General features: G+C 39.5%; 3 protein-coding genes and 1 long non-coding RNA gene across 11 annotated transcripts in view; 3 read left to right on the top strand and 1 right to left on the bottom strand.

Moving 5' to 3' along the window:
• The first annotated feature begins 13631 nt into the window (after positions 1-13631).
• tnrc18 (trinucleotide repeat containing 18) lies at positions 13632-79860 on the top strand. Of its 5 annotated transcripts, none has more exons than XM_084425383.1 (30): positions 13632-13849; positions 15251-15586; positions 34437-34583; positions 42485-42589; positions 44968-46716; positions 48328-48430; positions 49928-50133; positions 50686-50832; positions 51005-51189; positions 51543-51969; positions 52683-53645; positions 54040-54191; positions 54458-54591; positions 54712-54882; positions 54967-55141; positions 55406-55778; positions 56496-56756; positions 60253-60495; positions 61226-61626; positions 62020-62148; positions 63686-63827; positions 66506-66623; positions 73572-73647; positions 74089-74197; positions 74734-74850; positions 75309-75467; positions 75794-77088; positions 78173-78409; positions 78546-78620; positions 78706-79860. In XM_084425383.1, the coding sequence occupies exons 2-30, from the start codon at positions 15376-15378 to the stop codon at positions 78910-78912; spliced, it is 8817 nt and encodes a 2938-aa protein (XP_084281509.1). In that variant the 5' UTR covers positions 13632-13849; positions 15251-15375; the 3' UTR covers positions 78913-79860. The 5 variants fall into 5 exon arrangements, with proteins under 5 accessions (XP_084281509.1, XP_084281506.1, XP_084281508.1 ...); XM_084425380.1 differs by having other exon boundaries at positions 63683-63827; XM_084425382.1 differs by having other exon boundaries at positions 52680-53645; positions 62023-62148; positions 63683-63827.
• A 21718-nt stretch (positions 79861-101578) lies between these two features.
• On the bottom strand, positions 101579-105339 carry actb2 (actin, beta 2). Its single transcript, XM_084385355.1, has 6 exons — positions 105203-105339; positions 103769-103898; positions 103403-103642; positions 102656-103094; positions 102373-102554; positions 101579-102284 (listed from the first exon to the last, which is right to left on the bottom strand). Exons 2-6 carry the CDS (start codon positions 103889-103891, stop codon positions 102141-102143), a joined length of 1128 nt encoding a protein of 375 aa, XP_084241481.1. The 5' UTR covers positions 103892-103898; positions 105203-105339; the 3' UTR covers positions 101579-102140.
• Positions 105340-113475: 8136 nt separating this feature from the next.
• LOC311305923 lies at positions 113476-121062 on the top strand. Of its 4 annotated transcripts, none has more exons than XR_014630100.1 (7): positions 113476-113537; positions 113607-113676; positions 115670-115779; positions 116293-116449; positions 116601-116678; positions 117485-117995; positions 119513-119838. It is a non-coding gene; the product is annotated as an uncharacterized lncRNA (long non-coding RNA). The 4 variants fall into 4 exon arrangements; XR_014630098.1 differs by having other exon boundaries at positions 113478-113537; positions 119510-121062; XR_014630099.1 differs by having other exon boundaries at positions 113513-113537; positions 115670-115837; positions 119510-121062.
• Positions 121063-128509: 7447 nt separating this feature from the next.
• Positions 128510-134790, top strand: part of fscn1a (fascin actin-bundling protein 1a) — a 7286-nt gene continuing 1005 nt past the window's right edge. Inside the window, exons 1-5 of the mRNA XM_084430794.1 lie at positions 128510-129444; positions 132140-132296; positions 133449-133570; positions 133753-133920; positions 134003-134790. The exon at positions 134003-134790 is cut by the window's right edge and continues 1005 nt beyond it. Of these exons, the coding sequence (XP_084286920.1) occupies positions 128622-129444; positions 132140-132296; positions 133449-133570; positions 133753-133920; positions 134003-134208 (1476 nt within the window). The 5' untranslated portion in view covers positions 128510-128621 and the 3' untranslated portion in view covers positions 134209-134790. The remainder of the gene's footprint in view (positions 129445-132139; positions 132297-133448; positions 133571-133752; positions 133921-134002) is intronic.

Here is a 134790-nt window from a genome sequence, read left to right as displayed (position 1 = left end):
ACAAAACACCATCATGGTAACACACACGACACTAAAATAATGCAATAAACATGAATTTAACATAAAACGTAACATAAAACCCTATATAGATGATAAGAAAAGTAGTAGAAACTTAGTAGAGTATTCTCCAAAGTCCCGTTAACAGGTTTTTACTGTAGCATTTTTACGGTCTTTTACCATTAAAATTACAATAATTTTAGACACAATATTGACAGTTACTTAGTGTTTTTTGCTTCATCAAAAACAACTACAAACAAAGCTACAACAGAATGAACTGTTGAGTCTCTGTGGACACACAGTAACATTTCTTTTCCAAATGAATCAGTGGCTGTGTCCGAAATCACCCCCTATACCCTTATCGACCTTATTTTTCAAGTTGTAATTTGTAATTTGAATGTGTCTGGCTTCTACTGTCATCCGCTTCCAGTTATTTTTAGATAAGTGTTTTTTAGATCAGAAAGTGTTACAGAAAATCCCTGCTTTTCTGTAGCAGTCCCACAGACAAAACACAGTGAAAAGTCTCTGTGATTTTTGTCTGTGTGTATCAGCACTTTTGAAGCAACAAAAAGGTATATACTATTATAGCCTACACCGTAATCAAATGGAAGTTATCGTGAGAAATGTGACACGAGAGTCTTTATAAAAGCCAACAGGATTTCGGCATACAGCAATGCCATCATTCATCTGAAAGTGTTGTTAGCAACATGCACATATTTCCTGAGCATTAGCACGACACCGTCAGCTGGATATCGAACATCTACAGTGACAGTTTCATTAAAGTCTTTCAAACATTTGTCTCTCATTCTTGTAATATGAAGTTGCTTTTGTGCCAAAGCGGCAAAGCTTCTCTCTCATCTGCGTGCACTTGTCTACTTTGCGGAGTGACACGAGCAGCTGCATCTGGGCGCCTTTTCAGAGTGGGAAGCCGATACTCATGATGTCATGATTAAAAGAATGCTGAAAAGACCGAGTGTAACTGTAAGGTATTGTTTGGCATGCTAAGTCTCGGCTCCTGGGGTGAGCTGTGGTTTTCATGCCCTGAAATGGCATGCATGTTGCGGTTGATAGAGGCTGACGCCCGCACTCTAGAGGCCTCAGATTCACAGACTACGCAAACCACACACGGGTAGATGAAAATGGAGTGTGGGTGCATTCAGAACGAGAAGACGGTGCATATTAACGGGAGTTTGTTTTTGTCATGCTATGCTATTTTTGCACAGTCGCTAGCAAACTTCAAAGCCACTTCCACGCAGGGTTTTTGCACACGGGTAACAATGCACATTGCTCTTTGTTGCATAAAACCTAACTTCCTTTTATTCCAGCAGCTGCTGAACATGATGATTACTGTGATTTAGTAATGAGTAAAACGGTCGACTGTTGTTGATTTCAATGGTTTTGTGCAGCAATATAGCCATCATCCTCTTTCTGTCAAGCTTTATGCTGCCTTCCTTAAGCATATGTGTCAATATTTCACGACACATTTACCAAACCGAATAAAATATATAAAAATAATAACCTTGATCGTGGTCAGAAGCAATGAAATATTCATTTTTATCCCTAATGCATGCACTTGATATTTTTCAAATCCATGCAGGTTTACAGAAATTTAGGCATCCATCATCCCGGTCATAGTTTCCCAAGAGATCAATAATGCAAAATGACACTTTTTATATGCAGGCTCAAAGCGAAAGCCTTCCATTTTCTGTGTGATTTATTTCTGTGCTAGAAGCTGTCGCCTTCCATCACAGCAGCTTTTATCACTAAATAAAAAGCTGTGCTATAAATCGCAAGCATCGTGGGTCAATGTATCACAATGCACTGATGCTCACGCTGTGCCACAGCAATCCTGCTCTTCATCTGACCGATTTATTCAAAGCATCAGGCCTTTATTTAACACAGGAGAGGTCAGATGACCTTCCAAGGTAGGTGCGCCTGGGTTAATGGCAAACAGCTGAAGCACATCACATTGTATATCCCAGAATTCATGGCCAGCTACACTTACCATCCAGCTCTGAGTCACCTTCATGCACCTAAAGACTATTCAGACTCAGATAAGCATCACGGTAGCACAAAATCAATATTGTGTTTTTGTTGCTTCATGTCCTAAAACATGTCTTTTTTGATAAACACTCATTTGTGGCACAGTCACTTGAAAACATCATGCTGAATGTTTATCTTTTTATCTTTTAGAATGTAGCTTAAGGATGACATAAAAAAGTCCACACCTGTTCATTTAGATTTACGTACTGCTCTTGTATTACTATCATGCATTTATAACCATTGGCATTTATAATTAACCATTTAATGTGACTAGGTTCCCATAAACTGTTTATTTACGATTTTTAATCTTCTATGTATTGACACAGAAAGCAAATGCATCAAACAAAATTATTTCTATTGAATGTGATTGATGACATAAAGCAAAATGAGAGCAAATGAGCAAGACTGATGGAGTCCAGTAACAAAGCAGAAAATGACTGTCATTTGTCCCTCTTCTATGGATCAATACGAATACAATGAATTCTGAAAATGTCATAGGAGGGTTTTGTTTGTCACCGCTTGTTTGTCACGGCTCTCATAACCAAATCATAACTTTAATAGCATCTCATGCTCCTTTTTTAGGGTCTCTATGCTGTTAGTACATTCCACTTTTCAACCACAGTCAGTCCTACTACAGTAAGTCCTGCGTCTAAAATGAAGAGTGGGAAGCTTTAGCGATGGCATGCAACACTGGCATGTATGCACAATAAAGCATTTTAATGGCAAAAACAACATGTTTTGTGGTAAATTGAATCATAAACGGGTTTTGCTGAAACTCTATCCCAGTGTACATGGTCTGGAAATGTAAATAAACAGATCTAACTCGTATTATAAGCCATAATTCCAAACCTATATTTAAAACTTATATTATTGTATGAAAACAATATAAGCAGCAGTGGCAGAGCTTGTGGGTACCTGAATAGGTGAAATGCCAGGGAATAAGTGAAAACTAAAAAAATGATTTCACTTGTGATTATTTGGTTGTTCCCTTGTTTAATATATAACATTTACTTCAGTGTTTTATGTAATTGTTGAACATTTCATCCAACTTTTTTGCTGTTTTAAAATCAAAAATGTTTACCCTTTTGAATTAAAGGGTTAGTTTACCCAAAAATGAAAACTGTGTAATTAATTACTCACCTTCATGTCATTCCAAACCCGTAAGACCCAAGTGGTTTACTACTAATTTACTACTTTATTTACTACTTTATTTACAAAGTATTTATCTTCATCGCGCGTTCACGAGAGCATAACGACACATGCGTGTTGCCTGCACCATGATGGTAGTTGAACAAACTCAGGATTGCGGGATTAGTTTCGAGTTGACAAAACCAAACCAATCCAACCAGGCTTTGTTGGTACCATGACGCTGATCATCAACTCTGTCAACTCAGGCTTTGATTCTTAGTTTAGGAGTTTAGGTGTGACATCAGTAGCGAATAGCCAATCACATGCTGAGAAAGAGTGAAACTGCGATTCATTTCTCGCGAGAGAAGCAGCGCAATTCACTTATTAAAAAAAAAGTATTCAAATATTAAGAACTTAAATTTACACAGCAAGAAGAAAATAGCTGTCTATGAAAGAGGACAACTAAAAGAAAAAGTCTCGCAACTGTATATCAGTGCAAGTAAAAGTAGTGAAGTTAGTTTATAAGGGTATGAACATTTAAGCTCACATGTAGTCATTTTATAGCTTCATCTATTGATTCTAAAGTGTATTTATATTACCTTTATATATTTATTAATTTAAACTCTTCGTAATAATAACTGATGAACTAAAATTGTACATGTGTGATCGATTAAGGGTATAATAATTACGTAAATAATATCTAAATCATACAAATGTATTATTCTAAATAAGCATTACTAAAAGCCAGACGATTTTGTCTTTAAAAATCATTTGCTATGTAGTGACCTTTAATTTGGAGTAGAAACAGGTGGAGTGACTTTATCGCATCAGACATGTGTCACTTTGCTGATTGGTCCAAGTTCGGTTTGCAACCTCTTACCTGGAACATAACCTGACCCGCAGGGTAGCCGTGGAGCGTAAGTTACAATGGCGATGAACACAGCTAAAAGCCAAACCACTTTCATGGTGCCTAAAACCCAGGGTTGGCCCAAACTAAACTGAAACCTGGCTTGCCACCTAAACCGGCTTCATGGTATAGACCCCAGGAGTTGGAGATTAATATTTTGTAAATAAATTGGTAAATTATGTTGTTGTTGTGTTTTTTTGCGCAAACAAAGCACTCCCGTCGCTTCAGAAAATGTATAGGTTAAACCACTGCATTCACATGGATTACTTTTACGATGTAGCCCATCTACCTTTGAAAGTGGTAACAGTTGTGTAGCTGTCAATGGAGGGACAGAAAACTCTCAGATTTCATTAAAAAGATCTTCATCTGTGTTCCGAAGATGAACAAAGGTCTTATGGGTTTGGAACGACACACTGTCAGAAATAGGGGTACAGTATACAGTAGGAGTCCATTTCTGTTCCCCAAGGTGCAATCTACACTGACGTACCCCATAGGGCTTATTATTGGACCTCAAGGTACATATATGTACCTTTTTGAGGGTCAAAAAGCATTAAAAGGTACATGTACCGTTTCTTTTAAAGGTTAAGGTACAATACTGTACCCTTGAGGGTACAGCCCCAGTGACAAGCCATTGTACCCCTAAAGGTACAATTATGTATTTTATTTTCTGAGAGTGCATGAGGGTGAGTAATTAATGACAGAATTTTCATTTTTGGGTGAACTAACCCTTTAAAAAAAATTGCGCACTAATGAATTGGGTGGAATTAGGGGAAGGGCCTGAAGGGGGTTGGTTTAAAAACACAAGTTTTTATATTTTAATTGTAATTTAAAAAAAGTAAAGTAACATAAAATAACCGCGTTACAGACATTAAAGCAAATCATTTTACAACACTCCCTGGTCTCCCCTATTTAAGACCTGTAAAGTAACCTAGAAAAAATGGCTATAGCTATTTTTCCCCAAAATAATATTTCTATTCAAAAGCCATGTTCATTTAATTGACTGTGACACCCAATGAAACTCCACCATAGATGAGCAGCAGAGATAAAGCATATTTTTTCCCCTGAAAATCAACCTCTTTCTTCAGAATCTTTCATGCGTCTCTATTTACGGTTATGTTGTTCCCATGACATTTTTTTTTCAACCATCGCCGTCCTCAGAACACAGTGCCAGCTTTGTGCTATTTAAAGATGGTGGGAACAACAAAGTGCGCGAACATTCTGATTTTGTGTACTTTTCATTATATTCCCTTTGTACCTAGCAGCTGTTTAAAAGTAACAAGATCTTTATCCCATCATAGATAAAGCTAAATAATTTCCCCATATCACGGAAACATACGGTCCAGGCGCTGAAAGATACAATAGCATACAATTAAAATCAGAAGCACTAGGAACATAAATACGCATGGCTGTATTCTACAATATCATCTCATCTCTAATCCACATCAGCAAGCATGTAACTAGTCTTTCTGTGGAGTTTGTTAAATAAATAAAGAAATGACTTTAAAATGATACTATTCTCAACTCCGAAGCCCTAAAGAACTCTTTTGATATTAAGGTTTAATTGCAGCTCTGATGTGCATCAGATCAGAGTGTTATTTGCATATAACAAAACACAAACTTGCATAAACGACATCATTACAGCAACAGTACATTTAATCTCGCTATTAAGCGTCGGAACCCAAGCACACTTTACAAGAGGGGGAAAAATGGCTTAAAAAGCCAATCTGTCGTGATATGTTTATGATCACAGAGCTTAAATCAAAGCACGTCGAGGGACTCCAAATGCTCCGTGCTGTATTGCGAATAATAATGAATGGTCAGATAAGTCGCAGCCTCTTGAAACTGCGAACATTGTGGCTACGACAGTTGTGTTGCGTGAGGGCCTGAGGACTGAGTGTCATGTGTGTGCGAACTCAGCCAAAGCTCAAGGGGAGAAGATGGACTTAAATTCTGCTCTGGCAACAAAATTCTATTCTGACTGACACTTGAGGACCAGAAGTCAGTTGAAGCTGGCAGAAAAAGAGAGCGGGAAGGTCACGGGAGGTCAGGCGTGCAGGGTTATTGGGGAAGAGCTCGTGTATGTGCGCAGTTCTGAAACGTCTGAAGCATTGCCCTTTTGAAAAGTCTGCATCTCAACTACTGAGGTACACTGCTGGTTTGTGATGAACCCAGGGATAATACAAAGCCTGAGTTAATTAAAAATGTCAAACGCTCTCCCACCCACATTGAACACCCCTTCAATAGGGGCTGATTTGAACTGCGTTTAATTTTTCATTGCAATAAGTTTAATTTCCTGAAAGCTCTCTCTGACCCTCGTCTGATAGACGCTTTGTGTTAAGTCCCTGATTGGATTTCACTGGAAATGTTTAAGCCACAACAACATTCTTATTCACAACGTTTCTTTCCAGAGGAAGATTAAGGTTTTACAAATGGATTTGCTGTAGTCCTTGTACTAAAAACTGGAAAATAAGAAATAGTTTTGAAAAGTAAGTCACCAAAATTCTGAGTTATAGATGAATTTCTTTCTCTTATATATATTAGATTATTTTCTTGATAATTTCTAAAGTTATATAAAAATTTTTTTTTTTTTTTTTTTTTTTTAAATGTATGAATGTCCAAAAAATGTAGTCTAAAGTTTTGAGGACTTTGAATTTAAATATAATATAACTGCCATTAATAGCTTTCATTTCATTTTTATTTTCATGGCTGTTGGGGCAGATATAATGCTAGTTATTAAATACAATAATTTACAATAATTCTGAAAATTAAACTGTATATTTTCCCCCCCAAAAAATGTGTGACTCCAAAGAAAAATGATATGATGCAAGTTTAAACAATACATAGACTTTGGCTTTAAACGCATACTTCTGAAAGCTAAAAGAATGAAACCGTAAAGGAAAACCTTTTCACTAATATTAAAAAGTATCAATGGTAAATTTTTTATATTATTTTATCATTTTTTTTCCATTGTTGCAATTGCCCTCAACAGCTGTTAAAGAAATGCATGAATGTCCAAATTCAGTATTATGAAATTCTTATTATAAGTCTGTCAAAGGTTCAGCTTTTGACACATTTCTTAAACCACAAGTTGGCAGTTAAATATAGTTTGTGAGTTATCAAAGAAAATGATCTCGCCTATTGATTTCCTTTTAAAATAAAAAGACGATTAGATCTAGTGAAATATGCACCATGAATATAACATCTCACTGTACGATTTGATATGTAATTTGCGCGTTTAGATCAGTCTGGTCTACCAGCCGTTCTCTTGTCACTCACAGACAGACGCTGCACAGGGGAGAGAGCAGTCTGACAAAAGGCAGACAAACTTTTGAATAAAAGAGCCATGAATATATGTGATGGTGTAAAGTGGGTTGGAACACGCTGGCTGGAATGTGAATATCCTGGGGTATATTTGATCCAGCGCCCATAGCACACACAGACAGTGCATGATGAATGTTGCCCAGTGAGAATTAAAAGCTGTCATAGGAGCGGCCCACCACACTGAGATTAAGCCCCAGAAGGGCTCGGCATCCTGGGAAGGTCTCTGAGCTCTGTGGCAGGTTGTCTCACTCGCCTGTCAAGCGCTGAGCTGTCACTGCTTATAAGACCGAAGGCACAGGAAGGCAGAAAGCTATATTCCCTGAGGATTTCTACCAAGGATCTCAAAAAAAAAAAAAAAAAAAAAAGCGAGTCTGTAAAGCGCAATAAATTCTGTATCCAAATATATATTTCACATTAATGCTATTCAGAAGACAAGCAGATTTTCTCTTGTTAAGTGATGTAAAATAGGGTTGTCTTTTTTCTTTTTTTCACTAGAGATCTCTAAGCTGTTTATTTACCTTTGGATGCACTGGAGTATTTTCCCAGTAAGCAGTTGTGCCTCCATAAAGTGCAGATAAAGCCGTAAAGTAGATTACATCTGCCCCAGGCAACCAATGTAAAGCATTTCTGTGACTGAAATCACAGATATAGGAAAACCAATGGAATCAAACAGGCACGGCTGAACTTAAGGGCATCGTTTTTACTTGTGCATGCCGATTCTTGAAAAAAAAAAAAAAAGTGTATAGGTTTAGCTCTGCCAGATGTAAGTGGTCAAACAACCACAGACAAATACCTCTCTTAAAATATCAGGCTGGCATTCCCCTTGCACTGCCCGTCTCTGCTTACATTTCCAGTTGTTTAACATAGCTGTCAGCAAATATGATTCAAATATATTTAAAGAGAAGGTTTTCATCTTTTACACAAGCAGAAATAATAGCCGGCTTCATGTATGACATCATCATTATAATAACATGCCTGCTGAAATATAAAAAAATTATGATTTCTTTAAATTTTTTTTTTTTATGTGAATGATTTTTACTATAATTTCAAACACGTATGGCTTTATTTGTCCAATGTATTAGCGAACATATGATTTTTAAATAATTAAATAAATAAATGGGGAAGGTTATCACAACATCTTTACTACACTTAGTGCACAGCACTGGCATTGCTTTGCCCTTGACTGTAAATTATATCTGTAGATAAACAGTAATCTTTATTGCTGATGGAGTAGAAAAGATTGCACTTTTGGCTAGCATCCACAACACTAAGCTTTTCTGTTTATTGCAGAGTTAGTGCAAAAGCAGATGCTTTGGTTTGTCTATTTTATGGAGGTTTTTCCCCATCCACACTTTTATGAATGGGGAGGTCTTACCTTCCCTGAAAGAGAGGTGAATTTCTTTTGTATGTATTGTATGAAAATTATAGGGTAATAAGTTTTTAAAAAATGAGTTTAGCCAGCTGTTAAAATATCAAGGTTAGATACAAGTATGTTGAATTGCATGGTTGGCTAAGGTCAGCAACCCAACCCCCCCCCCACCCCCACCCCACCCCACCCCACCACCTTGAGAAATGAAGCCCACTGACATACACTACAGTGTGTGGCCGCTACCTTTAGATGGCGCTGTTTCTCATGACACTTTCACATTTTTGCGTTGAATCACGACCTTTTCATCCTAATAAAGGGCGTATTTTATCCACAGTAATCATTAATAAGCTGGTGACATAATAATAGTGCAACAATTTCGACTCAATAGTATGACAGCAGGCAGGGTGAAATCATCACGAGTTGGTCTTCTTTGCCTTCCACAAGCCTGTGATCGATCATCAATGAGGTGTTTGCTAAAGCTAGTATTAGCAATTATTTGCCATTTTATGCACAATTATCCACTGACTTTACACACAGTGTACCAAACACTCCCATTCTATAAAAATCAATTTATTAGCATTCCATTTTTCTCAAACCACCCGAAAACATGTAAAACAAAACATGTATGGCATCAGATATGTTTGAGATTGATAGAGATTGCCACAACAATCTTTTATCTCTCTCTCGCTCGCGCACACACACACACACACACACACACACACACACACACACACACACACACACACACACACACACACAGTGGCTGCTATGAGTCATCTGATTCAAAAGCAACAGAGGCTGTGGGAGGCAGATCTTATCTTTATTTTATAGAATTGACCTTTTGCTAAACTGGCAGAGGCAACATTATACTATCATATCTTTGGTTACAATAAGTTAGGGCTTTTGTTACTTTTGGAACCTCTTTTGGTAAAAATGTGTCTGCCAAGAACATAAAAGTCTATTGTTTTAGGAAACTGATCCCTCATGATTGTAGGATATTTCCCCAGCATGCTTAAAAATAATAATAATAAAAAAATAAAAATAAAATAAAAATTCACCCAGGCAAGATTCAATGTTTGTTTACCTAACACGCATACTTTTCGGCTATATATAATATTCCATATATATTCCTCATAAAAATCCTGCCAAAGGCAGAAAATTGAAAACACTCGGACATCAGCCATTTTTAATACTCATCGAATTACAAGTTATTTATACTTTCTGCGCAGTAACGGTTGGCATATTTACTAGAAATCTGATTATTCATAACATTTATTTTCGTGGAATTGTGAACACATACCATATTCCAAATGACCTATAGTCAACATTTGAAGTGGATAAAAAACGTTCATCAAAGTTGTCATAAAACAAGAACGGTATTGTTCAAAATTCATGTATAACTTTTCTGAAAGGTTTTGATCCACTTCAAAATGTTTACTATGTACATGATGCATAGTGTCCAATACTAATAATGTTCTCTTATTCACAAATATGTATGTATATATTTATATTGGCTTATACAACGGTATGGCTTGTCGATGGTGATTGTGTTTCAATGCTTTAATCCTGTCATGAATTTTCTGGGAATTTGCATTATACTTACAAACACACCATCCATTTCATTGTACAAAGGAAGTACAAACCAGTCTGACTTGCAAATTCAGGGCATTAGTTGCTTATATTTGCACATTTCAGGAATAAGGCCTGTTACGCACATAATGCAAAATGTGTTTGTTTACATCTGTACTTTGCTTATTAAATTATTTAGTTCCCTTCTGGTCTGAATAAACAAAGATTTGCATCGCTCAAAAGTCTTCATGTCAAGCCCTGCATTACAATTCTCATTTGATCTGAGAATTGTATAGACTTAACCATTTACTTATTTTAATGAACTAACTTGACGTATGAGGAGAGGATGGACAATGAAACTGGCACAATTCTTTCATTTTATTTTGCCCTCATCTGAAGCATTCAGAGACTCTAACATGTTGTAAACAAGTTGAAGCAAAGTGTGTTAGTAAATTAAATACACCAGACATTTATCTTTTTAAATGTATTTAATAACTTTTTGTTTGGATACATTGCTTTGAAGCACTTTGCTTTGAAGCATATAAAATATTCTGATCAAATATAAATATTTGTGTAATAAAATAATGGGTAAAATACAATAATAGGCTCATGCTAGAGTTTAATGTGCTAGTCCCTCAACATATTTTTCTTGGATACATAATATAATATACTACTAAATGAACGCCTAGGCTTAAAAATATTTAACAATTATAAATTTCCTTTAAACAATAACCATGAAAGGCAGAACCATTAAAAACATAAGCCTGGTATGTGTCAAATGTTTATTTCCACGACACGCATTCAACACCCACCTTAACAATAGAGATGATGGGTCTTCGAGAACAATGGACGAAAGAAAGGATCCTAAATCAACAATCCATGCTGATTTTAGGCATTGGGAAAGGCGCACGTATGCAACCAACATCCAAAGGAAAACAGGTATTTTATCAGTAGAGTTAAAATTGCCAACACGAACAAACCCGAGTGCGTCTGCCATTTACTGTCGCTCCGCTGCTCATTAATAACAAACGCGTTCAGAAAGCCATGAAGCTGTAGGGCTGCACTGATGACCATGCATCGTCTCGAGACCAACGGTTTCCACAGCAAATCCGCGCTATTGTTCCCGCGAGTCCTTGGAGAAAACCACCAGTCCTGAAGCTCAGCTTTTCCAGAAAGTGTTGTCATTTTGCTAGAAGTTGCAACTGAGGCATGGTCTTTTAAAACCTGACAATTAACGTAGGTCTTTTCCTCCTGTGTGACCAGTGTTGCCAACTATTTTCAAAGGAAAGTAGCTAACGCCTCCCCTAAAAGTCGCTAAATGTCGCTAGATGACGTCATACGTCAATTAGCATATTCATGACGTCATCGCGGCGTACTTGCGTTCTGCTTGCCTAATGTTTTTTATCGTTAAAATCATGCTCACATACTGTATTTTAATATAACATACTATAATATAATATAATATAATATAGCCGAATATCTAATAAAAATGTATCTCATTTACTATATTTTTTTTGTCAGACAATAGAACGGGTAGCTGTTGAATGACTATTTTTTATATGTGTAAAATTATCTGAATTGAGAGAGTTCGGGAACTGGGTGAACTACTAAAGCACTGTGATAGTGAGTATTACAAGTGATAAGCACAAGTAATAAAATAAAATGGTCAAACTAAATTCTTTAAATATAAAACAAAAGATAAGTGATAAGTCCGTGGAAACAACACTGCTCATTCACGTCTGTCAGCTGCCGTGCTGCTGCTCCTCTCTCAGCCATTCACTGAACAGGGTAGACGCAGAGTGAGGTGTGTAACGGCAAGAAGAACGCAAACCTCGCGCTCGCAGGACTGTGATGGCAACATTTGGAGGTTACTGAGGTTTGTCCAAAAAGTAGCTAGATTTGTCGCTAGTCGCTTTTTTGAAAAAATGTCGCTAAAGGGGTCTGAAAAGTCGCTAAAAATAGCGACAAAGGCGCTAAGTTGGCAACACTGTGTGTGACCCGTTTCCACTGCCTTCACGAGGACGCCTTGAAACCGCCTCACTCTGGTGAGGCGCACCAAGGGGCGGTTAGAAACCGCACCAGTTTTTTTTTCTAATCATCTTTTCTTTTTCTTTTTTTTTCAGTGTGGAAAGGTCTCGTGAACTGATCGATTGATCACTAGAGTTTGCGGTTCAAGTTCAGATGAAATCGTGATGTCATGCTTCAATGACTGACTTTGGAAGCGAATGGGTGGTTCAGAAAACTGGAAAAATTATCTTTGATATTTATTTTCTTGAGCTTGTTTCACAGGCGGTGATTTATCGTATGTCGTATGCAAACCATCACACCCGGTTAATTAAATTTAAATAAATAACACGCCTTCGGTAAAGTGGGTTAGAGAATCTCATATGTGTTCACATTATGGATTTTCAAACTTTTTATTGCCAAGATAGAACCTTCAAATAAGATTATATTTCCATGTAGCCTATAAAAAAAACCCATTTATACTTTGTGAAAAATATATTAAGCTAGTGATAAATTAAATAATAAATGGCCGTTATACAAAAGCCAAAGCTTTTAACAAAAGCTAAAACTAAAAACATTATCTGGAGATATGGTTTGACAGGTTATTTTTTCCGATTGTCTTGCATCCTTAATGTGAAGACGACTGTATGAAGAGACACTTGATAGAAATTTAGACCTATTACAAACTATTCTTGAATGTATGTGTCGCTAAACTAAATAGGCTATAATTTCATTTTAAGGCTCTCAGTATAATAAATTATGTTTGCGTTCTCGGGATTTCCGATACCAGAATGGAACGGTAATAAGATCAGATAATAAAAGATAAAGTGTTGAACATAATAAATATATTAGATTAACGTGTAACTTTGGCTGCTCCCCCCAAACAAAAAAATAATTTTTCGCGGAACCCCAAGCCCCCATTGCGATACACGGACCCAACTTCGAAAATCCCTGGTTTGAGCTACTAAGTAGGCCTACTACTACAACTCATACCATGAATGCTTTAGAGATTGGACTCGTGTATAGTGTGTGTGTTCATTGAGTTAGCTATAACTCAGGTCCGCATCCGTCTTTTTTTAATGAGTCGAATTTGAGCGGCCTTGAAACTGCCCTCCAAAAATTCTTCGCTTGTTTTTGATCATCGAAGTCTTGAAGGAAGGGGAGCTTGAAACAGTTCAACCTCCTTGTTCCATAATTGGTTTTATAGAGCTGGAGAGGAGCCAAAGTGTTTACATGGAGTTGATTGACACATCTGTAGACCAATCATATGCTTCGCCGTAGAACGTGTCGGGTGAGATTCGCGGAGGCGGAGCTTGTTAAACAATGCTTGTTTCATTGCAGAAGAGTTTACCGAGAGCTACAGTGGTTTGAACGCAGGGCCTTCCCCCCGTATGTGCTTTCGCTCTGCGTAACTACGGATGGTTTGTAAATGGAGTCTAAGAAATTTTCCACCACACGTCTCACGGATTTTGCGAAGAAACTGGATTTTATAAACTGAGTCGCCATTTCAAGTAAGATGTCGCCAGCCTTATCTCCGCACATGATCCGTCACACAGTAACATGATGTTTATGAAGCAAAATCGGAGACACTTTTAAAAAGAATGAGCTGCTTTCGCGATGAAAAGGCGGGGGATAGTTTGACTATCAAGCTTTAGTACTGCTTTATCTGCAACGCATTAAACCGTGTGTTCGAGCGATTAACGTTTGGGCGTAAAAGTTTCGTTGCTGGAAATGGAAACGGGAAAGTTTGAAACGTGGCTGTCGATCGGCTTGGTGTTGCCATCGTGAAGCATGGCTGTAACTGTTATAACATACGCGTATTTAAACTTTGATTCGTCGTGATTTTCATTCGTGTTTGTTTTCGTACCGATTACTTAACCTTGGCATTTGCAGCAACGTTCAAGCTACTAAAAGTTGCCGTGTGAAAAAGGTCAGTCGAATAAGGCGTTATTACAGTTCCTGAAATAATAAACACTACAACTTCATAACGTAATGCGTTAAATCATAATAGGAAAGGAAGAAGTGGAACCGCACAAATTATATTTTAGTAGCTAACGCTACCATCTGTTTGAAGTTAATAACGCCTAAAATTACGATGAGGCTGCAATGACATACTGTTCAGAAGGGTATATTACATGATTCAAACTGTTTGTATCTGTATTCAGATCTAGTTATTAGTTTTCTGGGATACTACCGTCATTTAGATATTTAGATATTACATACTTATGTGCATTATGCCGTAGCAGCCCATTTGCAGTAGACAAACCTGGTTTGTTTTCATAAACCTTTCGCAGAGGTAAATAACAGTCCGTTAAAAGGTAGCCTGCAATAAGCAAAAAAGAAAATAATAGCCTAGTGTTTTATAACCATCAACATGTTTAGGTTACCTAAATGGACACCAACCAGACATTCGTAAATGGTGGTTGTTTACATACGTCCGTTTTCTCGAAATATTTTGTTTTTGCTATTTCGTGCACGTCGCGCGTTGAAGCGCGTACACGGACTGTTCTTGACCGTTACTAGCCTACGAAGAATATATGTTTGTAATGCGTTTAAATGAGCTTATAGTTCACTTATTGCGCGAATAATCGGTCAAGTCCCCGCCAAAAGGCTTGATTTTCGCCCGGTGTACTGCCTGCATGCAGATTACGCGAGGCATTGCCGTCTGTTGATCCTAAAACAGACTTTTCGAGAGTGATATTAAACGTTTTTTTGATGTCTGTTTGCAGCCTCACCACTCGCACTTGAGAAGATTAACGTTACTCTCTTTTTCCAACGATCTAGTTGAGAATAAAACTGCGTCATTATTACAGCACTGCTTGTGTTCATCTCCATGTAATTTTGGATTCAGTTCGGTAACGTTAGTGATCCGCAGCTATCAAGAATATTTTCTTCTTGTTTTGTTTTTGTAGGTCGGCAGAATGCCGGATAAGGACACTGATTTCCCTGGGAATCTAGGGACATTATAGCCATTAAGACTGGCTCATTCGGATTACCCAGATCGGACTGTTTCTTTGATCAAGTTGGGTCATTGTGGATGATGGATGGCCGAGACTTCGGACCCCCCAGATCTGTTCACGTACCGCCGCCCCATCTCTCGGGGCTGCCCATGGAGTCACACCGACTCGGCGCGGCCGCTGCGGCCGGCAGAATACCACCGTCACCCGGTCATCTGGGCGCGGGCCACCCGGCGGCTCTACACACTGGGAAATATCTCTCATCGGCCATGAACCTACATTCTCACCACAGTAAGTTCAGGTTTAATTTTCCTCTTTGCAGTAAACAGCATTTTATTTGTTTTTAAAGTTAAAACTGTAACGTCTCTTTCTAACTTTTCTAGCGTCTTGTAAACAATTTGCTGTGCTGCTCATATCTTCCCGTTTTTATATAGCTTGATAAGACTTTACAGAAATATGGGAAGGAATAAATTATGTTTAATAGTGTTAATAATTAGTTAATGTATCCTGTTAAGTTTATGCGGAGGGTAGTGTATGTGCGCTAACACTTAAAATACGTACAATAATGAATATTCACAAAGCAATGCTCGCGTTCGGCTACAGATAAGCACTTTCTCGTTAGCGTTCAGCTGTCGTTATAAACATTTATGCGAACAGTTGTTTTTAAAAGCAGTAACGTTAGACTAGCAGCGTTTAAATCACCCTTGTAATAATTATTCTCTGTTCGCTCGCTAACATTAAAAAAAATACTAAAACCACGGAGAGTAATGCATTTTGTCATGACTTCAAATTCAGCTGTTTGAGTAAAGCACGAGGTGTGTTTTGGGCAAAAGACCTAATGTTTTAACTAGAAAATCGAAAATCGCCAGTATAGATTTATGACTGAAATTGCCCCATTTGTTTTCCATCACTCCCCCTCCACTGGCTGGGGCAAACACTACAATTATTGCTCTTCTCGAGTGAACTATTGCCTTCCCTGTCACTCATTTAAGGCGCAGTGTCTGACCATTGTGTTTAGAAATGCTCTTTGAAGTCCACTCTGCATGTTATGTTTGCTGAGATGCATTTTGTTCTGTAAGTGTTGTGCAGATCTTACGCAGAATGTATAGGGCTGAATTTACTGTTGTAACATGTTGATATGTATAATCATATGGGATTTAGTCGTGCTATTTGTTGTAGTTCTTTATTAGGGGAAACATCTGTATGTTGTGGACATTATAAGATGCCTAAAGAGTAACAAATTATTTTTGAAGTTAAAATGTCATACCTAATGATCCTTTTAAGGCAAAATCCACTAATTTGTAATGCATATAGACATAGTTTACTGTGTTTAATTGGGTGGTGAGGAGAACATTGTGTTGTAATGTCCCTTCAAGGATGCAAAAAAGCGAAAGAGCTCAGAGAAAGAGCTCCTAGTGTATTATGTATTTCTGCATAGATTTGTGTTTCTGTTACTGTCTCTGAGTTATTGTAAAATGGTGGCTTCTGTCATGTGCACTAGGCTAATTGAAATGAATGTGTTATAGCTTATATCGCTAAAATAATTCAGTAGCTATTGTTGTTTATTGTTATAGTTGTTAAATTCTAAATTGTAGGTCTTCATTAAACAAAGAACAGCGTTAATGATGCAACATAGAATAGCTGCCTTGTGTCCTGGGGCTGGACCCAATGCAAATTACTTGTAACAAATGTAGAAGAAACCTCCATGAGGCTGTCACAAATGACAACAATGCTGGGATTGTTTGGGGAAGAAGAAAAAAAATCAGTGATGTTCCAGTTTTAAAATAAAAAAAGGTGTTCTGTGTTGTATCACTGTATCTCTTTTTATATAGTGATTAATGAAGTATCAGACTTTCTTTTCCTTTTAGCCCATCCACTAGATGTTACACTCTGCAGATGTCAAAGAACCTTTAGGCCTAGATCTCTTAAGAAAGGAGATTTCATTTTGTTTAGGGGTGTGTATTAGATGTCGACAGTTTACCCATCCATATTTCCCATCTACCTGAGAGAGCTTTGTATTAGTTTTAGTCACCCTAACCTTCGACTACCATGACATTTTTTTACATCATGTTATTGGATGCATTATACTGATAAGATTTGGGTAGTGTAATAAATGATATCACTGCATCTGACAACACCTTACCATTGGATGATTAACTTTCAGAGATTGTGGTTTTATTATTATTGCCTTGAGCTTTGAGTCATCTATTTTTTTTTAAGAATAAAAAAAAGAAAATAATTTTGTTGCATTGTACAAATACGCATCTAACTGTATCTTGCAATTTCTTACAATAATCATTAGAAACAAGACCTTTAAAGGGCATGTGGAGCTCTTGTTTATTTTTTGATCTTGCCATTATTGGTGCTAAACCTGCATATTGAAACTAAATATGTTGTAATAAAAAAATACAACTAAAGCTGTTTGTGGCACTAATCTACCACACAATGTCTTTGTAATTGTGTAATTCTGTATAAAAAACATCACTCTGACTACATTATATAAGAGCATTTATTTTAAAACGTACTCTTCCAAGTGGACACCACACTGACTTCTTTCTCACTGAGATGTTTGTTTGTATTTCATGACCCCTCCCCTAGTCATCTTGCTTAGTTGTAATAAGTGTCGGATACATCATGTGTTTATAGAATGACTCAGTTTCCTGGGAACTGCCTGGACATTCCATTCTTTCCAATAATAACTGTTCAATAGCCAAATTTCCTCTGTTTGAAAGAGAAAACAGATTTCAGTCTCTTGTTCTGCCGTTCACCAGATTCTATGGAATATGTTGTTTTATCGTGAGTAGAGATGCATTAGTTACTGAACAGGATAGATGGAAGAGTTAAGAGCAGTATGTACACATGCTATTACTCAAATTTGTTCAATGTTCAGGATGCTGCGCAGTGTCAGGAAGTGAGAGGTTTTGAAATTATATTTTCAAGTGCTTTATGCACGGACATGTTGAAGTTGTAAAGGAAGGCTGCTTTTGAACCCCAGTCTCAGTGCCAGGTTACGAGTAGGGAGGCTTCTGGTTTGTTGGATGTAAACCAGGTCACATGGTGGGACTTGAGGCGGCATGTGAGCAAAACTTCATGCCTGAAATTTCATGTGGAATATATGAAAATATGTAATTTGAGTTTTGAATGTACATGATGTGGGGTGGAAAGAAAGAAGCAATCTCATTTTGTGCCATGTGTGTGCTTCCCAACGGATTCAGAAGTATAGCCTACTGGTTTTAACCCAGCCGTTGGTAATGCTGCATTACTTACTACTGCTCTGCTGTTTGATTCTGTAAAACTTTGTGGAATTTTTTCCCACTGTTCAGAAGAAAGAATAATGCAGTAGTTCTGGAGAGGATAAGAACCGTGTAAATTAGTAATTTAGTTTGTTATATTGTTTGTCTCTTACATGAGGAAAGTAGCTAAAGCTAAATTAAATGTAAGTGTCGCTCTGTTTTTAGAAAGGGGGTGGTTGAACCTTTAGGAGTTTTTGCACCAGCTTGTGAAGCAAACATGCACAACATTGAACACTCGTTCCAAAAATTTTACGCATGAATCCAAGTCACCAGATGGCTGTTATTCTTGGATTTCAAAGTGACAACATTCTGTCCCTTAACTTTAATGCTTAACATAGCTGTGATGGAAACCTTTTTACTCAAATGTAGTTGCAGAGCATTTCTATAGGAAATGCTTTTTTTCCCACCACAGATTTTATCTGTAATATGTCCAAATAGCAACCAATCTGACAAGGGCCCTATGCAGTATGAACTGTAAATCATCATAATAATGTTAATAGAACTACAGTTATTTTCTTTCCTTTTTTTAGATGTATTAAAATGGGAAAATGTTATATTTAATGGCCTTTTTTTTCCTGAGCAGAAGCATGGTTTTCTTTGAGTAATGTACAGTTTAGATTCTTAGAACGTTGCACATTTGTCTACTCGTTTGATGTGCTTCTAAAGATCAATTGATTCAAATATGTTTTGAACACCTTGATATTTACAGTGCAGCAATTTAAAAGCATCCCGTAAACACTGCAGAAATTATATGAATCATCACCCAAAGGGCCGTGTTTTTGGGCGTCTATAGGAAATGCCAGCGGATGTTTAGAGCTTAAAGTGATGGTTTGAGAAACATGAATCCTGGAGCATTTTATTGGTATGAAACCTGCCCATCTGCTGGTCTTCACATGACAAGGAACATCACACTGAAAGAGGAATGTAGCAAAGCGTTATGCACAGCACTATATGAGTCCCCTTTATTTTATATGCGATACAATATGACGGTGTAATTAATGCAATTGGAAGTGATTTGCATGGGCACATTGGAACTTGGTGAATTTACTCAACTTCATGATAACTAGTTTAGGGACAGTAGCATTAACATGGATTTTTCTGGAAGGCGGATGAAGGAGAGCAAGCTTAAATTGTGTAATACTCAATTTCTGGGCAATGACTGACATGTTCAGAGATCGTTAAAGGATGTTAATCTACCTGAAGATTATCTGGCTTTCTAAACTTCAGAGAATGATTCACTAAGTTCGTTTTGACTTGCATTTTCTAGTTGATGGTTTTTCCTTTCTCATTGTCTTGGGAGTCAGTAGTTGTCTATTATTCAGATTAAACGATCATCCATTAATAATTTTTTTACTTCCTTGTCTTATATTAGTAATGCTAGCTTTAGCATTTGTAATGGTCTTACTAATAGGGGGTTGTTAATGTTTGTTCGACGTGCTGATTCTGCTGAACATGAAATGCATTGCATGAAACTTGCCTTTCTGCTCCACAAAGCACTTGTTTAACAGGGTTCCCATGCAACTTGAAGTACTGAAGCATCATGGGAAAATGCAAATCTTTGCTTGATATGCCTTTGAAGTGCGCTGCCTTTTGGAATGTATGATTGATCGATTTTTATATATGCCGCATCAGAGGATCCTGGAGTTGCAGCCCTACTGGTGGTTTATGGGCTGTTTTTAATAGAGGACCCTGGTGTTTGGCCTCAAGATAGGAATGACTGCCTCCACATGGTTCACTCCCCTCTAGATTTTGGGGTTGATTTTATTGATTCCTTTTAAGCACCCTCTTTTCTTGCAAAAACCCCAAATGGCAACTCAGTTCTATTTGTAAAAATGTTCTATTTTTGAAGGACTGTCTTAGCACTTTCCTGTCGTTCCACTAGCTTGCGGGCATCCAGAGCTGAGCATGAACGTTCCTGTTGTGTTACATTTGTTATTTCAGCCTTTTCTGTTTAATAAGCTATATATTATACCGTCGTCTTGATGACTTCACCAGAAATGGCTGCGCTGCCTTAATCAGGAAGGGAACAAACCCTTATTTATACCCTGAGGCTGCTTTTAGGGGGGAAAACCACTTGTAAAAATGGCCTTTGCCATCCAGGTGTTATCCTTTCCTGCTCCGTGTGCTGAGGTTTCAAGGTTACAGGAACCTTCCTATGAAGTGCTGAGAGGGGGAAGGAGCTAAACCAGTGATTTGTTGCTGTTTATTTAGCAATGGGATGCGGCGAGAGCCGAATTAATGTGTGACCGTCCTCGGTGCTGTCTGGTTCTATCACTGCAGTGGAACTTACTCTGTGGTCTGCCTGCAGCGTGGGCCGGTAGCGGGCCGTAGTAGACAGTATGAGACCTGTCCTTCATTGTGATCTGCTGTGACAGGCGAGGAGCTCGGCTGAAAGAGTGAATGGTAAAATGCAGGAGTCCAACCCCCTCTTGTCCTGAGTGGTATGGAAGGAGAGAAGGGACTGATGGAAAGAGAGCAAGGGGGGGGAGGATGTGTGTAAACGTCCTGCAGCCTTGACTTTCCTCTGAATTAAACATAAAGTGTTTAGTGTCCTGCCGCGTAGACCCCATTTGCTCATCCTGCATGGGTTATGCGCTGCGCACATTTGAAATAAAATGCCCCGGCTGTTAGACATGCTCACATGAACGTGTTTTATGAGGAGTGCTGAGAGTCTCACTGGAGGGTGTTTGCCGCTTTATTTTTCTGTTTTAAGTGTCCGGATGATTCTGAATTTTCTTTCTTTCCTTTTTTTTTTTTTCTTTTTTTTTTCTCATTATTTGAAGCTCTTCTCCCTGAGTGTTTGATCTTTAGTCTTTCTTCATAATGCCCGAAAAAATGCAGAATTTCCTTTAGAATGATCCTATTGTACAGCAAGAGTGGGAAATATGGAACATCCTTGATTTCAAATCTGCAAGAAGTGGCAGTGGGGAAAAATGTTATTAAAATGTGATTTGATGTGATTGGAAGGGTGATTATGAGGGTTTGGCAGGGGGCACGTTTGCCAGGGTCCAAACCCGACTGCGTCGAACCCCGGGGCATTTGCGTTCATCATACGTCATCACAAACATGATTACAGGACGTGGGTCAATATAAAGTTGTTGGGTTTTTTTTTTTTTGTGTGTTTTTTTTTTGGTGCTGTTATACGCAGCAGAGTGAATGACACTTGCATCATCTAGTGTGTGTGTGTTGCAAGAAGGTGGCTTTCTGCTGCTTGTAACTGACTGTTTTGAGGAGACTGTAGATTGCGAGCCATTCATTTGCCTCTCAGATTGCACTCATGCGCGATTACACTGCACGCTCATTCTCGCTCGTATCCCAGGAAAATTATCACCGTTGTCATGTGTTTTGTTGAACTAATGAAGCCGGCATCGTCTAAAACGCATGTGCATGTTGTTTTACTTCCCATGTCCGAGTTGCTCTCACATTCACCCGAATTGCACCACGGTTCTGATGTATCCGAACTCCTAGAGGTAGTCTCGGGTTCGGTACCCCGATGCGCTCCCGGGTCCGTATGACCGCTTTCGCATTACCAATTTTTTATGCAAACTGTGCTGCGTTTCGAACAAAACCGCCAATGTGAGCCTAGATCAAGTTTTTATGTTGCAGAACCTCATGGCCTAGATAAAAGCACACCATGTCTGTTGTTTAATTTGGATTTCTTTGCAAAGCAGAAAAGACAAAGCAGAAATAGCTTGCTTATTTATGCCATATTTAGGTTTGCTCACTCTTCACATTGATAAGTGGGATTTTTTTTTTTTTTTAAGTGCATTTTATAATATAATATTTCACATTATTTATTATTATTGTTAGGGTTAGGCTATATTATACTTTTATGTTTCTTAATTTTTTTGGTGCAGGTTTGATTTTCAAACCTTTGCCCCAATGAATGCTTTGCTGGAAGTTCTTTTGTAAATTAGTATCTAAAAATGTTTTTATTGGCTGATAATGACATTTTACAGTACATTGAGTCACTAGCAGTAATAATTAGTGTTCTCATTTGAAGTTGCTGAGGCTGCATGTGCACACGTGTCTGAAGGATGGGCCAAAGGGCAGTGAGGGTGGTGTCGAGACCGGCCTGCATGAGGATGGGGTGGTTTGTGTCGGGGGAAGGGCCATACAGGGTAGCATTGACCTGACCTCGGATTAGGCCGTGCCTCTGAAAAGCTAACAAAGGATGTGAAATGAAAGCCAGCACTACAGCCCTTCTCTCATATCACTGACTCCAGTTACAGTGCCTGGAAATAAGTGCTGAAGACGCTTGTACTATTTTAGCTTGCCCAGCTATGGCAAAAATTTACCAAATGCATACTGTTGTATTCATTTTAGTTTTCATTTACATTCATTATTTGGTACTTTGTTCTTTAAATGTGCAGTTTTGGGTTATGTAACTACTTTTACATTGAGTAATCTTGATAAAGCAATCCATTTATTAGTATTACTTGGCTTTTTGTTTATTTTTTTTATTAGGGACCATGTACAATTTCCAACATAAATGTTACCATTTGATGCATTGTACCAGAGTTAGCCACAGGCTAATTTACATCTGCTGATCAGCTGTGAAGTTTAATAAGGAAAAAAGAAAATTTCACCTAAATTGGATTAGAACTTGTTTTCCTGTTACTCACTGTAAATGGTCGTTTTTATTAGTTTAAATCATTTATATTTTTATTGAATTCATTTGTTTTTTAAATGTGATCATCTCATGAAGAAATGTGCTATTTTGCCTTTTCTATTTATTTTTATTAACTATGATTAATAATAATAATGGTGCATAAAAATAAACCCTTTGTTTACTCAGGGTTTTTCTCCTCAGGCATGTGCCATCATGCTAATTTGTCTGAGGAAAGATGAAAGGGTCAGGTGAAATCACAGCTCCCTGTGTAATATCTGAAATGGTGGGATCTTGAATTTGGATACAAAGCCTTATTTTCCATGTCACTGAAGATGTACAATGTTGTTCTTGTGTAATGAAAAGGTGATGAGCAGCTTTTCTTCAGTGCAGATATTAATGTTAGAAGGGCAGTGCGCCACATCGCACAGCTGTTTGAAGTAGATGTGATGAGAAAGCTGTCGTATACTACAGAGCTGCCTCTGTGTGTGTGTTTCATGCTGGCTTTTTTTCATATTTCATTGTGGGCAAGTAATTTCAAAGAATTTCATCTCATGCGTACACCGTTCATTGGCCACAAGGTCACGGCTCTGTTCGCTGACAGTACCTTAAAAAGACACGCTGTGAACAAATGCTACTTTTGTAACTTTAACAGCTTTCTGTCTTGAAAGGAAGGATTGAATGCTGATGGTCATAAATGTGCTTGACCTTTCTATTGCTGGCTCATGTTTCTCCCTCTCCTGGTAACCAATCAGGCGTTGGGTGGAGCTCGAAGGCAAATCCTCTGACAGCAATAGTACATTTTTATTTTATTAATTTTTTTAGATTATTTACTTGGAGTCTTTGTATTTCAAGTCTGCTTAAATAGTAAAGAAAAGTACCTTTTGTCCTGAATCATTTACTTCCCATGTGCTTTGACTAGGCCTGTCACGATTATGAAATTTGGCTGACAATTAATTGTCTAAAAAATAATTGCGATTATGCAGATTCATTGGCAGGTTTCAGGGCTTTGACATAAATTTTTTCTGTGCTTCATTCATTAATTGTGATGAATTTATTGCTTTGCAAGTTATCATTTTGCAGTGCAAGTTTACAGTTAACACCTTAAATATTAAATAAATATATTCAATAGCTATGACAATTTTTTTTATTATTAAACTGAGTGTGTATAAATCGTCAGCAAAAAGTAATTCTTGAAAAAATCTGCACAGTAATTTTATAAAAATCTAAACATGTTAAGGGGGTCATCGGATGCCCATTTTCCACAAGTTGGTATGATTCTTAAGGGTGTTCATGTAAAGTTTGTAATATACTTTGGTTAAAATTCCTCAATTGTTGTGTAAAACAACACCCTTTTTACCTCCTCAAAAACAGCTCTGTTCACAGTGACTTCTTTTGGTGCATGTCTCTTTAAATGGTAATGAGCAACTGATCACCCCACCCCTCTCTTCCATGGGGTTGAATGGCTGAGGGCAGAAATATGCTAATACGGGACAGTCCGTCAGTGGTCGTGGGCGGACCATGAGCATTATGACATCATATTGCTCATAAAATCCAAATGGCCTGATGTTTAGACTTTTTGAGGATAAAAAAAAGAAAGAAAAGGAGTGAATGGATTTTTTTCATTGTATGGTGGTTGTCACACTGCAAAAACACATTTATATGAAAACACCATATAAAAGTGAATTTTGCATCCGATGACCCCTTTAAGAAAAACAAATTACTATTAGTACTCTTATCAAATTAATTCATGTATTCCTACATTTAACAATTTTATTGGGGGGCTTTGGGTGCTCAAGCCCCTGCCCTTTTTCAAAATTAATCAAGTGCTATTGTGGTCAATAAAACAAAATGCATTTGATTATAATTATTAACATGACCATGTACACAAAACTAAAGTAGCCTAAATTCACGTTTATTTTTACGTTTCTGTCAGTCTGAGGTGTCGTTACCATAACGCGTTGCGGCACTTGCGTGTGACTGTCTTGCTTCAGACTTGACTGAAGAGTCAGTCTCCGTTTTCGAGGGTCGGTTATGCGTTTTAAAATGTAAATGCACTGGTGTAAACGTATAGATATTATACAGTCTGCTCGGGAACCGGTGCTCCCGACCCAAATATGGTTCTTTCAGTGAGTAACTTATATGGCTCCACGGCAATAAAATAGCTTTTTTCAATTGAAAAATTCAATTAAAAATCGACACATCACATATTTTTAAATATTAAATAATTCATTAAAGCCTGTTTGTCATGTATAATACACCGACCAATCGTCATCTGGCACAACAAGTTCAAATTTCATTGGACAATGTGAAGTGGAGCGGTAATTTTCCCGTCATTCATAAATCATTTGAAAATTACATGGACAGACGAATTTACATTTATGAAGCGATCTGAATCTGCGTCGTTGAAACAATAGATGTTAATTGACTACAAAGCACTGCACAAAACCAGCACCAAAAGTAGCATTAATAGTAGTAGTATTCAAGTCACTTGTTTTTTGTCTTTGTATATTGATATACCGTTTACTATGCAGTAAACATAATTATGCTAGCATAGATATTTATGCAGCAATAGTATAGTAGTACAGTACTACTGGGCAATATTTTTTAAAAGAAGTCTCTTATGCGCATCAAGCCTGCATTTATTTGATCAAAAAGACAGAAAAAATTATTACAATTTAAAAACAATTTTTTATATATACTTTAAAAATATATATATTTTATTTCTGTGATGCAAAGCTGGATTTTCAACAGCCATAAGTCCAGTCTTTAGTGTCACATGATTCATGAAATCATTCTAATATGCTGATTTATCAATGTTGGAAACAGTTTTTTTTTTTTTTTTGAACCTGTGATACTTTTTTTTTAGGATTCATTGATGAATAAAAAGTTAAGTAGAACAACATTAAATTAAAATAGAAATTCTTTTCTGTCACTTTTTTTTGTGTGTTTTTAATCAATTTAGCACATCCTTGCTGAATACAAGTATTAATTTCTTTTAAAAAAAAAGAAAAGAAAAGAAATGACTGACCCCAGACTTTTGAACGGTAGTGTAGGCCTATATTGGTACAAAATATTTCTATTATAAGATAGAATATTTAAAATTGTAGTAATATTTCACAATGTTACTGTTTTTTTGTTGTTGTTTTTTTTCTGTATTTTAGATCAAATAAATGCAGCCTTGATGAGCATAAAAGGCTTCTTTCAAAAACATAAAAAATAGTTGTTCAAACTTTTGGCCAGTAGGCTATTTTTATTATATATAAATAATTAAAGCGCCCCTTTTTTACATTTAAACCCCTGCCCCTGAGGAACTCTCTGCACGTCCCTGAATATGACACGCAGGAAGCATGATAATACGCTTCAAAACAGAGCGGCACAAAACGCGGATGGCGTGTAAAACTTGATTAGTGCTTGTCTATTTCTTTCGGTCCATGACTACCCCTTGTGCCGTAGGCCTATAAAAGAGCGCAATAATCGCGGTTGTCTGAAACAATCACGGTTAGATCAAATAATCGCGATCAGACGGTTATTTAATTATCGCGACAGGCTTAGCTTTGACTACATATTATTCTGCTCAAACCAAAGGACAAACTCTGCATGCAAAACTAAACATTCACTATTGTATACAACAAAGGGCTATGTATAATCCTTGCCATTTTCTAGGATGAATTGCTGCCCAGACACATTGTTTAACACAGTTGTAGGCTCGGTTGTTGAATAGGCAGTGACGCCTAAACTTGACGCTTAGAAGCTAGTTTATTAGACAAAGATTACCTCGGTATGTTGGATTTACCACTATAGGTAGCAATTATATTGTCACTCTTATCTTGTCAAAACATCTGAACAAAAATTTCAGTTTGAGCCCTGCAGTTGCAAGTGAGATGCGGGAATTCAGTGTATTATATAAGATCCAGGTTGACTTGTTAGAACTGGTACAGTTTGACATGTTTTTGTTCCTTTGCAGGTGATGCATTGAGCTGAGATAGAATCCCAAATTACTCGTTTTCCATTGGGCCATAAAAATACAACAAACTTAGTGGACAGGAATGCTTCCAAAAATAACTCTTCAAAACATCTTAAATGTATACTTTTCCCAAGTGAATGTTACATTGCTCAACAAGGATGGTGTTTTATTCTTAATAGTAGGCTAGTTGTAAAAGTTGAACAGCTGTTTTCCACCATAATTATTGGCTACCAGTAGGGTTAGTTAAAAGGAACTGGCATGTAAACTTTTTTTTTTTTCTACATAACAAAACTAGTGAGGAGCTTGTTAGATCGCTGTTTTGATTTTGTGCAAAGGTTTTTGTTCTTCTGTTATATATTTGGGTATCAAAAAAAATAATTCCCTGACCATGTTTTAAAAAGCCACATGCTTGAGTGGAAGATGATATTATAAGACAAAGACATTAGGGTGTAGTGTGTATAAAAAAAAACGTAATTTCAGGTCCACTAGTGTCTGCTATTGGTCAACAAAAAGATGTTTCAATATTTTCGCACCTGAGGAAACTTTTCATAGTCCCTAAAACGAATGGTGGAAGTACCCGCTTTTTGCCGTGTTCGCAGCACAGGAACCGGGAACTAAATTAGCTCCAACTTCAGAGTAGTGTCTAACTCGGCAAAATAGGAACTGCCAGTGACTTGTAAGTGTAAGCTGATTGGCCGAATGCACGCGAAACACCAGCACATGCCATTAACCCTTTAAAACCTGAAGCTAAAATAGGTGTTATCTTCATGTGCAAGGTGTCATCTTTTTCAGAAAAATATAAGCTTTCAACAATTTACAGTTATTGACCATTATTGTGTGTGGTGAGTTTGTAAATAGAATTTAAATAGACAAAAATAAAAAAAACGAGAGTAAATTTACTGATTTTTATTTAGAAAAAAACTGAAAAAATCATAAACGAAAGAAACTAACACTTTAAAGTTGAAAAATGAACCTATAATGCATATATACAAGTCTTTTTTGTGACATTGGGTTGCACAGTTTTCATTTAGGACGCTTTTTGTCATACACGCACACATCTAAATGCACGCATTCATAGGCACGCACACATACACATGCACGCACTACATGCTTAGATACGTGAAAGAGTAACGGCCATCCGCCTCCCAAATTACATTAAAAATCATCCCAATCCCCTCTTCTGCTGTCTAACACTTCTTTCGCCATGTATTTGTTTGTTTCTTTTATTATTTTATGCAATCCAAAACACTCTAACCTGCCGCGCGTCGTATCTCTCTGTTCAAATCCTTCCATCCCGCGCTGCTGTCATTTGCTGTCGGAAAGCATGACATTACCGTAATAAGCCGTATATTGGCGAAAAGCGCATGATGTCTACTTTCAGGAACTATTTGAATTATTTTGATAGTGCAAACGGTTGAAGAGTTACAGTGACATGGATACAGCTTGGTTGGCTGTGTCGTCGACGACACATCCGGTTTTAAAGGGTTAAAAAAAAAAGTAAAAAAAAAAGTGTACACACACAGTTTATAGCCTATATATTTACTCTACGAACATGGAAAACCGTGATCGATGGACCTCTCAACCTTTACACTATGGAGAAAATCCAATGTGACTTCCAAGGTGACCATGATTATTTCTGCTCAGCTAGCGACTTTGGGCATCAAACACATGGCAAACGCTAATACTTTTTCAAATACTGTTTACTTTCTTTGTATAACAGTTCTGTCAAGTAATAACAGTTCTGTCTAATAACGTATTAGACAGGACTGGTAAACAGATCATAAACTAATGAAGACGGAGAAAGGGAGCACTATGTACTCAGGCTCTGGCGTTCTCAGTGCCGTCAAAATAAATGTCAGCCGCGCCGTCAAAATAAGTCACAACAACGAATGCGGTTTACGTCACTTCAGAGATCCTACAGCCGGTGTGAATGCAACCAGGAAAATGGCTCTAGTCTAGGGGAACCACCTTAGTGGCTAGTTCCTATAACTAAGTTCCTATAACTACCCGGTGCGAAAGTCCCTAATGTTGCTATGTGGGACTAATCATTGCATGTTATTGTGCTTAATTACTTAGTTCATTACTTAGTTGCGTCTGTACATTTAAAGTTGGCATGACATGGAAATTGAGACCAACTTCTGTATTTTAATGAATTGAGTTAAACCTCGTATAAATGGGTTAAATTTTGATTTTATGACTATGAACATTTTTTATTTAGGTAAGAAATTATTTTATGCACTTCACCATAACATTTTTGTATTGTGTAGGCCTATATTCACAATGTTTTGCATTCTTGTGTAATTCCGTCATGGTTTTTGCTTTAAATTACACTAAATCCAGTTTCAGTTCCCCTTGATGTGTGAATTGGTTGACTGAGCATGCTTTGTCTACAGCATTGCAATGTCTATCATAATGTCATCTTTTGTCATGTGGAAGTGCTCTTTATGTTTTTCAGAGCAGGTGGTGTGCTTTTGAAGGACCAGTTAAGAGTGGCTCTGAGTATTTTAACGGCCTCGTTTTCTTTGCCTCAGTTTAAGGCCTTATTCTAATTAGTGTCTCTCTTTTCTCTAATTTACAACAGTTCTTTCTGAATTGTTTTTAAGAGTCTGGCTTTAATTATAAGGGGTGTCGGTTGGGGAATTGCGAAAGCTCAGTGCAAGGCCTGTTGGGTTGCAGTTAAGTTGAGCAACATGAGCTATTAGGAAATTCCTGTGTCCTATTCAGCTGGTCTTCTGACAGTGGCCATTTCGTTTGGAGGAGGGAAATAGTTAAACTCTTCTAAAAAAAAAAAAAAAGAAGAAAAAACTCATGTTAAGGAACTGACCTTTTTTTGACCTACTGAACCCCTTGTGTTTTTCTTCATGCATCCTAAATGACGACTGAGCGCTTTAAAGCTGAATGATTGGAAACAATTAACGTGCCCTGCAAACTCTGGGTTCAGAGGGATTATATGGGATTGGGAAATGTTTGCAGATGGGATATGAATATTTCAGAGATAATGTGAAACAACTGACTTTGTAAATTCCCATTGAGACCTTCTTGGACGTACTTCTAGGTAAACGATCTTGTGGCACTGATCAGGGCAACAGTTTTATGGTTGCTGTTGTGTTGAGGTTTTCACACTGCGCCTGGAAACTACACAGAAATGATGCTGGCTTTGAGGGTTTAGTTATATTTATTTGACAGGAACTGCTGCTGCTGCTTATGTTACAGGCTGTGGCACAGGCATAACTGTGATTCCTTTTGAGTGGAGCATTCACCCTACATAAACTTAAAGGATACTTGTACTCAGTCAAAACTCAATTTGCATGAATGTATACTTTGCATGATCAAAAGTCTGGACAAACTTGTGATTCAGTCAATCCAGCCTCACCCAGCAGTCATAGACAAACATTGCCAGTGGACCATACTGAACTGCTTTAGGATGTGACTTGGATAGGGAGGACAGGGGATAGCAAATAACAGACATGCATTACAGGACAGTCATGTCAGCATACAAGGGTTAGATAGGTGAAGTGTCGATCTTTCTTCAGAAAAATGTATTAGTTTCGGAAAAATGGTACAATACTACACCACACTAGCCTGGCTAACGTCAGACCTCGTCTCATTGAGACGTGGTCTGGGAACCACATGTTCATTTTCTCGTATTTGAGGCGTGGTTTACGAATGCCCAGAGCCGTTTATTGGGCGCTACGAATGTCTATCAAATGCGCCTGTACGTAGCTCATAGCCAATCGTTTCAATTATACCAGATGACGTATGTAGAGCGACAGAAATTCAACTGGGAAGAAGACGATGGGTCAGAGATTTATGTGTACACGATGGCTAAACTACTTAGAACACTATCTAAGGCTGCATCGAAAGGTAACTTCGCGTCTGCTGCCATGTTGGATCCATAGATATAAACAAACTGCTTCGGTGTGTCGCATAGACGTCGTCATCGTCTTGCTGCTCCCTCCCCGTTCTGTGATTGGTCCCCTCGCTGAGGCGAAAATCTGGTCCATGGAATCCAGGCTGCCTAGCAGCGTGATTTAAAATCACGCTGTGTGCAAGGCAGCATGGCGAAACCCAGGCTAACACCACACTGTAAACCCTAATAAGTTTGCGAAACTTTTGTTTTGAAAAAAAAAGTTTTGCTCTTAAATCAAAATATTTGAGTAAGCTAACTCATGCATTTAACTTAAAATTATCATGTTATCTCAACTTAAATATTTTTAGTAGAGGAAACACAACTAATGCTGAATTACTAATTGGCAACACAATGCTTTGACTAGCATTAGCATATCATTGCAATTGCTGAAGTAAAGTAATATAGAACACTCAACATATACCTCTTCTCAAACCAAGCTCATGCTCCATTCATCACCATGATGGTAACCCCCACAAAAAACCCAACATTGCAGAAACACTTCTAAATTAGCATAGCAAAACATTAAACACCACAAAATATCCCACTTAACATTAATATTGCACACAAAAAAAACATATAACACTTTATTTGATCATTTTTACTCTCCCTTGCAAGTGCCATGGCAAAGAATGCTGGGAACTAGAAATCCCAGCTCAGATGTTTTAGACTTTTTGTACTTTTTGAAAGAGTCCCTTTTCTGTTTTGATGTCAGTACACACATTTACAAAACATAGCCAATGCAGTTGGTTTGTTGAGGTGGGAATTGAATAGCTTGATTTACCTGCACAGAGCATTGAACTGAACACCTTAGGGATAAAGCTGAATGCCAGCATGACTGCCCCATATCAATGCCTGACATTAATGTTATTGAGCTGAATGGAGCCAAATCCCATTCCAACTTCTAGTGCAAAATAGCCGTTAATAGAACATAGGCATGCAAAAATGCATTGTGATTTTATTTATTATGCATATTTGGAGAATATACTTAGAAACTACTTTTTATGCATGTCTTGGGATTATTTCTTTTTTTTGTTACATTCCATTTTTTTATTGTTAGTTATTTTTATGACCCTGCATGATGTTATTGGTCAGTACGTTTTGCCACATTATGTGCAAATCTGTTATGCATATTTAATAGTCTACTAAGCATCTGTTTGCAGACTTGATATTATCCTTTTTCTATTGGATCAATAATAAATGTGCCTGGAATTTCTTGTATGAAATTCAGTCGTTGAGAAATTTGTATAGCCTGATGTAATTTGTTAATATTCGACTAAACCAACTCTCTAGTTACAATTAGTATTCAGCTTATTTTTGCAAACAAATATGAATCGTTCTAAAACAATCAAATCAGACTAAATCGTGACTTGGTTTCAGATGTTTGATGAACAAGTACCTTCATACTTTTGAAAATCTTCAAAGGAGTGTTGGCGTAGACCCTAAAGGTTCTTTATTCAAACCACATAAGGAGTGAACTGTAAACTGGACAGTTGCTGAGTTACCCAGTAACCATTGCACTCTCGATGAGAGTATGACCCTGTAGTAAAAATGTACCGCTCTTTGCTTTGGATTAGAAGTGTCTCCTAAATGACTCCTCTCTCATTCTTTGCATTATAGGACTGGACTCAAATGGGTAAAAAAAAAAAAAAAAAAATATGACCTCTTGTCACGTGACCCATGCCATAGTCCAGATCTTCTGTTTGAATAAATAAAGCAGTGCCCTTGCTGTGTGTTTGAAGAAAAGGCTTAAGAGCACCCCTGGCCCGGCCAATAGACCCAGAATCACAAGCTCAGTGGTGTGCAATCCTGCATTTAGAAAAACGTTCTTTCTTTCTTTCTTTCTTTTCAAAGCAATGTGGTGTTGCAAATTCAATCGGTTATAGTGTTTGTCTTGCATACTGCACTATATCCTTCCACATCTCCCAAGTATGGATCTCCTCCTCCTCTACTATCTCCTCTCCTCCATTTGCACCCCATCCAGAGGTCTAATCTGTCCTGTGGTTAATGTTTAGATGCAGTCCAAAGGGTTCACATCTGCTGTTAGCGATGTGCAATACAATGGCCCAACGGTTCATCAGCAGAGCAAGACTGCTTCCCTCCTAGGTTAATCGCATGCTAACCTCTTCTACAAAAGGCTCATGTTGCCGTTGATGCCTTGTTGTTCCTCCTCCTCTTGTCATGCTAATGCACTATTTACACATGCAAAAAATGGACCCATTGTGCCAAGGTGTCTGCGGCACAGGAGGAAGTGCTGTGTGTATGTGTATCTGTGAAAGTGTGTCCGAGTCCATCTCTGGTTTGAGTAATAAGTGTGAAGTGCCCCTCCCACGCTGGATTGAGGAAAGGCATGTGGGAACGGAGAGCGGTTGAATTGAATTGGGGGAAGGGCTCATTAATTTCCACTGCCATCCGTTTATACGTCATGCTTGAATAGTTTGGCATATGGGTTTAATTCGTTGATTTAAAGGGATAGTTCACCCAAAAATGAAAATTGTCATCATTTGCTCTCCCTCACGCAAACCAATCTTCGAAACAAAGGTAACAAATGTAAGAGTTTATTTTATTTTTAAAAAGTGTTGTGAAGAGATATAATTGCTTAATATGATGGAACAGATTTAATTTATACTTTTATTTACTAACCTCATGGATTTGGAATGACATGAGGATGAGTAAATGATGATAGTTTTCATTTTTGGGTGAACTATCCCTTTAAATTCAAGCAATATCCCCACTAGGGGGAAACTTTAACAATTCCCGTGGAATTTTAGTGACCTGTCCAGAGTTGTTATGGACTTGAACAGCATTTATAAACATTTCTGCAGATCTCAGTGGGGAAAACCGCATGTCCTATCGCTGTTGTTTTTATCTATTTGACTTTAAAAGCTCCAGGAAGGCAGCGGACCGAATACCATACGCGCCTCTGCGTCGTCTCCCGCTTCAACGTCAAAGCTGGCAAAAAGAAAACACACTTATTTAGACATTCCCCCTTTTGAAGCTGCACATCTGGTAACTATTGTAATGACAGTTAACATAACATTTAGGATGAGTAATAATTATTCATGACATTTGTTTACAAGCAAAAGCAATTCGTGTTTGTGGTTTTTCTCTGCCTCTCGGTAAACAATCTTCTTTTGAAGGGAATTAAAAGGCTGTCCGGCAGTCGGAACAGGTTTGTGACTGTGGTTCCCGAATTTCAAAAGAAAACCGCAGAGCTTCACAGACTAATCATTCCACTTTTGCCAAGGCTATTCTCCTGAGTGGAATGTCATCATATCAAATGACAGCGCTTACTTTTTTTTTTTTTAATGGCCTCATTTTATGCTGTCACTTCATAAGCAAACGTTTGATCCTCTCTTTTGCAGGTGATGCCTTCCCAGGTGCCTCGAGCCCATTCCTTAGCGGATACGTCAGCGCATCAGGCGCTCACGGGTCGTCGGATCCGGCCTTCCGAGCTCCCAACCAAGCCAGCCTGCAAATGGCCCAACTCTGGGCCTCTCACCCTCATGAAGGTAAGAATCACTGCATGTTTTTGTGCCGCAGAAGGAAGGTAGAAACGTCAAAGCATGTCACTGCTTAAAGCGAAGCGGGACCTGCATTTGCGCACGGCATCTTGAGCGTATTGGGTTTAACGATTAGGTTTGTTGGCAGATCAGTGAACTCAGACAAAGGCTGTAGTCAGAGGTCTGGGTGACAGGCAGGGACGGGTGGACGGGCTAATGGAAAAAACACACCCTCTATGATACAACCCACAGGGACTAGCCGGCTTTATATTTTAAGTTAATGGAAATCGACTTGGTATTGGGAAATACGAGCATGTGGTGTGGACTGTGCTTAACCAGATAAAGGTGCAGTATTTTTTTTGATAAGTGAGTGTGTGGCCGGTTAAGGCTGTCGGCTGGTGATGTGTAATATGCAGTCATGTCTGAGATGGATCTCTCTCTCTCTCTCTCTCTCTCTCTCTCTCTCTCTCGCTCTCTCTCGCTCTCTCTCTCTCTCGCTCTCTCTCTCTCGCTCTCTCGCTCTCTCTCTCTCTCGCTCTCTCGCTCTCTCTCTCTCTCTCGCTCTCTCGCTCTCTCTCTCTCTCGCTCTCTCTCTCTCTCTCGAAGTCAATAAACTAGATTTGCGTGAATGGTGTGCAACGACTGTAGAAAAGACAATAAAAAATCAATTTCATCCCTGCAGTCCTAATGTAGAATAGTCCACATCTGACAGCCACTCTGCTGCAATGTAATTGTAACCAATTCCTTTCTTGAAATAGCTGGTGTCAGTCAATAGTCAATATCCAAGAGCTTTGACAGAGCTTAAGACCGATATTAGTGCTGCTGTCCGTTGTATAACAGTACTATGTATATTATAGCATTATGTAACTAAGTTTTCTAGCAGCTTATAAGGTCTCAAAAATAAGATTTAAAAATGTGTTTATTTTCCTGTGATGCTGAATTTTCTGCGGCCATTACTCCAGTCTTGGCCGCAGTCCATAGAAGCTGGAATGGTGTTAAGAAAGGAAAGAAAAAAAATCTTTTGTAACATAAATGTCTTTACTATCACTTTTGATCAATTGAATGTAGGGGTGTAACAATATATTGCAATACAAAAATGCAACAATATGTATCGTGGATACTAGTGACAATATGTATCGTGGATAGTTCACCCAAAATAAAAATTACCCTGTGAGAAAAAATGTAAGTTTTCAGAGTCAGTACTACATTAAACTACAATATATTATTATGTTGAATATAATGTATAATAATAGGGAAATATTAGTGGGTCCTGATAATGCTTTTGTTATAAGTCTTATGTTACCAGTAAAAAGTGGCCTACATTATTTTAAATACTGTATATCTAGCCAGTGACAGAGTGCAAGCATATTCGTCTCAAATAATTCTGTATTTTCAGGTTCAGAATCATGAATATATTTATTCTGGTGTCACCATTGTCCAAGCCTATTCATTTACAACACCCACAATGTTATATAAAATGTAGCATTTAATCAACAGAAAAAAAAAAAATTCGTAACCTTTTATCATATGTCTTGGAGTATCGCAATAATATCGTATCGTGAGTTCAGTATCGTGATATGTATCGAATTGTGAAATTAGGGTATTGTTACACCCCTAGTTGAATGCATCCTTGCCGAATAAAAGTATTAATTTCTTAAAAAAAAAAAAGTGGTGGTGTACATTTTTGAACCATTAAATTTAGGTTTATAAAGGGCAATAAAATCTGGAACTATACAAGTATAATGCAACACTGTGACACCGATGGCATGATGATTAATATTTTTTTCCAATCCATTTTAACCAATGCTTCTAAGGCTATCACAAATCATTCCTGCAGTTTTAATAAAACCTCATCTATACGTATCGTCTCAATCCAAGTAAAAAAAACACTAAAAACAATATCTTATCTTAAACAATATCTTAAAAACATAAAAAATAAAGCAGCGTGGTAGTTTGTGCATGCCTGACTGAATGAATAAATCAACTTTTATTTATTCATTCATCCACCACAAGCAAAGTTTTATGCACATTTGGGAATTTATTCATATCTCGCTTTTATCCAGCATTTCCTGAAATTCACACAAAAATATGTGGATGAAAACCTGGCTTATATTAGCTGGCTAGATAACTTTACCTTATATATAATATAATGGAATATTATTTCAGTTTGCACAAGACCTGAATGTGATCAACCACTGTAAGCTTTAGAGTCAATGGAGTAATAGTTCAACAGGGCCAATGACCGTTACGTCAGCTGGCTTAAAAGTCAGCCATACTTGTTGAGCCTTGAAGACTTTTGAGATTCTGTTATTTTTGCCCTGCAGTTGCATTACACATTTCCTTCATATTCTCTCTTCCTCATCTTGGTGTATAAAGTCAAGACCTTATCTGTGCTGTATCTTCAAACTTGCATGTTCAAACAAGATGATTCATTCGGCACTGAAGCCGTTCCAGCCCCTGCCATTTTGAGAAGATGGAGATTTCAGCTTTCAAAATGGTTCACGTGTATGCCAAACAATCGAAAGAAAAGCAACGCTAGCTCTGTAAAAGGGCGTGGGCGGATTATTAACAAGGTTTGTTGAAGGGCCTTGTACCCATAGGCCTTTGTTTCAAGTCCCCGCAGAGAAAGTACAGATGAATTGTCTAAAACCTTGGCACAGATCATAACAAGCCTGCCTCGCTCTGCCTGTGTAGAAATGCGATGAATAGCTGACATTGAAGTGTACTCTGTCTCTGCAGCCTGTGAAAATATTTGAACATGCCTGTTTATTCTGAAGGGTGCACCTGGCTCTTATTAACTGAAGGAAGTCGAAGTAGCAGCTGTGGAATTTGGCTATTTTTGCACGAAATGTGTGAAACAATCAAGCATGCCGCACTCGGCCCACTGTGGATTGCAAATACTCCATAATCAGAGGGAAAAACCACTGCCTTGCTGTCAGTTTATCTTTGAAGTTCAATTAATAAACATGAATTGCAGCGAACTGTGAAATGTTACAGTTTGTTTGACGTGGGGCTTGTATATGCACTGGGTCTTTGCGCGATAACCCCTTGAGCGATGGTTAACTTTAAAATATACAATCTCTATACGCTGAGATTTGAGAATGAGGCGTTCCACAACACTTGTGTGGATCAGGCGAGCACAGATGACGGTTTGAACCAGTTTATATTAGGCAAGAATCAGTATCACTGGAATGTGTCCTCCCTGGTCTTAATTCACGGGCCGCTGTGACTTCGCAGCTGCACTTTATTTATTTTTTATTATTATATTTTTTTTGTGCGAGCATGTGTCTGTGGACGTTATCTGCAGCGGTTTGTAATCAGACGCGTGGCCCTTGAGGTCTGCTCACCTTTGGACTGTGCAGGAGATGATGGTGGCTGCAGGGCGGCGCTGTGTGATTGATAGAGCGTCCATGCCTGTTGCTCCTGTCACACGTTGGGCTCGGCTCAGAAAGGAATGCCCCTCTTTGACTGATGATGGATTTGCGGGCGCAGGTAGCGCTTTGATGTTCTGCTGTGCTTCCTGTGGCGTCCCTGGGGTCCAGATGACGGTTTTGAATGCTGATGTGTTTGTGATATTGGAGATGTATAATAAATATAATAAAAAGAGGGAGAGTGGAGGCAGATGTATGTTGACAGAAATTTTGGTAGGTGCCTCCTTCTGGTGCACATAAATGGGTTTGTTGAAGTTTGTGCAGCTTCTTCTGACCTTTTGCAGGCCCTCTGTGTCTAAATACAGGTCTTGAACCACATCCCCTCCTTCAAAGCCTTTTCCATGACTTTTATATAGTCCGAACCTCAGGGAACAGTTTTTCTTTTTTATGTCAGCAAGGGTATGTCGTAGCATCTTTGCTTTTGAATGTTAATGGCCTGCTTTTTTGACTGTTCCTCTCTGAGCTTTTTACACGTAACCTTCCACTGTCCTTCGTCATAAATCCCTAAAGAATGAGCTAGGTTAAATGGTTCCTGTGCTCCAGATACACACACACACACACACACACACACACACACACACACACACACACACACACACACACACACACACACACACACACACACACACACACACACACACACACACACCTCTTTCCCCTTTACAGTCACACTAAACCAAATGTAATGGGAAAATTGCATTTTTCTCTTTCTGGTTTTCATTTCATTTGATTTTATTTTAAGTATTTTTAGGATGTTCTCTTATCTACATTAAATCCCACAACTGTGGAAAACCTGGAAATATTATGATCTTTTAAAATTGACTGGAAACATCATGGAAATTAATAATCTTAAATTCAAAATTCATGCATGGGGGAAAAAAACAAACATCATTATGATTATAGTTTGCGCTATTTGCGTTTTATATTGGCTTGATATTGCTGTTTTGAACTGCTTGGGTAGAGTGCTGTAAAACATTGTGTTTGTCCAAATGTTTATTAGAGAGACAAAAAAAAACTTAGTTATATTCCTTTTATTAAAAAAACTGCAGACCTTGCATACAAATGGATATTCTGTCCAGCCACCCATATAAAATGATTCTTAATGATTCTTTCCAGTAATCATGAACACATGGAAATGGCACTGAGAATTCATTGGTCAACATGTGGGAACCCAGTATCTAGCTTCCTGGTTTGTCAGGAAGTTTCTCTGCATTAGGCACGTTGTGTTGCAGAACTGTAGGAAATGGCAGTGGCAATTAAAACTAATTAGTCACCAGATATCATGTAGGTTGAGACTTTCTCTCGATTTCACATGCGAGAAACTGAGATTAACTGAGATTAGATGTGCTGTACATTGAGAGCGCTCCTGCCTCCACCACACCCCTCTCAAGGCATGCAGAAAAACACAGAAATAAATGTGGCACTGCATTTCTAGCCCTGTTGCTAAGAGTAGGACGCCTTCAATCATCTCTCGGTATGGTGTGGGAATGCAATCAGCGGCATAGCACTACCCGGTTACCTGAGATGTACTAAATAAAGTGACAGCTTTTGAACCACCGCTCTTCTTACTTGTAGTGCCATGAAGAATCACATTGTGTTCTTTAAAACAAGGTTGTATTTTTAGACGTTTTGTTTTTGGACTGTCGATAACACTTAATGTTCTCATGTTACCGTTATCACTAATTACAAAGACTTTGCTTTGACTGCGAGGCTGTGATTGTAGATAAGTGTTGAGTAACCCTGGTGTTTTATGTACAATGTTTGTCTCTGACTCTCAATTAAGATAAAAAATGAATGCAGTTTTTCCATGTGAATGTAGTTTATTTAGACAGATAGACAGAAGAAGGTCTTTGCCACTCATGCAATGCATAAATAAACATCTCAACCACTGGCATTTTGGCAAACATGTGACTAGATAATATTACCACACTAGCTTTGTGGGCTGACTCAGCCCTTTATTTAGCATGCTGTTGACACTACTTGTTTTAAGCAGCACTGTCTAGTCTATCTCAGGAATTTAATCAATGGCATATGAGATCCACTGTTAGACCACGTAGAGGCTGAAGACACTGCTTCCTTTTTTTGAGGTTTTGAGACCGTTTCAGTGTGCCCCCAATAAACCTTGCTTTAGAGCTCTGGTAACACTCATTGAAATGGTGCCGACCTTTGACCCTGCCCCTCCAGGACCCTGTATCTGCTATCGCTCTCTAAACATTGCTTTGGAGAACTGACTATTCCAGGCCCTTGCAAGTCAATCCATAATGGTTGATGTGACCTGATTTAAATGGCATTGACGGTAAGAACTAATCCATTACACCCAAGACACTCCTGCTGTTGTTCATAAACTTAACTTGTCAATATCCCAACACAGAGGAGACTGTTCATTCTTGCCATTCAAATTTGAATGAACAGTCTCCTCTGTTTGCTATGCATGGACAGCTGTGTTGTAAATATTCTCCCTTAATCTCTGTTTATTTGGACATTATTCCTAACCCTCTGCTTTCTGGTTGTCTTCAGTTGCATTCATTTGTTGTGAAATCATAAAAAGTGTTTCAGCAGCCATGTGCCCCTGTAGCTTGGCCAATATAATGGCTGCTTGACCTTTCTCCAGCAAAACCTCTCTGATTGTGTAGCAATTTTTGCCAAAGGGATGGGAGAAGTGCACATTCCAGCTTCAATTTGCTCAATTCATTTGCAGTAGAAGCCGCTCGTCTCGTTTCAGCAGTTTGCATTTAGCGCAAACACATTGTTTACTTTGCGTGGTTACTCATTTGTTCTTATGAGTCCTTCCAGCACCACCTGACCTCTTGCCAAACTGCCACGCCTGCATGACGTAGCCGCTAGTGTTCTGAGTAATTGCGTGCTTTAAGACGCAGCCATCCGAAAACAAACATTTCAGTTGTCTGTCCTCATGCAGAGTCGCTCTCGGACCAGGGTGGTACATGCCTGCCAAGCCGCTCCGTAAAAGCAGCAACAGGTCTTGAATGCACCTTGGGTCTTGCTGGTTTTAAAGGGGTGGTATAATGCCCTTTTCACAAGATGTAAAATAAGTCTTTATTGTCCCCAGAGTGTGTATGTGAAGTTCTAGCTCAAAATTCCCCACAGATATTTTTATATAGCATGTTAAAGTTGTCACTTTTTGAGGGTGAGCAAAAAACGCACGTGTCTGTCCCTTTAAATGCAAATGAGCTGCTGCTTCCGGCACAGAGGGCGGAGCTTCAAGAGCTCGTGTCCTTTTACCTCACACACACACACATGCACTGAAAATTTCAAAAACGTTAACGTTTAGAACGTTTTTATGTTCAAACCAAAGTCAGAAAGATGGAGAGACTCAAGAAGAAGTGACAACATGTTGACAACATTTCTGAATGGTTAGTTGATGAATTTATGTAGCTTATGTGTAGTTATCTTCTAGTCATTGATTAGCATGTTCTGTCTTGATAATCTATAAATTGTGTTCCGGGGGCGGGGTTTATGTAAATTTTAGGGAGGAATGTTGTGTAGTCTCTACCAGCCGTTTGTTGTAGTCCTTTAAAAGCAATTTCTTTAAAAGCAAATATCTCTCTTTGCTTTAAACTTTGAGCATTGTAACTTTGCAGATGTTGTTTATGTTCAAACAGCAACATTACACACTAACTAAATTGAGAAAAGTGAAATCATAATCAACCACCCCTTTAAATGCAAGCATACCCTGCATAATCAAAGTCTCACAATGGAGGTTCTGAATGAAGGATTTGATCCACTCCCATTCGAATGTATCTTTTACAGCTAGGAATGATGAATGCACTTACATGATCCTCTACTCCAGAGGATAATGCTGTAAATATTTCGTCCTCCCCTTTCAATGTCAAGCATTTCTATCTTTAGAGGGCTGTTTGTTCTTAGCTCTGACAACCCTTTTGTCTTTCATTAAAGTTTTTTTTTTTTTATAGGAGGGATAATGTTATGTGTCAGCACTATTTGTGTGTGCCTTTGTGATTTTGTTTATGGCTGTTTTTAGTGTTTGTGGTTATGAATGTGCATTTGTGCTCTTTGTGAAATCTTAGATGGAATTCATGACTTTGCATGTGCGAATGGCCGCTCCACGGTTACCAGATGTCAGATGTGAGAAATATTTCTCTCAATTTGCTTTGGGTGGTGGTAATAAGTCAATTTTATGATTGGATCGAGGTGAGCTGTTGCTCTGGCTATGAAGCAGATTCATGAACTGATAAGATAATAAATTGTCAAAACCATGTGTTTGTAAATGTGCATAATTTAATGACACAGGAAAAATTGTGGACCGATGTACAGTCAATGACTCAAGTGCCACTGTCATAAACTATTTTCAAAGGTTATTGTACTATCGTTGCTTCTACCTGATGATGGCCAGATAGAGATGCTACATTAAATACTGGAAGCAGAACTGACGGCTGAGGGCTACTGTCTTATTCTCTTGAATAGTAAAACCCTGACATGCCCATACTCTCTCCTTTTTAGGTTTTTCTCACTTGCCAAGCAGTTTGTACCCCAGCCCTTACATTCCCCTGGGCCACCTTGAGCATCCACAGCTCAGCCAGCATGCACTCTATGACTCCCAAAAAGGTCTGTATACGCCTGTAAAATCATGTTTAACCATTATCTCTGTGATTTATGGGTGTGTGTGACAATCATCATAACATTTGTGCCTAATGCTTGTATATAAAGTGAATCTCTCTAAACTGCAGAAATAGCCAGGTCAGATTTCACCCCAAAATTGAAGGGGGAATTGTGCAAAGAAAGTGAAGCCTATTATAGGACTCTTGATGAAGAAGAACAACAACAGGCCTTTAGGTCTTAAGTGAAACTAAATGGTTAAGAAAGAAATTGGATGTGTATCATTATATTGGATCCGTGCATTAAGTCTTAAAGTGACAGCAACTGTAAATATCTGCTGTTGTCATTGTTAATCAACAAAACACCACTTTATAAATTTAAGATAGCTTAATCTTTGTTAAAGTAAACACCTATAATGTTCTTTTACTTTTAATTATTACTTTTCTTTACCTGAAATGAATACTACTGTTAGACCTTGCTTTATTTGTAACTTTGTTATATTGTATTTATCTATGCTTTAGTGTATTTTTTCTTATTTTTTTTACTGACTGTTCATTTGCCTTTAATAATGTTTTAACTTTATTAGTTAGGCAAGTACTTTTTGCTGTGGTATCAGAGTACTTTAAGTGTGCTTTACATGGAAAGCAAAGTTACCCCCCCCCCCCCCCCCCCCCAATATTTTTTTTCTTGCTGATCCAAAAAATTATCCGATCTGTGGCTTAAACGTAATATGATCAGTTGAACCACTATTTAGAACTAAAGTGTATGAATGAGTGGTTTGATCGATTGCTAGCTGTAATACTAGATGTAGGGGTGTAAATCGGACAGTTAATCACGATACGATATGATATGATATCGATTCTCTCAGCCAGCGATACGATATTTGCCGTTACCTCAAAAATTCCTACGATACGATTACGATTCGATTCAGGGCCATATCGATCGATTAATCGATATTTAGATATTATGTGTCAAGTGTACACAACCAGTTAAGTTTATTAACTCACACTAATACATGCAAAAATATATAACATGAAAGTTTAACTAAACTCTTTGAAAATGGCACACCCTCTCCCAATTGGGACATTTACAAGTTGTTTGTTACAAGTTTAAAAAAAAAAACATGATATATGAAAATGAACAAGAACGGAGTTATCTGTGTTTGTAAATGAACTATAACAGAAGAGTTCATGTGCAAAAACAGATAACTCCGTTCTTGTTCATTTTCATATATCATGTTTTTTTATATATTGTGCATTTGAATATCAATCAAACTGCAGCTGGGTTGGTTTGATTTAAGTAATATCAAAAAAAAAAAAATACAGGTAACTTAAATGAAAGTTCATTGAAAGTATTATATATATATATATATATATATATATATATATATATATATATATATATATATATATATATATATATATATATATATATATATATATATATAAAAATTTGTGGCAAAAGCAGATAACTCCACATTTCATGTTTCAGAGTTAAACAAAGCCCTTTGTTAATGGAAAAGCCAAGTAATGGCTTTTCCCTCACCACTAACGTGCTGTTTTAGCAAGATTCCGTGAAAAAGTTTCAGCTTTTATTTTCCTTTTACGCCCCAAAGAAGATATCACAGGTTCAACAAGTTCGCTGAAATCCATCCTCGATCACTTTTAGTCAGCTTTGACGAAATAAGCAAGCAGCCTTGTCACCTGACCTGAATACTGCGCACTGATTCGCTAAAACAGACTTTTCGGGGCTTGTCGTTTCTGCTGTAAAACATGAACTCGCGATGCCTTGACAGTGGAAAATACTGGCTTTTGTGACAAAGGGTTCAGTCAACTTGTCAGGCGTCTATTTCAGAGGAGAAAAGTTACGTGAGGATGTGGAGTGTGTCAAAATAAAGGTACCGTATATCGATATTTTATGTGTGGTATCGATGCATCGTATCGTTAGACGTTTGATCGATGCATCGATCCATATCGATGTATTGTTACACCCCTAACTAGATGGGCTACTTAAAGCAATTGCAAAAATTGCATGGTTTTAAAAAAATAGCTCCATGTCTAAAGCCCTGTAAATTGTACCTTTTTCTCAGTAAAATATTACCAAGTAAAACTTTAGACTTTATTCTGCCTCGGAGCTGAGGGAAAAGGGCAGCACTTTGTTTTTGTTAGCATTCACCAACTAGTTAGATGAACTTTTCAAGTCCTTTGATTTCTGTTCTGCTGTACTTGCAGATAGTGCCTTGTTTAGAGTGTTTTAACAAGTTAGTTTATGGTCCATATTTTTATATACTTTCTGCAGTTTAGGGCCTTTAAGCAGTCTTATCTTTTACACCAGATGTCCTAAGCTTTGTCAGGCTCACTCTTTCTACTTTGTTCTTATTCTTTCAGAGGGGTTTTACCTGCCAGGTTCAGTGCACTCCCAGTCTGCACTGGCCAGGAGCCCAGTGGCTCACATGCCCTGCTCCTTCTCCAGGGAAAAGGAGGCCCTACCTCCTCACAAAAGCTCTAAAGACTCAAGCAGGGATCTGGGAAAAGAGAAGCCCTGTAAGAGTGACCTAGGCCACTCCCTTCTAAGGAAGGAACGAGAAAGGCCAAAAGAGGAGTCACGGCCCCACAGCGTGGTGGACCTCACCTTAGATGTCAAGGCAGAAGATGAGCGCAGAGCAGGCAACTCAGAAAGGTCTACAAAGACTACGGAGCACGCTAGGCCTTTCTTTCACCAGCACTCTCCTGCTCTGAGCACCACGGACACTAAGCCCAAACAATCTCACCAGAGTTTACTTGGCAACTGCGGGACAAGTAGTGGCACGCCAGCCCGACACCTGAGTACGGAACAGGACAGGAGGGACAGAGACCGGGATGACGAAACCAGCCGGCCAGGGGGCCACCTTTCCACTGACAAGCAGAAAAGATGCGATTCAGTTGCTACATCATCTGGCACGCTGCATGTGTCGTATGCCAGTCCCTCTTCCCTGCAGCCGAACCCGTCCCATCTCCCGCCCAGGCTGGTGTCCTCTGGCACCTACCCTCCCCCTCACCACATGCCGCCCAACATGTACCCGCTCTACTCTACAGCAAAAGAGCCAGGAAAAGAACAGAGAGTGATAGCTCCTACTTATGTGCCTTCTGTCGAGGTTTACGATGAGCGAAAAGGGCCAATTCAAATTGCCTCCCAAGCTCGAGATAATAAAAATGACAAGAGCAGGGAGAGGGACTTGCACAGATCAGCCCTGCAGGTGGGGAATGAGAGAACACAAATGGACCATGGTCGGTCCTCCATTAGGAGTGAGTCGCCCCCTCATGGGGACGTCAAGAGAGACATTTTACGAGAGGAAGGCTCGATAATTAGGTCAAACGGTTTGGCCATGAAAAAGCCCTTGCATTTAGAAATGTGCACAAATAAATCTGGAAACAGCCCAGATGCCAGAGACTTAACCAACACTACATCTAAACACATAATTAAAACGGGACTCGAAACTGAATCCCGCAGCCAAGAGCGGGATAGGGTTCAAAGGTCTGCCCATCCGTTCTCTGGAATGGATCCAGGTACACTTCACTCGGAGCAGCATCCGTTGAAGGGCTTGGGTTCTGCTGAGCCCAAATGGAAGCCTTTCGAGATGGGCAATTATGCTACCAGTCACATCGCCACATTGGCAGCCCAACACACCCATGGCCCTCGAGGTGAGGAAGAGGGCAAGCGAATGTACCTAGATACTACTGGCTTGCACAGACCGGTAGGCAGCGGCAGAAGTCCTGAGGGCCACAGGGAGGTTTCAGCCATGCAAAGCCTCATAAAGTACAGTGGCAACTTTTCCAACGAGTCTGGCTCCAGGCACGGATCCGATAGCCATAGTCCATTCGGAGGACTGGGCAGCATGAAACTGGAGGCCGGTTATCCCGGAGTGTCTAGAGTTCAGCACCTTCCACCCCAGCAGCCTGGAAAGCAGTTGAAGAAGGAGCCTGAGAGACCAGAGAGTGCTAAATCCTTTGGCAGAGACGGAAGCTCTTCTCAGGGTGAAGCTGAGGTTCGTCATCCCCCGGTGGGCATAGCGGTGGCTGTAGCCCGTCAGAGGGACAACAGCAGCAAGCACGGCTCTGTATCAGACAGGGACAGGCCAATTGGAGGATCCATCAAAGGTGCGTTGCCTCATATCTTTGCATGCATTGTTCTTAAAGGTATAGTTCACCCAAGAATTAAAACTCATTTAAATTCACCCCCATGTTTTTCTAAACTTGATTTCTTCTGTGGAACACAAAAGGATATATTTTGCAAAATGCCTTGTCATTTTCTGTCCATACAATGAAAGTCAGTGGGGTTCAGTGTTGTTTTGGGCACTATTGACTTTCAGTTTAACAGTTACAAAACAGGCAAAAACAGTTGAGACATTGTTCAAAATGTCTCGTGTTCTGTAGAAAAAAGAACAACTAACCCTATAAGGTGCGTAAATTGTACATTTCTAGCCCCTGTCGGTATGCATTCACGCCTTTAATGGAATCGAAAAACAACACACTGTCTTATTTTCCGTTGTTATAGCCCATTTACATTGGCCTGCTCAGCAGCAAGGTTTTTCCCACTTTTGTTTTTGTTTCTTAAACAGCATGAGCTTTGCTATTGCTTTGGCCCACAGTGTTTCCTGTTAGCCTAGGGAGTGTGTTAAACCTTTCACTAAGACACCGCATGCCTGACTGCTTATAAACATAATTTACCAAGCTCTACTAAAGGTGGCAAACAAGCAGTGCATTCTAATATGACTTTAGTTTTGTTGCTTAGCAATCGAATCAGCTTCAGAAAGGGGCAGAAAGAGAGGTGGGGAGAAAGGCATTAATTTATGTCCTCTTGTGTGCAAGGAAATTGCTGTAATAACATTAGTCTACACTTTCTGAGTTTGAATTTACATTTAAAACAAGTGTTAGGGACAGAGCTTTGCTTGACTAATTTGCCCTCTTTTTGATGCAAACGGATAGCATGTCCGACAGGCTTTTGGTAACCTTGGAAACAGACTGAAACCTTTTCCCTGGAGCATGACAGAGATCTGTGTGCACTTTCGTCCCCCTCCTCTGTTTAAAAGAACGCAATCTCTTCTCAGCCACTGTCAGTACTGAAAGGTTCAATACACTCCTAACTAAATCCCGCTTGGATAAGTTCTACGCGTTTATCTTTTACAGGGCTGTGTTGTTGAGGTATTTTGAACACAAACTTCAGAGGCTCTTTTACTTTAGTTCGGTATGTGAAATACTGCTTGTTTTGTCTGATGATTCTCCAAATGCCTGCTACTCTATGAAGAGCAATTTGAACCATGGATGACGCCACAGTGGTGTTGAAACATTGATAAGTGATTGATGGGCCTCAGTGGGTTCTTGTAAATGTGATATGTTACTCTGCATATGTTCTCTGTGTTTTTTCTTTTTCCTCTACACAGTCTGTCTGTAATCTCATAGATGTGTAAGACACTGAATATGACTGGTGCTGAGTGTTAGGACTGATAAACACCCTTAGAGTTTGGGCTATTTATGGAGAAGTGTATTTATAAAGAGAAAACTGTAACATTTTAAGTCTTGCCAGACTGGCAGACACTACTCATGTTTGACTTTGTTTTTAGCCTAAGAAAGGTCGGAAATGTGTAAACTGGGATTAAACAACTGAAATGGTGAAAAATGTGATATTATTGGCAAACACTATGAAGTTAGCTCATTTATTAAAAACTGTTTGTCAACATCTGTAATTAGTGTAATGTCGTAACCTTGCAGGCCCAATCCACACAGTGGAAGAACAAGGAGACGAAAGGACGCGCCACCGTGACGAGCGCCTGCTGTCGGGACGTGTGGAGCGTGAGCAGGAGAAAGTATTAAGGTAAGATGAGTTTATAACCGCTGACATAAAGCACCCTGTTTTTTGTAACTTGCAACTTGTAAAATTATGTGATGTATGTGTATGTTTGTGTGTGTGTGTGTGTGTGTATGTGTATATGTATATCCTCATCTGTCAGTCATCTCTCCTTACTCTCGTCGTGTGAAAAGTGAAATCTTACTCCTGCTGCACTGTACTGCGACTCTGCAGCTCGTGCTGTATGGAGCAGAGCAGATGCTTTCAATTTATAATGGTAGCGTTTGTTGTACAACTGAGCTAAATGTTTTTTTTTTTTTTGCTTTTTTTTTTTTTATATATATAAAAACATTTAGCGACAATCCTAAAGTGTTTATGTGCCAAAATAGATGTTTGTTCAGGTAACTCTAAAAAGATGTTAGAAGCCTGGATGAAAGTCTGCTAATTAAGGCACCCTTTTATTAAAATCATTCACCTTGTAGTAAGGACTAAGCATATCCATCCAGTGTGAAAGGATTCTTGTTTCTTTGATTCCACATACTGGCTAAACGGAGCAACATTTTACTTTCATTGGTCACACTCTCAGCGTGGTTTTCTTTAGAGTGGACAGATTTATGGCAACAGTTCTCGGCAGATATGAGCCTATTTTCAAAGTGTGGCTCTCATTTCGAGGACTAGAAAAAGTCAGTCTTCCCCACTGGGGAAATTGGTGCTTATAAAAGTGACTGGCTCTCTCAGCAGGATTCCGCCCTCAGTGCCTGTCCTTAAGTGTAAGGCAGAATAGAAGTCATAGATTGGGGAATTTGTGTCACAGTTGGGGCTAAATGGCCACCAGTCCTACTTTTGGCCTTAAATAAGCATGAATTTTGCAATGTCGAAGCATCTATGTCATACGTTTTTCTGGTCGTCAAATGCGGGCACCTGGATATTGGGCAGACTTTTAAAGAAATAGTTAAGCCAGAAGTGAAAATGATTTACCCACCCTCATATTGTTCCAAACCGTTTATTTATTTTATTTTTATTTTTTTGGAAGATTTTTAAGTTGGTCTTTGTTGGGAATAACTAACCAAATTCTAAATATTTTATAATTTTGTTCTTCGTTCAGGTAGCATTACTACCATAACATTAAGGTTCAAACAACTTTTTTTTATTTTCTTTTTTAATGTCGGAGAATATTTTTACAATATATATATATATATATATATATATATATATATATATATATATATATATATATATATATATATATATTAAATTAGAAAACTGACTTTTGGCTAATATAAAAATATTTTATTAAAAATATAAGCATATTTTTTGTCAATTGTTTAAGGAATACACAGCAAAGCTTTGCCCAAAAAATGCATGTTTTCCTTTTTTCTTTTCTTTTTTAAAGCAAAGGCACATTTTTTTAATTACAGATATTTTTATGGAGATTGAGACTTTAATGTGCAATTAGGAAATGCAAACTTACTGACATTGCCATAGATTGGTTAATCACTTATAAGTAAGTCTCTTCATTCACAGAGAGAATAAAGAGTTAGCGGACTACACTCAGATGCATCCACCTATGGTGTCTGCTAGTGGACTGAACCCAAACCTGATGGTGACTGGTGGACCGAATCTGGCTGGTGCGGGCCGCTGGCCTGCTGACCCCGCCTCCCACCTGGCCTCCCACCCGTGGCTGCCCCGACCAGGAGCCCCCTCCATGTGGTTGTCTGGCTCTCCATATGGTACCCACATGTTTTTACGCCTATGGTTGTAGTGTAAGAATTATGTCATGTTACAACAAGCAATTGTTGCAAATGATCAAGGGTCATGCAGTCTGGAATGCTGCAGAACTGGGTTGTGAATGGGATTTGGACACCAAATTATTTCCTCGAGGCAGTCTGTTGACCCTGCCAGACGGCCCAAGCATTTTGTCTAGGCTGAGTGTTTTAGTCATTCTTAGAAATAGTCAGTCTCACTCCACAACTTCCATCCAAGAATAACAGCAAACAGCACTGTCAGTTCAATTCTCTGACGTTCGAGTTTCTGTCTAGACTTTACTTTTAAAACAAAAATGTCCTGTAAGAAAATAGCTGTAGTTAAAGTGCTGTGCATTTTGGCAGGAATTCAACTAGGTCTGTGCTCCATGCACAGGGGTGAGATTATGCAGGGAATGGTGTTTCTCTTGGGGATTAACTCTTGAGTGTTCACAAAGCTGCCAGAATGCAAGTGCAAATGGACCATCAACTACAAATATGGTGAACCCAACCATTTCTTGTCGCTCTGTTGTTGAACAGGACTGGGTCCCCCTTCCCTTCATCAGACGCTGCCTCCAGGATATCCTCCTGCCTTGACAGGTTCCATCCCCCCACCTTACCAGTTTGCCCGAGATCCACAGACCGGACAGGTGGTTGTTATTCAGACAGAGCATCTGCCACACTATGGTAGGCCCCATATATTCACCACAATTTCTGTGTTCATATTTTACCATCTTTCCATTAACACATAAAATACAATGTGCATTTATAAAAGTGAGTGGTAGTGATATTCCTGACGTGTAGCAGAATAAATATACTTGATTCGTGATGCTCAAATATTCCTCTTGTTCTTTAAAAGCTGAGATGTTAGAGCGAGGCCCCCCGCTGTGGTCGGCCATGTATCCGCCGGCAGGAAGCTCTCTGCAGCATGCCCATCAGCTCCAGCTCCTCTCCCACCAGCAGCTCCTGCGGCAACAGGAGCTTTACATGATCCAGCATCAGACCGCACAGGTCATGGAACTGCAGAGGAACGCACAGTTAGTGGTATGAGATTCTTTCTGTCAATGTCATTATATTTGTGGGAAGACACTCCTGTATTTTCCATTTTGTAGTCCTTAAGGTCTATTTGCGCCAACTCTGAATGTTCAGCATGGAAAACAGGCATAAAACCAAATGCATAAATCATGCTTTCCAATCAAGTTCAAAATATTGTACTGTGGTCTTTATTATTTTTTTCTAAATATAGGTCTCTGGGTTTTTTATCTATTCATTTTATGTATCTATTGTTTTATCATTTTTTATAACCGATACCACACCAATTTTATCTATTTTGTTTTGCAGTACTTTTTGAACAAATTCTGATTTATTTTTATTTATAATTTTTTTTTCTGGTGCAGGAAAGATTAAATGCAAGTCACTCTAGGACTGATTTGGATGAAAAACCAGACAAGAGAGGAGCTGAAGGGGCCAAATCCAGTCTCTCGGGCATCCCCACTCAAGCCCTACACTCACGCAAGCCTCCCCCACGCTCTCCAACCCCCTCCACCTCGTATAGGAAAGCCCTGACGCCGCTGCCCGTCCCACCGTTGCCTTCACCTGTCACTGCACTGAAGTCTGAGGAGAGACCCAAAGTGGAGAAGTCCCTCCCTCAACAGCCCTACTCCCATCCATCATCTCCTGTCCCTCATTCAGTCAGCCCCGTTTCGGCATCGCCTCTTCCTACATCCCCCATCCAGACCAAAGAGGAATCTGTGGAAGTGCCTGAGAAAGAACCACTCAGTCTACTGAAGCAAACTTCTACTCCGTTCCCATCCATGTACCATGGTAAGTGGGAAGGTCAGCTAAGCTTTCCCAAATGAAATGTCCTGGATTGAGCCTGCTTAATTTGTCAAAATTGCAACAACTATGAATTTGCTTGATCATATGGAGTAATTATTGTTTATTTGCATATTGCACAATAAATGAGAAGGAAACTAATCAAAATGATAGGAATTTGAATAATGCGGTTTAATAATGTAAGGCCATTAATCTCCATATTGCTATTTTTAAGGAAATATGTTTGGGAGGGGACTGAGTATACTCACAGGACAGCAATCAAATGCAGTGCGCTGTTTCATGTCAGAATGTGCAGGGTAGTGCAGTCTTAATGAGTAGTCTGCAAATATATCCACATATGGGATTACCAGCTGTCTCTTCACTGGAATAGAGACTTATGACAGCAGCCCTTTTGTACCCGTATCCCCTGGCGGTTTCCCTTTAAAAATGTTCAATGCTCAGGATAAATAGATTTTCTGCTCATGGTGCATTCTGAATGTATGAGTATGCACGAGCGTGTTGGCCTATGTGTATATAAGGGCTTTTGGGATGCTTGTGCTGGGGCCATTTGGTTCATGAAAGTTTCATAAAGCCCCTGTGCCGAAGAACATGTGGGGTTATTAATCACTTTGTCACTCTGTCACAGGGAACTAAAGCCTTTCTAGTCTTTGCATAAGCACTCCTAGCCCCTCAAATTGTTCTCTCTTCTGTTTCTTCAGCAGAAATTCCTCCTGGCTACCCATACCAATCGATAACAGCACCGTTTGGCAGCCATTACCCCTACCTCCTCCAGCCAGCCGCTGCCGCAGATGCTGACGGCCTGGCACCAGATGTGCCATTGCCGGCTGAGACATCCGAGCACTTGGCGACCACCGCAGATGTCAAACCCCAGCACTTGTGTTCTCCAGTGGTCGTGGAGTCACTTCAGGCATCCAGAGAGAAAGAGTCCATGGATGAGCGCAGCACTGGGTTAAAAAAAGAGCCAAACCTGGAAGACAACAAAGACGTCCTGAGCCAAGACAGCCTGAGGCTTGCACCCATCACCACCCAAGACCCTAGAACCCCCACAGAGGCTGAGGCCCGCCCTAGAGCCACAGCCACACCTTTGCCAGAGGATGAACCAGACCAGGGAGATGGGGAGGCTGTCAAAATGGAAGCTGCCACCTCAAGCCATCCGGGGCTGTATGAGACATATACTGAAAGAACGACCAGAGCAGAAACTGCAGAGGACTCAATTGGTCCGGTAGACCAAGTTTACAAATCTTCATCAAGTTACACTGACACACACCTTGTGGCTTGTGACATCCAGCCAGCAAAACCACCCTCCGATCTCTCTGATAGTTTGAACCCAGTAGACCTTAGAGATCCTGTCCCTGACGCTCCACACCTGGAATCCAAACTTGACAATCTTTTCCTGCCTAACAGCAGCCCTCCTCACCTTCAGCCCTCTTCCGTACCGGTGGCCATCCTCCCTGAAGACCCCATGGCAGGCATGTTCGCCCTGGTCACGGCCAGCGAGCTTCCGCAGGCCGGAGCAGTGTCCATCCTGGCAGATGCGTGTACCTCTAGGTCTGAGCTCTGCAAGGGCGTCAGTCCCCTAGAGTCCACTGCTCTGGAAGGCATGGCCCTGCTTAGCCAGATGGCAGAACTGGAGATGCAGAGGCAACCCAGAGATGACACACAGGGTGAGTCTCATTTCAGAGAGAGGAACGGTAATCTGAAGGATGTGGGACCTGATGTAGCATGCTCTAACAGTTCAAATGGAAGTGGTGATTAGGGAGGAAGGTTTGCTCACTCTAGTGTGCTGTAAAGTCAAATGTGCTGAAACAAGCTCAGGAATTGTTTCAGATCTAGTGAGTATATTCAGAATTTGCTGGAGTGAATCTTTAAGAGTAAATACGTTTGTTTAAAGTATAAATAAATGCATCTATCTGGTATTTTGGATGTATCTGTATGTCAAATGCGTTATTGCACTGACACAAGAAACACCCATATACTGATGTATTGGAGAATGCGGGGCTGTCCCATGCTCCCTAGAGGTAATTAATGTTGGTATCGATCGTGTGTTTGTGTGTGCAGCTGTAATACTCTGTGGACTGGAGAGTCTGCTGGAAGCTGGCAGGCAGGTTCTTCTGGAGGCCATCGAGTGTCAGCCTCAGATTATCATCCGCCTCCCCCGAGAGCTCAACCCTAATAAGAAATACAGCTGGAGACAGAAGAAAGATGAACCTGTATGCTTGCCTATTTATGACTTCTTTTCTTCTCCCTCTTAAACCAGTGCTCAAGAAGTTAAGATTTCTGTTATGTTTGTAGGATGTTTGTAGTTTTAAATACAAGGAGTGCAAGCTTTTAGCTAATAATACTTAAGATTTCCAGCCTCTTTAGACTCAGATGCATGTGCACTTGATTTCAGCCAGATGTCCATAGCCAGTGTTAACAGCTGCTGAGAGATCTATAGAAGTTAAACCACAGATGCTAATCTTGCTCTGGCTCTTAGATGTTCTCCAAATCCTCTTTGGAGGGAATGGACACTGTAGAAGTGGACTACCGTGTGAGACTCGCTGAGCTGCAGCAGCGCTACAAAGACAAGCAACGAGATCTTGTCAAGCTGCAGAGACGGAGAGACAAAGAGTGAGTCTCTCAATTAGCATTAAATCCCTTAACATCACTTTATTAAGACCAGTAATGCCAATCTACCTCACTTAATCCTACTAACAATCAAACTATTTATGATCCCTGTGTGATTCACAGAGAGAAACGTCAGCAGCAGCAGCAACAACAACAACAACAACAACAACAGATCCAGCAGCAGGAGAGGAACAGAAGTTTAGCCCGCAGGGGCCCAGGGCGTCCCCGAAAGAGGAAACATGCCCTGTGTGCATTGTCTCCACCTCTCAGCAAGCTGGATTCGAAGTGTGCAAAGTGAGTGTGTAGCTCAGGCACCGATAAGGCCCAGCTGTGCTCACCACAGCCTGCCCTGCAGCTGAACGCTCTGTTGTTTTGCAGGTTGGGCAGAAGCGTGCTGTACTCAGAGGACTCTGAGAGTGGGGAGGTGCTGAGGAAGCGCTTTCGGGCATCAAACAGAGATGAGGAGGAGGAGGAAGATAGCAGTGCGTTGAGATTGAAGAAGAAAAAAAAGAGCTGGGGCGAGCAGGAGGCATCTTCAAGCTACTCTCACGAGGTCTGTCTCTATTATACTGGAGTTGAACAAAAGCCCCTAAATATCTGAAAATTTGAGTTTTTGTTAAACAAACATGTTCCAGTTGGAGCCATGGTGCAATGGTAAGTGCACATGCTCCAAACATGTTGAACCCACATCACTCGTATGTGCAGCACAGCTCAAGTCTTGCTTGCAGCGTGTCTGATCCCATTCCTGCTCTTTCTTTCAGTTCCCTGTCCTATTTGTTTAATAATATACATTCAATGCTTTTATCTCTTTGAACAGGCACCTAAAATGGTCGCAAAGAAGAGCCGAGTGAGCGAGCAGGAGCAGTTGGCATCCAAACTCGACAAGGCCTTGTCTCTCACTAAGCTCAGTAAACTCAGCAAGTCTTCTTGTAAGTTCATAGAGGGTTCCTCAGGGAAGTCCAGGGCTAGCTCTGGAAGCAGAGTCCCCATGCTCACCGATTTAGACATGAGAGTCAAGATGGGAAAATCCAGCCTGTCAAAAGATCTCAGCACCTTTCACAAGTCTTCCAAAGGAGGTAAAAGCAAAATGGCTGCCAAAACGAAGGCTTCAGATCCATGCCTTAAGGGAAAAGGCCAGCGGAAAGCGCCTTATTCTCCAATGAGGTCAGAAATCAGCAGCTTTTCTAACAGTAAGTCACGCTTTTTGTAAAAAAAAAAAAAATTGTTGTGACAGTTTTTATTACAATATAGGATTTTTTGAATGAAGTTTATCATGCTTGACTCATGCATTTATTTTATCAAAAATATGATACAAATATTTAATATTTTAATAATTTAAAACTTTAATTTATTCCTGTAATAGTAAAGCTGAATTTGATCACATGATCCTTCAGAAATCAGTCTAATATGCTGATTTGCTGCTCAAGACAAAATTTCTTATTATTATTTATGTTAAAAACAGTTGCGTTGCTTAACATTTTTGTGGAAAAGGTAATATACAATTTTTTTCTTCAGGATTCTCTGATGAATAGAAAGTTCGAAAGAACAGCATTTATTTGAAATGGAATTTTTTTGTAACGCATGTCTTTTATTGTCACTTTTTTGCTTTTTATTGTTCTGTTTAATTAAACGGTTAGTTCACCTCAGAGTTATATTAAAAAAATATCCTGGCTCTTCAAAGCTTTATAATGGGAGTAAAAAGTAACTTTAAAGCTCTTTAATGTGTCCTTGCAGAATAAGTATTCATAAATTTTAATTTTTTTTTTAAATCTTACTGACCCCAAGCTTTGGATTTGTATTGCAGTGTAGTGCATGATGGATTTAAGTATAATTGTTTTAAATCAGTTTTTAGTTCATCATGCTTTTGGTCCTCCATCCTGAGTGAAGTGTTTTGTGATTTGTGCCAGACACGGATTCAGAAGAGGAAGATTCCCTGAAGGATGGCTGGCCTCCCAGCTCCTTGTTGGGCAGAACAGTGTCACGTCCACAGCTCCCCGGCCTGTGCAGCACTCCAACCAAGAAAAAACGCTCATCGTCCAAGAGAGCCTCTTCATCTTTGTCTTCATCACTCAAGTCCAAGCAGGCGGCCAAAGAGAGGAAACATAAGCACTTTGCTTTATTGCTACAGGAGGCAGGAGTCAGCTCCTCTGAGGACTCATTTGACCAAGGTTAATAAAGCATACCTCACTATGCACAAAATCGAGATGGCAGCTGCTCGGTTTTAGCTTTTTTTACTTTTGGTCTGTCTTGTATTTTTAACCATGACTATCGGTCATGGTGAAGTTTTTCATTGCATCAGAATTTGCTACCTCACATCCTGTATATAATTTAATCGGCTCTTGTTAGAGTCCCTTTTAAATGGTTACTTTTATAGGAATGTCTTGCCATTGTGCATTAAAATGTGTGTGGCTGTGTGGAAAGTGTTCTTTATTGTATTGCAGTTTGGTACCCAAGCTTTATTAAACATGCTGATTTCATTTTTACTGAAAGTAAAGAAACGCAGTGTTCTCTGTCTCTTTCGCTACATCTCCTGCTGTAGAGTGTTAGATTGCAACGCTCCACACTCCTGATTTCCTCTGTTGTTCAAATATCCCTTTCATTAGTGAAGAGCTGTCACAAGGAGCTCTCTGCATAAATGCAGCGCTCCTGAGCAGTGCTGATGAGATTCGTTAGGCCAAATGACTTTGAGAAGCATAACTAACTTGTTGTTAGGTTCTCCCAAGAGATCAGATTTTTAACTGATGAGAAAATGCTTAATTGATATTAGACAGATGTTGGATAATGTTTATCTGCATTTACAATATTGTATACATTATCGTTCTGATTGGTGCCATAAACCAAAGTGAAACTAATGGCAGTAGAGCGTACTACCATTATAACAAAGTTTAAGTCAATAAATCAACATGCACACAACCAGAATTTGTAGAACTTTAAAGCATAAATCTTGAACCGTTCCAGCAATGTTTTTTTCACTATGACGAGTGAACAGGCAATGCATTGTGGGATATTTGAAAAATAGGGAGATCCCTGATTTACTAAAAAAAAAAAAAAAAAAAAATGAATAACCTAGCTTCTCCAGACTGCTCGCTCTCTCCCTGCAGCTGCTTGGCCACCCCTCCACCTCTGACCCCTTCTCCTACCCATGATGCTTTTGAATGTCTATCGGTCTGTCCATTTGCTTGTCCTGCCGCAACAAAATAAGAAGCAAAGGGCTTGGCTGGGAGTAGGGCAGCCAGCTGTTCAGCGTGAGGTCACTATCCATGTCACCTGAGCCTTGAGCATTGTTCTGTAAGTAGGCCACCATCCTCTTTTGCTGTGACTTCTCCATAATTTTTACTAATTTGTGCTTACACTGTTACAGAACCAAAAAGCAAACAAAAAAGACTGGATAACAGATTTAGGTGTTGAAAATGCCTTTTTAATATGCTCACCTCCTGTTACATGACCTCAAGCCATGGTTATGTTTGTATTTGGTAGGAAAAGTGTTTTTATTTTTATTTTTTATAAAGTTCAGGATGATCTTCTCCCTCATTTTCCTTCTTGGCCATATTAATATTATTTTGTTCGTATTAATAATTTAAGGGCTTCTACAGCTGCTGTTTGTTTATATATTTGCCATTTTTGTACAATACATAACTGAGTAATATTTCTCGTTGATGTTGAAACCAGTTATAATTAAGATTTTGTTAGTTTCTATATATAAGATTTACTTATTTTTTCTTAATGAAGATAGTCTATACATTTTTTTTAATTATTTACTGCTAAGGAAGTAAGAGGATTGAATTTAAAGAGAAGAACATAACCATGGCTGAAGTGGTTGATGGTCTGAGTTGCGTCCAGGCCAGACTGAGTCTCAGGAGCCATGGAGGACTGTCCTCACAGAGCCTGCTTTGTTGTTCTTCAGCTTCTTCCTGTACACATCCTTTGCTTGCTGTCAGTCCATGTAATACATGCTTCAGGTCTTAACGCTGTAGCATCTATAAAGTTATGTTCACAACATAACCAATCGAAGTCCTTGTCTGCTACACAGTCCTTGTCTTTAACAAACTCACCTCTGGCTTTGGCTACTCACAACTGCACTCAAACATCCTGTGTGTCTGTTTCCATCACCAAACTTTTTCCTCACCCTCCAGAGAATGTGAGAAAATGGGGTGTTGCTTAAAGTGGGTACCTACTGTCTTATAGTTAGTCCTTGAGAGGTTTATTTTCTTTTTTTTATCAGTTTAGACAAGCTCCGAGCTGAAGAGACTTTTAATAATTGATGACTTTCTTAGTCAGGGATTCTGCCAGCAACCTTAACTTTCTGCAGCGCTTGTGGCTTATTCTATTCCCTTTTTTCCTTCAGTGATTCAGCTCATTCAGCACATTGGGCAAGGCCACTTTACTGGCTTCTCTTATTTGGTTTGGGCTTTTGCATTCCCTGCCCCTCTCAATTTGGAGCGAGCCAGCAGCCATGCTGATTTTAAATCCTGCCCTAAAGCTCTGAAGGTTTGAAAGCTACGCTTGCGAGATCCTGCCTACCCAGCTTAGTATTTGCTGCCCGCATGAAACCAGGCTTTGTCCCCCACCAGTAATCTTATGTAGCAGTGGGTGGGCTGCAGTATTTGAGCAAGAACACATTAATCTAGAGAAAGTCTGCTTCTGCGGTGCTAGATTACAGTGGATATGTAAAAAGTGAGAAAACACTACAGCTGGCAGAATGATTGATTAGGGCTAGTCAATTAGAATTCATCGCTATGCAGATTGAATTCAATGGGTTTATTGTTCTACAGAGATAACTAGTTGGGGAAAATGGTATTTAGATGTTGGATATTTTTTTATTTCATTGCATGGGATTGAGGGTTTAATTTTAACAGGATATGGTTGAAAGTAGTAGTTCACCCAAAAATGAAATGATGTAATCATTTACTCACCCTCATGTCGTTCCAAACCTGTATGACTTTTTCTTCTGTAGAACACAAATTATATTTTGAAGAATGATTTGACGTTTTGTCTATGCATTGAAATTCAGTGGGGTCTTAACATCTATTGGACCCCGTTGACTTTCATCGAAGAAAGTAAGGCAGAAGTCAGTCAGTCATGCAGGTTTGGAATGACATGAGGGTGAGTAGATGACATAATTTTCCTTTTTGGGTGAACTATCACTAATTCTGGGCTCTTCAACTCCAGTCCTGGAGGGCCAGTGTCCTGCAGACTTAAGAAACAATCCCAATTTAACCCTCCTGTCTGTACACTCTTTAAAATAAAGGCTCTTTATTGGCATCTGTGGTTCCATGTAGAAACCTTAACATCTATGTAACCTCCACTGCACAAAAGTTTCTTCATATTATTCAAATGTTCTTCACACTAAGAAAAAAAAAATGGTTCTTTTAAAAACTGTTCACTGAAAGGTCCTTTGGTGATCCCAAAAGTGTTCCTCTGTGGCATCACTATGAAAATACCTTTATTTTAAGAGTGTCATTTAGTTGTCAAGTAGTTCTGAACGCCTTTATTAGTTTGTTTGGGGTTGAAGCTTAACTCAATAGGACACTGGTCCTCCAAGACTGGAGTTGAAGAGCCCTGCTTTAAGTAATGGGTCATGTCACAGGCTTTATTTTCATTCATTTCTGAACCTTATATATTTTGTCAAACATCCTAAATGACTTGTCTTCCCATTGTTAACAGAGTATTTCACCGAGCGGGATGATTATGAGGATGATGATGACGAGGATGAAGATGGGTATGATTATGAGCTTGATGAAAGCGACGGCCTGTGTTCATCATCTGTAGAAGAGAGTGGGCTGGGTCTTCTGGCCCGCTTTGCCGCCAGCGCTATCCCGAGCCCCATTGTCACCAATCCACTCTCCATCGTCCAACTGGAGGCTAAACAGAAGGCCAAGAAAAAAGAGGAACGGCAGAGTCTACTGGGTAAGGAAGTGCTCTTCCAGAATGGATTGCATCTTTTTCTATACTCTTAGACTCCTCTGTTATCTCTCTGTGACATCAGCTGCTTTTCCAAGTCCGCTGGGACTTAAATTCCCTGGTGACAAGGTGATGCATTGTTATTGGCTGTCTTTTGTTGAGCTGTGTCGTGCATGTGCATCGGCGAGTGAGGGAATTGAAAGGTGCTGGCAGATGAAAACACATTGTGCTTGGAGCATTCACTCAGTAGGGGTGTTATTCAATATAGACACCCATCAGTTGAGCCCCACCTTGAGAATGGAGTGTCATTATCCCCTAGCCGCATTTGTGTTTGTGTGTTTGCTGCGCCGCTTGCACTCACTGAGAATGTGATGCTGACAGGCCTTGCTTTGATGAGGTTGGGCTGTGATCCTGAGCGGGTACCCAGCAGAGCACACGACAGGCTTGCCAGCGGAGACCAACAGCCCCCTTCATTAACTATTCCAAGGCCCTGCAACATTGTTCAGACTTAATTCTGCTCCCACATCTGGCCCTGTTTATTTCTTACATGTGCACATTACATTGTCGTTCTTTGTTGGCAAATGAGTTGACCACATGTAGATGGTTTAAATTATAGCAGATGGCCTAGTATTTACATTACTGTTGTGTTTTTGATAAAAGACACTTTGCGTTTGTGCAAGTGCATTTCGTTTGCATGCCTTATTAATAACTGAAGGTTGTATCTTCTGGATTGTAGGTACAGAGTTCGAGTTCACAGATTCGGAGAGCGATGTTAAAATGAGAAAGAAGTTTCCGTCACTGTTGCACGGCAAGCGGTCGGCTCCTGAGCTCCCTCTCTTGCCGCCCGCGAGCGTCAGGCGTGACGACTCCAGCCCCAGCAAGCGTGGACGCAAACCGAAGAAACCCAAGTCTCCGCGGGAGTTCAGTTTCGACCTTACCGCCGACGGGAGCGAAGATGAACAGTGGACACGGCGGAGGAGTGAACGCATCTTCCTCCATGATGCTGCCCAAGCCACCCCCATCTCCCCGTCTGGCAAAACTCTTCCACTCACTCCCAAACCTGCCCGTGGCCCCAAAGCGTCTCCGCAAAGCCCCAAAGAGCTGACCAAAGCCAAGGAGGTGAAAGACCCCAACAAGGTAAGCCCTTGTTTTATTGATGTAGATTGAGTCCTCTGTGCCAGCCCCAATGAAACAGTGAGGGCGCTTGATACCAGCTGGTGTCCTGCTACATTTGTCGGACAAGAAAGCCTCCCGCTGTGAGTGTCATGTTGTTGGACACAAAAGGATGGCTGCCGCTTGCCAGGCTACAATTACCAGCCATCACCGTTCCTCACTCCGAATCCTCTGGGTTATTTTTTTTTCTAGTGTTCAATACATGACTGCCTATTAATGTTTACTTGTCTATCCAATGTTGTTGAATGGCTGTAATGTCTGGGAGGACTGAGCCCGATTGTGTCATGCATTTGTATGAGGCTTTTCACTCTTGTCCATGCTGATGGTTTGGCTTTGTTTCTGGTGTGAATGTTTCAGAAGAAGAGGATTAAGGAGACCCCCTTGTGTCTGCCCCCACCCCAGCTCTCCAGCACACCCTCGGAAAGTGCCGGAGCTCTGCCTGTCAGCCCAGGCCGCAAGAGCAAGGTGAAGGCCAAATCCAGAGAGGTAACTATTGCCTAACTCAGCTGACATTGCAGTGCTAATTAGTGATGAATTGGCCAATATTTTACAATATTCTGGCTGATGAACAAAAATGATATTTACACCTTGAGCAAATTCCAAGATCTATCAACATCCATCAGCTGAGATAGTGTTTATTAAATATCATTAATAAAAAGCAAGTGTTCAATTAATTTTATTTAAGATCATAAAATTATATTTTGTTGAAAGTATAGTATTAGCAATCTTGTGCTAAATTGATTTAAAAAAAATATGCATATATTATATTAACCTTCAAGTTTGGGGTCAGTAAGATTTATTTTGTTGTTGAAAAATTACTTTTATTCAGCAAGGATCCATTAAATGGATCAAAAGTGACTGTAAAGGCATTAATGTTATAATTTATTTAAAATAGAAATATTTTGATAGATGCTTTTATTGAAAATTTTCTATTCAAAGAATCCTGGAAATTTTTTATTGGTTTCCACAAAATTATATGATGATAAAATGATAAAACTAATCAAATGTTTCTTGAGCAGCAAATCAGCATATAAGAATGATTTCTGAAGGATCATGTGACACTGAAGACTGGCGTAATGATGCTGAAAATTCAGCTTCAGGAAATGCAACATCACAGCAATAGAATAGAAGACAAAAGAATAGAATACAAGACAAAAGACAAAAATATAATAAAAATAGAAAAAGTATTTTAAATTGTACAAATATTTCTCAATATTATTGTTTTCCTGTATTTTTGATCAAATTAAAGTGCCTTGGAGCACATTAGAGACTTTCCAACAACATCAAAAAAAATTCTGACCAACCATAAACTTTTATATATTAAATATAACTTACAATTTTAGCATGCTACATAATAAATATTTGAAACAGACCTAGTGTTGAGCGGCCATTTTGTGCTACACTGTGACTCTAAGGAGAAACACCGAAAGGGATTAGAATAATTTTACCTGGCAGGCTCAAGGCCTGTTGGGAGAAGCCTTGCATTTAAATGAGCTGCCCCTTCCTGCTCCCCTGTCCCATTCTGTATGGGCCTGCTCTCAGTACCCACCATGACCAAAGGGAGGGAGGTAAGGGGGAGGGAGAAAAGGGGAGAGCGCAATAGAGCAGCAAGCCTAATTAGACTGCACACTCAGCGGGAAAGAAGTGAAATTAACCAAACGACATCTCGCTCCATCCATTTCTCCGCCCCTTCTGCACAATTTATTTTTTCTTCTCAAGATAAATCTCCACTGCATTTTAAAACTCTCCACCGCTGCTGTTTTGTCATTGTATGTATAAATCATGTGTTATAATGCACAGTGCAGAAGCTCCGGAACTCCTCTGGGTATTTGCCCCATTCGAAATCAAGAAATCCTACATCTCGCGAGCCGAGCTTGTCAGTCATCTAAATAGGTTTTACTGAATCAATTCTCTAGGAAGCACATGGGTCTCATCTTTAGAACTGAACCAACTATGGCTCAGTGTTCAATATTTCATATTGTCACTGGAATTGGGGCAAAATGTGCTTGAATTCCCCCAGCAGGCTCGAGGGAAGGGCGGTGCTGTCAGTAAACTGATGGAAAGTATGGCTGCTGATGAGGACTTTGAGCCCAACCAGGACAGCAGCTTCTCAGAGGACGAGAATCCCCCTGTGAGCGCTCAGCCCGAAAGACCCTGCACCCCCGGTGAGAGTCTTTTCTCATTCCCTCTTGTCATCAAGGCCGCGGAGCTCTTTTCCTTCATTACCTCCCCATTTATAATTGCTGTTTAATGACTAAACCAGACTTCATTTTCTTGTCCATGCATGCAATTAAAAGTGAATGTCTTTTGAATGACGTGAGGGAGAGATCATTTCACAGCATATCTTATCTTAATCCAGCATTAAAAATCGGAAAATTGATTTGGCCTGATTGCATTCATACGTTAATGGGACGAGCTGAGAGGTATTGCACGCATTAGCTCCGTCTCAAAACCTTGTTGAGCTGCTTGCTACCTACATCGACAGCATTGTAACCGTCATGAAACCTCATAAATGACAGATTTTGAAGGTTCTACGCAGAACAGCACACATATGGCTCGTTTCCACCGAGCGTTATGGTACGGTATGCAATTATTTCCGTTTCCGCTGTCAAAAGTTGTGAATTGTACCAAAATGCTGAACCATACCGTAACACTTTTTCGGTACCCTTCCATTTGGGTACCTAGCACAGTGGTACGGTACCTAAAGAGTGGAGCTAGACTCACTGCAGAATGTTGATTGGTTGACAGAGTGTCGTCACTTGCGCGTGCTACAAGAGGAATGACAACATAAGAAGCGCCTTTTTTTTATTATATACAGTTGAAATATAATACTACTGTTATTGTGTCACGAAATGTAATTTTAGGAGTTTTTCAGGCGAGAATGTAGTTGTTTAAAGCTCAAATCTGTGGAAAATTTGATCCAGGTTGTGAGATCCATTCCAGGCGATCACCGGGCGCTCGACGCTCATGTTCCCCCTGCCTGGAACAGCCTCTCCTCAGCTAGTCGTTCTGACGTTTGCCGCTGACTCTGACGTCTCTGTAGTGGTTAAACATGAGATATAATTCGTCTTGTGTAGACCTGACGGGCGATCTTTGGTCTCGTGAATCTATAATTTGTTCCCTGGCCAATTGTTTGGCCTGAGGGCTAAGTGAAGTTTGGTAACTTTATATATTTATGCTATTTAACTTTACCGTTGTAAGGTTAGACTAGAGCGCTGACTTTGTGTGTTCGACTGAATTGTTTGCTTTATTTCTTATTGTATAACTTTTTGTGCCTTTTACTTACTTTTATAATGGATAATATTGATAAAACTGAAATTTAACAAAAAGAGACTGGGTTGAGTTTTTAATTTTATTACAGTGAAGATGATCATTGTAATGTTGTTTACTGCAACATTTGTATGCCTGGACCATATTAATATGTTTAATATTTTTTAAATTTAAACGAAAAGAGGCAGGGTTGAGTTTTATATTTTGGTTTGTTATAAATAGGCTAACGTTATGCATGCAGTGAATATAATCAGTACGCGTTGCCTGAACCACATTTGTGTGGCTATAATGTTTAAGATTTCTTTAAATGAAAACGAAAAGAGGCAGTGTGGTGTTTTCTAACATAGTTCGTTTTATTGTTGCCTAAAATGTACATACAGAGGTAACCGGTGTAGCAGAGTTTACACTTTCAAGAACACGCTGTTCCATTTGCAGAATTACCGGACTTGCGTCCTCAGGAGTCCTTCTCCTGAGTCGGACTTGGCAAGTCCGAACTTTGCGTACTTGGTATTGAGAAATGCCTAATGTCGGCGCTTGTCTTATTGTGACAAACAGCCACATGCCGAGAAGCAAGAACAAGACCTGCTGTATGTCATACATTGTAGTTTACTATGTCGCTTTCTTTTTCGCGTGAAAATGACGTCGATCGCTTCTTTCAGGCATAGGCTACACCACGCCTATCAAGTAAGGGTACCCTTGGCGGTGGAAACGCAAGCCGGATCAGGGTTTACCGCCCCGAATCGTACCGTACCGTACCGTACCGCTCAGTGGAAACGAGCCAATAGACTGGGGGGAAAAAATGGATAGGGCATCTCTGCTTCCTTCCACTGTAGAGATGTTGCCAAAATATCCCAGTAACGGTCGTTGGCGGTTATGTAGTTCGGAACCCGAGTCTTCACAGTAGTGGAGCTGCAGCATCAAGGTTCAGCCCACACTCCCTCTCCCGCAGACTCAATGCAAGCACAGCTGTCAATCATGACGTTGGACCCCTTTTTAATAGCATCAAACAACTAACTAAAACCATACTTTTTTGGAAAAACATACATCTGCATGATAAGAACTACCTAAAATTACAGAAACGATCTTTGGACAGTGTAATCGAATTTTTTTTGTTTGGCTTGCATCCCATTCGATTACATGGAGAGGGCGGGGTTTATGACCTATACTGCAGCTGTGTGTTCTGGTATTGCCACCTTCGAGATTTCCTTTTTTACAAGTACATTTATAATTGACATTCATTTCATTCACCATATTGGGATTTTTTTTTTTTTTTTTTTTTTTTTCACTGATCTGGTTGGATTAACTTCTCCACGATTAACACATGAAGTTGTCTTAGAATTTGGCTTTAATTGGGTATCTTGGAAAGCAGCATAATTAAGCTAACCTGTGGGAACCGTTTTCACATTAAAATGCTGAATCCATAAGCAGCTCCCTGTCTTCTGGAACACAGCTATTTTCTCTAACATTTGCAGCTTTAAGGTGGCGATGAGAATTCTCATGTTTTTTAGGAGCACAAGTTTCGACATGTCTCTTTCTAACACTGCTTATCTCCTCTGTTCTGTTTTTCACCAAGCCCCTCGGAACTGTGTCATCAACAAAGATGAACTGCAGGATGGATTACGGGTCCTCATCCCAATGGATGACAAACTCCTGTATGCCGGCCACGTCAGCACGGTTCACTCTCCTGACATGTAAGAGACCGCCAGCCGGAACTGTTTTCATTCTCTTTATACCCTCTGCTGTGTCTTCAGTAGGGCTGGATATTGACACAAATTTCACGAGTCGATTTTGATTCACAAGCTTTCGATTCGATATTTATTATTTTGGATCTATATTAGGTACAGTGCATGGCAAATTGTCTCAAGGGAAAAAAAATCTCAACTAATGCTGTAAACTATACATGGGAGTCAGTTGGTACTACATTTCTATAATATTAAAGGTTAAAATTAACTGATTTGTATATAAACACTTAATACACTCAAGGAAGTCTTTTATAATAATAAAGTTATAATCCTAACTTTACTATTACATAATTATATTTCTACTCCAATTCATGTTTGAAATATAAATATTAAATGGTGGCTGTCAACTTGACGGATTTATTCAAACATGCATTAAATATTGAAGAACAATTACAAAATGATTATGAATATATATATGTTGGATAATGTATTATATATATATATATATATATATATATATATACATTATAATGTATATGTAATATACTGCATATATTTAGCAAAATGCTCCTCTTGAATAATTTATTTCTAGCTATCTAACGAATAATGGTCACTGAATATGGTTTTTCTGTGGCAAATGTGATGCTACATGACAGTTTACAAGCTGTTTTATTGACGTCTTTCCGTGGTTGAAACACTGATTGATACATGATACATTCCTTCAGATGTTCATTCATGTTTATTTGTTGCTGTAACTGGTATTAAAACGGAGGAGATGATCAGTTTGCGTGCTCCGCGTTGTCGGTTCTTTTAAACTGAGGCGCTACAGCGATCTGTCACCACATTAAACAGCGCCAACACTGTTTATATTTTGAAAATGGACAGAATTTTAAATATGAGACTTTGTTTCATATCAAAAGTAACAATGCACAAAGCTTATTCCGATTTATTGGATGGGAGGAGCACTACAATGTTCCATTCTTTCATCAACTAAAAACAGGATGGACGAATCGATATTTCGGATTTTAGAATCGGTATTGCTTCATAAAAACGAGAATCGAATAAAATCGAGAATTTTTTTTTTATTAAGAATCACTATAGGATGCAATAGCTTGGTTTAGCCAAGACTCCTATTTACCTGAGTGGGGAAATACTGAAATCTCTAACTGCTTGCCAAATTATGTATTTGAAATGAGCAATAAAATTGGACAAACTATGTCCATTAATATTGTTTCTTGTGCTCAAATCATTTAAAAAGCGTGCATTTCATATCGGTAAAGCCAATGCTCATGTGCAGTCATAAGCGAACGTTTTAGTACATTGATTATTTCTATGATAACTGGTGCTTCGTACGGCAGCTGCAGTGATGTAGGAATTTTACCGATTGGCTTTTATTTGGAAAGCCGGATTTTTTCTGCCTTATTGCGTGTTGTGATTTCTCCCGCTTATAGTAACGAGTGAACCACCTTGGTATATGAATGAGGGTACTCTTCTGTAGACCCAATAAGTTAGTGTGAGGTGTTCATTTATAATAATTAAAAAAAAAAATCTTTGACAAATTCATTGCAACATTCTCAATTTTGAACTCACAGTAAAGCTATCTAGGTAAAATGATCTAGATTCCTAGCTGCCTAAATCTGATTTGATGCATTAAAGATCAAAAGTATTTGTTTTTTATTGTATGAAAATACATTACAAAGACAAAAATCCTGTGTTCATTTAATTGCATCATTCTCAGTGCTTTATGGGAGGAGAGTTGTCTAGTTTTGCTCTAAATCAAATGTAATGTTTTGATTAATCTCAGAGCTGGTTGGTTTAGTTCAAGGCTTAGAACCAAGGTCGCTAAAAAAGTTGGCTGTCTTTCCTGCGCTCTATGTAACTGTAACTCCCTGGCCATTTACAGATTATTTTTACCGAACTGTTTACTTGAGCCACTTAGTGTTACAGCGAGTGAAATATTGCCAAGTTTTTTCCATTGTAAGGTCCATTTCAGAGTTCTCCATGGAAAAATTTGGAAGTGAAACATTTTGTTTTTGGTCAGGAAACAGAAGGGGTGTGAAGTGTCTTGAGGGAGGCGCTGACAGAAATGGGCAGTTTTGTTTGGACTTTGTATGCTTTCTGTAGTCTCCCATGGCCTATTATCCACTTGGATGAACAAGTTTTAGTCTATTGAAGGGCGAGAGAGTTCCTCTCAAAGTCATCCCTATAAAGGATAATCTAATTTAGTGAAAAATGTCAAACTGGTGCAGCATCTGTTAGGGGGATCTTTAATGAGAGGGGCTCTGTTGCATTTCTGCCCTCTGTGAAATGTTGTCCTCCATTTTAGTTTCATTAGAGCGGCGGCCCACGGTTGCTCAATGACTGTGTTTAGCATTCAGCACAGAATCGCATCTTCCTCTTATCAGTCCGAGAGCGAGGAGCAGCCATCCTTCAAACTCCCATCACAGTCCTTCTCCCAAATTCCGGCGGCCTGAGAGCCAGAGGTCAGTCAGCATGCTCAAAATCTGGATGCTAGTTCCGGTTTAATGCTAAACGTGTATTCCTAAATTAAGGGAGCAGAAAGGTGGTGCTTTATCTGTTAATTTGCAGCACATTTGCGTGGCATAATGAGATGCGTTTGTCATATTTTGGCAGTGGAATATCTCTCCCTCAGTTGCTCGCTCTGCGTGTGCCTCTTGTACTAAAAATAGTCCGTTCCAGCCAAGGAAAGGAAGGTGCCTTTGTGCAGGACTGTGTTACCGCAGCTCTTCAAAGCGGGTAGTTCAGTGTGACGGTGAGAACTGGTTGCGAGAGGATTTAATATGACGAGAGCAGGCGTTAGTGCGGAGGGCTTGACTGCAACAGATCGCTTGTTGTCCACCCTGCCCTCTGGAAATGTAATTCTGTGATGGCTTGTGCTACAACACCACCTTTAACGCATCCAGAGATTGAAAATCCGTGCTTGGGCACTCAAATGTTTATGTGCCGCCAGCGACACCGCTGCCTCGCCTGTCTTCATTAATTGAGCCCGTTGTGGAGAGCCTGGGCTTCTGCAGACATGAACATACTTGCTGTCCATGAGAGCAGGCTGGTTAATTGTGCAGTCAATAACTCACACAGCCGGTGTCGAATTGGAACTGAAATCTAGGGTAAGGAAAAGTGTCTGTTCTCAGCCTGAGCCTCGGCTTTCATGAAGCCTGTGTGTTCTGCTCAGAAAAGTCCTTTGGCAAAGCCATTGTCACACTTTCCGACGTGAAGACCATGCTAATGGCACTGGCCCATTATTTATGGGTAATGGAAAACTAATTGAAGCTTTCACTCCATCCTTCGTTGGCTCGCCAAATTTTTTTTTTTTTTTTTGTGCCTTTAATTATGCTTTAGAGATGTGGTTCTATGTAAAGAAGGTGAAATGTTGGGGGGGTTTTCGCAACTAAACTTCCCTCTCTCTTACTGCTCCAATAAAGATTTCTGAATGCCATCATGTCGTCTCAAAGTGAAATATAATATTGGAGAATTGCATTTTGTGCCTCTACACAACTACACTGCAAAAAAAAAAAAAAAATTCCTTGACTTGAGATGTAAAATAACTTAAGATATTAAATATTGCTTTCTGGGAAAAAATTCTAAATTGAGTTTGTGCTTCAACCAAGAAAAATATATGTCACTGAGGTGAGAAAAATACACTTAATTTAAAAAGAAAACAGCTTTTTTGTTCTTTACCCCTTACAATATTGTATCTTTTTTTTTTTTTAAGCATAAACTCTCTTCAGTAAACAAGACTTAATATCTTAAGTCATTTTACATCTCAAGTAAATGTATCTTGATTTAAGAATGTTTATATATTTGTACTGGAAAACAAGACCGAAATACTGAGAAGGAAATTTTTTTTTTTTTGTGGTCTACTCCTTTCTTTTGAGTGCTTTTCCCAATGACATGTAAACAGTCATTTTTAAACCTCCTCCAGCATTTAAACAGAACAGCATAAAAGGAAGCATTTATTTATATGAAGTGATGTTTTGCAGAGTGTGTGTGAATCATCAAGGGCAGTTTCAAGATATTCAACAGCAAAATAAACCCACGCGAGGGCGACTTGGACAAGGCTACTTTCAAAATAAATCAATAGATGTGAAAAATGTATCTGAGCTGAAATTATTTGTATTATGTGAGAAGAAAGAGACTGTGGAGTAATAAAAGACAGCTATTTAGGAAATTAGTTGGGTTTTTTTATTTTATTTTTTTATACCAAAATATGCAGAATGCAGAGTGACCAGTCGAAATCAAGTATTTCCCAAGGGACATTTTTATTACAATGAAATAAAATTACTCCATACTGACCTTTACTACCAAATACCTTCCCTTCCTCTTAACAGACAAAAACAAATTTTAGGGTGACCCTTCCCATGTCCCAAGCCCACATCAGGCAAGCAATCCACAAACATGACAGATATTTAACCCTGCTCGGCCGGTCAATCTCTCTCCCCCCTGAGGCAGCTGGTGTGAATTTATCCTAGGCTTTACAGACAGAACCAATCAGGTTTGGCCAGCAGAGTCCTCCCCCTCAGGCCAGACCCAGGAGGAAGTGATCTGGGGGAGGCTGTCCCACATCACCTCCCAGGTTCATGTCACAGTAATAAGGCTGCCACTCGGTGATGGACACCTCTGAAGCCTGGCTCTGGGTCCATGCTTGAACTGCAAGCACCCTCATGAATCCAAATGAAAAAAGGCCAAACATCCAACGGTTTTTTTTCTTGTTGTTTTTTTTAGCACAGAAGCCCCGTCTTGGACGTCACACATGTTTGCACCCATGCTGATTTATAAGGCCCATGTACTCGCATCCAATAATAGAATGACCTGCACTTTAAAGAGCCGGTCACTGTTGTTTCTCTCTTTCTCCTACAACCAATAAAACTCTGATTAGCTTCCTTTTTTTTTTTTTTTACATTCTTCTAGAAACAAACTTTGTTTTATTAATTTCATGTTATTACTGTGAAGCTGCTTTGATACAATCTGTATTATAAAAAGCGCTATATAAATAAACGTGACTTGACTTGACTTTTAACAGTATTGATACGTTTGCATGTTGGTTCACTTGGTTCTCTTGAGCTGGAAGAGGGCGTTGCACATTTTTCAAAGGTGAAACCTGCCAATTTCCATAAATAATATTCCAGATCTGGAAGAGAGAAACCTATGTTTGGATTGTGCTCCGCCTACACACTGGCTTAACATGGTCTGCCTCTTTTTATTCCTTTTTTCCATTTGCATCAGAGACCATTTTGGATCTCACATGTGATGTCAAGAAACAGTTTGACTTATCTTGCATATCCCCAGGGCTCTGACTTCTTGACAGTAAAGACAATAAAAACACTGCAGAAGGATCAATTTATCGGCAAGGATTTTTATTTGATTTTATTTTTTAAAGGGTAAGCCCCTCCAAATTTTGTCCCTGAGGAGGGGGAGAGTGAGGGGAGATGGAGAGAAAGCCAAGCTCAGTTCAAAGCTCAGTGTGTTTCTCCAGAGAGCTGTCTTCATGCTTTTGGGCTGCTGTGTCTTTTGGTTTAGACCCTCTGCATCTCCCCTCTATAGCCTACTACTATGTAATTTTAGACAAAACCATTAAGCTCTGGGTATAGACAGCTCCTTTCCACAGTTGACAAATTGACCCCATTTACTTTATTATTACACCTTTCATTAGTGAATGATTCATCGTTGTATGTTATACCAAAGAATGAAAACAATGGTATTCTTAATCTTTCATCATATTGTAATAACTTGCTTGACTTTCACTTTCACTGCAGCCTAGTTCGTTAACTGATAGCCATAGAGTCTGTTGTTGTTAATGCAGCCTTTCTAAAATATATTGTCGATTTTTAATGTCAGCATTAAGTTTCATGTTCAATTTATTATTATTTTTTTTATTTATTTTTTTGTTCGGTGAAATAACAGATTTCTCTCTAGTGACTGGACTTCTCCGATCATTTAGTCCTTTTAAACGAAATGACTATGGCCTGGTTTCACATACAGAGCTTAGATTAAGCCAGGATTAGACCTTAGTTAAATTAGGACATTTAAGTATCTTTTATAAACGTGCCTTAGAAAAAAAAAAACATTACTGCAGACCTGCCAACCATTTTGCGTAGCGGATACGCATTTTGACCTCAAAGTACACATGGATTATCTTAAAATACTCCGTCATTCATTAATGGTTACTCCGATAAGAGGAAGACCTCATTCAGCCATGCAAATTATAAAATAAATCTAAATAAAATTGAAATCGCTATGGCTTAGTGATCATGAAAGTGCTGTGATTTTGTGGATTACTGATAAGCGTGAGTCTGGAGAAACGGGCGTTTATTTATTCATTCTCAGTGTTGAGAAACGTACTCATACTCATGTACTCATAAAATTTCTTCAGGGTTGGCAGGTCTGTTACTGGTGTGCATCCTGAGACAAACCAATGGCGTTGACATATTTTAAGAAATGTCAGTGCAAGTTGCTTTCAGTTAAAACAGCTCAAACGTGCATTTTAGTCTGGGACTATAGGCTTTAGCCTTGTCTGTAAAACCGGTGGTACAAATGCACATTTAGATCTGCCTAAATCCAATCAACAACCAATGGATAGTTCCAAGTCCCCGCTCTACATTTTTTCCCATTATTGCTCTCAGATGTACGTCACAATGTGGAAGAAAAGATCTGTCGCTACTTACATTTAATGCCAGATAACCATCTGAAAACTATTTTCCTTTATGGAACGAGCACTTTTCGCCATCCGGTCATTTCCTGATGGATAAAATAGTCTTGCCCTACATATATATTTTTTTTGTTGTTGTTGTTGTTTCCATTGAATATCCTGATACATAACTCACATTATGGAAGTAAAATGGGTTGCAAATTACATTTTGATGTTAATATTACCCTGACATCAGGATGTGCAGTCCCTAGATTTTGGTTTTGGGCTCATGACTGTGTCCTGTCTTACAGATACAGCGTGGTGGTGGAGGGCGAGAGGGGGAACAGGCCACATATCTACTGCCTGGAGCAACTGCTACAGGAGGCGGTCAGTACGCCACACTGCCCTACACCGTTCGTTGACCCATATACACGCTACGGCTCACCACAACAGGCCTGTGTGTTTTACTTCGGGCACACTCCTCAGTTTCCTCTCTCTGCTAACAGGCCCGGGGCACGCAGTAATATAGAAGCTGTTTAGCACCTTCCCCTGCTATTAAGCTAAGGGCATGTTTTGCTCCAGTACCTCTGTCTGTTGGTTTAGGCACATGCTACCGCCTTTCCTTCCTAATGTACCGTTGGAAGCGGACCTCTGCCAAGAGCAACCTTAGCCATTACGGCCTCTAAGATGGATTATATATGCAATATATACGTTTCCTCGCTAGAAAAAGGATTCATTAGTTATTTATTCTAGAAGACAGATGACCGCGAATGCACACAGGTGTTGATTTAATAATCCTCTCTGATCCACACTTCCTTTGTTTTACAGATTATTGATGTGAAACCCCCCTCCGTCAGATACCTTCCCCAGGGGACCCGGATCGCAGCCTACTGGAGCCAGCAGTACCGTTGCCTCTACCCTGGCACGGTTGTCAGAGGTATAGCTTTCCTTTTACGCTTAATTGAGCTTCTTTCACTGGCTATTACAGACTATTAACTAATGCGTTTTACTGCATCTATGTCTTTCGAATGGAAAAATATGTACAAATGTCCAATGTCCTCCGCACAGAGGTGCAGTGAGAGAACCTTTCAGAGTTGTTTCATTTCCTTTAATCTAAATCTTTTAGCCAAGCCCATAAGCACTGCCAGATAAACTGAGCCAGGGAATGAAGGATGGTGTGGTTAGCTACATGCAGAGCTCTGCTCTATTATTATTTATTTTCCCTCCTGCTGGGGAAGGAGGGAGCTGGAGGCTTGTCAAGAAACTCTTAAAGGGAGGTCGCTGCTACTGCCGCTGTCAACCAATGAGAATGAAAAGGCCCTGTATGAATCCCTGCAGCCGCTGCTGCACCACTGAGAAATATGCGGTCACTCTTTTTGCGCAGCAGTATTTGCTGTTTCACTCAGTGGAAATGAAAATTGAGGTGATGCATGTTCTTTTGCGTCAGTCGTCAACTCTGTTACGTGTCCACAGGGAGTCCAGACATGGAAGACGTGGACGATTTGATTACAGTGGAGTTTGACGATGGAGACACCGGCCGAATCCCTCTCTCTCATATTAGACTGCTGCCGGCGGACTACAAGATTCAGTGTGAGTATTCAGATAAGCAGGGAGTAAAAGCCAAGGCATGAAAGGGTACATGAAACGTTACCTGAATTTCCAAGTTATGTAAACAGCCCATATGTGCTCTGTTTGATTTGGAGTCCATGCAGCCTCTGATTTTTGTTTGGTTTTGCTCTTGAAGCTTGATGATGGATTCAGTAAAATGTTTTTCCACTAGTTGCCAGGGGGTTGCATATGATTGAGGGTGAGACTTGAGATTTTTGAAGGTCTGTGTATAGTATTTAAGAGCACTGGATAAATATTAATGTGTGTCTGTGTGTTTGACTGTGAAAATGTTTATGTATGATCATTATCAAAATATATGAGGCCGAAAAGCACATGGGAATGTTCCAATATTTGTTATTTGCTATTATTTTATCAATTGTCAAACAGAAATGTCCCAAAGTATGTTATTAATATTTTCAACACGAAATTTATCTGAACAGGTGCGGAACCGTCCCCTGCCCTCCTTGTGGCCAGCACCAAACGGCGAGGAAGGAAGTGCAGTAAGGATGTACCTGATGGAAAAGAAACGCCACCCAAAAACTCAGAGGAGTCTGCTCCAAAAAGTAGAGGCAGAGGAAGAAAACCCAAACCTAAGCCTGGTAATTTCCACTTCTTTTGAACCAAACATTTACCGTCATTTACATTTTGGCTGGTATAGAAGAGACATATTTTTGTAAAAGTGGTTATTGCTTTGGTTCAGATTAAATATCAAGCAGTCAGAACTGGTGTTACTGAAATGAGAAATGCAGTAATCTTACAAAAGTGTACTGGATTGGTGGTTTCATAGATAATAAATCACATTATTTTTCTTGGAAAGAACTTACTGTCAGAACAGGAACAGCTTTTAGCCTCCCAGCATTTTTATAGAGGTAAGTGTGTTTTTGGTCTGGCATATTAAAACCTTCCCTCCTGTGCTGCTTTCCAGAGCCCGAAGTCGCTCCAAAGGAGCATGAAAAGCCTGACACACCAACCCTGACGCAGGTCCCTGAGAGGCCCCTGTCCAGCCAGAAAAGCGGCCCACGGCCAGGTAGAAAAATTAAGCAAGTCGGCACAGCCAGCCCCTCCATTCCCGTATCTAATGAAAGCCAGAAGAAAACCACAGGAATCAAGCCCCCAGCCAAAGTGCGTTCCCAGCCCCAGTCTGTCTACTCGCAGCCACTCTATGGAAAAGTTCTGTCTGTGGATCTCTATAATGAGCCCTCCACTTCTCTGGCCTCCTTTATATCCAACAATGAGACTCTGAGTCCCACAGGGAAAGGAAAGCCAGTCAAACGCTTGCGAAAGCCTGAAGAGGAGGCATCTGGGTTTGGTGTGAAAATGCAGCGCAAGCAACCTCAGACTGAGATCCTTATCAAGCTGGACCATGAGGGAGTCATGTCACCCAAAACCAAAAAGACCAAAGCCCTGATGATGATGGAGGGCCAGAACCTCTCCAAAAGAGAGAATAAGTCTGTGATGGGTGTCAGCTACACTACGATATCCACTGCTGACAAAACACTGAAGGCTAAGAACAAGGCGGTTGAGGCAGAGCCGCCTGCTGCTGAGAGCGTGTCCACCTACAGCGTTCGTAAGCTAGGGAGCGGCAGCGAAGGTCTTATGAAGGTAAGCAACTCAGGAGAGAAGGACAAGAAGGAACTGGAGTGTCCCAATTGCAGTAGCAGTAGCAGCAGCAGTTCGGAGTCAGACGGAGAGGAGGAGCGAGGGGCCTCGCAGGACAAGAAGCCCAAACAAGACTCAACCAGCTCCAATAGCTCGCGGGCATCAAGCCCCACGTCTTCCAGCTCATCCACAAGCAGTTCTTCATCCTCAGCTGGATCCCACTCCTCCTCCTCATCATCCTCCTCCTCTACCACCAGCGATGAAGAATCCTCCTGTAGCTCAGATGAAGAACTGGTCGCTGGTTCTCAACCATCCCCTGCCACAGAACATGCACCTCCTCAAGAGGAGGAAGATGAGAAGGCCAAGGTGAAAACAGGGCCTGCTGCCAGCATCCAGAAACTCCAGAAGCAGCAGGCATCTGCTACTCAGCAGCAGAAGCCCCAGAAAGAGCAGAAGGTTAAGCAGGGCGTCGGTCGCCCGAAAAGACGAGAGGGAGTTCACCTCCCAACTACTAAGGAGCTGGCAAAAAGACAGAGGCTACCCTCCGTCGAGAACAGACCCAAGATCTCCGCTTTTCTTCCTGCCAGACAGCTGTGGAAGTGGTTTGGAAAGCCTACTCAGGTGAGCACATGGATTTTAGGAGTCTTTCTGAAAGTCCCACCAGTGTCATTTCTACCACATCTCAAATCATGTGTTGTTTAATAGCATTGTGTAAAGTCTAAAGTAAACGTTTAGCTTATGTGTACAGCCAAAAACATGCCCTTTTAAAGTATACTTCATTTGTTAGCGTGCACGAACAGTACAGACACTGGACAAGGATGAAACTTTCTAGAGTCGAGTGCCTATTTCTTTTCAGAAAAAAACAAGTTTGTTGTTGTTCTGTCTCCTCTGTTTCTTTTCAATTGGGAAATGACGAGTTGGGCCAGCCAACCAATTAATGAATTAATACAAAAATTTCAAGGGACATATGAGAGCTGAACATACAGAGTATCTGCAGTTAGAAAAATGTAGATGTGTGTGTACTATGCTGATGAAATAGATGGCATGCACACTGTTCGCATATCCTAGCATATGCATAAAAACCAAAGTATAATTTGGACTTAATGGAAATGATGGTGATGGAAATTACATTTTGTATTTTTGGCATAAAATAGTCAACTCCTTTGTCTTGCCAAGGCTAATTTTAAAGCTAGAATTTCATGTATACTAAACACACATAATTAAATATTCCCACACTTTTTGCGTATTTTGACAATTTCAGCTTATATTATGTTATAATATAATATTATATATTATGTTAAAAGTTATATTCACCTTGATTTATTTTTTTCTTCACATATCAAATACGTCATATTTGATCTCAAACATACTCCTCATTGAAGCCTTTCTCTCATTGTTAAACAAATTTATTTGTGGCATAAATGTTTGGTGTTGTGGAAAATAAAAAATGATAAATCATTTTCTCCCAAATATCAAAATGGTTACTGTTAATTTCACTATTTGATTAGATTGGTCAGATTTTAATAATTATATTTTGAAAATTGGCAGTATAAATGATGGTAAAAAGTTTCTAAGACGATTTTAATGTGACCATCATCTAATAAAAGGAAAATGTTGAAATCTGTTAGTTTTGATAAAAATCAACCCCTGGGGCGTAAAAGTGCCCGAAGAAACATCCTTTTGCTTTTCCTTCAACTTCTGACAGAGGCGGGGAATGAAAGGGAAGGCAAAGAAGCTTTTCTACAAAGCCATAATGCGTGGTAAGGAAATGATCCGTATTGGAGACTGTGCTGTGTTCCTGTCTGCTGGACGACCCAACCTCCCATTTATTGGACACATCCAGAGCATGTGGGAGTCCTGGGGAAACAACATGGTGGTCCGTGTCAAATGGTTCTATCATCCAGAGGAAACCAACCCTGGGAAGAAACTTCATGACAAAAAGGTTACTTTTTGTCTCCCTTTCCTAAACATTAATAATGGTTTGTGGGCATAGTAATATGAGCTTTTGTACTGTACTTGGACTTGTCCCAGTCTTGCCTTTTATCTGGGTTTGTAACTAATCAAATTTTGTTTGGCAGAACTGGGATCAAATGTCCGGCCAAAGTCTTCCTGCTGTTCTGCATGCTTCTAACCAGAGGAAAGACTTCATGGAGGTAAGAAAACCAATCAAGGAAATGGTTTGATCATCTTCGTCTCATTGAAAACAGTCTGATAGATCGCTCTGCTTTCTCTTTTCAGCGGGCACTGTACCAGTCCTCTCACATTGATGAGAATGACGTCCAAACCATTTCTCATAAATGTCTGGTGGTCAGCCTTGAGCAATATGAGCAGATGATTAAAACTAAGAAGTACCAGGACAGTGAAGACCTCTACTACCTGGCCGGGACTTATGAACCCACCACTGGAATGATATTCAACACGGATGGGGTTCCAGTAATCTGCTGAGAATCAACAAGTGAGACGTGGAACAAAACCAATGAGACATAAGGGCTAGACAGATGTGTTGGCTTTACCCAAAGCCTGACTAATCAATCAAGTATGGAAACGTCCTGACAACGATACAAGCATCAGTTGAGATCAGAGACTTCTTCAACAGATGTCATGTTTGCACATATGGTGAAATTGCGCTAGTAGAGATTCAATTGTTTGGCCTGTTATTGGAGCAACCCTAACCTTGTTTTGACCCAGTGAAGTGATTGCAGTGGACAAATGATGTTCAGGAATCTCCAGTTGAAGAGTTAAAACGTGTCAAAGAAAGTGAAGGCACGTCAAAAATGTCTTGAAGGTCAACTGCATCTGCTCTGCTGAGCACAGCCATCACCGATGCGGCTGGAATGGAGGTGACACCACTTCTGCAGGACCTGTTCTCCGGGTGAGAAGGCCTGGTTGGATCCCGCTTCCTTGGCCGTGGGACCAACAACAGAAAGAGTAATTGAAGCTGACAGGATGTATCACACTTCTGTCCAGTTACTACTGGTAGAACCCTGCCAGATATTCAAGGGCTGGCTAATGAACAGGGAAAAACGAAACCAGACGTAGAGCTGCGGCCCATGTGAGAAGCACTTAAAAGAATGGACAGGACTTTCCAGCCTGCAAGGACTGTTTATTAATAGGAAAGTGTGAGTCACTTTTCCACCGAGCGGCCCAGAAGATCTATCAGAATATTTATATGCGATCCTCATCCCTCTGCTGCGGCGACAGAAAGGTTTCTTTTCATGAGTGAAGGGCTCTACTGGGATGGAAGCAGATGCAGATGATACCCCTTTGTAAATACATGCATACGAGCTATATATGATATGGACAAATATATTTTATTTTCGTGTACCATAGATTTATGTGACAGTAATTTTTTTAAAGCAGCAAAAGATGAAAAAAAAAAAAAGCTTTAATAAACTGTGAATAAAGTTTAAAACGTTAACAAATATCAGGAACTAGTTTTAAGAGTACAGATCTTGTAAGTCGTTACTGGAATCTTAGACGCCCACTACATTGACGACGTAATGTAATCTTGAGATCAAAACTACTATTACAGGACAAATGGTTTGTAGGATTTGACAGTTTTCAAAGCCAGTTGTCCCATAATGCAGTTTTACAACAAAAAGCACTTAAATTCTGCCCTTGGTCTTACACGGGACAGACTTCCCTTGACAATCCCCTGTTCAGGTGGACGTGAAGCGTTTCGCGGAAAAACCGTTTTAGTTCTCTCATTGCTTCTCAGGGTTAGTGAGAGATGGAGAGTTTAAAAGCTACGCTTGCTTATCATGTCTGTTATACTCGACTTTCCCTTTTTTTCTAGAATTACCCCCCACAGAAAGCAATTACATCTCATGCATGAAAGCACTTTCTTCGAATAAACAAATAGCAGCGGTGCAGGTGACGTTATCTGTTAGCGCTGAAAGTTGAAAGCCGAGTTGTTTTTTTGCCTTTCTCACGTCTGCGTTTTTCTCCATGTCGACTTTTTACTCTCCGTTATTCCAAGCCGTTCTTTGGTTCGTTCTTAATAGCCTTAACCTTGGTCCCTAAAAGCTGCCGTATACCGGCAGAATCAAAGTCTGAATGTTGTCTTTGAAAATAGGTCCTACTGATTGATATTGTGCTCCGGAGAAAGTGCCATCAGTCATCGGAGGCTGTTAGGACCAGGCTATGTATTCGCTGCTTCTCTAATCAAGACCAGTGAAATGTATTTGATTTATGGCGTCCTTACATGGATGAAGAGACTAGCGAACACCTTATTTGCTTAATTGTAATTATGGTTCTTATTTGTGCCTCGTTTTTATGGTTCAAAGGGGGGTATGAATGTTTTATCTTTTCTTTTTAGACACGTGTTAGTCAAGTACACGTGTTGTTTTTTTATGCTGTAAGGAAATCGTTTTCCTTTTAAAAAAATGTCTTTGTATATCTTTTTTAAGTAATGAAAGAAAAACAATTAGATGATCTGTACTGACTTTTTTTTTTTATTATTATTGTTACCAAGATATAGAAAAGGTTAGTGGCTACTTTTTTTTTTTTTTTTTTTTTTGTTCTGTAGTTGCCCAGCCAAATTTTTTAAACTGTTATTCTTTCTACCTCCCACGTTGGTTCAACGTTTCATGTTTTTGTTTGATATTTTCTCTTGGTGGTATTATTATACTTAGTGCACATGGGCTTTTAAACCATTGCCTGTTTTTAATTCTTTTGCCATGATGAATATCCTCTGTGAATGATGTTGATTTGATTTACTTATTGATTCTTTCTGTCGTTTTGTTTAGTTTTTTTCCCCCGTTCTTTGAGGGAGGATAGTGAGATCAAGAAGGGTATGGACACTAGAGCCTTCCAGTCTTTGTGATTGGAAAATATTTGGCCTACTCAGTATTTCGGGAAATTTCTTTATATTATAGAAATGTTGACACTATTGCGTATAGTAGAGCGGTATGAAATGTCTGAAATATATATTTTTTTTCATGTACGTTTCATATTACATTGCCCAGTCTCTCTTAAAGAGATATTATCTTGTTGATATTCAATAGGTTGTATTTCTTAACATGTTTTATCATTGTATGTGTGTAGTTTTGAGGCTTAAAACGATATTCAGCCTATTTCCGGTTTGGACTGTTTTTCTAAGTCACCTAATTTGGTTGAGAATTTTACACATACCCAAAGCTAATTCAAATGCCAAATGATCTTCAAATGCACAGTGAATCTGAAGCAACATTAAGCAAGCTCTTTTTGATTTGACGCAGTCTTTTGTGTCAAAGATTTTTGCCTGTTTAGCGAGTTGTACAATTTAAGTGCCCCTCAAAACAAAAGTTTACTCGGAGCTTGAGTTAAGCTGTAAAGCACTTTTTAGAGTATTTTTGTCTGCATGTTTTAGAAACCGCATATATGCTTCTAGGAATAATATTAGAGCAATCTACAAAAGTATATTTTGCTTATTGTGACGTAATGTAACGTGAATGGAGGTCTGAGTCCATTCCTTCCCCTCGGGTCGCTGTATGAGACGGTGGCCTCTGTTGGTAGCAGTCATGTGGGATGAATCGCTCATGTCCTCTGCCACTCGTCCAGGGTCTGTTTGAGTGTATCTTATGACGTATAAGGTTTAACTGGCTTATTATAAAACCGCGTATAGCCGAGTAGAAGCGTAATAGAGTTCACTGTTTGCATGATTCTGTTCAACCTTTTCCTTTTTTTTCTTTCTTTATGACATTCCCCCTCTCTGAACAATCGTCCTCCATGCTTAATGTGCAATACTGCTGAATTTGGATCCTGTGAGGTAGCTGCTAGTGAGGGAAGGAACGTGTTCATGAATGTTGGAGATGAGAGAGAAAGTTAGTGTGGACTGGAGGCTGGTCCTTCACTGGTCTTCATCTGCTGTTCCTTCAGCATTGGTATGGTCCTGTTACAAAATAAAATAATAATAAAAATTTAAAAAGCTATAGTTTTGAAATTATTATTTGAAATTTTAAAGCATCAAGGTTTTGTAAATGATCCTTTATGAGAGGGGGAGATGAATGCGGATATACTTTGTACACATTTAATCTTGTAAAAAACAAAATTACTAAATCTTTTTTTTTTAAAACTGAAACCGATGTTAAAGATTTGCTGTTGACTTGTGTGTGTAAACCTAATGGGATTGGATTTTTTTTTTACAGATGCAACCAGCATTATCAGTGTTTTTCAATTCTTTTAGTATCTCAGTATTTTCTAGTTCATCAATAAATGTCATGAAATGGAATTGAGTTGGTCTCTTTATTCGTGTATTTTTTTTCATGAATTGAGTGTGTCGAACCACGTGGCTCTGAATTGCAACTATGATCCATCTATTTTAATCTGTTTTACTTCAGATGAACAAATCACCGGATCCCGAACCTCTTTGGAGAACTGTTATTACGACCTGGTGAGCTTTTTACAGCTCCTATCATTTGCTGTACAAGTGCTTCTTTAAGATGCCTGTGAGAGCCGAGCAATATGACTTAGCATATGACCACCATCCTACCGAAGTTTTGGTCATGTGACCACAGGAATGCTGTAAATGGGTTTCATCTCACAACATGGCTGAATTGCATATTGATGTCCACATTGAGGAAAATTAATGTTGTCCTCAGTGAAAATATTGTGGCGCTCTATTGAATGAGTGTTATTTTTGTTATGGTAGTCCTTGAGCCATTTAACTTGCAATGGAATGCCCTCCCCCTCCTCTCCTTTAAAAATCCCATTTCTGAAAGAGCGTTTTTCAGCGTGCGTGATGATTCATTGCACACTCGGTGCTGTTCACAGTGGTGCAATAGATTCATAAGGTCACCGGGGGTGTTTTGTTAGGCAAGAGGCAGTTTCTGAGTCTCCCTCATGGGCAATCACATTCATCAGGATACCATTTTTGAGCTTCCTGGAACAATTTACAATTTATAGTAGCTGTTAGCATTGAACTGAAGCTGAAGCTGAGCTCAATTTGCTAATGCTGGTGCAACATCTTTAGTGAATTCTCCACTCGCTGACAGAACGACTCTTGCTTTGAGGGGGAAAAAAATGGCATCCTGAGGGAATCGTATTTGCTTTGTTGACCATTCATAAATTAGCTCTTCAACTGGAATGAGCCGCCAAAAGGCAAAACATGTTTGCGACTATGCATATACGCTAATCCGTGGTCTGAAATGGAGCTGAAGTGAAATACAGGGAACTCCTATTATAAGTGTGTTGGTAGACTGTGACCTCACTGTTTGAAACCATCTGAGCTGCTGTTCCACCATCCTAGTCTAAATAAGGAAGGGATTGCATTTTAAGTGCTCGTGAAACGGGAAAGAATGCTTGCGTTGTGTTGTCACAAATCATGTTGAATTTAAACCCTTTGGCTTATTTCTTATCCGTCAAAGGCACAACTTCTCAATTTCCATTAACACTGCAGATGAGATTTGAAAATGCATGTCTTTGATTTTGCCTGTAGTGGCATAAAATTAGCATAATGCAATCTAATGGAAGTGCTCCTTAAATTTTACTACTGACAAAATGCATCTTGCTTGAGGCACACGTCATGAATTCTCATACTTTTTTTAATGTTCTAAATAAGCAAAAAGAATGTTTGATTAAACACGACTGCAAAAGCGGTGTAGCTAAAATATTGTACCTTTTAAAGGGATAGTTCAGGCATAAATTACAATTCTTTTAGCATTATGCTCACCCTTGTGTCATTCCAAACTTTTGCAGAACACTATTTTTTTCAAAATATCTTTTAAGTACATATTTTTGGCCATGCATTGAAAGTCAGTTGGGTTTATTGGCTTCCATTGTATTGACAAAAACAGTTAAAAATGTCTTTGTCTTATGTGTAACATTAAAAAAATAAATTAAAGTAATACAGGTTTGGAACGACATGAAGCGTGAGTAAGTGATGACTGAATTTTCATTTCACCCTGAACTATCCCTTTAATTCCCAGATTTGGGTTCGCTCCATTTCAGGAGGGTTTCGCGATCCTTTCATGGATCACTTTCATAAAGACAAAAGGGAAACAAATCCCTCCATATCTCCAGTGTAAAATCATTCACAACCGAAGTGTCTGATGTGCTGCAGTCCATTCAAGCTAAAGATATGTTTGAACCTGTTGCTTTGATGTCGTCAACTCAACAATTCAGGGAGTTTTTATGTCAATCACTTAAGAAGAAAAAAAAATTGGTTCTCTTTAAGCACACAAAGTTGCCGAAAAGCACAATCCGAGTAGCACTTGCACCCTATGATGTGTAGTATTGGTCTTTGTGTCTTTTGTGGGGGGGCTGAATCCAGTATATAAGAAATTACAGAATAATGACTTTACTTACACTGCTCTTGCTTTTAGCATGAGAGAAGTTGCTTGTGACTAAAAAACATTCAAATGTTAATCACCTCTGAATTATCATTTAAATAAATAAGAGAACAGGAGCAGCTACGGCTCAATGTGCCCTGAGTAATCTGCGACTCGTGCCATGTGTGAAAATGACAACAGTCAAAGGGAGCACACATTTATACTTTATGGCTACATGCATTATCATGATGCAAAAATAAATAAATAAATAAAAAACATTGAGTATTTTTAAGAGCAGCACTGCGGCCTTGCGGGATTCAACTGCTGCTGTCAAAGCTCATAAAAGCAATTAAACCCTCCAATAAACCCACCAAAGACCACCTTCCTCTCTCTCGACAAGCTATGATTCTGTCAGAAGGGGCCACAGCGCAACGCAAAGAATCATTATGCTAATAAGTCCAAAAAAGCAGAAAGCAGCCATGCAATATTCATACCCTCCATCATGATAAACTATTCAGGAGTCATTTAGCTGGAATGCTCATTTAACGAACTGAGGCGTGGAACAATTAAAGCGCGCCGAACGATGGAAGCGTACTGTGATGGAGAGGACGTCGGCAGCTCAATCTCTCACCAGGGATGCCATTTGAAGTTCTACACACTAATGGTTGACTTTTCCTCAACACTTCCCCTCAATATCCAGGGTCCATTTTGTGTCTTACATCACCAAGGACACCATAAAATGGCCTCCGAATGGAAGTGTAGCTGATTTTCGCCGTTACCCTTCACTGCTCGACGCAGGCTTCGACTGGAGATATGATTGAGTATTCGTTTTAGGACTGCATTAAACATTAAGGTCCTCAGAGCAAGGGTCGTCCATATTGCGGGAGCATTTTACCATTTATGACCCATTAAAATGATTGCAGCATAAAAACAAACCGGCAGTCTCAGTCCATCAGTTTAAAAGGGAAAGTGGAATAATTCAGAAGTGATTGCTGGTTAGAAAATGGCTTCATTTCAGCGAAACAGTGCTTTGACCCTCTGGGTCTGTGGAGGGGAAGGAGTCTCAGTTCAGAGCCTCTGCCTTCCTTCATTACAGGGTGTGCTGACAGCAAACAAGCCGACCAGCATTGCTCGGGGCCACAAGGCCCAGGACCCGGTCCTGTCATGGCCCATATCGCTCTCCCCACCAAATTGCTTCCCCCTCAACGGGAGCAGGATTTATGGCAGTATGAAGCGTGGAGATGCATGTATGACCGCGCTCTCGGCTGTACAAACTGCTTCAGGGAGGGAAACATTCATATAACAATCTCAGGGGCATAGCAATCACTGCCTCAGCATTAAGACAAAATGAGAGAACAACACTCAGCGCCGATGCATGTGCGTGCACCTGTTAGAAATAAACCAAGAAAATGTGTGCAATGGACCTCAGCTACTCACAGGAGAGCCATTCGCCTTGTTGTTCCAATATCCTGCTGTGTGGATACATTAGTAGCCAACTCCCCATTCAGACTGTCACCGAATCTCCGGGCTCCCATTGTGGGGAGAGAGAGACACCCAGAGCCTTGGTAATATCACACTGTCATTTTGCTTGAAATGGTTATCTTTTACAGGAAAAAGATGGCATTTTTTTAGTAACAGAAAGCAATAAATGACCAGTTGTATTGTGTTTTTGTACGTTATAAGGTGTTTTTTAAAGGAAAATTACACAGGGAAATGGCATGTTGGAAGTGAATCATAGTATCTGTGGGTTATTCAACCCTCAGAGTACTGAACTTATTACCAGACTTCATAATGAAATCTGCAGTCAAGCACTTCCAATTTGTTTCGCAGTACTTCATCGGAGAGGGGTGTTTGTTTAGTTGCGCTGACGTGCGAAGATGTATTTACTCTGATGGCGCCTTTGAGCGCGCGTTGGCTATCTAGTGGCGGCATATGCTTCATGGCAATTTAAAGGCGAATGTAAAATGGAGTTCACAAGCATTCGTGCTTGGTTTTCTATTGGCCAATCTGTTGCTGAGTTAGTTGTATGATGAACTTTGCATGCGACTCGCGTCAATGAATTCACAGCGTTCAACCTAGTCGCACATGCTTTGCTATTGATTGCAACAACATCATCATCAACAACTACCACAGCTGTGCTGGCAATAAACTGCAGGGCAGATGTGCCAAAGTTGACTTATGGAGGTGAAAAGCCACGCTCCAGCACAGCGTTTTCTTTCAGGTTGACTGTGCGTGAATGAGAACCAGACAACCGGAAATCAATGTGAGCAAAATGGCGGTTTAGAGGGGGAGGGGGAGGGGTGATTGCAGTGGTTGGATCAAGAGCCATTATGTTCAACAAAATGGGACCTTCAAACCCACAGAGCACTTTTCCCAAAGATTGCCAAAGTACGCGATCTGAGGGGAGACTGGGTGGGGAAAAAAACAGATCTGTCACTGGGAGGATTGCTTTTCCTGCTGCCTTCCTATCAAGTCACCGTTCACAAATTACTGCCAATCTATTCGGGAATTAGCAGTTGGATCCCTAGAAGTGAGGGGCCGATAGACAGAGGTGTTAATAAAGGCTGCTCACCTCCTCTAGCTGTGACGATTGTGGAGGAGGAAGGCGAACAATAATCAGCGATAGGCCACCTACACGTTCCTCTGCCAGCAGAGCGAATTCAGTGGCCACAGGATCCACAGGCACGCCGCACACACCTGGGAAGAATGACTTTTGAAGAGGGCCATTTAACAGTAATTCTGGCTCTGTGTTGCAGAGAATGGTTTGACATTGGTGGGGCTGATGTCTGTGACACCCCTTTTGGTTTGCTGAGGAGGAAATCAGCTGGAGGAGAATTTTCATTCGAAAATGAAAATGGGGACAAAATGAAGCTCAGCTCAAATGCCAGTATACATTGGCTGTTGTCCTTAAGAATAACTCACAAAAGCTGCTATTACATTCTGTCTTACAGCAGTGCCAGGTTTCATTTAGGACCCATGAGATTGTGGGTTCAATCTGGTGAAGATTAGTTGGTAAACCTTATTCTGCAAAACTCACAATTAAAATGTAATTAATATTTAGATTTACTGCAAACAAAATTAGGATTAATGTGACCCACTCCATCATTTAAGTCATTTTGAATTTTTTTTATTATTTTTTATTAGTGTCTGACAATAAAAAATAAATAAAAAAATAAACTTGAAAATGGCCACTAAATATATTTTTTTTCACAGAATTAGATTTATTCAACATATTTATATAATTAAAACATCAATAAAAGGTGAAGTAAAAATAGAATGCATTTATAATATAGAACATATATCCAACATTATATTTACCATTTTAGCATTTTATTAATTAATTTTATTAATAAACTACATAATTTGAAGGCACGGCAAGTTTTTGATTCATCCCCCCTCCTCCTCCTCCTCCTCCCTCCATCCTCTCATGATTCTCCCCAACCTCTGGATCAACGATGTCCCCATTTTGATAATAAATAAAGATTGACAATAAAGGCAGAGAAATTTGTTTTGTTTTTAAATGATTCCTGAATTGCCCCTATCTAGAGTGGTGTGAAAACCATAGAAACAATATAAAACACAAAAGAATCAAAATTCAATGTTTTTGCTTTTTTCCCCAAAAACGGCGTACTGTGATATATATATATTTTCCCCTCTGTATTGTCATGATTAAGGTATTTATGGATTGATTGACTGGGTCTTTTTTGTGTTTAGTTTTAACATATACGTTTAGCTTAGAACAAGATGCAATCCTCCTCACCCCACAGCTTAACAGCCTGAATTGGGAATAATGAAAACTGTTTCCATCGTCTTTTTTTCTTTCTCTCTTTCTCTCATTTCCATTATGTGCCCTTTCAAATGTTTTGATTGTGCGAGACATTTTCTTTTTACTACTTCATAATAAAGAAGCGGATAGAAGACTGCTGTGTTCTCAAATGGCTCACTATCTGGTTATTAATCTGACAAAAGCATCTCCACCAAGATCAACTGAAAGTACTTGCAGTGCAGCTCCTTTGCCAGTAATAACAAAGCACGCTTTTTTAATATGCAGACCGAGAGTGCGAGTGCATAAGCAGTTTGCACTCAGGAAAGTGCTAAGACGGTTTTGAATTTTAATCCAATCCTGACTAATACATTTTTATTTATTTTTGCCGTGAATGCTCTGGAACTACACACACTGAGGTTCTGAGCGCTCTCGCAGCATGCTAACATACGATGCATTCATCTGCTAGAAGAGAGGCAGAGGAGGCCATTGATCCGTGTTGCCTGGAGGGGCGAGGGTCTCCATTCCTGCGGGATCCATTTGGGTCTGCCTCAAATATTCTAACTGGAGTCCCAGATGGAGCTCTCCCATCCCACTGCTGCTGCTGCGCCCCTAAAGAGAACAAACAGTGAAGAAGAAGCTGTCAACACCCAAACTGCCTGGAGGTTCTTCACCTTCTTGCATTAGATGGTCCAGGCCGCTGTAAACACACCTGAAGCACTGAGCTTTATCCTGTAAACTGTGTGTTGAAAGCAGAGTTCACTCAGCGACGACTGACGCCAGGATGCGAAAAGTAAACCTCGTTCCTCTTTTCCTTTCAGCTGCCCTGCGGTGCCAGGCCTGCCGAGAGAGTTGGGCGGAAACTGTCTCTCTGCTCCCTGCAGGCAGGTAGACGGCCACTGTGATGTTCAATCAAGCCTCGCACAGCTCTGCACTTTATAACTTGAAAAGAATCTAATCCATCATAGTCACCATATAGCCTTTTTAGTTGTGCACAGCATTTACAGGCACTGCACTGAATGTATAACATCTCCACCTGTGGTACTAGTGCTGTCTCTATACATGCAGCGAACAATCCACAATAACTGGATCAACTGACTCAACCCTGAGTAAATGAACAGAGACAGGCAGAGAGGCCAAAAGGTTCAGTGTTCCCTCTGAGCTCATTAGTTTCATTCTCTACCCAATGTCCTTACGGATTGATTGATGACCTTCATCTGCAGATCACAGCATCTGGAGAGCAGCAGGATAGCTGAGATTGTGCTGCAGCACAGGGTCCATTTAGTGCGGAGTCCAGCTGCTCTCTGTCACAGAGTTTGGAGTGAGTGACCATGAGCGATGTGGATTCCTCCCAGTTTCTGGAACATTTCTGACAGCTTTCAACAGCTTGACGGGGTGAGTCACATAAACAAAGTTGCAGTCTATGACAAGAATCCATCAGCTCCAAAACGCGTAAAGGAAGAGCTTATCCAGAAATGAAAGTTCTGTCATCATTTATTCGCCCTCATGTCGCTCCAAACATGACTTTCTTTATTCTTTCTATGTAGAAATTTTGAAGACGGCGTTGTTCCCACGCTGCTATGCCGCTGCTGCTGAATATTTTAGCACCATAAAATCCTATTTTAACTTCGTTGTATTTTGAATACGCAGTTTAACTTGACATTAATTCAATAAAACATGATTTAAGGATAAATAATGGCGAGAAACGTCTTTATATTGAGTTGTTTAATGCCGACTGCAGGCAACGTTACCAGAATATGTCAATCATAGAAACGCTACTGAATGTTTGTATTCACTCTCAGAAAAAAAGGTACAAAAGCTGTCACTGGGACAGTACCCTTCAAAAGGGTTCTAATATGTACCATTTAGGTACTAATATGTACACGTTTGGTACCAATATGTACACGTTTGGTACCAATATGTACCTTTGAGGGACTTAAATGCACTCTTTAGGTACAAAGGTGTACCTTTTGAAAAGGTACCGCCACAGTGACAGCTTTTGTACCTTTTTTTCTGAGAGTGGGGGTTCGTGAGACGGTGCCCAGATGGCACAGCAGGTGCAGAGTTAAGAATGTGTATGTTAAGAATATACCTGTCAAAAACACACTCCATCCCTGAATCTATACATCTCCCTCCTGTGTTTTCACTCACGCAGCTGGAGGAGACATCCCTGCAGCATCCAAGACATTTACAGTGCAGGCACGAGATGGGAAGGTTGAATTCTCAGGAAATGGCAGACAGCCCCCCAAAAAAAGCTGAATTATTTTTTGCTCAGCCTTTTTGTCACTCCCTTGCTGTGTGACATTTGCAGACAAAATGACAGAACAGAAGCTATCAGACAAATAATGGTGTTTGTTGAGGCTGGCAGCATCACAGTCGGACACAATGGGCCTCGGCAAGCACGTCACAACGTAGCACTCCACTGGACTGAAGCTTTCAAGCTTCTAAAAGGACACAACAGCACCATTAAAGTAACTGCACTCTAAAAGTGATCCATACTTTGCACTCTATAACATATTCTTTTGAAGCCATACGATACAATAGCTTTGTGTGAGAAAACAAGTTATTATCGTTAACTAAAACTATGAAAAACTTTTTGTTAATTAAAATAAACCTGATATAAATTTAATTAAATATATATTTGATAAAAAAAAACGTATTTTAGTTAATTGTCAATGCAACATTTTTTATTTAGTTTAAGTTGAAACACTAAAATTACTAACCGGAAATAATTAAAAACTAAAACTGAAATATAAATAAATTAAACCTAAATATTAATATAAACAAATGACAGAAGCACAACTAAAAATAAACTTTAAAAATAAAAATTTACGTATAAACATAATTTTTAATTAAAAAATATTAAAAACTAGAATTGCTAGATTATATAAATAATAGCTAAATAACTGGTGAGAAAAGGCTAAAAGTTAAGTCCTTAAATCATCTGCCCTTCATGCAGAATATTGTTTAAATGGTAACTCTCGCCAAAATGAAATTAAACTTTAATTTAAAAGCATAATTAGAATGGAAACTCAACTTTTAAATTTGACTATTTACATTTTCGGTCAAATTTCCTTTTGAATGGGAGTGCTTGGGGCACTTCTATGATAGCATCAAAAATCGCTATTTTTAAAACACTAGAAGGCTCGACACAACATGAAACTTTGCTCGAAGTATCACCAGGGGCTCTACACATGAACTCGAGCATTGAGAACATTGTTTCTGTACACAGAGTTTACTAAAAAGAAAGATTTTGAACAACTCACTGCAGCTGTGTCCGCCCGCCGGCATTTTGTCAGTCAAGAATAGTCGATATCGTATTACCATATCGTACTATAGCAGAAATAGTAAGAAAAGTGTGCTATTGTGCGGTTCCGAATTCAGCAAATGTCTTTATTGGTCGCGGCGTATGTTTTTGATCAGAGAATGTCTAATAGGAAGAGAATTGGCACTCTCTGGTTAGTTCCGGTTTCTGGACTGGCTGCAGTAACACGTCTCTGTCCATGCGGGGGCGCTCGCAGGCGAGTGCAGAATGAATGGGAGTCTATGGGGTTTCACCCCCAGAATCCACTTTTCTCAGGATGTAATTTTTTGTCAAGTAATTTGAATGTTGTATTCGAAAGGAGATGCAAAGAAATTACACATTGCTGGGTGTTAGATTTTTTAGAGTCACTTATTTGCTTTAAAAAGTATTTTAAAGTGTCAATGACGTCATACACATCGTACGACCAGAGATACTGCTTTACGGCAATCCTTCAGTCACTTTGGTGCTTTCGCGCTCTGCAGTTTCTTTTCTCTCCAGGCATCGACAACACAGCTGACACAGGTAAATACATGTGCTAGACGAGTTTTTGTTTTGTTTATTTCTGGTCCCGCTTCGGATGCCACGATGCCATCAAGCGGTATCTCTGGTCGTAATCAGTCCTTCACTGACCAATCAGCGTTCATTAGCAGAATGCTAGCGTGTTATGGGCAACAACAACTCAACCTGTAAGAGATCGAAAGGACATAAGTACTCGTTCATTCAACTTTTGACCTATAGCCCATGTTGAACTTGCAAAACCTACACTCAAATCTGAGATTTCTCAACGGCAATCGGGTGAAAGAGATACATTTAGCCGTCTAGCCCCATAGACTCCCATTCAGTCTGCGCTCGCCCGCGATCACCTCCAGTGGAATTCTAATGGAACTGCAACCAAGATCGATACAATGGGGCTAATAGGAAGTGCCAAGGCTCTCCGTAGACGGGCTCTGTTTTGATCAGGGGGGCAGGGTTTCATATTATTTTGAAGCTTCCCCGGGCGCTGCCATTGGCTAGCGGACCATCACCTGCTGTTAGCATTCCATTGACTCCCATTCATTTTGGCGTCACTTTGACAGCGAATAACTTCACATCTGAGGCGTTTAAAGACTCCATTTGTCCATTATTTATTTCTAAAGAAACACGAAAATGTATAAAAGGCTCCATTACCTTGTATCTTACGTTATGGCCCCGTAGAAGCAGTTTTTGTAAAAATAGGCTAACGATTGCGTAACCACGCGACTCTCTGTCGCACAGTAGAGAATTACAGTATGGACAGGAGGAGAAGCTCGCGCGCAATCGGGGGGACGTGGAGGCAAAATGACAAAGTAATTAATCAGAATACTTAGCAAAAGTTGCTCCTGCTCCTAGCTCATGGACACCTCCTACTCACACTCTCCGTCTCTGCAAGATTCGGAAGGGAATGATTCAGATTTCTCTTGACACAGCTAACTTACTAGAAGACAGACGGGTTGCTTACGTCACATCTACGTCGTCAAGCTTCTAATTGACTTCACTTGTCTCCGTTGAATCCAATGGGGTCGCTGTGTCCAGTTTATATACTGTCTATCTATGGTTTTGATTCACTAAAAAGAAGGGTTTCTGCTTCGCGTCTGTCCTACATAAAATAATTAAAGTCCACGCCCACTCGCGGGAAAGCTACCATCTTTGTAACTTTGGCGAAGATTCTTATTAAGCAATGATTTTACGGTGCTCATCAGATTGTCCAGCCAGTATGAAATAAACGGACAGGATGATTTTACAGTGTACCGTGCTATTGCAATGGTCGTGTTATTTTAATGTCTAAAGAAAAAAATAATATGGCACATGGTGCTTTTTGGTAAATCTCCCTTGACAAATGCAAACTGAGCACAGGGAGCTGGTGTTACTCACTTATGTGCACATTACAACTAACACAACACTGTGTTTAAATGAAGACAGCTGGTCAATGGGCTGTGAAGAGATGAGTCAGAGAGGATTAGGGCCTGTAGAGAATCTTCCCATAAGAATATGCAGGTGTCATTATAACACAAATGTTATAATAAGATAGTCATTAGTGGGGAAAGTACTCATTTTGTCTCAGGACGTGATTACATGTCTTTGTGTACCACATCAAGGTCTCAATGAAGCAATAAGCCACTTAAAGGGACAGTTGCCCCTAAAATTAAAATTGAAAATTCTGTCATTTACTCATCATGTTTCTCATGATGTTTGATGCGATATACATTTAGCTAACTGCTTTTATAACGTCAGCGACAACTTAGTGAAAATGATTGAATATAACATTAATAATAATTCAAATAAACAATTATTCTGCAAAGTAATATAGTTCATCAGATTTATTGATCTGGCACATACATACAGAAGTCATCTGTTATTACAGATGTGCACTTTAAAATATTACTACTTTTAAAAAGAATTTTGAAATGATATTGTTAAGATCTGTCAATTATTTAACTGAAAATCATACTGTACCCCTTACTGTACACAATAACAATAATATTAGATTTAACAAGGATGATGCATGTAACGTCACTGTAAATATTATGTTAATATTAAATCATTTGATTATCTTATTTAAATAGTATTATTGTTAAGTGTTTTTTTTTTTTTTTTAATCAGTTAAGCACATTTTGGTTATGTTTCATTGTATGTAGTTCAGTCAATGTTTATAGTCGTGTTTTGCAATAATGCAGTAGCATTAGCCATTGTTCATGGAAAGGGATATTATGATGAATTCATCACGTGGCCTTATTTTTTTAGGGTACAAACCAGATTTTAGTATTTTAAGAAGGCTGTTGTATTATTATTATATTGGTTGATGAAATATGGGCCGTCGGAGACGTAAAATATAGGCACCAAAATTCCTCCCGTATGCCTGAAACATTGTCACCGTATTTTATACAGTGAATATTTTTATTCTTTAACACACGGATAAATGAAACCTTGGTTTGATTCTTTCTAAAGTGGCATGCCAGTGTTTGTTGCACAAGTCAAAGCAAATCAAGGATGATCACAACACCTTGACTTTGTGGAGTGACAGTGTAAAGCAACTTCCTGCACATCATTCAGTGCGAGCTGTGCGGAGCTGTAATGAAAGCCATGATGAATGTGACATCCAGTGAATAGGGACATTGTATAGAATCCCTCTGACGGCTCAGAAAGCCTCTAATCCGCAAGCAAATTGAACTTGGAATTAAAGAATCTATTTATTTGCATGATTTGATTTATTATTCCAAGACTAGAAGATGAAAGATGAGATATTGTTTATTAGAATAGCTGAAGATTTGACATCCAGATGGCCATAGTTAAACTGCTCAAAGGACAGACTGGCTTGCGTTTGGTTCTCCTCATGGATTATCCATTACTTCAGACAACATCTTTCTCAATTTCCTTCACTGCAGCACATTCCTGATGCTTTTAATGAAATATTTTAGTTTATATTGGGGTTAGGTGACATAGCAGATTTGATCTATAAACACATTTCACATATAAATCTGGAAGGAAAAATGCAAATGGTTCATTTGAATAAAATGCATAATTGAATTTATCTTTTTTTCGGTTCTTTTGTGCATTCATAATTCATTTTGTGTCATGCAGTCATTTAAAAACTATATTTCACATGGATTGAAATAAAAAAATATATGGAAACAGAAGCATCTGCGTCTCATAAGTATTGTAACATGAAGTGAAGTGTGTCCTAATGATGAGTTACCTGCCATTATAACTGTCCCCTGCATGGGCTCTGCAGGAAATGGGACTCTGTACTAAAAGTGGAAGACGCTCTTTTCAAATGAAACTTTACAAGGACACTGTAACCGATCAATTATATTTCACTGGATGATGAAAAGATTAATTTCTTGAAGTTAGAAGGCTAGATCATCGCAGATACTGAGCATATGGCGGCCCAGATTTATATCTTTTTTTTCCCCCCAGATTTATATCTGGTCAAAGATATCAGATAATTTCTCCTCTTCCAAGGTTTCAGATGGAGAATTAGGGTAGATACAGTGTTTAAAAAAAAAAAAAAAAACTGAACTGAACTGAACTGAAATAAAATAAAATATAAAAAACTTAAAGTCACCATGAAATCAAAATAGACTTTTTTTATTTATTTTTTATGGAATATTGCAGTATTTATTATAAATGATTTATTTATGCACATCATCATCATTATTGTTTTTTATTAATTTGTCCTCATAATCTATAATCAAAATAACTTCCCCTCCCTCTCTCTCTCTTCTCTTCTCTTCTCTGATGATGTGTTTACAGGCGTGAGGGCGGGGAAACCTGTCAATCACATTACATCACTGCAGAAGCAAACCACAACCATCCAATCAATTCCTCCCTAATTTTTTTCTTGTTCAAGAAGCCATTTCACTCAGATATAGGTTACTTTTAATTTCATGTTGACTTTAAACATTTTATTTCAGCAAAGTTGAGTCCCAAATGACACACTATACACTATGTAGCCTACTTATGCACTATGTAGGCTACTCAGCCGTGTGGTGCATGAATGTTTTAAGGTTATTTTGTCATTCAATATTAAAGTCTGATAGCCCCTCCCCCTCCGTTATGTAATGTAGTGGTGTCCGAAATCATTGTGGACGTTACTGAGTGCACCACAATGCACCGCAATAACGTGTGTACAGCTGATACATGGCTAGACAGAGAATACCTATAAAATGAATTAATGAATTAATGAAGTCCCGCGTCTCGCCAGAAGATGGCGCCTGCAGCTGAATCATCCATCCATCCATTTTCCAAACCGCTGATCCAATGTGGCTTGTAATATCACACAGGTATAAATCCCTTTTTAATTGATAATTAAATAGATGGATTAAGGTTTATACATGCTAGTTTCCATGATATCTAGATCAAGGTAAATCTTTTCATTTTACTTCTAGAGCTGTCAGTTTGCTATTAAGTGTCTAATGATTATTAAGAAGCTTCTGTAGCCTACTCCGTGTCCGAATCCACTCGTTTTCATTCACTCCCTCAAGTGAACTATATTAGTGGACTAACGTAATAGTGAATAAGTTTCGAATTCGGACACAGCATTCGTTTTTTCCCTTGGTTAAAGGGATACTCCACTTTTTTCGGAAATATGCTCATTTTACATCTCCCCCAGAGTTAAACAGTTGAGTTTTACCGTTTTAGAATCCATTCAGCCGAACTCCGGGTCTGACGGTACCACTTTTAGCATAGCTTAGCACAGATCATTGATTCTGATGAGTCCAGTAGCATTTCTTTCAAAATGACCAAAGAGTTTCAATATTTTTCCTATTTAAAACTTGACTCTTCTGTAGTTAAACCGTGTACTAAGATCGACGGAAAATGAAAAGTTGCGATTTTCTAAGCCTATATGGCTAGGAACTACTCTCATTCCGGCGTAATAATCAAGGAACTGTGCGGCTGTACCATGAGTGCAGCAGGCGTAATGATATGACGCAGCGCCTGAAAATAGGTCTAATAGGTTAGACAAACTTAGTCCCGGTCACGTTGGAAGAAGTTACCGAGCTGGGGACTATTTTCAGGCGCTGCGTCATATCATTACGCCTGCTGCACCCATGGTACAGCCGCACAGTTCCTTGATTATTACGCCGGAATGAGAGTAGTTCTTAGCCATATAGGCTTAGAAAATCGCAACTTTTCATTTTCCGTCGATCTTAGTACACGGTTTAACTACAGAAGAGTCAAGTTTTAAATAGGAAAAATATTGAAACTCTTTGGTCATTTTGAAAGAAATGCTACTGGACTCATCAGAATCAATGATCTGTGCTAAGCTATGCTAAAAGTGGTACCGTCAGACCCGGAGTTCGGCTGAATGGATTCTAAAACGGTAAAACTCAACTGTTTAACTCTGGGGGAGATGTAAAATGAGCTTATTTCCGAAAAAAGTGGAGTATCCCTTTAATTAAGTAGCCTATATCATCCGGGTATTTAAAGTGTACTTTTTCTTTTGCCAGGTTTCAGTATGAACACTCTACTCACACTAATTGTAGGCCTACTTCAAAACGTCATAGAATAGTGCCTAAGTATGCTAATTGAATTGGAACACACCTCTAGTTGCCAAGGCAACTTCTCTCATTTTCAATTAGGTTGACATACTAAAATAAATAAAACTGAAATAATGATTAATAAAATAACTCAAAACTAATAACAAAAGCATAACTAAAATGAAAAAGAAAACAATATATACAAATAAAAACTCATTCATTTTTTTATTGAAAACTAGGCTATAATAGTATCTCAATGACACTAAAATAACACTGGGTGCAGACAGAGGGTCTGTCCTGGAGGTGACACCTCCTACACACTCAGTTGGACACTGTGAGGCACCACACAATTGCTCTGAGACCTCCTGTGCTCTAGAAGGGCCCCGAACACAATGGATCTAATGACACGGGAGGTCGTCCATATCACAGACACTGACACAATACCTCCAGCAGCACCCCTCGATTCTGTTCATTTTAAAAACACAACAAAACTAAAACATAGTATACTCGAGTGTCTTTTGCATTAAGCAATCAATCACAAATCCTGTCTGTGGGATAGGACGAAATGAGTTTCTCTAATAATTGTGCAATCACTGAGAAACAGCACTGTGAATGCTGATGTCTCTGTCGCCCACTACTCACTTATTAGTGGCTTGTTTCTCAGTGTAATTATTTCATCATGAATGGAGGGGAACATTTGTGCATGGCCTGCGTCCCTGCGTGAACATACCCCACCACAATCAAGAGACACACGTCCCCGTGGGATGTATGAATGTACGTGGGAAGCTAAATTAAAGGGATGAATGACATTTGGTGCTTGCGTTGGGGGTAGGGAGCGAATTCAGAGTAACTCGGCTGATTATGAGATTCACAAGATTCATGCGTTTCATTTGTAAAACGTTTGTGTTAGCTGCTTAATGAATAAAAGATTAAAGGCAGGCTAGTTTTTGAGACAGCTTTACAAAAATAACAATTAAATGGTAGGCTAAGTGGTAATAAAACATACAGCTAAAGTACATCTAAAGAGAGCTATGTAGGTTTGATAAATAATGAATATTGATTACTTTTATGTTATTCAATGAAAGGCTACCTTGGCTATTAAAGGGGTGGTTGATTGCTATTTCACTTTTTTCATTTTAAATACTGTGTAATGTTGCTGTTGGTGCATGAACAGTATCTGCAAAGTTGCTGCGCTGAAAGTTCAACGTAAGCGGAGATATTGTCTTTTAAAAATCAGGAAGTTTAATGCCTACAAAAACGACTCGAATGGGACTACAACGAGATACTTCCCGGGTTTTATACGTAACTAACCCATACATTTACATCAACCCTCCCTCCGGAACATGTTCTGCTGTCGAAGAGGAGGAGTTATAGTGGAGAGCTGTAGCCGTCAAAGTGTTATTTTCACCCAGCTGTCAGGTCTTCTGTGTTCAGGCTTCCTACAGACGCTGTAGTTCGTCAACAATGGTTAAAATTTAAGTTTGATTATGTTCCTGACAATTACAATCGTAGTTTAGCTCTCTGTGCTGCGCATTTTACGGAAGACAGCTTCCAGAATCTACACGAGTTCAATGTCGGATTCAACAAGAAACTATTACTCCAACATGAAGCAGTTACAGCTTTAAAACCAGAGGCCACAACCTGCAAGTAAGATTTAATCATTTTATATGTATTTGCCTGTATAATTTAAGACGTAATGTTTTAGTTTTATCAAGGATGTAAAAAAATGCCAGCGCTGGCTTTAGTATATGACAGATGCGTACAAACATTTTGGACCCGAATTTGTAGTAGGCTACAAATTTTGTAAACGTATTTTCCATGTATAGCTACTTTATGACGTAATTTTTTTATTTGATCAAGAACGCAAACCAATGCCAAAGCTGTTTGGTTATAGTAGCTAGTTAGTTCGATGTTATTTTGTGTGTATAAGAAACGTGTACAAACTTAAAAAAATTATCGCAACAGCGAACTTCAGCTGCTGTTATCACATGTACACCTAAAGAAAACGACAAACTGAGTAAACTACCGGTAAGTTTTGTGAATAGTTAAACGGTTGTTCATTCTATCAATAAAACAATATCTTTAAAAAACAGTATTACTCAGTCCTGTATTCAGTTATATTAAATGTTTAATCAGGGGGAAAGCGTATCTCAAAAGCTAACAAACAGCAGTAGCATTTTCAAGTAACAGCGTATGGAAATTCTTTGAGAAAATAATAATAATAATAAAAAAATACCATTCAGAAACGTTTAGTAAGAGCCGTGTTTGCGGAGGTTCTGCTTGACTCTCTTCATCACTGCTCTCTGGGTCTGATTCTGGCTCAAACTGATGAGGCAATATTATTGACACCATTACATTTGACCGGAGCACATGCAACTGTCGCCCGTAAAGGTTATGGGCGTGAAGATTCCGGACGCAGTTTAGCCAATTACAACACACCGGCCGAACTAACCAATCTGAGCCCATTGCCTGTTTCTGAGGGAGTGGTTTCATAGACTCAGGAAGTCAACCGGTCGTTCAAATGACAGAGGAGGAAGCGGCTTACAATAAAGGTGAAATTTATGAAAAATAAGGCGTTTTTTAAGAAACGAAACACGAAGACATGTTATATTGCAGCCCATAAACACAATCAAGCAAAGAAAAAAGGCAGTAAACCACCCCTTTAAGTACAATCTGTATTATAGGCTTCTCTACACATGCACAGATGTACACAGCAGGAAAATCTCTTGATCATTTTTCATCAAGTGCTGTCAGATGAGAAGCAGCTTGCAGTAAATCATATGCAACTAGGGCACCCATATTTATCATCAATAACCAAAGTTCAAGCACACCAGGATCAACCTAAAAACAGAAGCCACTTATTAGTGTATATTTTTAGCACAAATTGGATATGTGCCACGTTTTGTTATTCTGTCATGTCACTTACTGAAAAAATAACAATTATTCTTCCCACGAGAAAACGGTTTCTTGCACCTTGATTGAGTTACCGTGAGTCTCTCTCAAATTTAAACAATTTCGTTTCCTGTGCGTGTAGCGCCATCTGCTGTACAGTGCAAATTAAAATGGAGTACCAGCTGACCATGAGGCGGCATAGGGCTCTCATAATGATGTTCAGACTTCAAACTAAAGGCAAAAATATAAATGTGTAAGCATCACAACAGCTCCCTAATACTACATGCACGACGTAATGAACCGTTTAATAAACTGGTCAGATAAAAACGAGGCTAGACGTAATTTAACCTTTTAATCAGCTCACGTTAATTAGAACTTGATTACTTTCCTGTACTGCAGATGTCCCATAATCATGCTGACCCTAAATTTATTGATATTGGAGTTATGTATAAGCAGTTACAGACTCATAGCTGACATTTTTTGCCTTTATTTTTGAATGTGGTCCTCAAAGCATTTGTGTAGTTTATCCCATGTAAACAATAAATAACCAATTAAAATTTTTTTTAAAGGAAACCTTTAGATAATTGATCAAAAGTCCTTATTTCTGCTAGTTTAGTCTGACCATTTGAAAGCATTTTAGTTCAGCAAGTTATTTTGCATGTACACTATTTTGATCACTTCAAAACAGTATTAGTTTGTTGAAGCCCCCTACAATACCCAACTTACGTAGGGGTCATGACAACCCATTTAACTTTCACTAAAGGCCTCTAGAACTGAATGTTAGAGAATAGTCCAATTTATAAAATGGATATAACACCAAGAAAAGAGAGACTATTTTATTAAAAGAGTCTACCAAGATACTTCAGAGCAAGTTCATTCAGCACCAACACAGGAAGTCACACAGGAATAGGATGTCTTACACATGTGCACTTTTATTGGAATTGAATTAGTCAGTGTACAGGTTGGCCCCACCAAGTGTCTGGCACCGCCACGTTCCACACAGCTTTTACAATATGCCCAGGGGAATGGAAACCTTTACATCTTGAATGGTAAAGCTTCGTTTTTTTGGAACAAAGAAAAAAAAAAAAAGAAAAAAAAAGTAACCCAAGATTTTAAGGCTGAAAGTACAAAAACCAGACATAGTTTTGTTACATAATTTACATACAATACTACAATGTTACGTATGCTCCCAATTACTGGGCAGCCTTCATAGAGGCAAATAAGTTTCGGAACAATGCATTTAACAAACATTTGGAATGACTAAAGAAACAAAACAAAACCATTGAGTCCTCAGATGCATTGTAGAACTTCGGGGATGCTTATTTGCCAAAAAAAACTTGCCGTCACCTTCACCGTTCCAGTTTTTAGATCCTGAGTCAAGCGCCAAAAATAACAAAAGCCATGCCAATGTTGTCGTTTGAAGTTTTTCTCTGCGCATTTTGAGTCGGCGTGAAGTGGTAACAGTCCGTTTAGAAGCATTTGCGGTGGACAATGGATGGTCCAGACTCGTCGTACTCCTGCTTGCTAATCCACATCTGCTGGAAGGTGGACAGGGAGGCCAGGATGGAACCTCCGATCCAGACAGAGTATTTACGCTCAGGTGGGGCAATGATCTGAGGAGAAACAGACAATTAGCACAATGCAGAGTTGCCATAGGTGTTCAGTTACAGACTGATATAAGAGGCAAGGGTCAAAGCTCACCTTGATTTTCATTGTGCTAGGGGCCAGGGATGTGATCTCCTTCTGCATCCTGTCAGCAATGCCAGGGTACATGGTGGTACCACCAGACAATACAGTGTTGGCATACAGGTCCTTACGGATGTCAACATCACACTTCATGATGGAGTTGAAGGTGGTCTCATGGATACCGCAAGACTCCATACCTGCAGAGAAAGACAAATGGTTAGTCAGCGTTCTTGTACTCTCCTTCAAATGAAATCTAGTGTACATGCACACACCAGGTAATGTTTGTCAGGAAACCTACCCAAGAAGGATGGCTGGAACAGGGCCTCTGGGCACCTGAACCTCTCATTGCCAATGGTGATGACCTGTCCGTCAGGCAGCTCATAGCTCTTCTCCAGGGAGGAGGAGGAAGCAGCGGTGCCCATCTCCTGCTCGAAGTCAAGAGCCACATAGCAGAGCTTCTCCTTGATGTCACGGACAATTTCCCTCTCAGCTGTGGTGGTGAAGCTGTAACCTCTCTCGGTCAGGATCTTCATGAGGTAGTCAGTCAGGTCACGGCCAGCCAAGTCCAGACGGAGGATGGCATGGGGCAGGGCGTAACCCTCGTAGATGGGCACAGTGTGGGTGACACCATCACCAGAGTCCATCACGATACCAGTGGTACGACCAGAGGCATACAGGGACAACACAGCCTGGATGGCAACGTACATGGCGGGGGTGTTGAAGGTCTCGAACATGATCTGGAAAGAGAGAGGATAGGTTAACTGATGCTCAAATATTCACAGCACACCATCCACACATCCATGCAGGGGTTAGTTGGAAATCCAGAGGAAAGAAACAAAAGTGCACAAAGAATAAGAGTGCAGGAGACTGCAAAACAGGCAGGCAAAAGTATAGATAACCTGCTGCTTCCAGCAAAAGATGAGAAACTCAGGAGCTCAGAGGAAACAAAGCCTGGAGGAAGTGAACGAATGAAAAGGAGAACTTAAAATGACATAACAGGACAGACAAGAGACTTCAATGCACCATTTGCTAGCAAAAAACCAACCTGTGTCATCTTTTCCCTGTTGGCCTTGGGGTTCAGGGGGGCCTCTGTGAGCAGGACGGGGTGCTCCTCTGGGGCAACACGCAGCTCATTGTAGAAGGTGTGATGCCAGATCTTCTCCATATCGTCCCAGTTGGTGACAATACCGTGCTCAATGGGGTACTTCAGAGTCAGGATACCTCTCTTGCTCTGAGCCTCATCACCAACATAGCTGTCCTTCTGTCCCATACCAACCATGACACCCTGTAACAAAGAAAGCCATGTTAATTTTTGTAAAATGTTCAGGAACTGGAAGTTAATTCACTTTTAAAGTATGAAAATAATTCTCATTACAGGTCAGCCCAAATCTATTTATCCTCTGCCGCTCACCTGATGTCTGGGGCGACCCACGATGGATGGGAAGACAGCACGGGGAGCATCATCTCCAGCGAATCCGGCTTTGCACATACCGGATCCGTTGTCAACAACCAGTGCGGCAATTTCATCATCCATGGCTAAACTGTAAAAGAGAGAGAAAACGTTTTAGAAGTGCACTGCTGCCATGAAAGAAAGTGTCAGGGAGCATGTGACCATGTGGAGTCAACTTCCTGTTTCGTGCTGCATTCTACAGTCTGACCGCTAGCGGGTGCTAGAGTGACAATACGCGCCTCAGATATGCCAGACAAAGGAAGTCCCTCTGCATTCTCTAGTTATTACCATAAAAGGCAATGGATTGAGCCGCTTTGCGGCTGCCGGCGGTGTGGCACTCAGCCAGAGTCAGAGTTCAGTAAAAAGGAACAGATTTCGAAATTCATCACGCCAGGGACACTCCCTAAATTCTACAAGAATTAAGTTTTACATCCTCTTCCTTTCTCGCCTGGTATCAATTACACAACCGAATTTCGACGGGTGTCTGCCCAACATTACTGCGTCACAGATCTGCAGTCAATTCAATGACTCCATAGAGCAGACTTCACACCAAAGCACCGTCATCAGCCGATTCAGTTTATATTCTAATCTTATCAATGAGATTTAAGCGAAGTTAGTGTTCGACACAATTATAAAACTTTAATTGCAACCAGAACAAAATTTACACCAACTGTTAAAATTGACCACACCTTATATTTCGAAACGTGAATATGAAGTGCTTCACTAATCTTCAGTCTTCATGAAAGACCGAGGGGCTGCATACTGCGATTTAAAGCGTCAATATTCACTAAAACGGTTGGTTGTGATGAAAGCGAACTAATAATTACTCTTAGATTATTTAGAGATCGAATAACTTTAAGTAAACGTCAGATTCACAGGAGGTGAAAGCTGGTTAGCCGGCTAGCTAAAGTAGGTCACACCCTGCTGCAGCACTGCCTGCTGCACAAAGAACTTCCCATGCCGGCTATCCATCAAGTGTACAACATGCCTCACGAATACCCTTAAAACTGTAAAGTCATGTTAATAGCTGTTAAAGCACGGTTAACCAGAGCGCATCTTAATGTTGAGAGACGTAACGTTAACTTAAACGCTTATTTCACACCGGCCCATTCAATGTCGTGTCTACAACGGTTAACGTTACCGTCACTTCCTACTGACATGTCCAGTACATTAAGTTACGATAATAACTTACAGCAATAATTTACATAAAAATAACCACATACTAAAGAATAACTGCCGTTTAAGCAGGAGTTAATATTTAACAGCAAAAATACCGGTAACTTGGTCAAACGACTTTATCCAGTTTTACTTATTCATTCTAATTAAACATTTAAATTAATATCAACGAACTAAAAATACAAAACAAAAGGCTTTAAAGCTTAAAAATTAACTCACCTTAGGTTTGGGGGGGTTTGTCGACTTAAGAGAATTGGTTACAAGCTGATGATATTCCGCACTAGCTGCGTGTGGAGGAGCTCAAAGTGAGGATGAAAAGCTGGGCGCGCTCTTTTATATGACAGCATATGCCCGGCTCTAGCCATAAAAGGTAAACTTTCGAAGCTCTGCTCTCTGATTGGTCCAGCGTCACACACCCGGCTGTCGCGTGCACATTGCTACACTTGCTTTCTTGCAACTTGAGAGTGAAAGAAAGGGAAGCTAGACTAGTTGAAGTGTAAGGCCTAGGCGATTTTGATCAAAAGTGACCTTTTTTTTTTTTTGCGAATTGTAATAAATAGTCATACGCAATGTCGTATTTTGTTGTGATAACGACGATAAGACTCTTCAAACCTTTCAAAAAGTCTGTGCAAGGTTACAAGTGCTAGTATTGGTCAACATAGTGGTGAACAGTGACACCTTCATGGTCCTGTGCTGTATTTTCAATCTAACAGCAGCAGCTCTGTAGGCCATTTACTTCTTACTGCATTCACAATAACACCATTATACTTCTGTGTGGTAATCTACCAAGTACTTTTCTATGCAAAATAGGGGTATTTTTCATTGAAATGATGATAACCAAGTGACAAGACTGTTGTTTCGTGTAGGAGCGACTAGCTGGTCTGAGCTCATTAGATAATGTTTTCAAAGAAATTGTAACGAAACTTGGAATGAATGGGGCTTTGCATTCCTGTTGTGTAATTGTGAGTTGCCTAAGCAAAACTCCCTGTTTTACAGGAGTAGTATTTTTACATGCATAGGTGTGTGCATGGTGATGATGATAAAGGTATGGTAGTTGTTGATGGCTGTAAGTGGGCCTAGCCCAGGTTTATGTTAGACATGACGTCAAATGTCAGCATTCAAGTCTTGGTCTTGACCAATTAAATGTTGTCTTGTAGAAGTTTCTTAGGCAAGTCTGGTTTCTCATTCAAAAATATATTACACATTATTGATGTATCACCATCATATACAGGCATATGAACTTTGACTTTTTGTTTGGATAGATGTATAATAATGATAATTCTTCAGAGCATTGTTTTTGTTGTTTAAAAAAACGGTAAAGATAGTCATGGTCAACTTCATAAACAAAATATTTCTTGCTTATTTCAGATGTTGCCACAGTTTGAATAATAGATAAGGCTGTGATTGAGCAGAAGTGATGTTGGCAAGCTACATGTGACTTTGTAATGTGTAACTTGGGAGTAATGCACATGGCCTTTGATGGGAGTTATATACAAAAACAGCTGATGTCAAAATCTCTTGCTGATACCGAGGACAGTGTGGTTTTGTGAATTATATTTATTTATTTTGTCTTCATAACATTTACAGCACATTTGACAAAAGTGTTTTTACATTTCAAGTGCTTTTTTGTAAAAAAAAAAAAAAAAAGTACAATGATTTGATGTTAGATGTGATAAGTTGAGTATAGATTATGGCTTATCAATGCACAACAAATATAACTATTTTTGTATTATTATTATTCTAGCATCAGCAATTAAACAGAAATGCATGGCATTAAGAGATTTCATGAAAAAATGGTTATAAGCATAACAGTAAGAAAGATTTATCTACAAACAGGACATCAATAAGGACTCGTCAAGTCTCTTCCTCCCATCCCCCAACATTTCTTTTAAAGAATGCCAAACATCAATACCCCCTTATAAACACACCATTTGCAAATAGAAACTAGGCATCAAACTATGGTTAATGTGATGTGATATAAATCTTACAATGCAGGCAGTTTTTAATTTTTTTACTTTGAACAACCATGCTTCTCTTTGTAACTTTCGTAGGTTGGACTGGGGTCTTGTTACAGCAGATGTGCTTTTGTGAGTCCATAGTTCCCCTGAGGACCACCACCCTTCCCTGATAGCAGCCTGCCTTCCCCCATTTCAGCGCTCCCATTTATCTCTAAATAAGGTACTGTCCTAATGATCTTCAGCTTTGCCCCATGACATAAGATATCCAAAGCAATAAAAATTATGCTGTGGGTTGTCACCATGATAATGTCATTGTTTTTTAGAGTTCATAAGTTCTTATCTAACTTGTGATACCAAAGCTCTCCTAACACACTACATGATGATAAGAAATATATTCATGGAGTTCTTCTCAAAGGACCACTTTCTGGGCGTGTTGCTTTTGTGAAATCTGTTGCATTTAGTAGTTTGCTGTCTGGCATGAAACTCAGTTTAACAATTCAAATCACCAAACTAGCCTGTTTTTTTCCCATTGCTTTTAAGTGTTGAACAGAAACACTTTCATCTTGAAACAAGCATTTAAGCTGAGCAGAAGGCCACCATTTGCCACAGATTGATTTTAGATTCACTTATATTTGGTTTCTTGATGGTGTGTAAGTAAAGTCAAATACTCAAGCTAAAAAGGAAGTCACATTTATACTGCCAGCTGGCCTCTTAGATTGGATTAGCCCCCATTTTATGGCCCAAATGGATTCATATGCACTCATCTGTCTCCTTATATGCAGTTTTTGCTCTGACTCAAGTATTATGTGGGAAAGGTTGATTTGAGATACATTTATGGTGGTTTTACATTCAACCAAATTATTTCCCAAAGTGACTAAAGCAGACAGTGAATGTTTTATATCTTTGTTTATGCTGTCAAACCACTTGCAACAGGATTTGATACTGACCAAGAAAATAAAACACTGTTCCTCATTTTTGTGTTCCTCAGCATAACAGTTGTGACTGTTCTCTCTTACCATACCAAATTTTCATTTCCTCTTTGCTGTAATAACTAGTAGAGAGTTTCCATTTATGGCAGTCTGCACACATTTTTCAACATATAGTTTTGTGTACCCACCTAGTGTTTGTCATTTTCATCATTTAAAGCAGGAATAGTTCAGCAAAAAAATGAAAACTTTGTCATTACTCGCTGACCCTAATGTTGTTCCAATCCTGCATGCCTTTATTTCTTGGAACATTAAAGAAGAATGTTTCAACTGTTGAATGATTTGGTCCATAAATTCCAAAACAGTCATTCTATGGTCAAAAACAGTTCTTTAAAAACATTCAGACATATACACCGTCTTCAAAATATCTTCTTTTGTGTTCCACAGAGGAAAGAAAAAGTCATACAAGTTTGGGACGACGTGATAATTAAAAATTTTGGGTGAACTCTCCAATTAATGCTGCATTTGTTTTGGCACCTTCTTGTACTAGAATGTGTACTAAGAAAATTCTGCTCACTCCAGTGCTGACTGATCAGTGGAGATCAGTGGCTTATTAGCACCCCACTGTGACTACTGCAGGGGGTCATTCCCTGTGACTGAGATATAAATAACTTATATTGATAGAATATATGCGTGCTGCTTCAGATTTTGCATTAAAACCATATTTACCATTTTAAGTCCAGGCATTCTCAATGCATGCTTATGATCATTTAACATAGCCTACTGGAATGCAGGATTCATTTATGGCTAGTGGCTACTTTGGTATACTGTGTGGCCTGCCATTTTCTTCTCAAAATGCACTGGGATTTACCCAGAGCTAGAGGGGGATGTGAGCTGGGCCTACAGTGTGGGTCTAGCAATATCTGCTTTTCTACTAGGACCCTAGGCCTGCTAATCTACCCTCCACCATCTGTCTGCTCGCAAGAGGAGGGCTGAGCAGGGATTGGCCCTGGAATGAGTCAGACGTGCCCGTCCACACTCCAGACTTAGTCAGCCTTTAAACCAGCATGGGAGAGATTACTGTGCCAAGCAGCATAGCTTAAGCCTGCCACAGGAAGTCGAGTAATGCCAGCAGGAAAGAGATCCTGCACTCTAATAGAATTTTATATATCTGAGAGCAGTTTCGACATTCATGACCTTTGGTCAAACATACACTTGATGCAAAATGGAAATGATCCTTTCACAACATTTGCTCTCATCAGTTGCAAATCATCATTTCATACCCTGAATAGCACATACAAAATGTCATGATTAGTGGGGCTAAAGCATGTGCCCCTACTACTATTGCTCATATAGCGCTCATTTTCAAAACCCCTTAACCACAATTATTAAACTTTAGCTGATAATTGGTCCTGCACAGTTTATTCTATGGAAATTGAAAATTTCATAGAAACATTATGGTGGGCTCTGTTAAATTGGGAGAGTTAAGAACCACTTAGCAACTATAACAAAAAATGTATCAATCAAAAACTCCCTTAAGCTGGACAATGACTTTCTTATAGAGCTGCTGTACAGCCAAAACAATATTTGTTGCATTCATTTCCTATTATCACTGTAAAGCTCATTTAAAACAATCTGTATTGTAAAAAAGCGCTATATAAATGAAGGTGACTTGACTTGACTAGACTACGTAGAACAGCATAACAGCGCCCTAGCAGCAAAGCAGAATACTGTAGCATAACTTCAGCAAGTTTAGCACAAGAAAGCTTTGTCTTCAGAAAATGTTTTTAAAAATTACCAGACTAGCCTATGCTAATCGTGTCAGTCATGTTGGCTCCACCAGAACCTATATCTAAATATTGTAATGAAACCTTGCTGTCATTTTGTAATTACCCTATTCATCAGAAGAGTTTCAATGTATGTCATTTGTGCATGAAATATCTGCCATTCCTGAGTGATGCCTGTGTGAAACTGATGAGGTGTGGCACTCACAACATCTCTGGCTAGACTAACAGTTTTGTCTCAAGTCCAACATTAATATTGGCAGAGACCTATATTGGCTCATTTGTGCACAAAACATACACCAACTTTCCACTGAGATTTAATACCTCTGTCAGTCTAACCAACAGCTGAGCATTGACCTAATAATTAACTACTAAACAATTGTCATTCTCCCTTACACAGATTTTTCTTAACTTTGACTTTAAAAAGATCCAGATTTGACCCAGTCAAGAAAATACGTTCATTAAAATACAGCTCCTTCCTTAAAAGATTCAGATTCCACAGCCTGAAAACTAAAGGCCATTGTTAGTTGCCAAATAAGGAAATGATCTACGCATGTCTTACAGGAAGTGATTTTTTTTAAGGGATGTCATTTCTTTTGCAAGTTTGCACAGGAAATCACATTCAAATATGTTGGTGTGGAGAGAGCTTTACTCAGGAATGTACATCTGAGTAGTATGTGCCTCACTCTCATACTGATGTGCAACATTACAGCACACAAACAGTTTTTTGATGACTTTTTAAACAGCTGCCCACCTAATTACTTTTAGTTGAATCTGGTCTAAGTTTATAAAGGCATATATGTACAACTCATTTTATCAGTCAGTAATGTAATGCTACAAAACAAAACAAAAAAACAATCACTTTATTTTGTGACTTAGCTGAACATAACATTAACATAACCTTATACTGAGGGGTTTGTTATGACTGGTAAACTTTTGCCACAATCCATACAAGTCTTTTGCTCTTTCTTCAGTGGCTCCGGAGGCACTGATTGGGAATGAGAAGCAATATACAAGTCCTTTCTTGTAGAACAATTTGGGAGCTTTTTCGGCACAGGTGTGGCGCAGAGCTCTGAATAATGGCCTGCGGAAAGAGTATCTTTTGTACATGTATGAAAAACGTACACGCAATGTACATTTAACTAGTGTAATATAACGAAATTTACATGTAAATAAGTATGAAAAGCATGGTTTGTAAAAGTAAAATATTTTGATACACATTCAGGCCTGTGAAACTATGTATGTCATTTAAATATGACAGAAACCCATGACATCACCAGATATGTTAAGAATTTAGATGCCGAGAAATAAGATACAATATAGCAAGAAATCCTGCTTGGCATGTGCTGCATTTTTCCCCTCAAACTTTGTTCGCAAAAGGATTCTTCATATTTATTTCCTCAAGGGCTTTTGCTGTAGAGCGTTTGTGCACTTTGGCTGTGATAGGCCTCGCCCTCTGGTCGATGTAACAGCAACCGCCATAAAAGGAAATCTTTAAGTGTGTCACATGGTAACAATGTCAAGAATTCAAGGCCTTTGTCACATGGGGCTTTCTCATGGAAATCAGATTGAAACTTCTGGGCCTAATGAATGAAGCAGCGCTTGGTCAAAGATACTGGGGAGTTTTGATTAAAGAAATAAGATTTTTTTACTTCTGGATTAAACCAATAGAAAACAATCTCTTTCATTCACACATGCTTGCATATTTTAATATCTTATGTAAATCCAACCGTCACAATATACAGTAAAGTTCCTGATATCCGTTTATAGTATTTACTTCAGGTTACAGTTGGATTTCTTTTTTGTTTTTTGAGTGTTCCTCGTTCATTCTTTTAGTGAAAAAAAGAAATGAAGGTTTGCCTACAATCTGCCTCACTATGAGTAAGTAGGAAGTGGTTTAAAATGATGACAGCGAGGTCATATCCATATATAGTCAGCCTTGGCAGAGCAATGATGACTGATGATGTCTCAACTTCAGATAGCTGATTTCATCTCTCTGTTTTTTGCTATGTCCTATCAACAGCACTCGCTCACATTGCACTTTCACACACTTATGCTTGACACAATACATTAAGCACAGATGACTATCAACTATCAACAGTCTCTTATTCCCTTTCAGAATCGGTCTCACTTTAATCTGCCTCTCCCAAACATGCACGCATTCTCATTCTTTCACCATCCCTCTCATACGTGTCCCCTCCTTAAACTGTATAGACAGCAAACAATTGCTAGTAGAGAGCCGGTGGGCGGAGCTTAGCTTTAACTCCAACTTCTCAGGCTCCATATATGGAGAGGACTAGCAGGTAGTGATTGCCAAACTTAAGCCTGTTTTATGCTTCTGCGTCGAATCGACGGCGTACCCCCGCAGACCCCTCTGCGTCGCCGCGAACCCCTCTCCAACCCCTCCGCCGTAGCTCGACGTGCACCTCCAAAAAATTGTAACTACGCGTCGAGGCGACGCAGACCGCAAGGGCTGTGATTGGTGTATGAGAGCAGAGAGCAAGACTGAACATTTGGCATCCTCGTGATTCAGTGCACTTTTGTAAATAGTTCATTTTCTTAGATAATGTTTTATATTACGGTTAACTTATATTGTGTTTCAGTTTTATATTGTGTGTTTCTTGTACCTATTACTCTTATTTTTTTTTTTATTGTATACTTAAACCTTTGCCCTTTGTTCTTGGCGTGCTTTTTTACTCATTGCACATTAATAGATCAATGGTTGTTTTGAAAAAAAGTTTATTTACATTTGTTGTTCAACGTCGATTAGCTCCAGCTGCAACAACCATAGACGGGCAACAACACTCTCTCTCTTTCGCTCGCGCGGAACCAGCGCACGGAACCAAAACAAACTAGCAAAGAGATTCGCGAACCACACCCCACCTAGCGTTCTGGCGGTGAAATGCACCGCGATGCAATGCAACCCGACGCAGAACCATAAAACAGCCACGACGCCGTAGGAGTGACGACGTAGCTACGCCGTGGAGTTGACGCAGAAGCATAATGAGGCCCTAGTCATCAAAGCATGCATCTCATTCATTGCACACTCAGCTTGTGTTTTGCTGGGGCTCCGAAGGTGTGCGACTCTTGCCTTGTAAGCTCGGACAGCTCTCCGTTTTGCCTCTTTCCATGACATAATATGCTAATAGTTTCTTCAGCGGCTGAGGTTTTTTAAAGGAGTTTGGGGTCGCTTGTCACTTCCTTCAGCTGGATTTGCGAGAGGAAATGGCATTGTGTTGCGACAGAAGTCATATATCTTCAGAACTGACTTGTGGATGTGACCGCAGCAGCTTTTCCTTTGTGTTATGAGGCGGTAAATTCCTCTCAGCAGATTGTTTAATTGCTGTTGATTATTGACTGAACCAGAGTCATGTTTAAGATTGAGAGACACAAAAGATTTCCCTTCGGCCAAAAAAACAAATGCAAGCGACCACGTTAGCCAATAAAGATCCAGTTTGGGTTGTAAAGAATCATGTTTAGGTCTCAGCGTGTTCATTGCACAATGCCACAACTGTTCTGTAGAGAGGAAAATTATATGCTGTGCACATGATTCTTGACTCAAAAGATTTGCTGGGGTGAATATGGTTGATATTCATGGTAATCATCAACTTGACATAGTGGGATAAAAGTGTGGTTTTGTGTGAATGCTTGCCCATGTCAAAGTCTACTTTTATGGAGGCACAGTAAGACGTTCCCTGAGCACCCACTAGAATTACCTGCAGCTCTTATGTAACTAAATCTTATAGGCTCATGGAAAGCTGACCCTGACGACCCTGTAATTAAGAGTTAAGCACTTGTATCAGTCAACAACACGTCAGCGGACAGAAGAATACAGCACAGGTAATGTAGTAGACAAGGTTTATTAATGAGCAGGCGAAACAAACGGGTGAGTAGATGGTATGCAGATCGTTTGAATTAACTTAGCTCAATCGTAACAGTCTCTGTTTCTTTGTAGATGCTGATGAGTGGAAGACGGATGATCAGAACTGAAGGATCATATGTGTAGCAAACAGGTCGAGAGTCAGGTAAGTTGAACGGTAGGTATCAACGAGACCAGACAATGGTGAAGGGAAGCATGACTGCTTATATGCGGTGTACTGATGAGCTGGAGGAGGTTTGTGCAATTAGCATTCAGGTGAGGCTGAACGAGTGGGTGCTGAAGGGTCTGGTGTGGACGACGGTGTAGCCTCCGTGACACAACCACTCAGCAAAGTGTACAGTACCACTCAAATGTGCATTAACCATTTAATGTATGTGAGCAAAGTGTACAGTATTAAGAAACATTGGGAAATATATTTATTTATTTAAATATATGGAAACTTGTTTCTGCCATGGAATTAAAAAAAAAGTAAATGCAGCTTTTTATCTCACAGTTCTGACTTTTTTGCAATTCAGAGATCATAACACATTTTTAATTTTATTTTTTTCTCAGAATTGTGAGATATAAACTCAGAACTGTGAGTCATAAAGTCAGAATTGGAGCCAAGCTTCCATATAAACCTGATTAGTGTTTAAACACATACAGCTCATGTAGCCAGTAAAAAAAACTAATAAACACACACACACACAAAATAATACCTTAATGGATCCAAAAAAAAGAAAGAAAATTCTTTAAGAACTTTTTTTTAAGGTCTCCAAATGATGTGACTAAACACATAAACAAACTAAACACAGTGAGAGTGAGCACTATAGTTCAAGACATCCCTCAGTGCAGGCATACCCAACATACAGATTGTAGGTCAGGAATAACATTCCCTCTTCCTCATGTTACATAATGTTCGTTTTACACAGCTGGAAGACGGGGGCCCGTTAACAATGTAATGAGGCAGCAAAGTGCACATAAAGGCTGCTGTTATTTAGAAAGCTTTAAACCTCACTGACTTGCAGTTCAGGAATCATGCATTCAAGTGGGGGCTTAGCATTTAAGTCGAATAATTTGATTCACGTCTTTCAGCTTTTTCAGACTTTGTTAAAGCTCGAACTGAATCTTCCATATCATGACCTACTTTTTGACTGTAATGCAACCAGCTTTTCACACGCCTTCTCTGGTAAGCACTCTTTTCAGTGCATAAACAATTCGAAAAAGGGGAGGCACGCCTGTTTTTAGGGGCTCTGCTGTTTTCTAGGGTATTACAATTGAGACATTTAGTATTCTGGCTGGCCCTTTGCCTACCCTCTCTCTCTATTAGCTCTGCCTCTGCACTGGGAAGCCTCTCCGCCCTGAGATCCCCTCTCTTTCAGCAGCATTTCATTCTCTCCCTCCCTCCCTAAAAACACAGTCAAGCCAACTGCCGCAGGCAATAGAGGGTCAGTCAGAGGCCTTTAAGGGTACCTTGACTGCAGCGATAATCTTGCTATAAGCCATAGATTTTCCTACAGACCAAGTCTGGGAGGGTCTGTGTTCATACTGTGTGCCCATCCCCACCACAACTCTTTATGTGTGACTGACTGGCTGATACTCTGTTTACTGGATGAGGGCTGACGTCACTTCACCTGTTTTTGACTCTGTGTAAATATTGCTTCCTGTAAGAAAGGAAAAAGAGCACTGTGGAAAACCATTGTCATGTAAAGTGTGGATGGAGGTCATGAATGTTTAAATGAAATATTAATTTGCAGAGAGAGTTTTCCTATTGAATATTGATGAAACATCATCATTTGTGTCAAGGAAAGAGTTGACTAAGTTTGTTTTGATTACAAATCTGCAAAGGCAAGCTGGGGCTAAAGGCCCTGGAACAGCAGTGTGACTGCGATAGTGATATAGTTTACATACAGGGACAATAGTGACAGGGCAAATTTCTTCCAAATCCTTTTCATATTTTAAGTGCATATTTAGCCTAAGTGAACACTTCAACAAATAGTGTACTATATTATGTTATATTATTCATTTATTTTGTTTATCTCAAGAAGTTCTGTACATTTAAACTTGCATTTTGATATACATTGATGATTTTACAGATTGATGGCAGTTAAGGTTAAGTTAAGTCTTTTTTCTCTGAATATCTGTGATCATCATTTCAGAGACTCGTCATTTTCGTCATCGTCACTCGTGCACATACTGACCTCATGGACTATTGGTGCGTTCGAGACCTCCTGGGAAGTTAGTTGGGAATTCGTAATTATGATGTCGGGTGTGTTCAAATCAGTTTGTTCTGAGCAAGATGGCCATGTCCATTTTCTACAAAAAAGGTGTTTTAACTCTACTTTTACAAAATGATGAATAAAGAATGTGCATCAAGTGTGTTCAATTTATAAAGATTCCGTAAGCAATTGTTATATATTATACTATCATAGTATTCACATATATACTAATCACATTAATCAAATATATCATATTTTGTACTACACACAACTAGTTTTATTGTAAATAAAAAATAGTAATTTCATACATTTAAACAAATTTACTATCAACTACAGCTGCTGCATCAATCACTTCCACTATCATCCATCACTTCATTGACTCTCCCATCTCAGAAACTCTAAAAGAAAATCCTGAGTTTTCAATTTCCAACTCATAAATACAATCTTTCTGACATGACTTGAATGCACCATTATCGTGCATTATTTTGAGTTGTTTACCATACCAATACAACTTAAAATTAGCATCAAATATCTTAAATTGTATGTTTCTGAAACTTTGACAGATTCTGACAGAAAGAGAGAGGTGGCAAAGGATACTGTGAATTGAACAGGAAAGGAAGCAAGGAGCCTGCTGAAGGTCTGTGACAGCTATGCCCTAAAAAGGAAATCCAGTCTGTGGGCATGATGGGAGGGGCGGAGAGAGCCAGGAGCTCAGGCCAGGTAACCACAGACAGGTTTCCCTCTTGGAGCCAACAGTCCCAGCTAATTAGCTGCCACATTGCTTTACTTTATGACTGTTTGAATTGAGCTGGGTGAAGCCACAATCCCCTAATCTCTTTAGCCATCCCGTTGACTGTTGTGTTTACTACAGGTAAGCACTACCCTCATCCCGCCCATGCCTTCAACACATGCCACACTGCCTAAAAAGGCAATTGAAGGTTGACAGCGGGTAAGTGGCAAAATATGTTTGGAAATCTTTATCCTGTTTTTTTTCCATCTCTCTCTTTCTATTTTTTTTTTTTTTTTTTACTTTCTCTGTCTCTCCTTCTCCTCTCGTCTCTCTCATCCTGTGTTCCAAAGAGAAATCAGAGTTTGACCAGCTAGAGCCACACATTACTGTGAACATGAAGACTTCCCATATTAGATGATATTTCCATATAGCAAATGGAATATTTGGGCCAATTCAAGGAAAAAGGATGTTAAAATAACACATTATACCATATTCAAATATTTGTTTGTGTTTTCTGTGATTAATATCAGTGAGGAACGCTGCGCTATCTAGAGAAAAAAACTTTGAAAGGGGAGCATTTCTTGTTTCCACTCCTCTTTACATATTAGATACAGATCGAATAGAGATACACAACCATACCCACACTTCATATAATCACATGTAAAACCTACTGTCTTTGTTGCTTTCATTCTGTTTATAGGGTGTTGTCTTTTTATATATTGTCCTACTATGTCCCTTCCTATGTTAAAAAATAATAATAATAATAAATGAAATAACTTGATGTATATATTTTTTTAGACCTACAAAGTACACATTTTATGTTGAGTATGTTTTTAGTAAAATACTTTGATTTGACACAGGATTTAAATAAGTATTATTTCTCAGCACTCTGTATTCCCGACAAGATAGCATAACAGGTGAAATCCTGGCAATAATTGTCCTTGTCCATAGAATTTAACCCTGAATCGGTGAGAGGGTTTTAAGCATAGGCCTAATAGTAAAACCACATCTCTTTCTCGTTGTAGAAGAAAGCTGCAGTCAACTCTGCCAGTAGCACTTCTCCACAGATAGATGGCAGAATTCTTCCTTCAGAGCATTTATGCAATGATTCATCCCAAATACAATCAAATTTTACATATATTTCATAAACCATCAGTTTTGTATGCAAGGAGACTGGCTGTGCTCTTCTTTTTTTTTTCAAGTACTCGGATCTTCCCTTTGACCAAATATTGTTTCTCTCTGATGGGATATGATGATAACACATGTGGACTGGAGCCAGGTAGATGTGTGCCACGGAAAGCAGATTGCAGTTTGACTAATGAATGAGCGAATGTGTGTTTTTGGGAGCTGGACAGATGGGCAGTGGTAAGCCATCAGGATCTCAGATCACAAAGACTTGGCTCAGCATGAGATGAGAGGGTGGTGCCTGCAGGCCACTTTCCTTCACCAGCTTCAACCTACAGGCCTACAGCTGGCCACTGGTCACCCCCACTACTCTCTGATACATGTGGAAAGCATGGGCTGCATGAGGGCATGGTGAGCTGGTTAATAGCTTTAGGACATTGTATAGGCTACTATTTTAACGTTTTCTTCATATTTTCATGCTTATTTTACCATATATATATATATATATATTATTTTTCAGAGAACTGTTCAAAGACAAGCCTAATATAGAGAAAGGGATTTTGGCACAGTTTCACAGTAAACAATCAGACAATCAACAAAAAGAGTGTCTGCCAAAATGAGACAATGGACATGAACCTTGCAGATTGTTCTCTGATATCAGTATGTATTTGGCCATCTGTGCCAGATGTTAATGAAACATCACTCTGAACAGATGTGGGATATAAAAGATATGACACTTGATAAGAGACTCTGAATGGCATCAGTGTCAATGATAATATCATTTTTATTCATGATAGTTAAAATATTACAATGTTGAGAAGACAGCTTCAATAATTGAGGCAGTTTTAAATACCATCTCCTTGGCATCTTCTTTAGAGCTGCTATAATCTGGTTCATAAATGTTTTGTTTAATTTAATGTCTAATAACTGGCCCAATATATGTGGAGAAAGAGAGCAAACAGCTGGTTGTGAATGGTCTAAAGAATCAGTCCCCACATGAGAGCAGAAGCTCTTTGTTGGACCAGAGCATATCATTAGCATATAAAATACCTTATTTACCCCGTGGAGACAGAGAGCTGAGTGAGGACAGAGGGGGAGGGAAGCCAGCGGGAATCTTCAGACAAGCACATGATATGAAGGCTTTGGTTACACCTCAAAAAGTAGATATGTCATTCATAGTCCTCATTCATGGCAGTGGATGTTATAGGGCTCGCTTGATATTATCAAATTAACATGCAGCGAAACTGACTGAGTGCATGCATATATGTTTAGACATGTTATGCACAATATTTTATTAAAATTATAGTTTTAAAACATTTTACATACAACTGCCCCAAAAAGCACAACACTTTAAACGTATAAATGGTGTTGCATTAGATAATAATGCATCAGATCAAATGGCATCTGCCACAAATGACTTTAGAGCTTTCCTTTGTACTATTTTAACTTTTCTTACAAAGTAGCGTAATCAACTGGTCTCAATGGGATTTTAGTACGAAGTATGAAGTTATTTCCCATCGAGTTTACACAGATGCAGAGTAATAACATTGTTGCATTTTTTGTGTGTGTGTGTGTGTGTGTGTGACTTAAGTGTCCAAATACTTCTTGGGTCCTTGGTATTTAGACATGTGGCCTGGCAGTAATTATAAGTGATGCAGTTGCACTAAAGGGTCGGTAGAGGGCACAGCAGAGCCCCAGTCAGCCACAAAATCCACATGACGCTGCACCCAAATGGAAACCATGTCAGTGTGACAACTGGTTCAGTCAGACATTGTGATTGCAGTGTAATTTATCGTCAATAATGGAGCTTAGCTTAATGGTTATTTCTTCTTAATAATGACACATCATGCATCAACTAACTGTTAAAGGTTATTGTCTGTGTTTTACTGCCACCCTGACCTTGAGCTCTATCATCTCTATATCAGCAGCAGCTTCGAGGACATGCATTCCAGCTCCTCAGATCCTGTTCTTCATCCCTCTGACACACTCTGCACATGAAGATCAATGGAGCCAAGGGCAAGCGTGTAAGGGGATCCAGGGCCAAGGAGGAGAGCAGAGTTGTGTTTTATTTGTTCTGTGGCGCAGCCCCGTTTGATTTGACCCTCTCCGGTTTCATTCATCCGGAAAATCTGCTGTGCGTGAGTGAAAACTGAGGGAGTGGGTCTCACTTGATACTCGGATGTAATAAGGAACTGCCAGTCATGATAAAGGGATAATCCACCCAGAAATTAAAATTCTGCCATCACTCACCCTCATATTGTTCCAGACTTTCTTTCTTCCGTGTAACATAAAAGAAGATATTTTGAGAAAAGTTTTAGTATTTTGCCCATACAATGGAAGTCAGTGATCACTAAACTTGATAGGTTACCAGCATTCTTCAACATATCTTTTATTGTATTCTCTGCAAAAGAAAGAAATTCTTAAATTATATGAAGGTGAGTAAATGATGAACCAATTTCATTTTGGGTTGAACTATCCGTTAAAAATAACAGCAGTTTTAGAAATGTATAGTTTAATGTTTTAATTAATTTAGTTTAATGTTTTGAATGTTTTAAAATAGGCAAAGAGTGTTGAAAGTGTCATTTTACAGTTCAAAATTTTTAATATTGGTATCTTTTTAAAAGTGATGTGTATAATTGTTCTGATCTCAATTTCATATGCATACACTTGAACATAGTTTCGCCGAAATTGAGCAGAAATCTCACACTATAGACAACAGAAAACATAGGATGCAACAAGAAAAATAGTTTGGGGTCGCTGAGTGCATTGTAGTGCATTGCTTGTTTAGACATGACAGAGATATGACTTTAATCCAGTCTTTTGTAATTAACCTCCGGGCTTTCCTGTGTGCTTCTAATTACTCCGCATAAACAATGTGGGATCAGTGCTAATCTGAAAGAGCCCATTCAGAGGCTTTCATGTGGGGCATCTAATGGGCTCTGCAGGCGGGGGAGTGCAGGCTGATCTGGAGGAGGTGGTTGTGGTGGTGGGGGGGATTCACAGGAGGGAACCATTGACAGATCACCCACCAGGGCTGAGGACATCAACTCAACCTGGTTTCCACTCTGAAGCCATAACCACTAAACCCACACCACAAATGCAGCTTCTGCCAGTCTTGATGCACGCTTAGCGCTTAAGTAAATTGATCATGTGACTCTCTGTACTGACGGTCAGATGTACTTCATCCATTGAAGCTCAAGATGCTCTTTCCAATTTATCCCAACTCATGCTGGAGAACATTTACACAAAGTTCATGCAGACCAAGTACTGCTGTCATTGAGAGGGAAGACAAAGAGGTACAATCCAAATAATGAGACATACATTTGTTCTTATATTTTGTAAAAGGAAAATGAATTAAATGATAACGATGTAAAATGGAAGCATGGAATGGAATGCAAATGGAAGTGGTCTCAGATGTTTGGATCCCACTATAAGCAGCTTTGAATTGTGTGATTATATTAAATAGACATGTCATTGTTTTCCTATTCTCTTTTGGTAATGATTTCACCGCCAACAGTTTTCTCAGTATGTTTATTTGGACACAGAATGATCACCTTATCTCTCACACCATGGGATCTACTTTATCTTTCTATTAGGAGTATGCAATCAGCAAGTCTCAAAGACAGCTGTGCTGATAAGAAAACCATTCATTAAATCGTAAGTGGATTATTTGTTTACTATATCCGCATAGTCACAACAACCTGGATTAGGAATGTAATGGCAAACGATATCCTTCTTGAATGAACTTAAGATGGTTATCTATAATATGTGAGAATGTACTAAAAATGAGTTTAAACAAACTTATTTTTAAGAAATTGTCATATAAAACCGCAAAAAAAACAATAAATGTACTTCAGTTTAATAATGTCTGCTATGTACAATATTTTCCATCTGCCGAATCAGACATCACAGTCTCAGGCTCCATGTAGCCTATAGCTTTATTTGATCAGGTGATGTCAGCACTGTAATCCAACGGCCCTTTTTGTGTGTCATGAAATTTAATTTACTGAAGTGGAGCATGCAGGGTCAGTAAAGGCGATTATGATGCTCGACATCATCATAAAATGCCTGTGTGCTGAGGCTTGATTTGCATCTGCAGGCACAGAAGCCGCCTTCCGACGGGCTCGCGCATTTACTAGTTCATGCGGTCAGTGGCGCACACTGCAGTCACCCCTCCCCTCACTCTCTCCTCATCTCTGCAGTACGACCGCCTTTCCTCCTCTCTTGCTGCATGTCTCAGGGTCTGACTGACCTATATCAGCCCGCTCGGAGCGTAATCTCTAGCGCTTTCTGCCGCCTGCTGTCTCAGACTCACTCACGCCACACTCAGGAGCCCCTGCTGCAGATGTAGGGCAGCCCCGTCAGTTATTCAGCACTTCGGAGTACTGCAGTCTGGGTGGAGGGGCTAACCCACCGCTGCTGGAGTGATGAATTAAACAGGACACTCACTCCCCGCCTCTCCCTTTGGAGAAGCTTTGCTTTTTTTTTTTCTGCCGGCTTTGCTGCTTTTGGCTCAGGCAGAGCAACCGTTTTCCTGCCGGAATGACAATGGCAGGAGGGAAAGAGGAGGCGAGTGCTCTAGCAGACTTGGGGCCTCCACAAAAACAAGCCTGTGACCTTTCACCCCAGCCGCTGGAGCTGTGGAGAGCTCCCCAGTGGTTTCGGGCATGCCCTTTTGTTGAGCAGTGGAGGCCTTGATGAAGGAGCTGCAGTTGGAAAGCAGTTCATCCAGTGCTGCTCCTCAGAACTGAACAAAACAGCACCATTCTTCACTTTTGAATACCATTCTGATTAGGTGGCATTGTTTTTGACTGGTATCACATCGTGGATCGTTTGCGACTTGGTGCATTTAATTAGATAAAGCTGATACATATAATTAGGGGTGTCATGCAGCTGTTTTTGTGGGTGCTCCAGTCGTAGCCATGGCTCACTTGATTCCCTAGGCAAGATAAAACATAATCTAAGCGATCATGTGTGTCAGATGTGTTATGTAGTCATACTGCTGATATCCAGTGTGCAAGGAGATCCAGACAGGAATTCAAATCCCAACCAAACATACACTACTGGTCAATAGATTAAAGCCAGTAACATTTTTAATGCTTTTGAAAAAGTCTCTTATGCTCACCAAGGCTGCATGGGTTTGATCAGAAAAACAATAGAACACTAATAATGTTAAATATTGTTACAGTATAAAACAATGTTTTCTATTTATATATTTTAAAGTGTAATTTATTCCTGTGATGTCAAAGCTGAATTTTCAGCATCATTACTCCAGTCTTCAGTGTCACATGATCCTTTAAAAATCATTCTAATATGATGATCTGATGCTCAAACATTTCTTATAATCAATGTTTAAAACAGTTAAGCTACTTAATATTTTTGTGGAAACTGTGACGCATTTTTTCAGAATTATTTGATGAATAGAAAGTTCAATAGAAGAGCATTTATTTGAAATATAATTTTTTTTACTTTTTTTTTACTGTTTTGATCCATTTATTCCATCCTTGTAAATCAGTGTTTGTTTGTTTTTTAAATATAACTGAACCCAAACTTTTGAACAGTAGTGTTATGTAAAAAAAATATACACTAATTAAAATTGCATCAAAAGACAAAGACAGCTCTGACACATGTGATAACTTGAGAATAATAATGTTTTATAATGAAATAAAGTAGATTTAGTGGGGGGCAGTGAAGGTTACCCTTGTTCTCTCTTCCTGCTCCCCTCACCCCATCCCTGGACTCCCTCTTCTTCTTCCGGTGCCCAAAACAATGTCATTCCACAGTCATGGACTTCATGCACTCCACTGCATGTGGAATAGTCATCAGAAAATCTGCCTCTTTGCCTCGTCTGGCAATGAGGTCTGCCTCGTTATTATTAATATTATTTTGTGCAAAATCTGGGCCTCCTATAAAACCCTTTAAACTTAATGGTGAATAGAAACATGAAAACATCTAGGTTTAGTGCAAATTGTAAAACCATAACTAGCTATAGCTTAATGTAATTAATTTGCCTGTGCCAGATCATCATGTTGTAGGCTCACACCTAATTGCTTTCAATGCCTAACCCACAAAGAGCATCTCGCTGTACTGTATGTAGGTCAGTGAGTCAGTGCAAACTTTCCACAGCTCAGATCTGTGGGAAACAGGGCAGTCAGTGTTCAGTCAGCTGAGAGGAGGAGACCAGGAGTTGTGAGAGCTGAGAGGAAAAAGTGCTCTTAAGCACCTCATTTGGGTCAGTGACCTTCTGATGTGTTTCTGTCTGATTTGCCTTGCTAAGTCACCTAACCTGTAGTTGAGAGGAAGTGTGGCAGAAACACACGCCCATGCAGGAAACATCCCTTAACATCCTCTTAGATTCTTCCACTGTGGTTTGGTGTCCAAAAATAAGGGCTATTGAGCCCGAGGCTGACGTGCAACAAAGATCCACAGTACACGTCATGTTCCAGGATGCCTTTCAGTGTATAAGTGACTGGCTATACAGTGAGCCTAGCCATATTTGGACAGATTTAAGAAACACGAATGGGATTGCATTAAAAAAATATCCAACTAAGTGGTATTTAAACCCTTGTAAAAAAAAGAAATACACTTCAGCATACCTTAAAAAAACGATGGAAATAATATACTATAAAGGAATATATGCAAGTGCAAACTTAATGTAATGTTTTTGGACACTTAATTTCATGTTAATTGCAATTAAATTAAAATGTATTATAATATACATTTATATTAAATGCAAATAGCTGAACTTTGAGTGATGGGAGTGATTCTGTCATATTTAAATATATTTGTAATTACACACTTGTAATGATAAAGTTGCAGTTTAGTACATTTAAAATATATTTACTTTAATTGTAATATCAAATAAGACTACAATTAAAGTTAATTTAATATTTTACATGTGCGTTAGTATGTTAGTCAACACTTCAAAATAAATGTACTTCTTAAATCATGACACAAGACTATTATAATGATTTAAAATGTACAAGATTTAACTTTAAAAAAAAGTGTACTTAAGTGTGTTAAGAAACAGTCATGAACACTCTTTTTAAATTTTTTAAAATTAATTTTTTTAAAAAAAATATTTAAATTACACTACAAGTGCACATTCAATACAATTAAGTGCACTTCTTTTTCATAGGGAGAACGAAATCAAAGAGAAAGTTCATTCAAAGAGAACGCAAACACACTTTCCAAGCGAGTTTTTAGATAATATAATATTTGCTGTATTGCAGATGTAATTAACTGTTCAAAATTAGGACAAAAATGTACGTAAACATTTTTATGGTCAAACTTTGTGGAATATGTGAGTTCACGTGTTGAACCACACCTTAATCCACGTGTCCAAATATTTTTCGCGGCCACTGTAAATCATCTTAACACGTTTGACTATTGTTTCATGTTTTGTTGTAAAGGAACATTTAAACAACATATGAGTTAATGTGCATATCTTGTGTTTATTGTAACACAATCACTATTGTTCGAGCACATGCAAAGACAGAAGTGCACAGTAACAACTGTTTTGCTTACTTTGTCAACTCGTGAAGGCTCTAGTGCCTGGAAGCTAAATGTACTGCTGAAATTAGAAATTACTCATCATGGTGAACACAAAGAAGCTCTGTAATGCAGACTCTGATGGTTTCACTTAGAGGGAGGGGCTACACGAGGCTGTGTCTGATTGGCTGGGCTCCAGAGGGGTGTGAGTGTCAAGGATGTGAGTCTGCAATCTCTGCATCTGCTCAGAGAGCTGCCGGGTCGCGTTACTGATGCAGTACTGCAGCGTGGCATAAAAACGCCGGGCACTGCACCTCTTCCTCGTCTTCTTCAAGTGAGACAGTGGCAATGCAAAATGTTTCAAAAGATTTCCATGTGCACATCTGCTGTTTGGAGAGAGAGTGGGTTGAATGTGAGTTTGTGTGCTGTTGCCATGCCGCGTGGCTTCAGGCATCTGCAAAGTCAGCCTCACATCAGCAGTCATGCCCACCCCGCTCTGCCGCTCTCAGCACACAAAAGACTCTGTCTGGATCAGACGGAACATTATGCACAGCTGGGCCACAGTCAGTGCTTCGTTGCTCTGCTTACTTAATATCGGCCTATTTGTTTTTCTCAGTGTGCTTATTGAGGCTTTTATTAAGGTTTAAAACTTACTCCTTAAATGTAAATTACAGGACGATATGATGATAGGATGATGGGGTTTATGACATGAACCTTGGCCTGGTTTCACAGACGGGGCTAAGATTAAGCCAGGATTAAGCCTTAGTTCAATTAGAACATTTAAGTAACTTTTATAAATGTGCCTTAGAAAAAAAAAATGGTGTGCATCCTGAGACAAAACAATGGCATTGACATGTTTTAAGATATATCAGTGCAAGTTACTTTCAGTTGAAACAGCTCAAACATGCATTTTAGCATTTTAGGGGTGAATGTTGGTACAATAGCATTTCTGGTAAGATGTTTTAACCAATATGCCATTGCTTTCTTCAGATTCAGTGTCTGAAAGTCCTGTTGTGTCTGCTTTGCTGTGATCAGCTTTCAGTGTGCTAACGCTGCAGACCTTGGTTTATTTTAGCACAGCAGATTGGAGCATTGTCTCCATGGCAACTGCTCTGGCTTCACACCGTTAACAAAGATAGCTTCACTTAGAAATGCAGATAGATTCCCGTTCATTCTGAATCCAACAGCTTTTGGAAGGATTAAGGTGAAATTATGTGTGGTAGACATGAAGTGATTTGCACTTAATCTCTTTAGGTAAACATCACCCTAGACAAATGCCATAACTGTCCGCCATTATGCGCGAGGATCTAAAAGGAGATGGCTTTGCTAAATGGGCACTTCCTTTTACATTTGTGTGAAGTAGACGGCCATTCTCAGCTCGTTAATCACCCCAAGTAATGGAAGCTAAATTGCAGTTGACTGGAAGTTGTAGATTTCATCTTTCTTTATTGCTCCTTCTGTCCTTATGGAAAAAAAAATGTTTTTACACGCCATATAACAATATTACCAAAGCACTATACAAAAAAGGTGAAAAAAGAAAAGAAAATACTACTAATATGAATACAAATAACAAAACAGTATGCAGTAAAACATGATTCGTGACCCTGGACCACAAAACCAGTCACAAGGGTCAATTTTTTTTAATTGAGATGTATACATCATCTGAAAGCTGAATAAATAAATATGCTTTCCATTGATGTATGGTTTGTTAGGATAGGACAATATTTGGCCGAGATACAACTATTTGAACATCTGGAATCTGAGGGTGCAAAAAAATTCGAAAGATTGAGAAAATCTCTTTTAAAGTTGTACATTTATGTTCGCGATTTTGCTGCATTCACTCACAAAAATAAATGTTTTATATATTTACGGTAGGAAATTTACTAAATATCTTCATGGAACATGATCTTTACTTAATATCCTAATGATTTTTGGCATAGTTTTGACCCATATAATGTAGTGTCGGCTATTGCCACAAATATACCCGTGCGACATGTGACTGGTTTTGTGATCCAGGGTCACATTTTAAGAATATTATATTGTATGGATATATGTGTACAACAGTGAATACGGGGATCAAAGCGGTCATTGGTTTCTAAGGGGTGTGCAATTTGATGTTTTGCAGCAACAAACTGGGCAGCATCATTTTTAAATCTGAAAATGTGTTCTCTTTCACTCACACTTATTTTCCTACCTCGTAATTATACACCAGAATCCACTACTTTACTTTTCAGAGATATTTGAACTGCTCCAAAGCTGAATAAATATAAATAACCATACAAAATGAATACTGTTTTGGGAAGCCAACACCATTATTCACATTTTAACAGCAGGTCTGATAAATATCTAATCTGACATGCAAATAAAACAGGTGACTCATTGTCTGATCCAAATTCACTATATGCTCTCCTTTGCATGTATTTCATTAAATAATCTAGAATAGAATTTAGCTTTTTATGTTAAAATAGTTTTTATTGAAATAGGGGGAATTTCATCTCAAAGTCATCTCAAAGGCAAACATTTTTCCAATCACCCTGAATTCACCCCTACATGTAGAGGATTTTCAAGCAAGCTATGTGTATTTACAGTAATGCATTTTGCATAGTCCCTGTAGTAAATGTATGCCACTAAAGTATTTCTTTAGGAAAATGCGATTGATGATGAATCATATGAAAGAATCATAGAAACTACAAAGACACTGTGGAATGTTTGTCCTGCATCATTTTCTCATGCCTGTGTGCTGCTGTTGAAACTGAGCCAGTGGTATTTGGATGAAGTTGCTGTTTATTTGACTAGACCTTCCTGAACCCACTGACCAACATGTGCAGCCTATGAATATATCTTTGTGCAGAATAAACACTGCATTGTTTTTCCTCATCCTCTCACTGGCCAGTGAAGTAGCATTCCTCCTGCAGTAAAACAAATGCTGAGAGATGTCATTGGAGCATGAACATTATGTAAATGCATGGTTTATGTAAATCCTACACCAAGATCTGTTATGTGATTGCCGTTTTAAAAATAAAAATAATAAATAATAATAAAAAAAACATGTAGCCTACAGCTTACTGCTCTGCATTATTTACTCAGCAGCATATCTGTCTTCTGCCTGTATAACACAAAAGAAGATATTTTGAAAATATCAATGTGGTTTGAACAGGTTTGTAAAGACATGAGGCTGAGAACTTTTTGAGAATTTTCATTTTTAAGTGCACGCGACAGTTCGATGTCTCCGAGGATGCTCGCGTCTGTTTTACGCATTAGAACCACTCGAAAAGTAGTAGTATGTTAAACGCCTCCACTGGTGATCATATTATCCAATTCTGTGTTTCCCAACTTAATTTGGGATGTGTGAGTGTGCTGAATGGAGGCGGGACGGCGCGCGTGACATCACTCGTGTGTATAAAAGCCACAGCTGTGTCTGTGCGCTCGCGCTGTGAGGCTGCAAAGACAGAGGCGCGCGCACGCTCGCTCCTTAAAACAAAGAGACCCATCAACATCATCCACAGTGCACCAGCAGAACCCATTCCAGGAAGGCCAACAGGAACCATGACTGAAAACGGAACCAGCGACATGCTTAAAATCCAGTTCGGATTGATCAATTGTGGGAACAAGTACCTCACGGCTGAAACGTTCGGCTTCAAGATCAATGCATCAGCCACCAGCATGAAGAAGAAACAGATCTGGACCTTGGAGCAGGACGGCGATGACTCAAACATGTTCTACCTGAAGAGCCATCTGGGGAGGTACATCGCAGCTGACAAAGACGGCAACGTCACGGGTGACAGCGAGACCCCGAGCGAGGATTGTCGGTTCGTAATCACTGCACATGATGATGGGCGCTGGTCCCTGCAGTCTGAGCCTCACAAGCGCTACTTGGGCGGCACCGAGGACAGAATTACCTGCTTCGCCCAGACCATCTCCATCGCAGAGAAATGGAGCGTGCACATTGCCATGCACCCGCAGGTCAACATCTTCAGCGTCACCAGGAAAAGATACGCGCACTTGAGCTCCGAGCAGAACGAGATCGCCATTGACCGAGATGTTCCCTGGGGCGTTGATTCCCTCATCACCTTGGTCTTCCAAGACCAGAGATACCACCTACAGACCTCCGACAACCGCTTCCTGAAGAACGATGGAAGCCTGTCCCAGAAGCCCGACAAGACCACGGGGTACACTCTGGAGTTCAGGTCCGGGAAGGTTGTCTTCAGAGATTGCACTGGGAAGTACCTGGCTCCCTCTGGCCCCAGTGGAACCATGAAGTCCGGCAAGAGTTTGAAGGTTGGCAAAGACGAGCTTTTTCTTCTGGAGCAGAGCCACCCTCAAGTAGTCCTCACCGCTGGCAACGACAGGAATGTGTCCACCAGGCAAGGTACACGATGCTGCTTTATTCATACTTAATGACGAGTTCATCTATGCAAGAGGGACCATTTTATGTGGCCGTCATCAGTCAGGGTTGGGTTCCTGTAAATCCTCCATAATTATCTACAGCTCATTCTTAATTATAGGTATTCAACTCTTTTCCCTCTCTTGTGGTTCCTCTGTGGATATAGGCAGAGCCCAGGGGTGGATCAGTGCAAATGCGGAAAAAAGTCTGCAAAAAAAATCCATATGCTTCACTTTGCTGCAGTTTAGTCCACTCACAAATGTTTCCTTAAAACATCATTTTAATGGTTAATCTGGTTGTGAATTCAAGTGAGGTTCCATATTGCTTCCATTTTTCTGTCTGATGGCTCCCAGTGGGTTACAGTACACTGGTTATTGCCACAATAGAAATGTTAGCTGAGAATGAAATCCATACTCAAGCCCTTGTCTGCAGTTTTGCACAATCATTCTTCTGTTAATTCTATAACGCTGTATTTTGGAGAGTTCAGCATACTGTAATTAAGTTGAGAGTGAAGGCAATCATTACTGTAAACACCCAGAGGAATTGACCTGAGACTGCCAGACTGAAATAATGGATCAAATTATATAGTGCTGGACTGGTGAAATATTGCGATTTTCAGTGTCACCATAACAGCTCCACTAACCTATTACTGCTGAAAATGAAATGAGATGTTCTGCAATGTTGTAATAACTGCTAAATTGGAAAAAAATTGTATCATTAAGAGAGGATGTCTGGGATTTATTTGGCAATCCCAGCTCTGGTTTATCATTATTGCTGGATGGGGCAGGACAGTGCCAGTGTGTTGGGCCTGTGCCAGGAAGCACTTGGTCTCTGCAGGTCATGAATAGGCTCTTCTAAATGTCCTTTGTTTCATAAATTTTGCCTCTGTTAGGTTTGTGATTGGTTTAGCCTTGTGGTTGTGCAAGATTTCTATCTTTATAGCGGTTCATGCCAATTGCTCACAGCAATCTGGACTTAATTTTGATCTACAACATCCAAATCACATCTTACTACACCGAGACCCCTCCAGTCCTCTCTATTCACGCGGTCCTAAATCAAATATTTGCCTTCAGGGATACAATCCCAAGGTTCAATGTTTGTGGCATGTTCCTTTGAGCCCTTCCTCAGAGAATTTGCGAGGGGGTCGAGATTTCAGGCGTGTGCTGAGGGTAGAAGGAGAACAAAGACAGCATGCTCTGGGCCCCAGCTCACCATGCAGCCCAGCTGCTGAGAGTCTTTTAGGCAGCCCAGCACGCAGAACAATAGAGCCTCGCTATGCACAAGTTTAGCCATTTCAGCATGCACAAAAAACACTTTCGCTTAAATGCATCTGTCATAAAAGATTAGGAGTCTCCCTTCTCCCTTGTCTGCTTTTCCTTCCTTTGTGGCAAGGACATCGGATGTCTGTCATTCCATAAATGCTAAAATGGTTTCCCAACCGTGTCTTGCGTTATATTTTGTGTTCATTTGAGAATTGTTTGTCCTTGCTGCAACATGATGGCAGCTGCTTGACCGATGAGCTCATTTAAGTGTTTGGCAATTCACTCACTGTAATTGTGAAATAAACCTAAAACATCCTAAATATGTCTCTACGATTTTTGCTGCCAAGGTTAAAGACTCCCTCCAGTTGTCGTGTGGATGAATCGAGCGATGGGGGTTGGGGGTGTGTCTGCTAGTGCCTTAAGATCCTCCCAAACAATTTAAATGCCGGTTGAGGATCCGTACCTCCCTTAGAATGATTGAGGGAATTTCCCACCCCCTTGTCCTGCCTAAGACAGATTTAGAGCAAGTCTCCGGGTGTCGTAGTCATTCTCCTGTGCAGATCTTCCATTTGCTGCCATGTGTTTCTCATCTTGGTCATTTATTTTCCTTGCTCATTCAGGCACGCATATTTCTGTGGAAACTCAATCCGCCGCCTTGAGGCCAGGCTATGGCGGTGGTAATACGCAATTTCATGTAGATGTATTAGGAGCTTGGTGAAATGGGAACATGAAAGCAATCATGGCGAATCGCAGATTAAAAATATAGGTTATGTGTATGACCGTGTTTTTGAGTTGGTTTTTTTGGGGGGGGATTTCTCCTACCAACCTTTTTTGGAGGATCTATTCTTAGAGTAGAGATTAATTAAATTATGGCTCTTACATGTCATTTCATAGATGTTTACCTTAATGTATCTAATATTTCCTTCCCAAAACCTGACATTAAATTATGTTTTCCTCTTTAAAAAGGTTTAGACCGTAAATACAAGCTTTATCTGATGAATGTCTGTCTAAATGCATGCAATGGAGTTTAATTACATTTCCTGCAGTAGAGGACTGGTGGTCTGGTCTTTCAACAAGCTTCATGAATCTAAAATACAAACCGGATGCATTGACCTATTGTTGTCCTGAAGCCTCCCACTAAGCATCCTGGCATATATGACAGTCCAAAATTCCTAAGGAGATTAACTCTGTGTATGTGTGTGTGTGTGTGTGAGGAGGCCAAAGCAACTGCCAGAGTGATAGTCCCTGACATTCAACACTCTTTAGTCAAGTAATCACAAAGATTATCATCCCTAAACTGCCATTAACTCTGTCTCTGCTCACTCAGCGTGCCTGATCCAGATCAAAGATGCGTTGTGAGAGTCAGGGGTTTGGTGGTTTTTATAATGGGTTTCACAGTATGCTTTTGTGTTTCTCAGGCATGGACCTCTCTGCCAACCAGGATGAAGAAGGTGACCAGGAGACCTTCCAGATGGAAATCAGTAAGGACACGAAGAAGTGTGCCTTCAGGACCTGCACTGGCAAATACTGGACCCTCACAGCTAACGGTGGCCTCCAGTGCACTGCCTCGACTAAGTGAGTGTGAATCACAGAAACATACCATAATGCAGAGGATCATTTGAGCTTAGTATTGTGAATGTCTATGTGTGCTGGTGGGTCTAATTTTTAATATCATCATCTTGCATCCAGTGTGTTGTGGGTCAATCACTAACAAATATAGACGGAAAATCAGCTGACATCTATAAGCAGTATTCTTATCTCCTCTCCAATTTTCTTCAACATCAGAAATAACCATAAATTAAAATGATAATAAATTAGTATTTATAGACCCTTTTAAAAACATTAAAGTGAGACCACATTTAGTTTAAGAGTTTGTGATTAGACATATGTACACCGTTCAAATTATGGGGTTGGCAAGATTTTTTTTTGTGTGTTTTTGAGTGTCTTATGTTCTGAGGCTGCATTATTCAATCAAAAATACAGTAAATATGTCAATATTGTGAAATATTATTGCTTTCTGCTTTCTATTTTAATAATTACTTAAATGTAGGCTAATGTATTCCTGTGATGTCAAAGCTGAGTTTTCAGCATCATTACATTGAAAACAGCTGCTTAAGATTTTTGTGGAAAACGTTCGTTCTTTCGTTCTTTCTTTCGTTCTTTCTTTCTTTCTTTCTTTCTTTCTTTCTTTCTTTCTTTCTTTCTTTCTTTCTTTCTTTCTTTCTTTCTTTCTTTCTTTCTTTCTTTCTTTCTTTCTTTCTTTCTTTCTTTCTTTCTTACTTAAACACTGAACCCAAACTTTTGAGCAGTATTTAGCAGTATATTAATTAAATAATATTGTTTATATTAAATAATATTTTTGCCTAGCAATTTTTTTACCTGGCTCCCAGTTTGGAAGTTGGCATGCCATTAAAATACAAAGAAACAAAATTATTTAATTCTGTTAATGTATTATAAGAGCACTTTAGAATATTATTCCTTCACAAACACATTCTGTGTTGCAGTAAAACTATCTACATGCAACAATTTTTTCATAGGTAATATATATATATATATATATATATATATATATATATATATATATATATATATATATATATATTTTTTTTTTAAACAAATTGTGTTTTTCTGTTTTAAGGTTTTGATAATTATGATGACGATGTATGAATGTGGAGTATAATTTCCAGATTTATATTTCATATCTTCATGTATAATCTCTTCACCCAGGTCTGCTAACTGCTATTTCGACATTGAGTGGCGTGGGAAGAAGATAACCCTGCGTGCCACCAATGGAAAATATGTGGCCGCCAAAAAGAATGGACAGCTGGCCGCCACTATTGACTCAGCAGGTGGGGTGGAGTGTTGTACACTATTTTCAACCTTTTGTTTGGCAACGCTACAGTGATTTAGTAGACCGTATGTTGATGGATTGCCACTCAATCTGTGGCCATTTTAAATGAAGCACATCAATAGCACAAACATTTGCTGCTTGACTATTGTGAGCCTTGATTTTGAGAAATGGCTTTTACAGGTGAGAGCGAGGAGTTCCTGATGAAGCTCATCAATAGGCCCCTCATCGTGCTGAGAGGGGAGCACGGCTTCATTGGCTGCAGGAAGGTGACGGGCACCCTGGACTCCAACCGTTCCTCGTATGATGTCTTCGGGTTGGAGTTTAGAGATGGAGCCTACAGCTTACAAGGTTTGTTTGCACTTTAATAATGTTTCAATTTTGACTTTACCTTGTTTCAAGACTTTCCTTGACCCCTTGAATCTCTTCTCAGACTCCACAGGGAAGTACTGGATGGTGGCCAGTGAATCGAACGTGATCAGCAGTAGCGACACCCCGGTGGACTTCTTCCTCGAGTTTTGCGACTACAACAAAGTGGCCATCAAGTCAGCCGAGGGGAAATATCTCAAGGGCGATCACGCGGGTGTTCTGAAGGCCAACGCCGATGATCTGGACGGCTCCACTATGTGGGAGTACTAAAAGCACTTAAGTAACCACTGTGGCTTTTTCTTTCCAGTTTTTTTTTTTCTTTTTTTTTCTGTTATGCATTTTGAATATGGTTTTTGAATGAGTGAGCACAGGGGCCAATAGCAGAGAGAAACCTAAAGGTGAAAGGGGCTTACTTTAGTCACGTATACTCGATTATGTCTAAATACTCCAGCGTTTGTGTGCCACAACATTACCGCAATGTTGCACGGTTTTTATTGACGACGAGTGGCCACAACTGGGACTTCTGGGACTTAACTGGCATCCAAATTTGTGTTTGTTGTGTGGTTAAAGCACACCTTGTGTCATCTCTTAATCTGTCCTAATATATGACTGGCATTCAAATCGGTCCACTCTCTGGAAGATCGACTATGCGGGCGGGTGCCACACGTCGAGCCACAGGATTTTGATGTACCAGATTGTAGTGTGATCCCTCTCCCTTGTCTTTGGACAGTCCTGTATGAGCCTCACACTCTTAATATTAACACATAGCAAAATATGTTAAAGAACCTTGTGACTGTGAGCTATTGATAATGTAATGCCTCCCACTGTATTGCCAGTCATAAGTACCTACCC

This window comes from Rutilus rutilus, assembly GCF_951802725.1.
Source record: "Rutilus rutilus genome assembly, chromosome: 1".
In the NCBI taxonomy this organism is placed as follows: Eukaryota; Metazoa; Chordata; class Actinopteri; order Cypriniformes; family Leuciscidae; genus Rutilus; species Rutilus rutilus.
Note: the sequence above shows the minus strand (reverse complement) of the source record. Positions and strands in the feature narration are given on the sequence as shown.

Coding starts and splice junctions, on each gene's coding strand:
- tnrc18 (XM_084425379.1), top strand. CDS start 15,376: ATGATGGATGGCCGAGACTTCGGACCCCCCAGATCTGTTCACGTACCG. Junction 51,190..51,542: donor AGAGGAACGCACAGTTAGTG/GTATGAGATTCT, acceptor TTTCTGGTGCAG/GAAAGATTAAATGCAAGTCA. Junction 78,410..78,545: donor AGAAACTTCATGACAAAAAG/GTTACTTTTTGT, acceptor TTTGTTTGGCAG/AACTGGGATCAAATGTCCGG.
- actb2 (XM_084385355.1), bottom strand. CDS start 103,891: ATGGATGATGAAATTGCCGCACTGGTTGTTGACAACGGATCCGGTATG. Junction 103,643..103,768: donor TGGGTCGCCCCAGACATCAG/GTGAGCGGCAGA, acceptor TCTTTGTTACAG/GGTGTCATGGTTGGTATGGG. Junction 102,555..102,655: donor GTTCCAGCCATCCTTCTTGG/GTAGGTTTCCTG, acceptor CTTTCTCTGCAG/GTATGGAGTCTTGCGGTATC.